The 143,208-nt window shown below is 47.7% G+C and overlaps 2 protein-coding genes across 2 annotated transcripts; both read left to right on the top strand.

The window, feature by feature from the left end:
* Nucleotides 1–32,246: 32,246 nt before the first annotated feature.
* Hspb3 (heat shock protein family B (small) member 3) lies at nucleotides 32,247–32,970 on the top strand. The gene has a single exon (XM_004664944.2). It carries the CDS (start codon nucleotides 32,402–32,404, stop codon nucleotides 32,855–32,857), a length of 456 nt encoding a protein of 151 aa, XP_004665001.1. The 5' UTR covers nucleotides 32,247–32,401; the 3' UTR covers nucleotides 32,858–32,970.
* Nucleotides 32,971–67,414: 34,444 nt separating this feature from the next.
* Snx18 (sorting nexin 18) lies at nucleotides 67,415–102,275 on the top strand. The gene is made up of 2 exons (XM_004664943.2): nucleotides 67,415–69,014; nucleotides 99,079–102,275. Exons 1-2 carry the CDS (start codon nucleotides 67,421–67,423, stop codon nucleotides 99,330–99,332), a joined length of 1,848 nt encoding a protein of 615 aa, XP_004665000.1. The 5' UTR covers nucleotides 67,415–67,420; the 3' UTR covers nucleotides 99,333–102,275.
* The last annotated feature ends 40,933 nt before the right edge of the window (nucleotides 102,276–143,208 follow it).

Here is a 143,208-nt window from a genome sequence, read left to right as displayed (position 1 = left end):
CAATGCACGCGCCACCTTGTGCGCGTGAATGACCTTGCACCTGGCATCAACTGTGCGTATGGCTTATGTGGGACCTGGAGAGTTGAGCAGGGGAGGAAGTCCGTAGGCTTCTCAGGCAAGCGCCTTAAACGCTAAGCCATCTCTCCATCCCCGGCTACTCTTTAAAAAAATTTTCTTTTCCACTTATTTATTTGCAAGAGAGACTGAGAGACTGAGCCAGCAAGCACCTGGGTGCGCCGGGGCCACTGCAAAAGATCGCCAGGCACGTGCGCCACTTTGTGCATCTGGCTTTAACCTGGCTACTAGGGAATTGAACTCAGGCTGGCAGACTTTGCAAGCAAGTGCCTCTTGACTGCTGAGCCAGCTCCCAAGCCCACTGGCTGCTCCTTTATGCATACTATCTGTAACCAATTCAAACTCAGACCCAGCTCACGTGGGAAGGGATTATTATTGTCTCTGTGTCACAACGGAGGAAAGTTCCGTGTTAACTGGTGTGACAGTGATTCCCTACATTCTGTCCTCCCAGAGGGGGAAAAAAAAACAAAAGCTAGCTTCCTGCTAAGTTTCATGGAAGCCAACCCAAAAGTCAGGCTTGCCTAGAAGCCTTGCTGGAAGGAGGCTGAACTAAGATTCACACCCAGGTAACGGGGGCCCTTTGTGATGTTGGGGGGGGTGCTTTCTGAGTTAACCCATCCTGTCGCTGACTTCTATTTCAGCTCCCTGATCTTGCAAGGCCAAACATCTGGTGCTAACCTCAACCACTGGTGCTGAGCTGGAAGGATAGTGCAAAATGCTACCCCATCATACTGCTGTTGGATTCCAGGCCCCGACCACGTCAAAGGGCCTGGACTTTCCTAATCAGGCAGCTTAGAAACATTACAACCGATGAGTGTGCGTGCGTGCGTGCGTGCGTGCATGCGTGCGCGCGCGCGCGCGTGTGGGTGTGTGTGTGTGTGTGTGTGTGTGTGTGTGTGTGTGTGTAGACCCACACATCTACTTGTTTTCCCATCTCCATTGGTATTTTCCAGTGAAGGCTGCTCCAGGGGCTTGGCCATCTGCCATTGTTTGCATAGCAAACTAAAGCAAGGAGACAAACTTGCCAAGGTCACATAGCCAGTAAGTTACTGAAGTGAAATTTAAACCCAGATGGCCCGAGTCGCTACCGTCTTTGGTGTGAGCCATACTAAGTGGTTTTTGTGCTCTGTGTCTCGGCATTTCTTACAACGTATGGCAAAGACTTGCACATACATTATCACTAGATATGTGAATGGTTATCAGAGTAACAGGAAATAGTAAAGGGGTAGACTTGGTTTAATTGGAAGTCAGTCATAAAAGTAGTCCAGCTGGGCGTGGTGGCGCACGCCTTTAATCCCAGCACTTGGGAGGCAGAGGTAGGAGGATCACTGTGAGTTCGAGGCCACCCTGAGACTGCATAGTGAATTCCAGGTCAGCCTGGGCTAGAGTGAGACCCTACTTTGAAAAAAAAAGTATTCCAGAAGATTCTCTAAAAATAGAATAAAAACGGTTTGTATTGAATCGCTGAAATGTTTTCAAATTGAACTGAAATTAATAAATGCTTACTTACTGCCTCTGTCAGCTAAACGGAAAAGGCGATAAAAAAAAATCTTGAGCCGGGTGTGGTGGCGCACGCCTTTAATCCCAGCATTCGGGAGGCAGAGGTAGGAGGATTGCCGTGAGTTCAAGGCCACCCTGAGACTACATAGTGAATTCCAGGTCAGCCTGAGCCACAGTGAGACCCTACCTCGAAAAACCAAAAAAAAAAAAAAAAAAAAAAAAAAAAAAAAAAAAAATCTTGATTTCCAATACAGAGGACGTGATTCTTCAATTCAGGCCTGAAACAAGTATATGATCAACGTTAAGTTGTATGGCAGGCTTCAAGAGTCTCTAGTTACAAGTAAGAGAAAGTTATGGATATGGGATAGTTGGTATAAAACACATGTAACTGATTCTTCAGAGAAGGACAAGCAGTGTTTGGATTGAGACAGAGGAGAGAAAGCTTTATTTACAGGTGTCACAAAACACACAATGTAGAAACAGACAGACAGGCTCTCATAGGCCATCAGGGAAAAAAATCTATTTGTATTAGAGGATTCAATGCTAGAAACAGTGAGCAAAGTGAGAAAAAGATCTGAGGGGATATATTATTTAGTCCCAACCATTTTAGGTAGCAGTTAACACAGAAAGTTATATGATGTCCACAGTGGTAGAGAAGTTACAAGAAACAAAACACCTGCCATGCTTTGCAAACATTGAACTGATAAAGGTGTCCAGATGGACTCGAAGGAAAGTCAATTAGGTTGTGGACTTTCATCAGTGTAGTGAAGGGAGCTCCTCCCAGTGACAACGCTCAGAAACATGGGGTGAAATATTCATTGTAAGTGCTGGGTGATAATGATGAAAAGGACAATGACATGAAGAATAGGAGTGGGGAAGATCTTATTAAAAGATTCTGTGGGGGCTGGAGAGATGGCTTAGTGGTTAAGGCGCTTGTCTGCGAAGACAAAGGACCTCGGTTCAATTCCCCAGGACCCATGTCAGCCAGATGCACAAGGTAACACATGTGTCTGGAGTTCATTTTCAGTGCCCAGAGGCCCTGGCATGCCCATTCTCTCTCTCTCTCTCTCTCTCTCTCTCTCTCTCTCTCTCAAATAAATAGATAAATAAATAAATAATTCTGTGGTACTTAAATATAACATGTAGGTGTTTATTTGCAAGCAGAGAGAGATAGAGAGAAGAGAGACAGACAGAGAGAGAATGGGCGCACCAGGGCCTCCAGCTACTGCAAACAAACTCCAGACTCATGTGCCCTCCCCACCTTGTGCATCTGGCTGACATGGGTCCTGGGGAATCGAACCTGGGTCCTTTGGCTTCACAGGCAAACGCCTTAACCACTAAGCCATCTCTCCAGCCCAGGAGGCACTTCTTAATGTATTTTGCTCCCCTGTGTTTCTACCCTGGCACAGATCCTCTAAGGGCTCTACAGTAGCCAAGGTTCTCCAGAGGAGCAGAGTCAGTAGAATGACTATGTATTATGAGCAGGATTTATGGATTCGCTCGTAGGACACAAGTTGGGACAGCCTAGCAGCAGCTGTCTGCAGGCCTGAGCAGCGTGGGAGCTGGTAGCTCAGTCCCCACGAGGCCGGGAGCCTCAGCAGTCCCAGTCCAGCACCAAAGGCCTGGAGGATGCCAGGAGGAGAGCGCTGGTCCTCAGGCCATGTTGTAAGGCTGATGAAAACTCAGTTTCAGTGTCCACAAAAGATAGCTGACACGCAAGAGGAGGACCAAGGACATCCAGGCAAAAAATAAAGGCAGTGGGGAGTGGGGGAGACTGTGATCTCTCGGGGCGTCCTTACACATAGGCCACCGCTGGGAGGGCCGCCACCCTTGCTTCTTCATCTGATCCAATTGACAACAGAGGGCTGGAGAGATGGCTTAGTGGTTAAGGCATATGCCTGCAAAGCCAAAGGATCCCGGTTCGATTCTCCAGGACCCACGTAAGCCAGATGCACAAGGGGGCGCGTCTGTCTGGAGTTCGTTGGCAGTGGCTGGAGGCCCTGGTGCGCCCTCTCTCTCTCTCTCTCAAATAAATAAACAAATAAAATATGTTTTAAAAAATTGACAATGGAGCTTAACCATCACAGGAGTCAGACCCAGGAAGCTTCTGTGGACACTAGATGTGAGGGAACAACGTTACAGGTTTTCAAAGATACGTGCCTTCTTACTTTAGTCACTGTCAAGTTCAAATTGACAAAGGCTGGTCCAGCTCTGGACCAGAGAAGACAAGGTCCTGTATTCTGCTTGTAGAACCCTCTAGTGGTAACCCAACAGAGCTCTAATGTACAGCTCCTGTGAGCCAAGTACATTTTTTAAGTCTTTCCAACACATTAACAAGACATGACTTGGAAGGGTAGGACTGTTTACGTTGCACTCTTCCAGACACAGAATGGCCTGGATACCCCTGACCTGGCAGTGCCTGACTCTACCTACACAAGACCATCTAACAGGAGAGAAAGATGATGACATCAAAATAAAAGAAGAGAGGCTGATTGAGAGGGGGAGGGGGTATGGTGGAGGGTGGTTTTGTGAAGGGGGAGGGGAGGGAATTATCATGGCTCATTGTCTGTAGTTATGGAAGTCATCAATAACAAAGTTAAAAATTAAAAAAAAATGAATTGGATTTTGTTTTTATTATTAAACAATATGAATAATGCTAGAATTTTAGATTTTTTTTTAACAGTATATTTTTAAGCTGGGAATGGCAGCACATGCCTTTAATCCCAGGACTTGGAAAGCACAGGTAGGTGGATTGCTGTGAGTTCAAGGCCACCCTGAGACTACAACATAGTGAATTCTAGGCCAGCCCGAGCTAGAGAGCAAGACCCTACCTTGGAGAGCAGAGAGAGATAGAGAGAGACAGACAGAGAGAATGGGACTGCCAGGACCTCCAGCCACTGCAAATGAACTCCAGATGCATGCGTCACTTTATGCACCTTGTTTTATGTGGGTCCCGGAGAATTGAACTTAGGTCCTTAGGCTTTGCAGGCAAGCGCCTTAACCGCTGAGCCATGTCTCCAGCCCCCTGAATATTAGTTCTACAGTCCCTCACCTCCTGTAAGAAAAGGCTCATGTTTTTTTCTTTGTGTGGGTAAATATTACTAATACAATAGATTCATTGGTTTAGCCTATATGGGTAAAATGTTATCAACATAATATTCTAGAAGTTTTGTACTTCATCTGAAATCCATGGAGAGTTTTCAATGCTCTCAGCTGCTCGGGTCCCTGAACACTGAGGTGGTGGCTCTTGTCTGATGATGGTTGTCAACCACCCTACAGCCTGATTACCACTTGGCATTTCCTCGAATTAAAACTTGAATTAACACTCGAGAGGCAGAGGTAGGAGGATCGCCGTGAGTTCGAGGCCACTCTGAGACTACATAGTGAATTCCAGGTCAGCCTGAGCTAGAGTGAAACCCTACCTCAAAAACAAAACAAAACAAAACAAAACTTGAATTAATGAATTAAAACTCAGTCTTCTTTTTTTTTAATATAATTAATTTATTTTTTTCTTAATAATTTCCCATGATAATGCCTTCCCCCCAACTTTCCCCTTTGAAACTCCACTCTCCATCATACCTCTTTCTCCTTTCAATCAGTCTCTCTTTTATTTTGATGTCGTGATCTTTTCCTCCTCTTATGATGGTCTTGTGTAGGTAGTGTCAGACACTGTGAGGTCATGGATATCCAGGTCATTTTGTGTCTGGGAGGGAGCACGTTGTAAGGAGTCCTAGCCTTCCTTTGGCTCTTACATTCTTTCTGCCACCTCTTCCGCAATGGACCCTGAGCCTTGGAAGGTGTGATCGAGATATTGCAGTGCTGAGCACTCCTCTGTCATTTCTTCCCAGCACCATGATGCCTTCTGAGTCACCCCAAGGTCACTGCCATTTGAAAAGAGAAGATTCTCTACCAAAAGAAACCTCACAGTCTTCTTTAATTTGAAACTAGAATTTTCTTGACCAATGGCTTTAAACTAAATGAAATTTTAGTAATGCATAGATAACCGGGGTGTACCTCAGACCCTCCAGTTAATGTTCACATACAGTTAGTGCAGTCTTTTTTTTCAAAGAATATTTGATATATTTATCTGTAAGAGAAGAGAGAGAAGAATGGGCACACCGTGGCCTCCAGCCTCTGCAAATGGGTCTCCACATGCATGTACCAGCCTGTGCATCTGGCTTTATGTGGGCACTGGGGAATCGAACTCGGGTTGACAGGCAAGGGCCTTAATCTCTGAGAACCATCTCTCCAGCCCTGTTGGTACAGTCTTAACACATGCTCAGCGGGTCCTCGGTGTTGCCTGTAAACCACACATCTCAAGGCTGTGCTATGTGCAAACCATCCTCATCCTCTCTCTCTCTCTCTCTCTCTCTCTTTTGCATCAGATGCAACACTTGCTGACACTGAAAACTGCCAGGTCATTTTTCCTTACTAACATTCTGTCTCAAAGTTTTTCCTTTTGGAAATGGCATCATTATCTTCGTTGCGTAGGCCACAGACCCTCCCGGTTGGGTCATTCCTGTTACGAATTCTCATCAGATCCTTCACTTCAAAAGTCATGCCTGATCAGTTCAGCGCATCCCTCCGGCCCGCTGATGGATTGCCTCTTCCCTCGTGCTGTGTGCGGGTTCTGCATTCAGCAAGGGCTAGTGCGTGTCTCTAATTTGCCTCAGAACTCCGTGGACATTTTAGGGACCTCAAGCATGTGCTTATTATAGGGTACTCTGATGAAGTCTGCTGGAAGCAAGCTCTCTGCTGGCCTAAGACACTAAGCCTTGGGGGAGAAATCACTCTTCCAAGTCCACCTGGGATCCCTTATCATAGCTTCCAGAAAAGCAAAATTCAGAAGGCACATCTAGTTAATTAATGACCCTCGTTGCTCCTGTATAAGTAATCAAGCTTTCTTACAAGGCTAGATGCTATCTACATTTGCTGGGTGTTATAAATCTCGCTGAGATTTATAGTTGAAATGCTATTAATATGGTCTCTTTGACTTCTTTTCTAAATGATTCATTGTACAGTTCCCTGGTTCACCATATGAATGAGACAGAAAGAAGAATGCAGGATTTAACTCGTCTGCAATTCATTTTGACTGCCTTGAGACAGGGAGGGCCCAAGTAAAACAGAAGTTAGGTTTTAAGGTGGGGGGCGGACACAGGCTGGAATATTCAAGAAGGAAGGCTGAGCCTCGGGGTAGACATCGCTCATGACAGTTCAGAAATACAGAACAGGACACTTGGGAGCAAGCGTCCTTTTTTCTTGGCCACAGTTAAAAGAATACTTCCAATTTTGCATGTCATTCTGAAAAAAATATTGTTGTCGTGAAGAAGTGCCTGTAATAATAATGTGAAGTTTACTGATTTTATCTACACAGTATAACTGATTGTTTTTTTTAATCCCTTTTATTACTTTTTTTATTTTTATTTTAAAAGAGAATAGGGAGCTGGGTGTGGTGTCACACGTCTTTAATCCCACCATTTGGGAGGCAGAGGTAGGAGGATCGCCAGGAATTTGAGGCCAGTTTTGGACTACAGAGTGAGTTCCAGGTTAACCTAGGCTAGAGTGAGACTCCATCTTGAAAAAATAAATAGATAAATAAAACGAGAGAGAAAGAAAGAAAATAAGAAAGAAAGAATAGGAGAACGAAAGGATAGTTTCTTTTGGTTTTGTTGAATATACCTCACAGCACAATTCTGACCATTTCAATTTTTTTTTTCAGCATTTTCATGTGCGATTTTGTGATTTCTCCTTACTTAAGTCATCATAACTGATGTAACTTAACTCATTTTGTAGTCCATATTGTATGCTGACTAAAAAGTGGTATTTTGTTCAGGACAAAAATCAACAGACATTAAACCATAGTTTTTAAAATTTTTAAAAATATTTTATTTTTATTGACTGTGTGTATGTATGTTTGTGTATGTGTGTGTGTGTGTGAGAGAGAGAGAGAGAGAGAGAGAGATTGCAAATGAACAGATGCATGCACCACCTTGTGCATCTAGATTACATGGGTACTGGGGAATCAAACCAAGGTCCTTTGACTTTGAAGGCAAGCACCTGGATAGCTAAGCCATCTCTCCAGCCCCTGGCTTAGTATTTAGTTTCCACACTCCCACCTGCCCTGTAGAAGATTAAGGGAGGAAAATGCCAGGCCCTTGTAGATGTGTGTGCCGCTGTGCGCATCTGGCTTTACGTGGGTCTTGGGGAATCGAACCTGGGTCCTTAGGCTTCGCAGGCAGGCACCTTAACAGCTGAGCCATCTCTCCAGCCCTCTTTGTGCATTCTCAATGCCTTTGCTATTCTCCAGCAATTGCCACAAGCCATAAGACTAGCCAGATTGATGTCTCCAGTAAAGATTAATATAAATCCCAGCTTCCTTGGTTTCTGCAGGCCTATCAAGGTAGATTTCAGAACTCTCGCCCTTTTGGGGATACTTTCTAAGTTTCTCCAGTGTTCTCAGCTGCAGGCTGTTCTCAGGCACTCGCCTCTTTTCCTCCCGGCCCACGAAGGGCTCGGAGCAGAGACACAGTCATTTCAGTAAATTTCCAGCTGTCATAAAGTCCAGTGCTGACACTGCTAAAACAACCCTAAGGTCATCTCTGCAGGAGGACTGCAAAACTGCTGTCTGACCTCTAAATACAGGCTTGGATTATCTTTGTGCACTTTTGACTGACAGCTTTCGTAAGTACCGACAATAGGCCATGATAATTCCCTCCCCAGCCGTTCTCCCCCTCTCAAATCCACCTTCCATTGAATCCTCTTCTTTCCAATCAGTCTCTCTTCCAGTTTGATGTCATCATTGTTTCCTCCTATTATGAAGGACAAGCTTGGACTTGTTTTTTTTTTTTAATTTTTTTTTGGTTTATTTTTGTTTATTTATTTGAGAGTGACAGACAAAGAGGCAGAGAGAGAGAGAGAATGGGCACATCAGGGCTTCCAGTCACTGCAGACAAACTCCAGACGCGTGCGCCCCCTTTTGTGCATCTGGCTAACGTGGTTCCTGGGGAATCGAGCCTCAAACCGGAGTCCTTAGGCTTCACAGGCAAGCGCTTAACCGCTAAGCCATCTCTCCAGCCCTTGGACTTGATTTTTTTTATTGATTTATGGATCATTTGATTTTTATTGATTATATGATTTCTGTGTTTGCCTGAGCTCCCCCAGACTAACCCCAAAGTAAGATCTTGGTTGCAAATCATTTAAGAGGGATGTGGAGATGGCTTAGTGGTTAAGGAGCTTGCCTGCAAAGCCAAAGGACTTAGGTTAGATTCCCTAGGACCTACCTTAGCCAGATGCACAAGGGGGCACATGTATCTTTTGCAGTGGCTGGAGACCCTGGCGTGCCTATTCTTTCCCTCTCTCTCTCAAATAAATAAATAAATATATGTTTTAAAAAAGAGGGCTGGGGGGCTGGAGAGATGGCTTTAGCGGTTAAGCGCTTGCCTGTGAAGCCTAAGGACCCCGGTTCAAGGCTCGATTCCCCAGGACCCACGTTAGCCAGATGCACAAGGGGGCGCATGCATCTGGAGTTCATTTGCAGTGGCTGGAGGCCCTGCTGTGCCCATTATATCTATTTCTCTCTCTCTCTCTTTCTCTCTCTCTCTACTTCTTTCTCTCAAATAAATAAATAAAAATAAAAGTATTAAGAAAGAGAGAGAAAGGGCAGAGGTGAAACCTCAGGTTGATGCCTAATCCCTCCACCATGCATCTTCACAGTTATTCTCAGGAGAAGCCAGAAAGCAGCCGGCTGGCTCAAGTCTCACTCACCATCAGAGCAGGTGGGACAGAGGCAAACTTGGCAGAATGACAATGAGGCTTGAGGGGCGCGGCCAAAAACGAAGGAGCCCTTAGTTTCTACACTACACCAGAAATCCCACACTCTGCTTGTCTTTCTTGACGTCTATTCTCTGCGGCTCTGGGGGTTTTCCGAATATAAATCAGCAGCACGAAAGATGCCAGGCTGAAGCTGGGTAACTGCTCCTAGTGACCAGCCCCCTCCGAGCTTTAGGCTAAAGGCAGCCTCCGATGTCCCATGGGAAGAGAATCCCCCGGGCTGGACCTGCTCACTGCGAGGGCTTGGGCGGCTCTCCTGAGCGACGGACGGGTTTTCACGGGGCCTTTGTCCCTAAGCTACTTTAGGCACGAGCTATGATAATAATCGGTTAAAGAAACTGGTTAATAACTGGTCACCAGCCAACTTGTTCTATTTGACCTCCGTTTTACATCAAAGTGGTTTTGGTGGGAGAACGTAAGAAGCTTGCTTCTTTTCAGAGGTTTAGAGGATGTGGTCCTCAAATTTTTTACCTTCTTTTTCTAAGCAAGGAATTGTTTCTATTGTCAGAAAGAAGTGAATTTGCTATTCTTAAAAAGCCTATATAAGCCGGGTGTGGTGGTTCATGCCTTTAATCCCAGCACTTGGGAGGCAGAGGTAGGAGGATCACAGTGAGTTCGAGGCCACCCTGAGACTCCATAGTGAATTCCAGGTCAGCCTGGGCTAGAGTGAGACCCTACCTTGAAAAACAAAACAAAAAGCTTATATAGTTTATTGTGCTAAATAGAATGTTTTTCTTTTAATTTTTTTTTTTTTTTAACCCAGGTATGGTAGCACACACTTTAATCCCAGCATTCAGGAGGCAGAGGTAGGAGGATCAACATGAATTCGAGGCCACCCTGAAACTACAGAGTGAATTCCAGGTCAGCCTGGGCTAGAGTGAAACCCTATCTTGAAAGCAAACAAACAAACAAACAAACAAACAACCCCCCCCAATTTTTTTACAGGGGCTGGAGACGGGGCTCAGAGGTTAAGGTGCTTGCCTGCAGAACATTATGTATGACCTGAGTTTAATTTCCTGGTACCCATATAAAGCTAGATTCACAAAGTGGTACATTCATCTGGAGTTTGTTTGCAGTGGCTGGAGTGGCCCTGGCATGTCCATTCTCTTTGTCTCTGTCTCTTCTCTCTGTCTCTTTGTGTGCAAATAAATAAATAATTTAAGAATTTTAGTTATTTAGTTGTGTTTGTATGTATGTGCATGCACACGTATGCACCAGAGCCTCTTGCCACTGTACACTGAACACCAGATGCTTGTGCCACTTTTTTTGAGGGAGGAGGAGTGGGGCTGGCTTTAGGTGGGTGATTGGGGAATTGAGCCTGGGCTGAAAAGGCTTTGCAAGCAAGTGACATTAACGACTGTACCAGCTCGCCAGGCCCCTAGAATTCTTTTTTCTCTCACTGTTCCAAGAAATGTCATTAGTTCCAATAATGGTTGTTAACAGGTTTGATTCCTGATTTCTCACACTGTAATATGCGCATGTAAGTGACCTCACGTCTATGATAGGGAGAAGGTAATAGGTATCTGTGATGGCTAAGCGTTGTGTTCACTTGATGTGTTTAGGAATCCACAGACATTACCCGTAAGTGGGTCTCTGAGGTTGCTTCCAGGAAGAATTAAGTACTTCCCCCAGGGTGAGCCCTTCCCCCAGAGTGGGGGGCCCCTCTCGGAGGGTGGGGGGCTTTATATAAAGAAGTTCTGGGGAGGAAAGGATCCCCCCACCTGGCCACTGGCGTTACTTGCTTTGTCGTTCTTGTTCGCTGCTTGCTGCTTCCCCGCGGTGACTGCAGAGCGGCGTCTCTCCAGGACGCCTCACCGCGGGGCCTCACTGCGGGGCGGGGAGCCTCATGCGCTGAGCAGCTACCGGCGTCCTTGACTCTCAGGCCTGCAGCCTGCTGCTGTTGGACTGCTGTAAACTAATCCAACAAATTCCCCTTTAATACAATTCATTGGATCGATTCTGTTCCTCTAGAGAACCCTGATTAATACAGATTGTGGTACGCATCTTAAGGACAAAATTCATGACACTGGCAATGTATTTTGCAGAAGGCTGGTGCACTAAAATCCAAAAATGTTGAAATTTTTTTTTAAATTAAAAATTTAAATTTTTAAAAAAAATTTAAAAATTTTTAATTTGTAAAATATTTTTGTTTATTTGCAAGCAGAGGGAAAGAGAGAAAGATGAGAGAGAAGGAAGAGAGAGAGAGAGAGAGAGAGTTAATAGGCACTCCAGAGCCTCCAGCCACAATAAAGCGACTCCAGGTGCGTGCACCTCTTTGTGCATGTGGCTGTACGTGAGTCCTAGGGGACCAAACATAAGCTGTCAGGCTATGCAAGCCCCTTGAACTGCTAAACCATTTCCCCAGCCCTAAAATCCAGCTTTAAAAACATTTATTTAGGGCTGGAGAGATGGCTTAGCGGTTAAGCGCTTGCCTGTGAAGCCTAAGGACCCCGGTTCGAGGCTCGGTTCCCCAGGACCCACGTTAGCCAGATGCACAAGGGGGTGCACGCGTCTGGAGTTCGTTTGCAGAGGCTGGAAGCCCTGGCGCGCCCATTCTCTCTCTCTCCCTCTGTCTGTCTTTCTCTCTGTGTCTGTCGCTCTCAAATAAATTAAAAAAAATTTTTTTTAAATTTATTTATTCATCTATTACAGACAGAGAGTGAGAAATAATGGGCACACCAGGGCCTCTAGCCACTGCAAATGAACCCCAGATTCATGTGCCATCTTGTGCATCTGGCTTACACGGTATCTGGAGAATCAAATCTGGGTCTTTAGGCTTCACAGGCAAGCACCCTAACTACTAAGTTATCTCTCCAGCCCAAAGCCAGCTTTTTTTTTTTTTTTTTAACGTGTTCTATGAATGTTTATTCTGCTGGTTATGAACAAAACTTAACAGTGACTGACAGGTCATTAAGCAAATCAAGAACAAGGGTTTGCTTTGCCAAAGACAGAGATATACTGTCATGGGAACATGACCTTCATTTCTCTTCAGTTCTCAAAAGCACTGCTGAACCCAGTTCAGGTGTTTGATAAAAACCAGATTACTAGTCATTTGATCAACTTCCTGTTACAGATCTCAAGAGCACACTGGAGGTTCAAATCAACCTTCTCTCCTGCCAGAAAACCAAGTTGAGAGTTCAGTTCATTGGCCTGCAGAACCAACAATGGCTTCTGGTCCTTCACAAAACTTTCTCCTTGCAGGCAGACATAGAAAAATGGCAGGCAACAGCCTAGATTCTTGGTTTCCTGTGTTCTGTAATTACAATAATGCAAAGCCAGCTTTTTAAAAAGTATGTTTAGGCTGGACATGGTAGCACACTCCTTTAAATCCCAGCACTTGGGAGGCAGAGGTAGGAGGATCACCTCAAGTTCAAGGCCATCCTGAGGCTACATAGTGAACTCCAGGTCAGTCTGAGCTAGAGTCAGACCTTATCTTAAACACCAAAGAAACAAAAAGAACAACAATAATAAAAGATGTGGGGAAATTAGTACCACAATATGACCATCTTAATTGTACCCTTACATAACTGCCAATACGCAGCCACAATAGTACATTGTCGACATCACCAACTCCGACAGGACTGGAAAATCTCCAAGAAAATCCCCTGAAGGTAGATGCAAGTACAGACCTGAGGGAGGAGGCCATGCATGCCAGTTGAAATAATCTTCTCATAGTGTAGGAAAGAAAGGCCACGTCAGCTAAGAGCATTAATCATGTGTGTGTGTGTGTGTGTATATGTATATGTATATGTATATGTATATGTATATGTATATGTATATGTATATGTATATGTATATGATATAGCTTTGACACTATTAAAAATAAGCTATTTCAAGAAATGTGCCTCAGCTGGGCATCTCCTTTAGTCCCAGCTCTCGGGAGGCAGAGGTAGGAGGATCACTGTGAGTTTGAGGCCACCCTGTGACTACATAGTGAATTCCAGGTCAGTCTGAGCTAGAATGAGACCCAACCTCGAAAAACCAAAAGAAAAAGAAAATGTGCTTCATTGGCTCTGACTGTGGGCAGCAAAGGAACAAAAATGGATTTCTGCTTGTGACCTCTAATACATACATAAAGCCAGATGCACAGTGGTGCATGGAGTTTATATGCAGTGGCTAGAAGTCCTGGCATACCCATTTTTTCTCTCTCTTTGCAAATAAATAAATATATATGTATATTTTAAAAGCATAGTATCTTAAGCCAGGTACTACGTCATAAGCCTGTAATCTCAGTTGCTGGAAGGCTGAGGTTGGAGAACTGTGAACTCTAGCAAGATCTTCACCTCAAAATAAGAAAAAAAAAGAAAAAAGTAAAAAGTACACTTTCATGAAAAGGGAAAAATAATGAAAAGATTAGAGATTAACACAGAAAATTCATTCATTCATTCATTTTTTTTTTTTAGTAAAGAAAGGTATTAGCTAGGTAAGTACAAGACAGATGTTTCCACTACTTACTGCAGCATTGGAGCAATGAGAAAACACGTCATTTTTAAAAAGAAAAACAAGGGCTGGAGAGATGATCTAATGATTAAGGCACTTGTCTTGAAAGCCAAAGGACCTCGGTTCGACTCCCCAGACCCCATGTAAGCCAGCTTCACAAGGGGGCTCATGCATCTGGAGGTCATTTGCAGTGGCTGGAGGCACTGGCGTGCTCTTTCTCTCTCTCCCTCTTTTTTCCTCTCTCTCTCAAATAAATAAAATATATTTTTAAAAAATTAAAAGAAGCCGGGCATGGTGGCGCACGCCTTTAGTCCCAGGACTTGGGAGGCAGAGGTAGGAGGATTGCCATGAGTTCGAGGCCACCCTGAGACTCCATAGTGAATTCCAGGTCAGCCTACCTCGAAAGACCAAAAAATAAAAATAAAAATAAAAATAATAAATAAATTAATTAATTAAAATAAATTTAAAAATTTAATGAGGAAGTATGGTGGGACTATTGTGTTACTGTTGCTGCTGCATGTATGTGTGTGTGGTGTGCAGGCACGTGTGTGTGTATGTTCGTACATGCATAAGGATGTGTGCACACAAGTGCATGTGTGTTTGTACATGTGTGTATAGGTCAGAGGTGACTCTGGGGTTCTTCCTAAGTCACTTTCCACCTTATGCTTTGAGACAGGGTGTCTCAGTCAGGTTTGCATTGCTGATAGAAGTCACCCAACCAGAGCAGCTTGTGGGAAAAAGAGGTTTATTTTGGCTGACAGGCTCGAGGGGAAGCTCCATGATGGCAGGGAAAACAATGGCATGAGCAGAGGGTGAACATCACCCCCTGGCTCACATAAGGTGGACCATAGCAACAGGGGAGTGTGCCAAACACTGGCAAAGGGGACACTGGCTGTAACACCCATAAGCCCGCCTCCAACAATACACCGCCTCCAGGAGGTTTAATTTCCAATTGCCATCAGCTGGGGAGACTAGCATCCAGAACGTTTAAGTTTATGGGGGACCCCTGAATCAAACCACCGCAGAGGGTCTCTTGCTGTACATATAACTCACCACCGCCTAGCCAGCAAGCTCTGGGGGGCCCCCTGTCTCCTCCCCAGGACTGGGATCACAGATGTGGACCACCACCTGAACTTCTGTACACTCGCTTGTCAGGCTGGCATTGCACCTGCGGAACCATTAAGCTGCCCAGCTCCTAGGCTGTTATTTGAATCCCGCCTCAGTTAGAGGTTTGGAGTGGTGTTGTAGCTGCTACGCAGTGCTGGTGTGTGATAAATAAATTGTCACACCCTTAATGGCTGGAACGAAGACAAATGTGTCATCTCTTGTGGCTGTCGCTCAGAACCCAGGCACGCGGGCGCCTGGGGCGTCCCGAAGGCTTTGGCCAGCACACCTGTCGAAGCGACGGTTGTCAGTTGGCATTTGTGGCTCGCAGAGGTCATGTCCTTAAGGTCCCACGACTGAGGCCTCGCGCAGAGCTCGCTGTGGCTTCTTGCTTTCTTCGTGGGCCGCTTTCAAGGCTTTTCGTCGGATTGTCAGGCTCCCGCAGTATAATCTCCCCACTGATTCGGAATCAGCTGACTCGGGGCCTAAATTACAGCTCGGCAGTCCGATTGCCGCTTACTAATGTGACAATTAAAGATCATAGTCTTTATTTTTAAATTTTTTTTTTTTTTGATTTCTCGAGGTAGGGTCTCACTCTAGCTCAGGCTGACCTGGAATTCACTCTGTAGTTTCAGGGTGGCCTCGAACTCACGGCGATCCTCCTACCTCTGCCTCCCGAGTGCTGGGATTAAAGGCGTGCGCCACCATGCCTGGTAATAGTTCATAGTCAGGCCCACCCCAGGCTTCAGCAGAGGGGATCTTGTAGGGACACAGCAAGGACTGAGGCTCGCCCACCCTTCCAGACTTCTTCTCCCCAGGGCCGAAGCGATGGCTTCACAAGTGGATGCAGTCTCCATGCACTGGAAAACTGACAAAAGAAACTCTCCTTTACTTCTTTCTGTCTTTGCAGCTCTCCCTGAAAACCTCCCTTGCTCAGATTCCCCAAATGACCAAGGACAGGCCATGGCCTGGCCTGGGATCTCCCATCTCGGGTCTGTCACTTGAGGACACAGGCATGGCTCCACGCTGTGTGACACGCGCTTGGGAAGGAAGGGTGGCATGCACCAGGACGGTCACGTGGGCCTGGAAGATGCCAGAGACGCTGGCCGCACGCTGTCTTCTAGGCGGTGAGGAGGGCCTTCTTCGGAGGCGGGATTGCGGAGGAGTAGTGTATGGAAGTGGCCTTGGGAAGCAGTGACTGGTGGCGGTGCCCTGTTTTATGTCACCCCAGAATGCTTCCCCAAAATAAACTCAGGCTACAAGCAAGCTGTGTTCCCGCACATTACACTCAGAAAATCCCAGCAGTACAGGGCACACAGGGAGATGGCCAGGGTGATGGCCGGGCGATGGAGAGTGACTGTTAATACATGTGAGATTTTCTTTGGGAATGATGACAGTGTTTTAAAGTTACTTTTTGTTTGTTTGTTTGTTTGTTTGTTTGTTTTGTTTTTCGAGGTAGGCTTTCACTCCAGCCCAGGCTGACCTGGAATTCACTATGGAGTTTCAGGGTGGCCTCGAACTCATGGTGATCCTCCTACCTCTGCCTCCCGAGTGCTGGGATTAAAGGCGTGTGTCACCACGCCCAGTTTAAAGTTACTTTAATTATACTCAGCGCTCTTTGTAGAAATGACCTAGAAGCCACGAGGTCCCTCCCTCCAGTGGGCACGTGGAGATTATTGACAACTTCTATACTTACAGACAACAAACCACGGTGCTTCCCTCCCCTCCCCCACTTTCCCCTTCATAACTCTGCTCTCCATCACATCCCCTCCTCCTCTCCATTAGTCTCTCTCTTATTTATTTTTTAAAATATCTTACATTTTTTTTTGTTTATTTGACAGTGAAAAAGGGAGACAGAGAGAGAGAGAATGGGCTCACCAGGACCTCCAGCCACTGCAAACAAACTCCAGACACATGCACCCCCTTGTGCATCTGGCTAACGTGGGTCCCAGGGAAATCAAACCTGGATCTTTGGGCTTTGTAGGCAAATGCCTTAACTGCTAAGCCACCCCTCCAGCTTTAGTCTCTCATTTAATTTGATGCCATCATCTCTTTCTCCTATTATGAGGGTCTTGTGTAGGTATTGCAAGGTACCACGAGGTCATGGATTTCGAGGCCTATTTCTGTCTGGACAGTTGTATGTAAGGAGTGATACCCTTCCTTTGGCTCTTACATTCTTTCCATCACCTCTTCTGCAATGGGCCTTGACCCTTGGAGGGTGTGATAGAGATGTTTCAGAGCTGGACACTCCTCCATCCCTTCTTCTCAGCACTGTGTTGCCTTTTGGGTCATCTCAGTGGTCATCACCATCTGAAAACAGAAGCTTCTCTAAGTGGAAGTGAGAGTAGCATTAATATATGAATATGAATATGAATATTAAGTGTAGTGCTTTCAGGGCAATTTGGTGAGAGTAATATATGCATTTATCCAGACAAGAGCAGGCTTTATACCCCTCAGGCTCACGATCTCCCCTGCCATAGGGTTTTGATTAGGTTTTCAGTACCAGGCATGTATTCCCTCCCGCAGAGCAGGCCTCCAGTCCAATTAGAGAGCAGTTGGTTTCCCCCAGAGCAGACATGCCACGATTGCACTCTGAACTACTATCTTGCGGTCAGTGAGCCTCGGTGAGTCTCTGGTCTCTGCTCCCTACAGCACTCAGTGACGGACACGCATGGTCATTGCCAGCTTTTTACATGAATGCTGGGAAATCAAACTCAGATGGTCTCAGGCCCTCTCAGGCTGAGCCATTTCCCCAGCCTAAGATCTCTTAATAATACCATTCTGCATTCAAAAGATCCTGGGTTGTTGTTGATTTTTTTTCTCCCCCTGAGGTGAGGTCTCACTCTCGCCCTAGAATTCACGATGTTGTCCCAGACTGGCCTGGAACTCACAGCAGTCCTCCTACCTCGGCTTCCTGGGTGCTGGAATTAAAGGTGTGTGCCACCACCTCTGGCTAAATTGTGTGTTCAAGGAAGATCTCAGGTCATCTGGTACATCTTGTTATGTCTAAAAGCAATAGTTCAGGGCTGAGAAGATTGCTCAGTGGTTAAAGATCCTTGCTTGCAAAGCCTGAGGGCTCAGATTCAATTCCCCAGTACCCACAAAAAGCCAGATGTGCAAAGTGGAGCTTGCGTGTGGAAACAGAGAGATTCTGGTGTGCCCATACTCACTCCCCACCCCCGCCCGTGCTTTTCTCCTCTCTCTCTCTCTCAAACAAATTAAAAAGATTTTTTAAAACTTTTTTGTTTCATTTTTACTTATTTATTTGAGTGTAGCAGAAAGAGAAAGAGACAGAGAGAGAGAGAGATTGAGAGAATGTGTGCGCCAGGGCTTCCAGCCACTGCAGATGAACTCCAGATGCGTGCACCCCCTTGTGCATCTGGCTAACATGGGTCCTGGGGAATCGAGCCTCGAACTGGGGTCCTTAGGCTTCACAGGCAAGCGCCTAACCGCTACGCCATCCCTCCAGCCCTTTCTGACACTTCTCTGTTCACCTTTACTGCTGGTAGGAAGACAATGCTAGCAGGTAGTGTGACATGCATCTCTTGAGCAGTGGAGACACAAAGAAGGAATTGATAGCAGTTTTAGAGAACACTTTGGCTGGTTGCGGGAAGCCACAGAACAAGGTGATTGTTTTCTCTTTGTCTTTTAGAAAGCAACAGCTTCCAAGGGGCCTTATGAATCAGTTCCTCCCATGTATGATTGGCCAGCTGAGAGCTGAGGTTATGAAACTCTCTCTCCCAGTTGCTAGTTACTGTCTGTACCCCACTATTAGCAATTCTACCTTTTCTTTAACCCGACATCGAGACGTGACCTCTGGCTGGCTTAGATTGTGTTGTGGAAGAAATGGCTCATAAAGCCTCAAGACCCACTTGTGAGCAAGCTGGAATGAGCATTTTCTTTGGAATTTCCCTCAGGGTTAAGAAAGCAGAGCCGACTTGAGGTTCTCAGGCTCAGCAGCAGCTCAAGAATCGGGTTACTACCACTGAAGGGCTCATAGGTAGATTGTGGAAAAAGAATTTCAAAACATCATTTGATCCTGGCCGATAAAGACAAGTCCAGTGTGACAAGGAAGCGTGGGCAGTTTGCTCTGTAGGCTCCAGCTTGGTCCGAGCCTTATCATGCTATGCAAAGTTATCCAGTAACATCTAATATTGGCCGAGGTCTTGATTAATGTTTAAAGAAACATGAGGACTGCGACATGCTATTCTTTTAAAAATAGCCACCACTGAACTGGGGGAAAAAAACTATTGAGAAAATTCACTCATGCTCAAAAAGATAAATGTCACCTGCCCTCTCTCTCTCTCTCTCTCTCATATGTGAATCCTTGCTTGGAATTTCCAGACCCTCAAGTACAACTTGGAGGGTCTGCAGAGACTAGGAAGTTAGGAAAAGCCTAAGAGGGAGAACCTCGTGCAACTCAAGTGATATGAAGCAGTTGTGGTGAGTGTGCGGCGGGGGGGGGGGGTGGATATTGGGGTTTGAAAGAGTTATTAAGCAAGAATGATGGAGGAATGGGCTGGAGAGATGGCTTAGCGGTTAAGCACTTGCCTGTGAAGCCTGAGGACCCCGGTTTGAGGCTTAATTCCCCAGGACCATGAAAGCCAGATGCACAAGGTGGTACATGCGTTTGGAGTTCGTTTGCAGTGGCTGGAGGCCCTAGTGTGCCCATTCTCTCCCTCTCTCTCTCTCTCTCTCTCTCTCTGTCACTCTCAAATAAATAAATAAACAAACAAACAAAAAGGAATGAAGGAGGGAGATGGGTAACAAGAAGTGGGGGAGGGAAGGTTAACCAAAACTTAGGAGATATGAAAAAGCCATATGAAAACATACTAGTTAGGAAGCTTAAATACACATATAGATGTATTAGGATGAAGGCACCCTACACAGATGGAGAGTGCCCTCTTAGGCACCACAAACAAGTATCCCATGTCAGTCAGGGATGTCTCGCAAGGCCCCCCAAATACAAGTTATTACTATAGACCTTGGCTGTCCACTAGACCTGAAAGGAAAGACCCTATTCTGAAGCCATCACGCACATCTAGTCCAGAACATAGAAGAATCAAACTGGACCTGATATGGAAGCTCCCTTCCTAATGCCTCATTTTTTCACAGCATTGGGAGGCGCCATGCAGGCTGCTTGCAGAGAAAAGTTGCCTACGATACCACCCAGTGGTGAATGGGGTGACCAAGAGCTCTATGATTGGATTTTGGAAGACATACTGGGTACTTGAAAATCGGATGTGGTAATTTGAGTATATGTCTTCCATAGCCTCAAGCGTGTGTGTGTGTGTGTGTGTGTGTGTGTGTGTGTGTGTTTATTTATTTATTTGAGAGCGATAGACAGAGAAAGAGGCAAAGAGAGAGAATGGGCGCACCGGGGCCTCCAGCCACCGCAAACGAACTCCAGAGCGTGCACCCCCTTGTGCATCTGGCTAATGTGAGTCCTGGGGAATTGAGCCTCGAACTGGGGTCCTTAGGCTTCACAGGCAAGTGCTTTACCACTAAGCCATCTCTCCAGGCCCACCTCAGGCATATTTTGTTTGTTTTTTCTTTTGGAGGTGGGCTCTCACTGTAGCCCAGGCTGACCTAGAGCTCACTCTACTCCCAGGCCAGCCTTGAACTCACCAGGTGACCCTCCTACCTCTGCCACCTGAGTGCTGGCATCAAAGGTGTATGCCACCACTCCCGGCTATAGATTTTTAAAAATATATATTTTATTTGATGCTAGGCATGGTGGTGCACACCTTTAATCCCAGCACTTGGGAAGCAGAAGTAGGAGGATCGCCATTAGTTCGAGGCCACCCTGAGACTACATAGTTAATTCAAGGTCAGCCTGAGCCAGAGTGAGACTACCTCGAAAAACCTACACACATATATATATTTGTTTATTTATTTATTTATTTGAGAGAGGGAAAGAGGGAGAGAGAGAGAGAATGGGCATGCCAGTGCCTCTAGCCACTGCAAACGAGCTCCAGATGTGTGCCCCCCCCCTTTGTGCATCTGGCTTACATGGGTCCTGGGGAATTGAACCGGGGTCCTCTGACTTTGCAGGCAAACGTCTTAGCCGCTAAGCCATCTCTCCAACCCTACAGATATATATATGTTTCTTTTTTTATTAAGGTTAAACTTCTTGCTTAAGTCTCCAGCAGCTGCTGGAGAGGGCGTGTCACTGGGGTGGATCTGAATTCCTGTCCAACGATACCGAGAGCAGTTTTGAGCTCTGGTGGGTCTGTGTTCAAGTCTGTGGTGCCGGCTGCTGGTGACATCTCTCTGCCTGGATCTGTGAAAGGGACCCAGCTACTTTAGCCACTGATGAAAATTCCCTTGGATATGTCAGCATTAGGGAAGAGTCTCCTATCGCTGTACTTCTGAACAGATGCATTGTTAAACTGCCTTCTAAACATTTATCTTTATGTCCATATGTCAGTTCCGTTATCAGCCCCAATCAGAAAATCTTCTTCCTCTTTTTCTTCCTCTTCTTCTTCCCCTTCTTCCACTACTACCACCACTACTACTACTACTTCTTCTTCTTCTTCTTCTTCTTCTTCTTCTTCTTCTTCTTCTTCTTCTTCTTCTTCTTCTTCTTCTTCTTCTTCTTCTCCTCCTCCTCCTCCTCCTCCTCCTCCTCCTCCTCCTCCTCCTCCTCCTCCTCCTCCTCCTCCTCCTCCTCCTCCTCCTCCTCCTCCTCCTCCTCCTCCTCCTCCTCCTCCTCCTCCTCCTCCTCCTCCTCCTCCTCCGTCTTCTTCTTCTTCTTCTTTTGGTGTTTTTCAAGGTAGGATCTTGCTGTAGCCCAGGCTGACCTGGAATTAGTCTCAGTTTGGGCTCAAACTCACAGCGATCCTCTTACCTCAGCCTCCCAAGTGCTGAGATTCAAGGCTTGCACCATCACACCCGGCAGAAAATCTTTTTAGAGTTAACTGAATGATTAAATATTTTTAAAATCTGCGATGGGAGGCAGTGAAGGCAGAGAATCATGACCGGTCAAGTGCTGAACATAAGTGACTGGTGAGTGCTCAGGCCTCAATGAGACACATACATCATTCCCTCCAGGGCTCAGAGAGCATCATGGGAGATGGGCCAGAGGATGGGGTGGAGTGCTGTGAAACGCTGGCCACCGGACATGACAGGGCCATCCCACTCCTGAACTCACAGCAGCGGTGGTTACCTGCACAAGGCCCGCATAGGAAGGGCAAGTCGACGTTCTAGTCTACATAGGGAAGGAGCTTGGGAGGGCATCCTCCCTAGTGCGCTAATGACAGCTAAAGGGCATCATGGAGTGTGTGGGGTCATTCGCTTCCATGGCATAGACGCTGGTACGTGATGAGAAGAAAGAGAGCAGTGAGGCTAAGGGGGAGAAGGGAGAGTAATGTGGGGTACATACGATCAAAATGGAATACCTGCATGAAAACGTCAAAACAACCAGGGCTGCGGAGATGGTTCAGTGGCTAAAGGCACTTGTCTGCAAAGCCAGCTGGCCTGGGTTCAGTTCCCCAGTATGCACATAAAGCCAGATGCACAGTACGGCGCATGTGTTTGAGGGTTTGTTTGCAGTGGCCACAGGCCCTGGTGCTCCAATACTCGCTCTCTCTTGCTGCCCTAAATAAATAAAATATTTATTTACTTATTTCAGAGAGAGAGAGGCAGACAGACAGGCAGAGAGAGAGAGGAGAGAATGGGCACACCATTCTCTCTGCAACCACTGCAGACAAACTCCAGACGTATGTGCCACCTCGTGCATCTGGCTTACTTGGGTTCCTGGGGAATTGAACCGAGGTCCTTAGGCTTTGCAGGCAAATGCATTAACTGCTAAGCCATCTCTCCAGCCCCTAAAATACTTAAAAAAAAATAAAAATAAAAACATTAAAAAAGAGAAAAACCACTATTGGATTGAAATAGAATTTTTCTCTAAGTAGACCTTAACCTTTTAATAATGGAATTATAAAAGATATCTAATTCTTAAAAAATATTTTTTATTTATTATTATTTATTTATTTGAAAGAGAGAGAAAGAGTGAGGGAGAGAGAAAGAGGCAGATAGAGAATGGGTGCACCAGGGCCTCTAGCCACTGCAAACAAACTCCAGATGCATGTGCTACCTTGTGCATCTGGCTTATGTGGGTCCTGGGGAGTTGAACCTGGGTCCTTTGGCTTTGGAAGCAAGCGCCATAACCTCTAAGCCATCTCTCCAGGCCAAGATGTGTAATTCTTATTAAACAGTTACAGTGCTCCAGGTTCTATTCTATGCCTTTTATTTCTCTTGTCTAACCTCAAAAAACCTAAAAGACATGTTTTTCCCATTTTACTGGAAAAGAAAAAGGAAAGTTTTAGAAAGACTGTGACTCACCCCTTGACTCCAGTGCGAAGTGGGGGAAAAGTAAGGGCTTTTATACTCCTTAAATCATTTTTTTAAACCACGCTGCTAGAATTGCTCTTTGGGTATATTTATTAAACTTATGCCTGGTAATTTTCATTCAGAAAGCAAGGGAACAAAATTTATCCTTTGAAAATACAACTCATGGGGTGGGGGGAATAGCTTAGCGGTTAAGGCGCTTGCCTGTGAAGTGTAAGGACCCAGGTTTAATTCCCCAGTAACCATGTAAAGTAGATGCACAAAGTGATGCATGCAATTGGAGTTTGTTTGCAATGGCAAGAGGCCTGGGTCCCATTCTCTCTCTCCCTCCCTCTGCCTCTTTCTCTCTCTCTCTCTCTCTCTCTCTCTCTCTCTCTCTCAAATAAACAAATAAAATACAATTCATAGCCCCCAATCCCACAATGAATGTCAGCAATCCCACTGAGGAGGACGCTCACCCAAGTGGCGGCAGGATGGAGGGAAATGATGGTGCCAACACGTGATGTGTCCATACAAAGTTTTCTACTTAATAAAAAAAATTAATAACAAAAATTTTTCAGGCTGGAGAAAATGGCTTAGTGGTTAAGGCGTTTTCCTGCAAAGTCAAAGGACCCCAAAGCCGAAGGATTCCCCGGGACCCATGTATGTTGGACGCAGAAGGAGGCGCATGTATCTGGATATAGTTTTCAGTGGCTGGAGGCCCTGGCGTGTCTACTCTCTCTCTCTCTCTCTCTCTCACACATACACACACTCTCTCTCTCTTTCTCAAATAAATAAATAACATATATTTAAAATTTTTCAATTCCTTACAGAGTGAGTTCTATGTCAGCTTTGGCTAGAGTGATACCCTACCTCAAAAAAGGGGGGGAGTCAAATATTTGGTTTGGAGAGATGGATTAGCGGTTAAGGCACTTGCTTGCAAAGCCTAAGTACCCAAGCCAGATGCACAAAATGGTGCATGCATCAGGAGTTCATTTGCAAGCGTGCACCCATTCACCCCTCTCCTTCTCTTCCTCTCTCTCTTTCTTCATGGTGTCCCCCATAAACTCAGGTGTTCTGACTGCTAGGTTCCCAGCTGATGGAGATTTGGGAATTAATGTCTCCTGGAGACAGTGTAATGTTGTGGGCGGGCTTATAGGTGTTATAGCCAGTTTCTCCTTACTAGTGTTTGGCACACTCTCCTGTTGTGGTGGTACATCTGTTGTTGGTCAGGGGGTGATGTCCACCTTCTGCTCATGCCATTGTTTTCCCTGCCATCATGGAGCTTCTCCTTGAGTCTGTAAACCAAAAGAAACCTTTTTTCCCCACAATTTTTTTTTTTCAATTCTTAGTTGGGAATGGTGGAACACGCCTTTAACCCCAGCACTCAAGAGGCAGAGGTAGTTGGGGCATGATATGCAGAGACATTTATCGTACCAATAACTTTGGGCTAACTCCCATTTACATCAACAAGGAGGGTCCATTGGGAGGGGGTAGATCATGGATGAGCCTAAACAATGGTACCAAACTGACTGTATTTGCTAAAAATAAAACTAATAAATTAAATTAAAAAAAAAAAAAAAGAGGCAGAGGTAGGAGGAACACAATGAGTTTGAGACCAGCCTATGACTACAGAGTGAGCTTCAGGTCATCTTGGGCTATAGTGATTCCCTGCCTTGAAAAATAACAAAAAGCAAACAAGTCCCATTTTTTCACTTCCCTCTTCTCCCCCCGCCCTCACTGTATAACACACATAATGTAAAAACTGCAAGGGAGGGCTGGAGGGATGGCTTAGCAATTAAGGCATTTGCCTGCAAAGCCAAAGGACCCAGGTTCAATTACCCAGGACCCATGTTAGCCAGATGCACAGGGGGGTGCATGTGCCTGGAGTTTGTTTGCAGTGGCTGGAGTTCGTGGCCTGCCCATTCTCTCTCTCCCTCTCTCTCTGTCAAATAAATACATAAATAAAAAAATAAAAGAAAATTTATAAAAGAAAAACTGCAAGGGAGAAGGAGACCTCTAGTGAAATTGGCTCAGTATACAGGACTCTTTATTTGGAGAAAATGAAGTCAGAAGGCAAGTGGAAGAATTGCTTGTTTAGAATTTCAGTTTTTTTCTGAAAACTCTGCCTTACGTTCATGAACTTCCAGTCTTTTCCACCAGAGGGCAGTCAGAACATTCAAAATGGAGCCCCTTCTGCCCTTCCTGACCAGACCTCCACATCTGGGTTGGGTTTTACATCCCTGTTCGCATCCAAAGAACTCTGCTTCTGTCAAGTATGTAGCTAACACATACTGCATTTACAAAGCATCCAGCCGAGCAGGGTGGCGCACGCCTTTAATCCCAGCACTTGGGAAGGCAGAGGTAGAAAGATGGCCATTAGTTCGAGGCCACCCTGAGACTACATAGTGAATTTCAGGTCAGCCTGAGACAGAGTGAGACCCTACCTTGAAAAACAAACAAAAAAACAAACAAAAAACAAAAAAGCACCCAGAGGGCTGGAGAGATGGCTTAGCAGTTAAGCGCTGGCCTATGAAGCCTAAGGACCCCAGTTTGAAGCTCAATTCCTCAGGATCCACGTTAGCCAGATGCACAAGGGAGCGCATGCATCTGGAGTTGGTTTGCAGTGGTTGAAGACCCTGGCGCATCCATTCTCTCTATCGGCCTCTTTCTCTGTCTGTTGCTGTCAAATAAATAAATAAAAGGAAAAAAAAAAAACAGCATCCAGAGGCTTCAAGGAGCTTATGGTGTCAGAAGCCAGTTCCACACATGGAAATGTTCAAATGAGGCACAGATGCTCATATTAGTCGCTTTGGGGAAGGGGATACTCAGTGACAGAGTGAAAAAAAAAAATCATTCTTTTGTGCCCAAGACTTTAGAGTTTACTCAGCTAAATACCATCTGGGTTTCAGTCAACTGTTCCCCTCAGAAAATTAGTCTGTTTTTTCCCCCTGAGGATTGTAAACATTAATTGAAAAACAGGACTGAAGTTTTTGATAAACGCTGAATAAATATATCAAGTTTCCAGTTGGCTTAAAATTTCAAAAGGCCTCAAGAAATGCTTCCATTTGGGGCTAGAGAGATGGCTTAGAGGTTAGGTGCTTGCCTGTAAAGCCTAAGGACCCTGATTCTAGGCTCGATTCCCCAGGACCCACGTTAGCCAGATGCACAAGGGGGCGCACGCGTCTGGAGTTCGTTTGCAATGGCTGGAAGCCCTGGCACGCCCATTCTCTCTCTGTCCCTCTTTCTCTCTCTGTCGCACTCAAATAAATAAATAAAAGTAAACAAAAAATTTTAAAGAAATGCTTTTATCTGGGCTGGAGGGATGGCTTAGTGGTTAAGGCATTTGCCTGCAAAACCAAAGGACCCAGGTTAGCCAGATGCACAAGGTGGTGCATGTGTCCAGAGTTTGTTTGCAGGGCTGGAGAGATGGCTTAGCGGTTAAGCGCTTGCCTGTGAAGCCTAAGGACCCCGGTTCGAGGCTCGGTTCCCCAGGTCCCACGTTAGCCAGATGCACAAGGGGGCGCACGCGTCTGGAGTTCGTTTGCAGAGGCTGGAAGCCCTGGCGCGCCCATTCTCTCTCTCTCCCTCTATCTGTCTTTCTCTCTGTGTCTGTCGCTCTCAAATAAATAAATAAATAAATAATTAAAAAAAAAAAAAACAGAGTTTGTTTGCAGTGGCTGGAGGCCCTAGCATGCCCATTCTCCCCCCCATTTCTCTCCCTCTTTCTCTCTGTCAAATCAATAAGTAAAAATTAAAAAAAAAATTTTAAAAGAAATGCTTCTATTTATTGGTTACGGTTGTAGTCAGCTTCACGTTGCTGGGAGGAACTTCCAAACCAGGCACCGTTTATGAGAGGAAAGATTTATTGAAGCTTACAGATCCAGGGGAATGTTCCATAATGGAGAGAAAGAAAACTCACCACCGGAAGTAAGAGCGAAAACCAGACAGCCAAGCAGCAGGGAACCCAGGCAGAGCTCAAGCTCTCTGCATTCCTTGGGCTGGAATCCGGATCCGCCCCCAAACACACGGTAGGGCTGGACCCCAGGATCTGCCCAGAGCGACACCTCTTCCCACCAGGCAGCTGGAAATCCAAGCACCTTGAATAAAATCAAATCTATTAGGAAACATCCACTCGAACTCCCCCAGTACCTCTAGTATAAAACCTTCGAGAGGAAAACGCTATATGGACAGAATGAAACACCATCTTCCAACCTCCTCGAGAGATAAGCGCTGTGGGTATCAAAGCGCTCCTTTGAGAGACAAAGAAATAGAACCCCCCAGGTCAAAGTACTGTGTCAAAGACTAAACCCCACTTAGGGATGGAGCGGGGCTGCCATGAGATCAAGCTTCAGCAGATGAACTTGGCAGGCTTAGGAGAATGTCACACTGGTGTTCGGAAAGTCAGCGTCAAGCACTGTTGGAGCTACCTGGTGGCTTTTGCTGGCTGTGTGTCATCTCCACTCCTCGGCCATGGGCCCCAGTTGCTCCAGTGATGGCTTTTATCCTATGAGGTGGGAATTAGCAGGTGTCCCGGGGGCCATTTCAACCCAGACACTCTGAGGATGACGTTTATATATGTCAGGTTGACTGAGGTAAGGGGAGCCTATATAATTGGACAAGCTTTCCCTTGGTGCATGTCTCTGGGAGTATGTGAAGAAGAGATTAGCGGGCTGGGGAAATGGCTGAGTGGTTAAGGTGTTTGCCTACGAAGCCTAAGGACCCAGGTTCGATTCACCAGGACCCACGTAAACCAGATGCACAAGGGGGCGCATGCATCTGGAGTTCGTTTGCAGTGACCAGAGGCCCTGGTATGTCCATTCTCTCTCTCTCTTTCTGCCTCTTCCACTGTCTGACTCTCAAATAAATAAACAACTAAATAAAATTTAAAAAGCAAAGGTATATTCCTAAGAAAAAAAGAAGAGATTACATTTGAATTAATAGACTCAGTGGGTGGGTGTTGAGGATCCAAATAGTTCAAAAAGGTGAGGCCAGAAGAGAAGTGAATTTCTTCTCTCTCTCCCCCCACTCACCCCACCTTGGACAATGACATTCTTGTCCTGACCTCAGACCCTGGGACTTCTGTTTCCTAGTTCTTCGTGATCCTCAGGGTCAGTTACGGAGTCAGCTCCCTAGTTCTGAAGCCTTTGCACTTAGACTGAGTTATGTCTAGTGTAAGTCATGCCCATGTCAATGTCATGTTTATGTCTATGACATATCTAGTCTATGTCATGTCTATGTCTATGTCTATGTCTACGTCTACGTCTACGTCTACGTCTACGTCTACGTCTACGTCTACGTCTACGTCTACGTCTACGTCTACGTCTATGTCATCCATTTTCCTGGTCCTTCAGCTTGCAGTCGGCAGGCAAGTGTAACTTCTTGGCTTCCACATCTGCTCAAGCCAATTCCTATGTTAGTGTCCTATTACATAGCGGTATCTTTAGGTCGATGTATCTTATTGGTTCTGTTTTTTAAAGTATTTTATTTTTATTTATTTATTTGACAGAGAAAGAGGGAGGGAGGGAGAGAGGGAGAGAGAGAGAATGGGCGCGCCAGGGCTTCCAGCCACTGCAAACAAACTCCAGACACATGCGTCCCTTGTGAATATGGCTAATGTGGGTCCTGGAGAATTGAACCTGGGTCGTCTGGTTTTGCAGGCAAGCACCTTAACTGCTAAGTCATCATTCCAGCCCAACATGCTGTTTTTTCGTTGTTTTGTTTGTTTGTTTGTTTTTGCTTTTGCGAGGTAGGGTCTCACTCTAGCTCAGGCTGGAAATCACTCTGTTGTCTCAGGGTGGCCTTGAACTCATGGCAATCCTCTTACCTCTGCCCCCCACCCCCCCGAGTACTGGGATTAAAGGCGTGCACCACCACACCTGGCTTCAACATGCTGTTTTATTTCCTTAACTTCTCTTCCATCTCCTCTTGGGGCTCTGCCTGAGTGAGTGTGTCTTATCAAAGAACAGAATAAGGGCTGGAAAGATGGCTCGGAGGTTATGGCACTTGCCCATAAAATCCTAACAAGCTGTGTTCTATTCCCCAGCACCCACGTAAAAACCAGACGCACAAAGTGATGCATGCATCTAGTCAGCACTGGCTGTAGGCCCTGGTGTGCATATTCTCAATCTCTCTCTCTCTCTCCCCTTCTCTCTCCCCTGGTACACACCTTTGACCCCAGCTCTCGGGAGGCTGAGGTAGGAGGATCACTGCGAATTCAAGGACAGCTTGAAACTACATAGGGAATTCCAGGCCAGCCTGAGCTAAACTGACACCCTACTTCAACACCACCCCCCCAAAGGAAAAAAAAAAAAACAGAACAAAGACAAGAAAAAGGCACCAGGATGGAGTGGCCAGGAGGACTTCTGTGGAAAGATATGTCTGAAGAGGTGACATTGGACTTAACAGCTGAATCATGAGGCAAATTCTGGACAATCTGGAAACAGAACTTTCAAAGCAGAAAAAGTCTCCCAATGTAAAGGGCTTGAGGAAATATGTCCAGGGCAGAGGGGAGGCCAATGTGGCTAAAGCAAAAGAGTCAGAGGAGAGATAAGATACACGGCCAGCAGGGAGAGATTGCAGGATCCTGAAGGCCATGGGAAAGATTTTGGATTCAGTTCCTGTTGAGATACGAAACTTTTTTTTTTTTTTTTTGGAGGTAGGGTCTCACTCTAGCCCAGGCTGACCTGGAATTCACTATACAGTCTCAGGGTGGCCTTGAACTCACAGCGATCCTCCTACCACTACCTCCCAAGTGCTGGAATTAAAGGTGTGTGCCACCACGCCTGGCTGAAATACGAAACTTTTGATTGGAATTCTAAAGCCACGAATGATCTCACTTGTAGGAGGCCCATGAACCTAGATTGAGAGAGAGAGAGAGAGAGAGGGAGGAAAAGAGAGAGAGAGAGAGAGAATGCGCATGCCAGGGCAACTTCTCACTGCAAAAGGACTCCAGATATCTGTGTCTCTTTGTGTGTCTGGATTTACATGGGGACTGGGGCACTGAATCCAGGCCATGTCCGAATTTGTAAGCAAAGTGTCTTTAACCACTGAGCCATTTCTCCAGCCTGCATGCATTTTAAAGAAAAGATAGTCCTGAGTCTGTCGATTCCCCAAACCACTAAGCTCCATGGAGAGGCAGTTTTCGGTATTTAAAACATACGGTGTGTGTATTCCACTCCCAGTTCACAAGGAAAAGCTCTGATGAGTTCAGAGTGAAAGCGGGTCTCTCCCCCCCCCTCCCCCCGCCCAGCTCCTGCCTTGTAACCACCCTTTTACCCCCTAAGGGGTCGCCTCGCCATTGTTCCCAGCCACAGGTCTTTCTATTATAAATTTTAAAATTTTATTATAAAATCTATTATAAATAGAGTGATTCTATTTATGTAGGCAAATGCCTACTTGTAAAACCAGTATAAATAGCAGCTTGCTATCTACCCACTGTCTTTGACTTTTCTTCTATACTTAGCCTGTCTTGGAAATTACTCTTTAGCTGCCTCATTCTTTTTCAGTGCAAGTTTAATATAAAGGGTGCTATGGTTGAGGGACGACATGTAATTGACTTTTCCGATTCAAAAGCAGAGTTTTGACTAGATTTGTCCACATCTTTCTGGGCATTACTATGAAGTGGTTGAAAGCTCTGACACTCTGTCTCCCAAGAGGCTCTGTTCTCATCACCAAGAGTCCCCATCCAGTTTCTGCACCCCAAATAAAGCTTCACACTTACGTAGCTTGGGCACCTGACCTCAGTTTTGATGAGTCAAGTGTACAAAAAAAGAAAAGAAAACACCCAGATGGCCTGATGAGTTGGCGCACGCCTTTAATCCCAGCACTCGGGAGGCAGAGGTAGGAGGATTGTTGGGAGTTTGAGGTCACCCTGAGACTCCAGAGTGAGTTCCAGATCAGCCTGGGCTAGAGTGAGACCCTACCTCAAAAAACAAAGCAAAAAAAAAAAAAAAAAAAAAACCACCCAGATGACCTGGTGAGCCGGCACACACCTGTAATCCCAGCAATTGGGAGGCAGAAGTAGGAGGATCGTCCTGTATTTGAGGCCAGCCTGAGACTACAGAGTGAGTTCAAGGTCAGCCTGATCTAGAGCGAGAACCTATGTCTAAAACAAGCAAACAAACAAAATCCCAGATGATGTGGCTCACAAAGAAATAAACAACAAAAGGAAATGCATAGCCTGAGGACTGAGAGCTTATTGGATGTTTGAGGTGTGTGTGTGTGTGTGTGTGTGTGTGTGTGTGTGTGTGTGTGAATTTCCCATATATTACAGCTAGAACCTTCTAGCTGTGGATTTGGTTGTGAGAGAAGATGCAGACCTGAGTGCCCATCTTTGGAATGTTCCAAAAAGTCCTACTCCCTTAGACTGGGGATAGGACTACTAGGCTGGATATTTGAAGGTTTTTTAATTTTAATTTTATTTGAGAGCAACAGACAGAGAACGAGGCAGAGAGAGAGAGAGTGTGGGCGCGCCAGGGCCTCCAGCCACTGCAAACGATCTCCAGATGAGTGAGCCCCCTTATGCATCTGGCTAATGCGGGTCCTGGGGAATCGAGCCTCGAACTGGGCGGGGTCCTTAGGCATCACCGGCAAGTGCTTAACCACTAAGCCATCTCTCCAGCCCCTTGTTCGTTTGCTTGTTTTTTCGTTTTTTGAGGTAGGGTCTCACTCTAGCTCAGGCTGACCTGGAATTCACTATGGAGTCTCAGGGTGGCCTCGAACTCACAGGGATCCTCCTACCTCTGCCTCCTGAGCGCTGGGATGAAGGCGTGCGCCACCAGGCTATTTGTAAGGCACCACTTCTGACGCCCACCTTCTGTTTGGGCGAGGGAGGCAGTCGGGACTGCCAAGGTTAACGGAGCAGTAAGAGCAGTCTTGCCCGGCCAACTTGTGCAGGCTGTGTGCTTAAAATGTGCTAGATGAGGTTCCTATAAATAGCCGTTCATTGTCAGCGAGTGCGAAAAGACAAGCGTGAGTGTGCAGCTCCTATTCAGGCTTTATTAAGCCACCGCTGTCTGGACGGGGCTGGAAAGCAAGAGCCGCGCGGAGTGGGCATCTGGTCCTTAGGCGGAGGGAAGCACTGGCCACTCAGCTCGGGGCTGGCTGGACCTCGGCTGCCATGGCCAAGGTCATCTTGAGACACCTCATCGAGACCCCGGTGCGGTACCAGGAGGAGTTTGAAGCTCGGGGTTTGGAGGACTGCAGACTGGCCCACGCTCTGTACGCCCTGCCTGGACCCACCGTGGTGGACCTGAGCAAAGCCAGGGCCGCCCTCCAGCCTCCTGCCCTGGACTCCGCCGGGGCTGCCGTGCCAGCCCCGGACAAGCCTCGCTTCCAGATCCTGCTGGACGTGGTCCAGTTCCTGCCTGAAGACATCATCATCCAGACCTTCGAGGGCTGGCTGCTGGTCAGGGCTCGACACGGAACCAGGATGGACGAGCACGGCTTCATCTCCCGGAGCGTCACCCGACAGTACAAGCTGCCAGACGGCGTGGAAACCAAAGATCTGTCTGCCATCCTCTGCCACGATGGAATTTTGGTGGTGGAAGTAAAGGAACAGCTGGGCACCAAGTGAAATCTTGTTTGTTAGACAGTGAGCCAGCGACAGCCCACCTGGAATGTTTGACTGCCCACCTTAGAGGTGATTTGCTGTGACTTTTTGAAGATTAAAAGCATATGTACACCGTTGCTGGTATGTTGAAGTTGTCTTTCTTTCTTTCTTCCTTCCTTCCTTCCTTCCTTCCTTCCTTCCTTCCTTCCTTCCTTCCTTCCTTCCTTCCTTCCTTTCTTTCTTTCAAGTATTTCCTTCATTTGAGAGAGAGAGAGAGAATGGGCATGTCAGGGCCTCTAGATACTGCAAACAAACTCCAGACATGTGCCACCTTACATGGCTACTGGGGAATCAAACTGGGTCCTTGGGTTTCGCAGGCAAACCCCGTAACTGCTAAGCCATCTCTCCAGTCTGAGGTTGTCTTTCTTTCTTTTTTTTTTTTTTAATTTTTATTTATTTATTTGAGAGCGACAGACACAGAGAGAAAGACAGATAGAGGGAGAGAGAGAGAATGGGCACGCCAGGGCTTCCAGCCTCTGCAAACAAACTCCAGACGTGTGCGCCCCCTTGTGCATCTGGCTAACGTGGGACCTGGGGAACCGAGCCTTGAACCGGGGTCCTTAGGCTTCACAGGCAAGCGCTTAACCGCTGAGCCATCTCTCCAGCCCAAGGTTGTCTTTCTTATTCTTATCCAGAAAAACAAAACAAAACAATTGTTTGTGCAGTTCAAACCCATGCTTGTTTTAAAAATGAAGACATTTAGCCGGGCATGGTGGCACACATCTTACATCCCAGCATTCTGGAGGCAGAGGTAGGAAGATCACCATGAGTTCGAGGCCACCCTGAGACTACAAAGTGAATTCTAGGTCGGCCTGGGCTAGAGTGAGACACCTACCTTGAAAAACAAACAAGCGAACAAAAAAGAATGAAGACACTGGTAAATGAACAGGCCGTAGTAGTTTGGTACTACAGAGTTCTCACAGTTGTTTCTCTGAGATGTCAAAACTCCAGCACAGCTGTTTGTAAACGCAAGCCACTCTCTAAGAAGGGGTTCAATGGAGGGTGGGTTTTGGAGGGGAAAATCGGGGTGGTGGGTGGAATATCATGGCTTTTTGTCAATAAAAAGTTTGAAAGAAAAAAACAGTTCTTGTCCATTTCACAGAAACCTTTTATGTTTCGAAAAGGACTTGGGCTTCCCTTCACTTGATAGGTTTTCATCTTGAGTCATTTAAAGTGGAGTCTGAAGGTTAAGGTCCAGTGCTTAGGAAGTGGGTGTGAGATTTACTTAGGATTCATAGTAATTGTTATTGCCCTAAATGTCAGTGGTCATTTTCAGACATCAATCCTACTTTTAAAGGTTTTTTTTGTTTGTTTGTTTTTATTTACTTGAGAATGACAGAGAGAAAGAATGGGTGCGCCAGGGCTTCCAGCCTCTGCAAACGAACTCCAGACGCGTGCGCCCCTTTGTGCATCTGGCTAACATGGGTCCTGGGGAACCGAGCCTCGAACCGGGGTCCTTAGGCTTCACAGGCAAGTGCTTAACCGCTAAGCCATCTCTCCAGCCCTCCAATCCTACTTTTAAAACATTGGGATATGTGTCTCACTTGATTTTTCAACGCTACACTGAATCCTACCTGCAGTTTTAGTTTTAGGTAGCGTAGACTATGGGAAGACTTATAAAATATTCACAAGATATTTGTTAACCCATGCTGCACCTACCTACTACCATAAACTAAGTTTAGGACACTAAATAGTACAATTACTGAATTTAGTACATTTCAATCCTTGCTAGCTTCCGATCCTAGCTAACTTGCAGGTTTCAGGGGATGGTGGAGCTGGGCTGTAGCTGTTTTCTACATGACCTTTAGCTTTAAATAGTCCGGTGGCCCGTGACGTGGGGACACCCGAGCTTCGGGGGCAGTCTGAGGGTACACAGTGGGTCTCGTGATTGGCATGTCTGTGCTTCCAAACTGCTGCTCTGGCTCAAGGTTCAGATGGCAGAGGTTAAGAATTTGCATTAGGAACATTGCCACTAGCAGCTGGCCAGAGACATCCCAAATATTTGCTGTCTTCATTCTGTACGTTCTAAACATTTCTTCGGAGGAAGCAGCTGCTTTGCTCTGACGAGGCACTGATGTGAGCTGACAAGGGGCCCCGGACAGCGCCAAGAATAGAACTGAGGGCGGAAGGTTCTAGGGTTACCACAGACGGCAGGCAGGCAGGCAGCGTCCTTGGGTGTCCGCCTCCTGCTTCCCTGTACTTCAACTTAACACAGGAAAGACACACACCCAAAAAAATATTGTATTTTTTAAAAATTATTTATTTCTTTATTTGAGAGTGACAGACACAGAGAGAAAGACAGATAGAGGGAGAGAGAGAGAATGGGCGCGCCAGGGCCTCCAGCCTCTGCAAACGAACTCCAGACGCGTGCGCCCCCTTGTGCATCTGGCTAACGTGGGACCTGGGGAACCGAGCCTCGAACCGGGGTCCTTAGGCTTCACAGGCAAGCGCTTAACCGCTAAGCCATCTCTCCAGCCCCCCCCCAAATATTGTATTTTTGCAAACATAATCTGTAAGCAGTGTTTATTTCTGTTTCTATTGAGAAGGTTTTGAAGTTGAATGTTTGTACCTGGTTAGTGCCTCGGAATAAGAGACTGTGTTTGACCATGTGAATCTCACCGATCAGCTAATAGCTAGCAGCGCTCAGTCAGCAGGATTCCAGACTCACCGATATGATTAGATTTGGGCTACAGTTTGACCGATGTCACATTATTATTTCCCATCACAGTAATCTGAAACAAACTGGTGCTTTATGAAACAAACAAGCATAAAAACCATCTTGCCAGGTGTGGTGGCGCACACCTTTAATCCCAGCACTCGGGAGGCAGAGGTTGGAGGATTGCCATGAGTTCGAGGCCAGCCTGAGACTACATACTGAATTCTAGGTCAGCCTGGGCCAGAGTGAGACCCTACCTCGAAAAACATAGAATAAAATAAACCCTGTCTCATTTGGCCTTGGCCTTCCTCCAGATGAAAACTTTTTCCTTCTGGGAGCATTCAAGAAGCAAAATTCCTACCATGAAGATTTTTTTTCTACAGAAATGAAAATTAAATGCATTTAATTTTCTTTTTTTTTTTCCAGTTTAAATTCCAAAGGCATACACGGCATTTTTGATTTAGGAGACATATCAAAACATTATTAACTTTTAGTAAAATCAGAATTACAGTTGCACGAAATTTGATATATTATACTGGTTCCTACCTCTGTCCCTGCTCCCACCAACTCAAGCCCTTCCTTGGCACTTCCTAGCCCCCCTCTGACGTGGGCCACATTATCCAGTTTCATTCAGGCAAGGAGAGGCACCCCGCTGCAGAGCAGAGACCAGACCGCGGGGAAGATCGTCCAATAGCAGGGGGAAAATCCGCGGGTTTCTTCTCCTGTTTCAGGTCTGCTAAGGCTCCTGCAGGGACAGTCACCTTTGGCTCCTGTCCTTCGTGGATTCCTGTTCTCCCTGCAGCAGAAGGGATGGCTTCTGATGCTTTGTGCCCTTGGGGCTTTACCGCCCCTTATCAATTCCCTTTCACTCTGACACTGTCCTGTCAATAGTTCCCCTCATTCAATGGAATTTTGTTTCCTGTCAGAACTCCAAGGGCTTGAGGTTCTATGTAATAAAAGGAAGGGGGGGGGGGTGGCGGCAAAGGACCCTTGGTTCGAACTTTCTTTTTCTTCCAGCCACTGACTGATTTGCAATGGCTGTTCACTGTTCCAAAATAGATAACCTTGGGTTATCACTTCCTAAAGTTTACTTATAACTATTTATTTGCAAGCACGGGGGGGGGGGGGTAGGGAGAGAGAATGGGTGCACCAGGGCCTCTTGTAGCTGCAAATGACCTCCAAATGCATGTGCCACTTTGTGAACCTGACTTTATGTGGGTCATAGGGAATCAAATCCAGGCTGCCAAACTTTGCAAGCAAGCACCTTAACCACTGAGCAATCTCTTAAGCCCAACAGGGTTTATTTATAAGGAGACTAATGATCCCTGTATAAGCAGAATTCAGAGAAGCTACAAAAGAAACTGGTAGCTTGGGGATGGCGGTGTACAGTTTGTATGTGTCCCAGGTCAAAGGAATGGAAAGAAGAAATAGTGCTAAGAAACCAGGAGAGAGAGAGAGAGGAAGAAAGAGAGAGAGAGAGAGGTCCGCTAGTTTTTGACTTTCACTGGAAGAATATAACCAGGCCATGGTGACACCAAGCAGGAGCCAGGAAAATATCTTTTCTCCTTCCAATCTTCTACCAGGATTCCCCCATTGGCTGTGGCTAGAACCAACTGGTGGCCATAGAGGGCTAGAAGGGTATGGGTACAGCTCAACCTTCCAGGGTAGAGGACATGGAGAGAGAAGTGGAGAGTGACTCCCATAGAGCAAAGGAAAATATCCAAAACTCCCAATAATTAGTAAATGGATGAATAAATAAAATATATCAGTCTCCTCGTCGTAGTTCTGTTTTAGAAAATCTTGCTGGCACACATTGATAGGAAATTGCTCAAGAGGTAGAGGCAGGAGGATCAGCAATTCAAGGACAGCCGGGCATGGTGGCACATGCCTTTAATCCCAGCACTCGGGAGGCAGAGGTAGGGGGGATCTCTGTGAGTTTGAAGCCAGCCTGAGACTACAGAATGAGTTCCAGGTCAGCCTGGGCTAGAGGGAGACCCTACCTCAGAAAAAAAAAAAGAAAGAAAGGAGAAAGAAAAGACTTGGCTCACCAGCAGAGAGACGTTGTTCAGGGACACCTGAGGAGGACTCTGACCAGGTAGGTCGAAAAGCCTCTTCCCTTACAGACTAGGGGACTCTTATGGGTGGTGGGGACAGGTCCACCATGCCTCAGGACTTGGGCCACTTCAGGGAGGTGATAATAGGGACAGGTGGTCCAGGTCATTGCAGGAATGTGATCACTCTTGGGAAATGTCAGAGTCCAAAGATGGAGCCATTCTGGGTCTAACAGTCACAATGAACAAAAAAGCTAAAGAAGACCCTTAGGCTGGAGAGATGGCTTAGCGGTTAAGGTGTTTGCCTGCAAAGCCAAAGGACCTTGGACCGATTCCCCAGGACCCATTTAAGTCAGATGCACAAGGTGGCACATGTGTCTGGAGTTCGGTTGCAGCGCCTGGAGGCCCTCGTGTGCCCATTCTGTCTCTCTCTTTCTCTGCCTCTGTCTCTCTCTCATAAATATATATAAAAAATTTTTTAAAAAGTCCCTTGGGGGCTGGAGAGATGGCTTAGTGGTTAAGTGCTTGCCTGTGAAGCCTGAGGACCCCGGTTTGAGGCTCAATTCCCTAGGACCCATGTTAGCCAGATGCACAAGGGGGCGCACACATCTGGAGTTCGTTTGCAGTGGCTGGAAGCCCTGGCGCGCCCATTCTCTCTCTCTCTCTCTCTCTCTCTCTCTCTCTCTCTGCCTCTTTCTCTCTCTGTCTGTCACTCTAAAATAAATAAATAATTTTTTTTTTTAAAGTCCCTTGGCAGAGACCCTGGGTAAACACATAGCACTTCTCTGTGGTGACGACAAATCCTGGGGCGACCCAGGGGAGGACGGAGAAGGACCCCGGGGTCCGTTCTATCCCCTTCTCCACGAGTCACATCTCTGCTTACAGCGAAGGGACTCTCCTGTGCCCTGCACTCAGGGGCCGCTCTGAAAGCCAGACTGTCCCCGTGTGACAGTAAGAAAAGGATGAGGGTGCACGATGAGAGCCCAGGAGGAGGAGTGCGGCAAGCCCGGGGCTGAACTTGGACTTCTGCCACCCAGGCAAGCTTGACAAAGGTGGCAGAGGGCAGGCGACACCTTCAGAAACAAGGTGGCGGGTGACAAGGTTCGGGGCAGCAGGAAGGGGGTGCCGGGCAAACGGCCTAATTCGGTCTGTTGCCTGCACTGCCTTCTGAGACTATGGCTCCCTCGACTCACTGAGCCAAAGTCAGTCCATCTGTGTTTAAGCTGTCTGCCTCTTACCTTGTGTTGCAGGCAGCTTCGCATTGCTGGTAGAAATCACCCAACCCAGAGCAGCTTGCGGGAAAAAGAGGTTTATTTTGGCTTACAGGCTCGAGGGGAAGCTCCATGATGGCAGGGGAAAACGACGTGAGCAGACGGTGGACATCACCCCCTGGCCAACATAAGGTGGACCACAGCAACAGGAGAGTGTGCCAAACACAGGCAAGGGGAGACTGGCTATCACACCCATAAGCCCGCCTCCAACAATGCACTGCCTCCAGGAGGCGTTAATTCCCAAATCTGCATCAGCTGGGAACCTACCATTCAGAACACCTGAGTTTATGGGGGACACCTGAGTCAAACCACCATACCTTGGAAGCCTAGAAGTGAATTCTCTGAATCTCCCATCCAACCCCAAATTAGCTTCCCCTAGGTGAAGTTTAGCCTTTACCCTAGTAACCTCACTTAAGGATTTTAGAAATCCCACCCCAGGATTGGGGAACACACCCTACCGGGTCTTTAGTCAAGAAGCTCAGGGTCTTTCTCCTTAGAGAACCCGCAAAAGGTTTCTAATCCCTTTGCTATGCAGAAAGGACTCCATGCAGAATTACTTCCTGGGTCCCTCAATAAGTGCATCTCTGGGTCCCCTAAATCTTTAGTTTCCTTTAATTGTGCAAAAGGAAATGAGAGGGAGGCAGGTAGCTTTGTTAGGGGTTAGGGTGCCTGGGCCCCCGTCTTTGGGCTTTGCTAGAGATCAGAGAGGAAGCTGGCTTCTCCTTTCTTGTCTAAAGGAGTTCCCTAGATCTGTTTTTCCACGCATAATCTGAGCCCCTCCTGGGAGGGGTGGGGTCCCCTTCTCCTAGAATCTAAATCTAATCCTGACATTGTGGTTGGTCAGGTTCGGTCCCCAGAACTTGGCCCCATGGCTGGCTTCTTCCTGAGTCAGCCTCTAGCCCAGACCAATCAGCTGTCTCTCTGGCTCACCTGAGCAGGAAGCAGGGCCATCCACTATAAGGTTATAATTACATTCGCGAGGGAAGGGCATGTTCTCTTGGCTGCCTTACCATCACTCCTGAAAGTCCAGGTCCTGGTGAGTGTCCTCTTGTCTGGCTTGGCTGGGCTGAGATCGGGGTGGGGGGGGCTGTGTGTGGCAGGTGCCCCTTGATCCCTCTCTATCCTCTCCTGCTCTCCACACGGCTGGAGCTCTCTGTACTTTCTTTTCCTTTCTCTCTCTAAGTCTGTTTTCACGCTTCTTCCAGGCCCACCACATGGGTGTATCAATTTTCTTTCCCTTGGTCTTGGACTTCCCCTAAATAAATATAATCATTTAATAATTATCCTTCTCAGTTTTATTTGCCCGGTTCTTTGGTTAAATGCAAGCACGAACTCAAGGTTTGGGGTTCAAGGACTTTCTTGGACTCCCCACAGACCCCGTTATGAGAAAGCTTCCCTCTGTTACTGAGCATTGCCTCTCAGAGGCCAGCCGCCACATCAGGGTGGTTAGCCTTATTGTATTGTAAAAGAGTGCTTGGAGCTAATCAACTTAAAAAGAAGGCTTTGTTTTAGCTCACAGTTTTGGAGGCTTCTGTCCATAATTGGCTGGTCCCATTGTTTTGAGCCTGCAGCACATCTCGGTGTGGCCATACAGTGAAACAAACTATTCACTGCGTAAGAAAGTGTGAGAGAGGAGGGGACAGACTTTCACTTCTCTCTTCAAAGGAATACGCCCAGCGACCTAAAACCACAAGTCCACGCCTCCTAAAATTTCTATTACCCGGCTGGAGGGATGGCTTAGTGGTTAAACTGTTTGCCTGCGAAGCCAAAGGACCCAGGTTCAATTCCCCAGGACCCACGTAAGCCAGATACACAAGGGGCAAATGCGTCTGGAGTTCATTTGCAGTGGCTACAGGCCCTGGTGTGCCCATTCTCTCTCTGTCTGTCTGTCTTCTGTCTCTCTCTCTCTCTCTGCTTGCAAATAAACAAATAAAAATTAAAAAGAGGGCTGGAGAGATGGCTTAGTGGTTAAGCATTTGCCTGTGAAGCCCAAGGACCCCGGTTTGAGGTTCGATTTCCCAGGTCCCACGTTAGCCAGATGCACAAGGGGGCACACGCATCTGGAGTTCGTTTGCAGTGGCTGGAGGCCCTGGCGCGTCCATTCTCTCTCTCTATCTGCCTCTGTCTCTCTCTGTCTGTCACTCTCCAATGCATCAGAGCCTGGGAGACAAGCTTTTATTACATAAACCTTTCTGGGAATATTCCAGATCTACATGATAGCACAAGGCCAGACCACAGCTGCCTGTTTCTGTGTAGTACAGGGCTACAAAACGGTGTATCCAGTCTCTGAAGCTGTCTAAGTCATATTTTTGCCTTCCTGGTGTTAGAGTCTAAATTCTCCTGTGGGATGCAATATAAATCTGATAGAATAGCAAGCCGAGTTGGATTTCAAGGGAGGAATAGAGTCAAGCTTCGATGGAGATCGCCTCCTCCATCACAAAGCTTCCCTGGCTGTAGCTATGACCCAACATAGCTCTTTTCCTTCCCCTCCCCCACTTCCACCTCTTAAAATAGAGGGCTGCAGCTGCATTTAAGATATTTAAAGACTTAATCTTATTTTTTTGTTCCCAAGTCATTAAACTTTTTTTCATGACTGGAGCAGATCTTGACAAAATGTGTAATTTTTGTTTTGAATTCTTTTGCGATGACTCTCACATTTTAACAGCGTAGGACAGATTCACTTTTTAAAAATATTTTTATTTTTTATTTATTTAGTTGAGACAGAGAGAAAGAGGCAGAGAGAGGGAGAGAGAGAAAGAGAGAGAGAGAATGGGCACAGCACAGCCTCCAGCCATTGCAAACAAACTCCAGACACATGGGCCACCTTGTGCATCTGGCTTATGTGGGTGCTGGGGAATCAAACCTAGGTCCTTTGGCTTTGCAGGCAAGCGCCATAACCACTAAGCCATCTCTCCAGCCCCAGATTTGTAGTACTGAAAGACTTAGCTACAGCAGTAAGACAGAAGACACAAATTAATGGGATATAGATAGGAAAGCAAGAGGTCAAATTATCATGATTTGTAGATGAGGATTCTATAAATAAGAGACCCTAAAGACTCTACCAGAAAACCGTGAGAGCTTTCAGAAAAATAGCGGGATACAAAGGGAATACACAGAAATCAGTAGCCTCCCTATATACCAATAACAAACATGCTGAAGAAGAAATCAGGGAACCAACTCTGTGCACAATTGCCTCAAAAACAACAAAAACCTCTGGAATAAACTTGACCAAGTAAAGGACCTCTGTAATGAAAACTTGAAAACACTGGAGGTCAATGCTGCATGCAGTTCAATGGGCGAGAGAGAAATCACCGGTGAAGATACTCAACAGTGGACACTGCAAGCCTTATATTTGGCCAGCCAGGCCAAATGAGCCAATGGGTGCAATAGTGGCATGTTTGTTATGGTGGAAACCAGCTGCTCTCTAATTGGACTGGAAGCCTGCTCCATGGGAGGGAATATATCTCTGATATTGAAAACCTAAAACAGGGGTAGTCATGAGCCCCAGGGTGGAAAGTCTGCTGCTGTCTGGCTAAATGTATATACTATGCTCATAAAACTGCCCAGTAAGCACTTCTCTTAATGTTCATACCCTTATATTAATGCTACTCTCACTTTTGGTTAGAGAACCTTCTCTTTTCAGATGGCAGTGACCTTGGGATGACTCAGAAGGCACCATGGTGTGGAAAAGAAGTGACAGAGGAGTGCTCAGCACTGCAATATCTCTATCACACCTTCCAAGGCTCAGGGTCTATTGCAGAAGAGGTGGCAGAAAGAATGTAAGAGCCAAAGGAAGGGTAGGACTCCTTACAATGTGCTCCTCCAGACACAAAATATTCTGGATATCCATGACCTCACAGTGCCTGACACTACCTACACAAGACCATCATAAGAGAGGAAAAAATGATGACATCGAAATAAAAGAGAGACTGATTGAGATGGGGAGGGGATATGATGGAGAGTGGAGTTTCAAAGGGGAAAGTGGAGGGAGGGAATTACCATAGGATATTGTTTACACTTATGGAAGTTGTCAATAAAAATAAATTAATTTTAAAAACCCTGCAGGTCATAAACCATAGTGGAGGAAGCTGCTAGTATCGTCTGGACAAATGGACATATTATGTCCACCAAACTGCCCTCTAAATACTTATGTTTATGCCCATACATTAACGCGACTCTCACTTTTGGGTAGAAAAGCTTCTTTGTTCAGATAGCACTCAAAACTCATGACAGTGCTGAGAAGAGGGGCTGGAGAGATGGCTTAGTGGTTAAGGCACTTGACCGAAAAACCTAAGGACCCAGGTTCGACTCCCCAGAACCCACATAAGCCAGATGCCCACGACGGCACATGCACACAAGGTGACACACACGTCTGGAGTTCCACTGCGGTGGCTAGAGGCCCTGGTGTGCCAATTCTTCCCCTGCCCCAAAACAAACAAAGCGAGGAGAAGAAATGGCAGCCCTGAGGCATCTCTTTCACCCCCTCCAAAGCTCAGGGACCACCGTGGAGAAGGTGATAGAAAGAATGTAGCGGCCAAAGGAGTGCTTTAGAATGTTGTCTCCCGGACACAAAGGGTCTGCTGCCTTCATGACCTCATAGTGGTCGTGGTTGACACTATTTACACAGGATCTGCACAGTATGGGGTGGGGGGGAGAAGACATCAAAACAGAAGAGGGACCAGTTGGAAAAATAAGTGGCTCAGTGGAGGTAGATATGAGAGGAAGGACATAGGGTGGTTGTGGGGAATTATGATTAGCATGCATTGTATCCAGGTATGAGCTTGTCAATACATGGTTTTTTTTTATATTTTATTTCTTTATTTATTTGAAAGAGAGAAAGAGAGAGGAAGAGGCAGAGAGAAAGGGTGCTCCAGGGCCTTCAGCCACTGCGAACGAGCTCCAGACACATGCACCCCCTGTGCATCTGGCTTATGTGGGTCCTGGGGAATTGAACTGGGATCCTTAGGCTTCACAGGCAAATGCCTTCACCGCTAAGCCATTTCCCCAGCCCAATACATGTTTTAAAAAGACAAAGAAGTTGCTGTCACTGGGACACTACTAATGTCCCTTTCTTAGGCCTACTTGGTTATTTCTGAAATGCTCAGATTCTATTTTTTTGGTCTATTGAAGCAAGGTCTTAAAAAACTAGCCACTACCCTATGACATATGCAATGTAGATTTCTTCAAAAGTGTCCCTTTGGGGCTGGAGAGATGGCTTAGTGGTTAAGGCACTTGCATGCCAAGCCAAAGGATCCAGGTTCGATTTCCCAGGACCCATATGAGGTGGCACATGCATCTTGGGTTCATTTGCAGCTGCTAGATGCCCTGGCGTTCCCATTCTCTCTCTCTCTCTCCTTCTCTACCTGCCTCTTTCTCTCTCAAATAAATAAATAAACATTAATTTAAGAAAACCGTTCCTTTGGTAAGATAAAATGCTTTCCCAAGGTGCTGGGGAAATGGCTCAGTGGTTAAGTGCTTGCTTGTAAAGCCTGGTGGCTTATGTTTGATTCCCCAGTACTAACATAAAAGCAGATGCCCAAAGTGGCATGTGCATCTGGAGTTCATTTGCAGTGGCTAGAGTCCCTGGTGTGCCAGTTCTCTCTTTGCAAATATATATATTAAAGAGCTTAAAATAAAAAGCTTTCTCATGAGAAGAAATGAATTGTAGATTATTCATTTGGAACAGAGGCTCGGATCATTTAAGAGCCATTCCCACTCTGGAGATGGTATTCCCAGAACATAACCAGTTAAATTCAGATTGAGTGAAGTGGTCTGCCTCTGTCCCTGGTCAGTTCCATTTAGTGACAGAAACTCTTCTTCCCTGCTTCTGGCCCGGGATGGCCCACGAGGAAGGGTGTTGTCAGGTGACCTGAGGCTGTAGCAGAGTTCTGGCTGACAATAAGTAGTTAACAAATTAGTGAAGCGGAACAGAGGTATTATATTCTAGTTGTTTCATCTTTTTTGTTTTGTTTTGTTTTTGTTTTTCAAGGTAGGGAGGGTCTCACTCTCACTCAAACTGACCTGGAATTCACTATGTAGTCTCAGGGTAGTACTGAACTCATGCGATCCTCCTACCTCTGCCTCCCAAGTGCTGGGATTAAAGGCGTGCGCCACCATACCTGGCTAAAATATTTTATTTATTTATTTGAGAGAGAGAAAGAGGGAGACAGAGAGAGAGTGCGTCAGGACCTCCAGCCACTGCAAATGAACTCCAGACACATGTGCCCCCTCATGCATTTGACATACATGGGTCCTAGAGAATCAAACCAGGATCTTTTGGTGTTGCAGGCAGACACCTTAACCACTAAGCCATCTCTCCAGCCCAATATTTTTATTTTTTTAAATTTATTTGAGAGAGAGAAAAAAATAGGAAGAGAGAGAGACAGAGAGAGAGGGGGAGGGAGAGAATGGGCATGTCAAGACCTTCAGCCTCTGCAAATAAACTTCAGATACATGTGCCCCCTTGTTCATCTGGCTTACATGGGTCCTGAGGAATCAAACCTGGGTCCTTTGGCTTTGCAGGAGAGTGCCTTAACCACTAAGCAATCTCTCCAGCCCTAATTTTATTTATTTATTTATTTATCTATTGCTAAAAACAATCACTTGATACACTTGTACCATTGTGAATGAGCATCCTTAATCAGAAAATGCAAAACCCAGTTGGGTGTGGTGGCGCACGCCTTTAATCCCAGCGCTTGGGAGGCAGAGGTAGGAGGATCACCGTGAGTTCGAGGCCACCCTGAGACTACATAGTGAGTTCCAGGTCAGCCTGGACTAGAGTGAGACCCTACCTCAAAACAACAAAACACAAAACCAAACAACAACAACGACAAATAAATAAATAAATAAATAAAAGGAAAAAAATGAAATGCAAAACCTGAAGTGCTCTAAGATCTGAAATATTTGCGTGTCGACACGGCACCACAGGTAGAAAATCCCACATATCCCCTGACAAGACAAGTGGCTGTCGGGATGCAGGCCCCCTGGAAACACCGCATGTAATTCTCTGCAGGCGAGGTGTCTGGTTCTGAACTGAAGCTCCCAGAAAGTGTTGCATCTACCTCAGATAAGGCCGAATGGACTGATAGATTGCCTGCAGGGAGGAAACATTGCAGGATCAGAGCCATATTACCTTGGGCTACCTATAGCCCCTTAATAGCCATTTATTGCCCAGCTCTGTGTCTGACTTAACATCCTGGTGACTATCAGTTGATCAGGTGTGACCCTTTTCGGAATGTAAGAACAGACCCCAGCTTCCACCAACCCAAGGGTAAGAAATGTCATCTATGGTGGAGATGTCCCACTTTTCTATAACCCACCTACTTGAAGGTCAGCCAATGTGTTTGAAAAGTACCTTGATTTGGCTTAGCGGTTAAGCACTTGCCTGTGAAGCCCAAGGACCCTGATTCCAGGCTCAATTCCCCAGGACCCATGTTAGCCAGATGCACAAGGGGGCACATGCGTCTGGAGTTCCTTTGCAGTGGCTGGAGGACCTAGTGCGCCCATTCTCTCTATCTATCTGCCTCTTTCTGTCTGTTGCTCTCAAATAAAATAAAAATAAACAAAAGTGCCTTGATTCATGTTCTGTAACTATAAAATTTTCATGAGCCGGGCGTGGTGGCACACACCTTTAATCCCAGCACTTGGGAGGCAGAAGTAGGAGTATCGCCGTGAGTTTGAGGCCACCCTGAGACTACATAATGAATTCCAGGTCAGCCTGGACAGAGTGAGACCCAACCTCGAAAAACCAAAAAAAAAAAAAAACCAAAAAAAAAAACCTTTCATGATATTGTTAATGTGCATTGAAACATGCAATTTGGTATAACCTAAATCTGTGTTCCTGGACCATGGTCACTCATATTTGGTTCCAGAATAAAACTTTCTTTATCCCCTTTGAGGTGAGAGTTTTGTCTTTTGTGTCGACAGTAAGTTGTATATGAAATATAAATTAATTTCAGGTAGACTTAGGTCCCATTCCCAATATGTCTCATTATGTATACATTATATATAAATATATACATACATACACATATAATGTATGCAAGTGTTTCTGACAGGGAATACTAACTGCATTTTCAAGCCCGTTCTGTAGATTCTGTTTCAGGCCGTGGTGGGGGGCCCTTCAGTCTGCATTTGATTGATGTCCCCATCTTGCTCACAAAGGGTAAGTTTGGGAATAGCTCTCTGTCGTTGCCAAGCCCGGTGCCTCCCGGCATTTAGTACCTGGGAACCAGGAATGTTAAACACCTCCCTGCCCTGCTTTTGCCCTGCAGTCTGTGCATGTGTGTGCCAGCCTGGCTCACCCTCCTCCTACAAATCCCGCTGGGGCTGGCTCCGGCCAGGCACCCATCCTGAGGTCCTGATCTTCAGACGCAGGGAGGTCATACCCGCTTGCTGTGTTGTGTAGCTAGTTTTTTGTCGTTGTTCTTTTTTTTTTTTTAATTTTTTGTTCATTTTTATTTATTTATTTGAGAGTGACAGGAGGAGGAGGAGGAGGAGAGATAGAGAGAGAGAATGGGCGCGCCAGGGCCTCCAGCCACTGCAAACGAACTCCAGACGCGTGCGCCCCCTTGTGCATCTGGCTAATGTGGGTCCTGGAGAATCGAGCCTTGAACCGTGATCCTTAGGCTTCATAGGCAAGCGCTTAACCACTAAGCCATCTCTCCAGCCCCTCGTCGTTGTTCTTTACAAGGCCCTGCTGATGAATGAATGAATGGCTCTGCGGGGCCCGGGCCCTCTTCTACGGGCCTCACTGGCTCATCCTTGATGAAGGCCAAAGGAAGTCCGACTTTGGAGTAATCTCTTCTGCCAGGGCAATCCCAGAGGATGATCCACTGGAGGTGGGTTTCGTCCTTGAATTCCAGAGCAGTGTGTACGAAGCCAGGGGATTAGAGAAGTCAGAGGGTGTTCCCTGGTGGTACTGGAGTCTAGGGAGAAGACATGACGTAACCAGGACAGAAGACAGCTTAACAAGACACTACAGGATTGTGGTCAGGAGAGCCGGGCGTGGTGGCTCACACCTTTAATTCCAGTACTTGGGAGGCAGAGGTAGGAGAATCACCATGAGTTCGAGGGCACCATGAGACTAAAGAGTGAATTCCAGGTCAGCCTGAGCTAGAGTGAGGCACTACCTAAAATAAAAAATAAAAAATAAAAAACAAGAAAAATTGTGGTCAGGAACGAGTGGCACCAACACTCCATATCCTAAGTCTGAGGGGTGAGGGTGGAACGCTGAGCCCACACATGGAGACAGAAACATTCATGGAGAAAGCTGGACATGAGCAGCCATGGCCTTCAGGGAGGAACGCAGCCAGGCTGAGGTTGGTACCACCCAGGCAAGCCTCCCTCCTGGGGCATAAAGTGAGGAGAGAAGAAGGAAAGAGTACTCCGCAGGTAGGAATCACACATGTCCATGGATGAAGGACCTCCTCCTGGAAATTTAAAACATATTGCAGGGCTGGAGAGATGGCTCAGTGGTTAAGGTGCCTGCTGACCTGGGTTTCCATTCCCCGGTAGCCACATAAAGCCAGACACACAAAGTGGCGCATGCATCTGGAGTGTGATTGCAGCAGCTCAAGGCCCTAACAAGCCCATTCTATCTCTCTCTTTGCTTGCAAATAAATAAATATGATATTGTATTTTTTTCTTTTCAAATTTTTATTAACAACTTCCTTGATTATAAAATATATTCCATGGTAATGCCCTCCCTCTCCCCCTACTTTCCCCTTTGAAACTCCATTCTCCATCATATTCCCTCCCCCTTTCAATCAGTCTTCCTATTATGATGGTCTTGTGTAGGTAGTATCAGGCACTGTGAGGTCATGGATATCCAGGATATTTTGTGTCTGTAGGAAGCATGTTGTAAGGAGCCCTACCCTTCCTTTGTCTCTTACATTCTTTCCACCACCTCTTCCGCAATGGACCCTGAGCCTTGGAAGGTGTGAAAGAGATGTTCCAGTACTGAGCACTCCTCTGTCACTTCTTCTCAGCACTATGATGCCTTCTGAGTCATCCCAAGGTCACTGCCATCTGAAAAGAGAAGATTCTCTGCCAAAGGTGAGAGTTGCATTAATATATGGGTATGAATATTAAGAGAAGTGCTTTCTGGGCAGTTTGGTGAGCTTAGTATATACATTTAGCCAGACAGCAACAGACGTTACACCCCCAGGACTCATGACTACCCCTGTTTTAAGTTTTCAGTATCAGGGATGCATTCCCTCCCATGGAGCAGGCCTCCAGTCCAATTAGAGGGCAGTTGGTTTCCCCCATGACAGATGTGCCACTATTGCACCCATTGGCTCATTTGACCTGGCTGGCCAAATATAAGGCTTGCAGTGGATATTTTATTTTTTAATATTTTATTTTATTTATTTACTTGAGAGCAAATGAGAAAGAGAGGAAAAAGAGAGAGAGGGCTGGTGGGATGGCTTAACAGTTATGGCACTTGCCTGTATAGCCAAAGGACCCAGGTTCAATTCCCCAGGACCCACGTAAGCCAGATGCACATAGTAGTGCACGCATCTGGAGTTCGTTTGTAGTAGCTGGATGCCCAGGCACACCCATTCTCTCTCGCTCGCTTAATTAGTCAATCCAAAGACTTGGCATGAATTTTGTCTACCTGGACACTTACAGTTATCAAACTTGAAGCTTTACACATAGATGTAGAGTTCCCCAGACTAACGGAGCCACCTTGTATTCTAATCTTATCAGAATGAAAGCTCTGACCTGCCAGGCCTTATTGCCTTGAAAAGGAAGAATACATGGAAGGTTCGGGAAAAGGCCGGAGACCTTAGAAAGCCAAGACAGAAACCGAACACAGCGGTAACTCCTTGCACTGAAGGGAGGACTTGCAACGTGCTGGTAGACTCCGCACATCGGGCTATTTTCCTACTGACAGAGGTTTTTCAAAAGTCAATAGAATTGGCTAACTTGACTATTACCAGACTACAGTAATAATGCAAGAGCCAAATCTAGATTAATAAGCTCTCGTGGGGAGCAACAGCTGTCCTAAGATCCCAGAGGAGATGGAGGATTAAAATACTTTCTGCCAAAGATCTTTCTAGGTTGAAATGCCAGTCTAATTCAATTGAAATGAGTGTATGGGGTCTATAAGATTCTCACGTCCTATTCCCTCAGATTTTAGAAAAATCAGTTTTATGTTTTTATACTATAAATATTAACTTTCATAAATATTTATATTTTGTAATAAAGAAATAGATTGGTAGGTTAGAGTGAGAGAGCAACAATAATGCTTGCTGCTATACTGGAAAATATTTTCTGATAGAAGATGTTTTCTTTTCTTTTCTTTTTTGAGGTAGTGTCTTGCTCTAGCCCAGGCTGACCTGGAATTCACTCTGTAGTCTCAGGGTGGCCTTGAACTCACGGCGATCCTCCTACCTCCACCTCCCGAGTGCTGGGATTAAAGGCGTGCACCACCACGCCTGGTTTGAGATTTTATTTTTCGACTCCTCTTGAAAATATGACCGCAGCTTCTTAAGTAGCAGTACCCAGGAAGCAGGGATTGTGATGAAGAACGCTAAGCTCATGATCCCCTCAGCGAAAGGTTCCAATGCGCTGCACCAGCGGACCTGCTCCTTGCTAAACTTGATAGCGTGCGCGGACACGGGCCTGAAGAGCTCCGGCGGAGTGGTTACCTAGCTTGTGGGATAAACGACATGTACCTACCTCACTGTCAGGGAAGCCACCACTGTGGGAAAATGTGAGGTCCTCCCAGCACAACCTCATACCAGGACCCATCCTGTCAAGACCCCCTAGGGACAGTGCATCCAAGAGTTGCACTCTCCTTGGCTTATCCACTTAGAACCTGATGGCACAAAAGAAGCTTGACAAGGTGTAAGTCAGCAACAACTCGATGACTAAACAAGATGTTTTATTATTCCAGACGCCTTAAATGATCCCACTAATTATATTTAAGTTAAAATGGGGCCAGGCGTGGTTGCGCACGCCTGTAATCCCAGCACTTGGGAGGCAGAGGTAGGAGGGTCACTGTGAGTTCGAGGCCACCCTGAGACTACATAGTGAATTCCAGATCAGTCTGAGCTAGAGTGAGACCCTACCTTGAAACACACACACAAAAACAAACAAACAAACAAACAAACAAATAAAAAAGCTAGGGACAAATTAGCTTGCCTATGCAATGTTAAATGTTCTAACTCTTCTGGACAACTGTTTTGCTAAAATCCATTTAGCTACAAATGACATATAAGCTTGTTGCTATTATTTATCTTTTTTTTAATTTATTTATGAGAGAGAGGATGGGCATGACATGTCCTTCCTCTGGCCACTACAAATGAACTCTAGACACATGTGCCACCTTGTGCATCTGGTTTTACATGGGTACTAGGGAATTGAAACCAGGTCCTTAGGCTTTGCAAGCAAGCACCTTAACTGTTGAGCCATCTCTCCAGCCTGATATTATTTGTTTTCATGTTTTTCAAGGTAGGGACTTGCTCAAGCCCAGGCTGACCTGGAATTCACTATGTATTCTCAGGGTGGCTTCGAACTCGTGGCGATCCTCCTACCTCTGCCTCCCAAGCGCTGGGATTAAAGGCATGCGCCACCACACCACACCACACACTCTTTTTAACCTCCCATCATCATAGAGAACTTCTAAACGGCCATGAAGGAAAAACCTCCCCTGTGGCCTTTCTTGAGTTAGACAGCTGCTAGAATCATTGAAAATGCTCCCTAGGACTGGAGAGATGGCTCAGAAGTTAAGGCACTTGCCTGCAAAGCCTGAAGACCCCAGTTCGATTCTCCAGGACCCATGTAAAGCCAGATGCATAAAGTGGTGCATGTATCTGGAGTTTGTAGAGGCTAGACACCCTGTATGCCTATTCTCTCTCTGTTTTTATCTCTTAGTCTCTCTTCTCTCTGTCTCTCTCTCTCTGTTGGCAAATAAATTTAAAAAGTTATTTTTTTTTTTTAAAGAAAATTCTCTCTTTGTAGTCGCTCATTCCAATCTAAGTTAACTAATCCTGGTGTGGTTAAAGAAGTTATGATTTTTCTGAGCTTCAACTCTACTACCTGTAAACAGAATAAAATCACAAAATTCAAAGTCTATACACAGATATAGCTCTGTACAGAACCTCACACTGTTACCTCAAGTAGAGCAGATCCATGGAATTGATTAGAAATTTCCTTTTACTTTAGAAGATTTGATGACGAGGGGCTCAGAAACCTCATAGCTCTGTCTCTCCTTCTTAGACTTAGAAATAAATAATTGTCTTGGCTTCACAGATAAAAGATGACATAGTGTCCTCTAGTGGAAGACAGAAAAAACAACTTAAGGACATGGATTTTCTTTCTTTTTAATTTGGTTTCTCAAGGTAGGGTTTCACTCTAGTCCAGGCTGACCTGGAATTCACTATGTAGTCTCAGGGTGGCCTCGAACTCACTGTGATCCTCCTACCTCTGCCTCTCGAGTACTGGAATTAAAAGGCGTGCGCCACCACACCTGGCTCATTTTTTTTTTTTTTTGTTTCTTTTTTTTAAATTAGGAATCAGACTGAAATTGATCACAGGAATGCAAGAATAAAATTGTCCTTACTTTAATCCCAGCACTCGGGAGGCAGGGGTAGGAGGATCACTGTGAGTTCAAGGCCACCTTGAGACTACGTAGTGAATTCCCGATCAACCTGGGCTAGAATGAGACCCTACCTTGAAAAAGAAAAAGAAAGAAAGAAAAGAAAACTGTCCTTAAATAGTCCTCTAGCTTCTCATCTCCCTATTCTGATTCTTCATGGAGAAGTGGGGTGACATACAGTGAATGGACTTCAGGATTATCCTACAAGGATAAAGAAAAGCATTTACTGGGGGCTGGAGAAATGGCTTAGTGGTTAAGGCATTTGCCTGCAAAGCCTAAGGACCCCGGTTCAATTCCCCAGGACCCGCATAAGCCAAATGCACAAGGGGGTGCATGCATCTGGAGTTCGTATGCAGTGGCTGGAAGCCCTGATGCGTCTGTTCTCTCTTTCTATCTGCCTCTCTCTCTCTCTCTCACAAAGAAAGAAAGGAAGAAAAGCATTTGCCAATACATTTAGGTGGATTCTGCTTTCACTTTATATTAAGCCGACAGTTAAGCTGTCAATAGCAAAGGTGGCAATTTGCCTTCCAGCTGACAAGCGTGTTATATGGTTCTCTGTCCAGAATTGAGTCTGAGAAGCGGAGAGCTATTTATAGCGAAGTGCGCTGAAGACTCTCACAAAACACACGGGCCTGCAAAGTCAATTCAATGTGAATTTCTATGGTGTGAACCTACCGTACTAATATCTTTCAGAACTGAGAGAGTTTGGTGTCAGCTGAAATAACCGACAAGAACTTCATAGAAGTAAGGCTTCATTAAGCTGGTTCTTAAAGAAATGTGAGCTGGCACATGCCTTTAATCCCAGAGGTAGGAGGATCGCAGTGAGTTCAAAGCTACCTTGAGAATGCACAGTGAATCCCAAGTTTGCCTGGGCTAGAGCGAGACCTGAACTCAAGGCCCCTCCAGACAAAGAAAGAATGTGATGGAATTTGCTTAGGAGAGGCAGTGGGGTGGGGGGAGCTCTTTGCAAAGGGGTTCATAATAGTTAGTACTTCCATACAATTGGAATAAAATATAAGATGCTGGTGAAATGAGTGTCATACTTGTGTTTGATGAGGTGCCATTGAATAATCAAGCCGTGGCAGAGAAATAGGTGGCACGGTTCCTCCATGCTTTGTTTTCTTTTTGGAAAAAATATTTTTATTTATTTATTTTCAAGCAGAGAGAGAGAGAGAAGAGAGAAGGGGCACACAAGGGCCTCCTGCCACTGCAAACAAACTCCAGACACATGTGCCACTCTGCATCTAGCTTTAAGTGGGTACTAGGGAATTGAACCAGGGTCTTTAGGCTTTGTAAGCAAGCGCCTAAACTGCTGACCTATCTCTTTAGCCTCATGCCAGGTTTTCTAATTGTGTGTAGACTGTCAGGAATGTTGTGAGTACTTTATATATATTAACTCTCTAAAAAAAAAAATCCTATGATAGACATGTCATTTCATCCATTTTATATTGAATCACAGAGAGTGGAAATTTGTCCAGTGTCACATAGCCAGTAAGAAACAGAGCTGGGACTTGAACTCAGGCTGTCTGATCCCTGAGCCTGTTCTCACACAACATTCTGTTTTGAATTTTTTTTTCTTCCTTCCTTCCTTCCTTCCTTTCTTTTTTCTTTCTTTCCTTTTTTTCTTTTTCCGAGGTAGGGTCTCACTCTAGCTCAGGACCTGGAATTCACTACCTCCTACCTCAGCCTCCCTGGAATGCTGGGATTAAATGCCCAACCCAACAATTTCTAAATCCAAGAGTGAAGAGAAGGATTTGGTAGGATCTCTTATGAAAGGGGTCAGTGAGGAGACAAGCCTGCCTTGAGTGAAGCTTAGATGGTAGAGGCTTCTACCATCTAAGGTGGGGTGGTTGCTGGAGCATTTAAAAAGGCAGGCATGGGGGAGGGGGGCGGCTGGAGGGATGGCTTAGCAGTTAAGGCATTTGCCTGAAAAGCCAATGGACCCAGGTTTGATTCCCCAGGATTCATGTTAGCTAGATGCACAAGGGGGTGCACACATTTGGAGTTCATCTGCAATAGCTGGAGGCCCTGGAACACCCACTCTCTCTCTGTACCTCTTTCTCTATCAAATAAATAAATAAATATTTAAAAAGCCAGGGCTGGAGAGATGGCTTAGCACTTAAGGCACCTGCCTGCAACGCCTAAGAACCCAGGTTCAATTCCCCAGAAATCATGCATGCCAGCTTCACATGGTGGCGTGTGTATCTGGAGTTCACTTGCAGTGGCTGGAGGCCCTGGTGTGCCCATTCTTTGTCTTTCTCAAGTAAATAAATAAAAATAAAAATATATATTTTGAAGGCCAGGAACACTAAGTAGACATGTGGCACACACCTGTAACTCTAGTATGTGTGAGGCAAAGACAGGAGGGTCATGAGTGTGAGGCCAGCCTGGGCTACACTGTGAGACCCTATCTCTAACAAATAAACCCTCAGGAGTTTAGATGTAAATAAAAGGATGACTCTACCTGTCGTAGCTCTAGATTTTTCAGTGTATTAATTCTAAGGCAGAGTTCAACAGTTTAAGTTTCATAGACAAGACATAGTAACATGAAGAGAAAATAAAACAGAACCAGTATTTGACTGGCTACATGGCTGATGGGAAGAGACATTACTGAAAGTAGAAATGTTCTTTCATTCCCCTCCCCCCCAACCGAGGTTGGAGACATGGATTTGCGATTTCATTTATTTTGGAAGGGTGAAGCTACAAAATTTAAACTCCCTGAAAAAATTTTAAAAAGATGGTAAAGAGGCAGCAGAGAAACCCTCAGGCAGGGTGGGAATAAGGACCACCCAGTGCTATGGGATGAAACTCGTCTGAAGATTTCAGAGGTTCCTAGCCAGCGACTTCAAAGAAGTTGCTAGAAGATGAGAACTTGGATGAAGCAAGGGAATTTTAACAGGAGCTTAGGAGTCCTGGAGAAAGGAAATTAAACTTGGTTTCTGCCCTTACCACACTATTATACAGGCTTAAGCAAGGAGCGCCTGCTTAATGTCTTTCTCCTCACTGTCCCCACGTTTCCAGGGCACAGCTCCCCCTTTGAAGCTGGCTAGGATAGTAAAAGGGAGGGGAGGAGGGTGAGGAATGGAGTCTTCCAGTTACAAAATTGGAATACCTTTTTATACGTTTGGCTTGTGCGCTTGGCACCATGTCTGGTTTCCACTCCCCTCCTCTCCTAATCCTTTAATAATCCCTCTACTGCCAAATGGACTGATGTTGGAGACACTTCAAGTCCCAGAACCTACTCCTGTCCAGCTGTAGATTAAGAGGCTCCCTGGGCTGGAGAGATGGCTTAGTGGTTAAGGCACTTGCCTGCGAAGCCTAAGGACCCAGGTTCAATTCCCCAGTACCCATGTAAGCCAGATACACATGGTGGCACATCCATCTGGAGTTCATTTGCAATGACTAGAGGTCTTGGCCTGTCCATTCTCTACCTGCCTCTGATATGTCTAGTAGAGGGTTCCTGAGAGTCCCCTGGGGAACAGGGAAGCTCAATTGTTTCAACAGGGCAAAAATCCCTTCTGGCTCTGATGAGCTCAGCTTTGGCGTCCAGTGCCAGGCAGGAAACACTCCCTTCCTTCCTCCTGCCTCTTGGCATCAAGGCATGGCACTTAGGCCTCCTGTGTGCTGCCTGGGATAAATTGTGATTTAACAATATCATAGGTCTAGGGCTGGAGAGATTGCCCAGTGGTTAAGGTGCTTGCCTGAAAAGCCTAATGCCTCAGGTTTGATTCCCCCAGAACTCACATACATACAGCCAGATGCACAAAGTGACATATACATCTGGACTTTGTTTGCAACAGCTAGAGGCCCTGGCTTGTCCATTCTCTCTCTCTCTGCTTGCAAATAAATAAATAAACAATTTTAAATTTAAAAAAACCATAGGTTTATAGTATGTTTAGGTGCTTAATGACTTAGCTGCTAAATTGATCTTCGGATACCTGACTGCTAGAATTAGAATCGCTGTTTCTACAAAATACCAATTTAGAAAGGCCCTTTACACATCTATTAGTTATGTCAGAAGAATTCCTTACTGGAGGATGCATTTCCAGGAAGAGTTCCAAAAGAGAAAACTGACTATATTTGTTTAAGTGTTTTATTTACCTGAAGTTTAATCTTTTTGGCTTATTTGATGATAGCATCACATTCATATCTCTTTCTCTCTCTCTCTCTCTGTGTGTGTATATACAATACTCTAGATTATTCTTTTCTAGCCACTTTTAGAGTTCACTTGCAAAGCAATAACAATGTGTATGTAGATCTTCGTGTGACATTTGTTGGCCTCAGTGCCCATGCCATTGAAAAGGCACTTGCTCCATTCTGCCCTGGCTCCTCTGATTTCTATAGACATGTTCACTTACATCAGCAAAATGTGGAAAACAAGATGAGGCAGGTGTTCAGTCTCAAGCATCCTACCTTTTCCGGCAGTGGCAGGTGGCATTGGTTCTTGTTATAAAGAGTAGAGCTGGGCGTGGTGGCGCACGTCTTTAATCCCAGCACTCGGGAGGCAGAGGCAGGAGGATTGCCATGAGTTCGAGGCCACCCTGAGACTCCATAGTGAACTCCAGGTCAGCCTGAGCTAGAGTGAAATCCTACCTCGAAAAACCAAAAGTAAATAAATAAAAATAAATAATTTATTCTATGGGTCATCATGTCAGTTAGGATTTGCATGCAATCTTATCCTTACGGAATTTGTTTTGTAAGTAGCGGTTTTCTCCGTAGTTCTTGGTGTGATATTTTATTGTAAGCAAGTGCCTTTAGCTCATGAGTCACCTCCCTGTTCTAATTTATTGTGGATACACTTATTGCTCAGCTGGACCATTTTCTGGTCTTGGAGATTTTTTTCCTCAAAACTTGATCAGTGGGCCGGAGAGATGGCTTAGCGGTTAAGCGCTTGCCTGTGAAGCCTGAGGACCCCGGTTCGAGGCTCGGTTCCCCAGGTCCCACGTTAGCCAGATGCACAAGGGGGTGCACGCGTCTGGAGTTCGTTTGCAGAGGCTGGAGGCCCTGGCGCGCCCATTCTCTCTCTCTCTCTCTATCTGCCTCTTTCTCTCTCTCTCTCTGTCGCTCTCAAATAAGTAAAAACAAACAAACAAACAAAAACTTGATTAGCATTTTAGGGAGTTATCAATTCCTCTTTCAAAAGCCAGTCTTCTGTGAACTGTCATAGTGTTTTGTTTACTTTGTTATTTTTTTTTAATTTTTATTAACATTTTCCATGATTATAAAATATATCCCATGGTAATTCCCTCCCTCCCCACCCCCACACTTTCCCATTTGAAATTCCATTCTCCATCATATTACCTCCCCGTTACTACTTTGTTATTTTTTTAGGTTTGCTTGTTGATTGGCATCTTTGAATTTAGACTCTCCTATAGTTTTCGACCTCTAGACAAAGAAGATGAACAGGGTTCTGTTAAGCTACGAGATATGAGACTCCAGGGAGAGCCAGTGCAATTAGCCGTAAGGGGGAGTCAGCGAGCGAGGCTCCTTTCTGAGGGCAAGATGGTCCCTCCCTTCCTCTCTCTTCCTTCCTCTCTCTCTTTCTTTCCTTTCCTTCATTTCTTTCCCTCCTTTCCTTTCCTTTGTTATTGTTATGGCTTTCTGTACAGGACTGCCCACATTCTAACCTGACAAGTAACATTTTTTTTTTCTTTTCTGAATTGAAGGATGAAAAACAGAAGGTTCTTCCAGATTTCATATATACAATCTGAATCTTACCATATTTATTCCCAAACATCTTCTTCTCTACTCCCAAATTTGGCCAGTAGAGAGCGTGATGTAAAGTTCCTGAAAAGTGCGACATCTACTTGGAACCAGGCTGAATGGAGTGACCTTGAACCCGTTAACAGCCTAACATCTGTGTGACTATGGAGAGCCCAGGTGAGACCTTTTTTGGGAATGTAATTACAGAACACTGGCTTCCGCCAAGCCAAAGGCTAAGAATATCATCGTAACATCTGAAGCCTCAGGTAGAGGTCTCCCAGCTTGGCTGTAACCTGCCTTCCTGATGTTTCCACCAAAGCCTTTGAAATGGGCCTTGGTTTATGACTCTTGTTCTGTAACTATAAAAACTTCATGAAAATTTTACCACATTGGAACATGGAACTTGGGGTAACCTAAATCTGTGTTCCTCAACCATGGTCACTCATATTTGGCTCCAGAATAAACTACCTTTTATCTCCTTTCAGGTGAGCGCTGTGTGTTTTGCAACAACAACACATGCATTTATAGCATGCAATATAATATATAACATAATTTATAATATAATCCATGCTATCCAGGCATCGATGGTAAGACACACCTGAGATCCCAGCACAGAGATGGAAATAGGAGGATCATGAATTCAAAGCCAAAGACAACAACAAAAACTGTATTGATCTAATAACAAAAAAATCACAGGCTGGATGGATTGCTTAGTGGTTAAGGCACTTGCCTGCACAGCCTAATGACTCAGGTTTGATTCCCCAGGACCCACGTAAACCAGATGCACAAAGTGGTGCATGCTTCTGGAGTTTGTTTGTTGTGGCTGGAGGCCCTGGCATGCCCAGACCCATTCCTTTGTCTCTCTTCTCACTCTCTCTCTCTCTGTGATTGCAAATAAATAAATAAATATTAAAAAGTATTAAAAAAAGAAAAATAAATATACTAAATTAAAAAAATCACTTCAAATGGCCAAATCTTTCACACCTGAACGCCATGTAAATGGGCAGACTAGAGACTGGCAATAACTCTCTATAATACAATAGAGCACGTGCCGCAAAACAAGTGTGTATGAAATGCAATAAGAACTGGTAAAATTTCTTCAGGGGTTGGAGAGATGGCCCAGCAGTTAAAGAGCTTGCCTGCAAAGCCTAAGGACCTGGGTTTGATTCTCCAGTACCCACATAAATTCAGATACACAAAGTGGCGCATGCAACTGGAGTTCATTTGCAGAGGCTGGAGGCTCTGGCATGCCCATTCTCTCTGTCTGTCCCTGTTCTCTCTATCTCTCCTTGTTTGCAAATATATAGAGAAAGATAATAATAAAATTGTTCTCCAGGTGGTCAAGAGAGGCTTCTGGAATGAAGAGAAACAAGGTCTTGAGAAATTACCTACTGTTTTGCTCAGCAGACAGAGGAAGGAACACATGTAAAAGCCTAAGACATGGGCTGGAGAGATGGCGCAGCAGTTAAGGAGCTTGCCTGCAATGCCTAACAGTCTGGGTTCGATTCCCCAGTACCCATGTAAAGCCAGATGCACAAAGTGGTGCATGTGTCTGGAGTTCGTTTGTGGTAGCTAGAGGCCCTGGTGCACCCATTCATTCTCTCTCTTCCTCCTCTCTCCTATGTATATGTATATAAAGCCCAAGTCCTGACAGGCATGTAGGCTACTGAGGCAATGGGATAGGAGGCAGCATAGCTGAAGTGAAGGTCTGCAATCCCAGGACACTAGTGGTGACCTGTTCTAGTCAGCAAGGAACCCTGATCCCAGGGGGTGGCAGAAGGGATTGAGAAAAATGTCAAACTCAGGACACAGGTGGGAGATGATGGGAGAGACTGAAGTTTTCACCTTGGAGGAGTTACAGAGGAACTGAACCCGAGCCACCAGGCGATATAAGCGCCTTTAACCTCTGAGCCATCTCTCCAGCCCCTTTATTCTTTATTTTTATTTTCATTTTTGGTTTTTCAAGGTAGGGTCTCACTCTAGCCCAGGCTGACCTGGAATTCACTATGAAGTCTCAGGCTGGCCTCAAACTCATGGTAATCCTCCTACCTCTGCCTCCCGAGTACTGGGATTAAAGGCATGCGCCACCATGTCTGGCTTTTAAAAAAAATTATTTATTTTTTAAAATATTTATTTTTGTTTATTTATTTGAGAGAGAAATAGGCAGAGAGAGAGAGGAGAAGGAGAGAGAAAAAGAGAGAGAGAGAGAGAATGGGTGCACCAGGGCCTCTAGCCACTGCAAACAAACTACAGATGCATGCACCTTTGTGCATCTGGCTTACATGGGTCCTGGTGAACGGAACCAGGGTCCTTTGGCTTTGCAGGCAAGTGCCTGAACCTCTAAGCCATCTCTCCAGCCCTGAGGAAGCAGGAGGATGCAGACCTACGACTCAGGACATGGAAGTTCTCAGGACAGCGAGTAGTTTCTCACCAGCCACGTGCCTCAGTCTGTCTGGGGTTGTGCATCCTGATGTGGCCCTGGAGATGACGACGCCCGCTCTGCGAGGAAGGACAGTTGTGAAGACACAGCAAGGAGTGACATAACCAAGGCTGAAGTGCTCAGAAATCTATGTGTACACTGGTGTCAGGTTTGACATTATATGAATGGTTTCAAATAACACATAAATATAGTGTCATTAAAAAAATGACTCATGCAGTCATGGTGAACTTTCCTGCAATGTCAGAACCTTTGCAGTGGTGTCTGGGAGGCTGAGTTATCGTTAAGGTGGTTGATTTGAAGAGAAGTGTTTAGTTGCCCTTGGAAACGTTTGGTTCCAGCCGGCAGTAAAGGGGCTCAGGCCACTAGACCCCCAGACACAGTAAGAGCCACTTTGAAGAGCTGAGGTCATCTGGGAAGGAAATAAAGTGGGCATTTTCTCATTTATTCCTCAAGCAGATACTCACCGGCTGCCTGCCCTGTATGCTTTGCTTATTGCTGAAACCCCGGTGCCCGGAACAAATTCGTTGCCCTGCAGAAGTGTGCGTTCTCATAGGGGGAGACAAGCAATATGTGGATGCGTTTGTGTAAGGTGCTGAGTGGTACCAAAAAAACAGGGAGGCTGGGTGATGGACGCTGGGATGGAAGGAGGGAAACAAGGTCAGTCAGGAAAATCAATGCCATTTGTCCCAACGCGCACACACACACACACACACACACACACACACACACACACACAGAGCAAAGGTTTTCTCTCACAATCTATGTGAGTCGGACCAGGGACCCTGGCCCTTCCCATCTTAATTCAAATGTCCCCCAGAAGCAAGCAGGCTTGGAGGAGCCAGGCAGGTTCCTCATGAAAAGGTGTGGCATGGTAGACCTCCAAAGGGAGGAAGATTCCAGATTGAAAAAAAAAAAAAAAAAGTAAAGACCTGGGGCAGAAATGTGCTTGGCATAGTCTGGGAAAAATGGGGGAAAAAAATCACTGTGGCATCTCAGCGGAAGAGACAGACAGTCAAGGGCCAGGCCAACTTGGGCCTCTCCAGATGTTGTTTGGGACATTTAGTGTCCCTCTCCAGTGTGTTCTTTATAAAACTATAATGAAATAGACATTTGTGATAGTTGTAATGACTGTGTAAATTAAATTAGAAAATATGCTCTATTTTCCTCATCAGGGCTTAAACTTTTCCACTTGTGAACTCTTCCAAGAAAAATTTTTACTCAACTCTAGTAATAGAACTATGGGAAATAGATATGGTAATCCAAAATCTGACAATGAATCACACACTTATCTTAAAGTTACTCTTTGATATATACATAATTTTACCATTTGTTAAAAACAAAAGCAGGGCTGGAGAGATGGCTCAGTGGTTGAGGGACTTGCCTGTGAGGCCAAAGGACCCAGGTTTCTTCCCCAGGACCCACATAAACCAGATGTACAAGGTGGCACATGTGTCTGGAGTTAGTTTGCAGTAGCTAGAGGACCTGGTGTGCCTATTCTCTCTCAAGTAATAAATAAACCAAGTATTAAAAAAGACAAAAAGCAAATTTAAATGAGGCTTATAGCTTAGTTTTGCATAAAGAATTAAATCTTGGCAGAATACTTAATACTGCAGGAAGCATATTATCTTCAGTGTTTTGTAGTATTGAGAGATAATTTTAATTTAATAATTGTCAATGCTGAGAACATTGCCTTGCATAAATACATGGTAGAAAATGATAGCATAGTTGGGCCTGTTTCAGAAATTGTTGGAAATTCTGTCTTCATCCAAGCCAAAATTCATTCAGTGTTTTTTTTTTTTTTTTTAAGGCAGTGTCTTACTCTAGCCTAGGCGAACCTGAAATTTACTCTGGAGCCCAGACTGACCTTGAACTCACAGTGATCCTCCTACATCAGCCTACTAAGTGCTGGGATTAAAGTTGTGAGCCACCACGCCTGGCTGCCACGAAAAACAAATAACAACAAAAAAGAAACTCAGGCAACAACAATTTTTAAAAAAATTTTTATTATTATTTATTTGAGAGCAACAGAGAGAGAATGAGGCAGAGAGAGAGAGAGAGAGAGAGAATGAGAATGGGCACGCCAGGGCCTCCAGCCACTGCAAACGATCTCCAGATGCATGTGCTCCCTTGTGCATCTGGCTAACATGGGTCCTGGGGAGTCGAGCCTCGAACCAGGAACCTTTGGCTTCACAGGCAAGCGCTTAACTGTTAAGCCATCTCTCCAGCCCGCAACAACAATTTTTACAACCAAACATTCTAACAAAGACAATTCAAAGGGATCTAATTTGCCACGTGCTAAGATACATGAGAAAATGATTCAAGTCCCTGTCTTCTATAATTAAGGCATGATGTTTCTACAAGAGCAGAAATCTTTGTCCAGTAAAAACACGGCAGCTCATAGCTCGATAGTCTTGACTCTGAGCTTGGCCGTTTCACGTGGCTTTCGCTGACTGTGTACTGGGATGACCCTGGCACTACCAAAGGGCTGTGTGGTTAGCGTCTTGTTGCTGGCACAAAGCACCCGACCCAAAGCAGCTTGTGGAAGGAAAGGGTTTGTTTTGGTTTACAGACTGGAGGGGAAGCTCCATGATGGCAGTGGAAAACCGTGGCATGAGCAGAGAGTGGACCTCACCAGCTGGCCAACATTAGGTGGACAACAGAAGTGGTTCAGTGTGCCAAATACCAGCAAGGGGAAGCTGGCTGTGGCACCTAAAAACCTGCCCCAACTATACACCTTCTCCAAAAGACTCCAATTCCCAGAAGGCCATCAGCAGAGGAGGAAGCATTCAGAACATGCGCATTGGCAGGGGCTCCCCCAAACTCGAACGGCCACAGGCGTACAGGCCGTGTGCCCAGAGCCAAGGTTGCAGCAAACGCACCCCCGTGCGCAATGCAACAGGGCAGAACCCGGCCAGACAACTTGGCTTCTTTCCACATTTCATTTTGAGTTAAATTTTGGTAATTGCCAGTTCAGAAAACCTTTAAAAAAAATTTTTTTTTACTATTTTATTTTTACTGATTTGACAGAGAAAGAGAGAGAGAGAGAATATGGATGTGTCAGGGCCTCCAGCCACTGCAAAAGAACTGCAGATGCGTGCGCCCTCTTATGTATCTGGCTAACGGAGGCCTGGGGAATTGAACCTGGGTCCTTTGGCTTTGCAGGCAAATGCCTTAACCGCTAAGCCATTCCTCCAGCCCCAGAAAATCTTTTCTGTTGCTAAATTTTTGTGAACCATACATTCAGTTATTCCATTCCTCTATGAGGTCATGATTCACAGTTGAAGAATCTATGCCATATATATATGTATGTATCTGGCTCAAGCAATCTTATTAAAAAAAAATTTTTTTTAGCCGGGCATGTTGGCACATGCCTTTAATCCCAGTAGTCAGGAGGCAGAGGTAGGAGGACCACCATGAGTTTGAGGTCACCCTGCGACTCCATTGTCAATTCCAGGTCAGCCAGGGCTAGAGTGAGACCCTACCTCGAGAAACAAAAACACAAAAACAAAAAATATTTTTATTTATTAGAGAGAGAGGGAAAGAGCACATACTAGGGTCTCTTGCCACTGCAAGCGAATTCCAGCTGTATGTCAAGTTGTGCATTTGGACTTACGTGGGTGCTGGGGAACTGGACCTGCGTGTAACAGGCTTTGCAAGCAAGCACCTTTAGCCACTGAGCAATCTCCCCCACCCCTCCACAGAAATTTTTTGTATCCTTTATACTGCTTATAAAGTTACTTCTATATCTGCTTCCCCGAGTAAACAACTGCAAGCTGTCAATGCTTGTGTCCATTTTCTACACAGCCAAGACCTCTAAGGAGGGCTCGTTTTTCTTTTGCTCAGGCGACAGGGCCAGACACCACGCATGGTTTCTTCCCCTCCCAGCAGCGGGTGCCTGGAAAGCACATATTCCTTACACCTGGCTCTCACTAGCTGAGCTCTGCAGGTGCACCCGCACGTGAGGGCCACTCCAGGGGCCCCTCAGCCACTGCTCTATGGTTCCTCCACCCTTCTGTAAAGACCAGTGCCCAAATGCCTGGGGTGGGCACCACTAAATGAGCCCGAAGTTACCGACAGTTCAAATCTAAAGCTACCAAGTGAATGGCACCCTGCCACTAAAATGCACCTATCTTAACTGTCTCGGTTAACACCTCATGAGCCGCTGTGTGAAATCCGTTGTATCTGAAATGTGCAGCCGGAGTGGTCTTTGTGTTTCGGAGGGAAGTGGAATCCCAGTGATCCCGGTTGCCCACAACGATGCTCACACCGGGAGTTTTCAGCTGCAAATATTCAGAATGTGCTTGAGGGGTTGATTTAAGGCTTTTGTGTTAGGGTGCACACTGGGAGTGGCTCCAGTATGCCACGTTGGTGGCTTTGTAGGGGTATGCCAGCCTCTAGGATCTTCTGGCCTGCTTCCCATTCTTTCATAAAATATGAATGCTGAGCCCCAATTAGAGGTGCCTTCAAAGGAATAATTACGTTTAATGAGACGGGATTATGAGGGAAAAAAAAAGATTTGGGCAGGTTATATACTGAAGGAAAAGAAGATAGGAAATAAGATCTTGGAGCTCAGGGTTGATTAATATGTCAGGAAGTGATTTTTGACCTCTTTATGTTAAAACAATATAAATTTAGTGAGATGTAGAGATGACCTGAAGAAAGAGGGTCACTGACCTGGGGGGAAAATATGGTCATGAACATGAACACCTACAATTCCAGGCCCCTCGTTCTCTTCATGAGAGGTGCCAGGGTGTCCCTTTTCCTGAACAGTAACAGCAAGAGCCAGCAATGAAAATGCATAGCATGGGCTGCATCTGCGTAGATCAATGCTTCATTCTGGCCATCTGTAAAGCAGAGACTACGTTGTCTCTGAACCCCCACACCCACCTAGGAAGCAAGAACAATGCAAGTGACTTGTTCAAGCTCATCCCGCCGGCCGGATGGGAACCAACAGCCAGGCTAAGCCTGCGTGCACTGCACCCAGGGGCACAGGTAACACGCTAGCGCTCTGCGTACCTCCCCCCCCCTTTTTTTTTTTTACTGGATTCTCTTTGTCTCCCTCTCCCCGCTGCCCCTTTGTCAAATATAATCATATTCCCGAGCAGGAGTTTTCCTTCTCTCCATTACCAATTAAACTGGAAGGTACAGGAGGGAAGGGAGCTGAACAATCTGGTCAGCTGGCCTCTGGTAAGGGAATCCAAATGCTAATTAATTGCTCTTGCAAAATCCTTTATTCCATAGATGGGTTAAGTCATTTTTGGAAAATTCTCTCCAGGATAAGACTTAGGAATTTTTAGGAATATTAACTTACTTTCTAGAATTTCTTTTCTTTTCTTTTTTTTTTTTTTTAATGTGCAAGGGATGGGACGGAGAGAGAGAAGGAGGGGGAGAGAATGGGCATGCTAGGGCCCCCTACCACTACAAAAAAACTCCAAGTACCTGCACCACGTCGTACATCTGGCTTTATGCGGGTACTGGCGAATCGAACTCGAGTCATCAGGCTTTGCAAGCAAAAGCCCTTAACTGCTGATCCACTTCTCCCCCCCCCCACAACTTAATAAAAGCCTGAGGTGGTGGTGGTGGAAAGATGGTTTAGTGGTTAAGGTGTTTGCCTGAAAAGCCAAAGCACCTCGGCTGGATTCCCCAGGACCCAGGTTAAGGACAAGGTGGCGCATGCATCTGGAGTTCGTTTGCAGTGGCTGGAAGCCCTGTCGCGCCCATTCTCTTCCCCTCTCTCTTTGCTTCTTTCTCTCTCACTCTCTCAAATTAAAAGAAAAAATATTTTTAAAGCGTTGGGGCTGGAGAAATGTCTTAGCGGCTAAGGCGCTTGCCTGAAAAGCTAATGCACTCATGTTCGATTCCCCAGGACCCACTTACGCCACATGCACAAGGTGGCGCATGCATCTGGAGTTCATCTGCAGAAGCCAAAGGCCCTGGTGCGCCCATTCTCTCTCTCTCTCTCTCTCAAATAAATAAGATAAAAAGTTTCTTTTAAAAAGCCCAAAATGGGGCCAGGACTTTCATACCAGCACTCGGGAGGCAGAGGCAGGAGGATCGCCATGAAGTTCGAAGCCACCCTGAGACTACAGAGTGAATTCCAGGTCAGACTGGGCTAGAACGAGACTCTACTTCGAAAAACCAAACAACAACAACAAAAGTGTGTGTGTGTGTGTGTGTGTTTGCGGGACAGGGGATGTAGAAAATAGCGGTAAGGCCCAGGACCCACGTTAGCCAGATGCACAAGGTGGCGCACGCATCTGGAGTTCGTTTGCAGCGGCTGGAAGACCTGGCGCGCCCATTCTCTTCTCTCTCTCTCTCTCTACCTTTCTCTCTTTAAATAAATAAATAAGTAAATGAATAATCAATTAATTAAAAAACTAAAATGTCTTCACTTGTGGATAGAAACCACGTCCCCCTCCTCCCGCACGAGCGCTCTTCCCCCCCCCCAGCGCGCGCCTTCTCCTCCTCCGCCACGAGGGGGCAGCAGCGGCCCGGGCATCGGGGCGGAGGCGGCGCTCGGCGGTCGCTTGCTCTGGCCTGGCCGGCGTCTCGGCCGTGGATTAAGCGCAGCTGGGGACGTGGGCGGCCGGGGCCCCGCCCCCCGTCCGGCGGCGGCGGCGGCGGCGGCGGCGGCCCAGCGCCACAGTCCGTGCTGCGCCAGCGGCGGCGGCGCGGAGGGCGCGACGGGGTGAGCACGGCGGCGGCCGCAGCGGCAGCGGCAGCGACAGCGGCGGGGACGGCGGGTCTGGCCGGGGACCCCCTACCCCCAACCTCCCCCCCCCCACCACCCCGCCGGCATCATGGCGCTGCGCGCCCGCGCGCTGTACGACTTCAAGTCGGAGAACCCCGGCGAGATCTCGCTCCGCGAACACGAGCTGCTGAGTCTGTGCAGCGAGCAAGATATCGAGGGCTGGCTCGAAGGAGTCAACAGCCGAGGCGACCGAGGCCTCTTCCCGGCTTCCTACGTCCAGGTGATCCGGGTACCTGAGGCCGGCGACGGTGGCCCGGGAGTGCCATGCCGCTACGCGAACGTCCCTCCCGGCGGCTTCGAGCCTGTGCCCGCCGCTGCGCCGACGCCGAGCACCTTCCAGCCGCACGCCTCGGGCTTTCCGTACGTGCAGCCGTCGCCGCAGCAGCTCTACGGTGCCGGTGGAGGCGGCGATTACCAGGGCAGCGACGATGATTGGGACGACGAGTGGGACGACAGCTCCACGGTGGCCGACGAACCGGGTTCGAATCCCGACCTGGACGGCTCGGCGTCGGCGGGCGGAGGAGGAGGAGGAGGAGGAGGGGCGGCGGCGGGTCGGTATCGCCTGTGCACGCGCTCCGATCTGTCCCTGGGCCCCCGCTCCGGTGCTGGTGGCGGTGGCCAGGTCCTCGCGCCGCAGCATCATGCATCCATGTCGTCATCGTCGTCCTCCTCCGGGGCCAAGAGCTCGGCCACGGTGAGCCGCAACCTCAACCGCTTCTCCACCTTCGTGAAGTCGGGCGGCGAGGCCTTCGTGCTGGGCGAGGCGTCGGGCTTCGTGAAGGACGGCGACAAGCTGTGCGTGGTGCTGGGACCGTACGGGCCCGAGTGGCAGGAGAACCCGTACCCGTTCCAGTGCACCATCGACGAGCCCACCAAGCAGACCAAGTTCAAGGGCATGAAGAGCTACATCTCGTACAAGCTGGTGCCCACGCACACGCACGTGCCCGTGCACCGGCGCTACAAGCACTTCGACTGGCTGTACGCGCGCCTGGCCGAGAAGTTCCCGGTCATCTCGGTGCCCCACCTGCCCGAGAAGCAGGCCACGGGACGCTTCGAGGAGGACTTCATCTCCAAGCGCAGGAAGGGCCTGGTCTGGTGGATGAACCACATGGCCAGCCACCCGGTGCTGGCCCAGTGCGATGTCTTCCAGCACTTCCTCACGTGCCCCAGCAGCACGGACGAGAAGGCCTGGAAGCAGGGCAAGCGGAAGGCCGAGAAGGACGACATGGTGGGCGCCAACTTCTTCCTGACCCTCAGCACGCCGCCCGCCGCAGCGCTGGACCTGCAGGAGGTGGAGAGCAAGATCGACGGCTTCAAGAGCTTCACCAAGAAGATGGACGACAGCGCCCTGCAGCTCAACCACACGGCCAACGAGTTCGCGCGCAAGCAGGTGACGGGCTTCAAGAAGGAGTATCAGAAGGTGGGCCAGTCCTTCCGAGGCCTCAGCCAGGCCTTCGAGCTGGACCAGCAGGCCTTCTCGGTGGGCCTGAACCAGGCGATCGCCTTCACGGGCGACGCCTACGACGCCATCGGGGAGCTTTTCGCCGAGCAGCCCAGCCAGGACCTGGACCCGGTCATGGACCTGTTAGCGCTCTACCAGGGCCACCTGGCCAACTTCCCGGACATCATTCACGTCCAGAAAGGTAAAGGGCTGGCCCCTGCGCAGCAGGTGGCCTGGGATGCGGTCTTTGACTTGGACAGGGATGCGGCTTAGTGTCATTTCGGGTTTGAATCATAACGTCGTGATTAGGGGAGAGTGAGTGTGTGTGTGGGGGGGGCGCAAACCATCAGTTAAGCATCCCCCTTTGACCACTCAGTGTGGGTGGAGAGGAGAGGAGAGGAGAGGAGAGGAGAAATGGGAAGAATGGATGTGTGCAAATCCAGGTAAGTTGGGCTTTTCACACGTGCATCGGTGGCATGAGGATCGGTTCTCCAAGCTGCAGTAAGGTGTGAAGTGAGGCTGAAGACTCGCTGGAGGGCCAGGGGCTCAGCTTTTCGTGACAGTTTGGAGTCTCTTAGCCACCTGAAACTTGGGCAGTTATTTGGGAAAGTGACGTAGGGAAGCTGGCTGGACCGAAGTAGAGATGTTGTATCTGAGCAGTGACCGAGCTGGCCGCTGTCAGGGTGCTGCACTAGTCAGTGGTGGTGGTCCTGGCTTCTGTTCAAGCACTGGCCTGTTCAAGCACTGGCCTGTTCGGCTTGCGTTTCCGTGAGTTGCAGCCGCGGTGCGTGCTGTGGGATATAAAGCCTCCATTGACAGCCGGGCCAGGAGGGGGGTGTTGCCGCCGCTCAGGGACCCGGCCTTGCCTCCGAAAGCCCCGTGGGGGAGGGAGGCACAGCCGTCCTCCTGGGCTGGGGCGGGGCGCCTCGGAGAACCAGGCCTGGCCTTTCGGGCCGCCGTGCCCACTGCCCCTCCAGGTAGGATAGTGCCACTGAGCAGCCCTGATTGTGGCATGTTCTTGTATTGAGCTCTGGGTTTTCTCTTTCAATCACAGTAAAATAGAAAAACAACAAAAACGAGTTCCTCGAAGACTCCCGGACACGGGTCTCCTCGCCACCCCCTCTGCTTCTCGACTTCCCTCCCTGGTGTCAGGCTCCGACTCTCCTTTCACCAGGAAGGGCGAGGGGAGACTTCAGAGGCCCCATGTCCGTGCAGCTCCCTGGGCGTCTGCAGGGTGATGGTAGTGGGGGAGAGTTTCTTGCGATAATGCACAGTTCACAGATACAGTCCAGAGCGCATTGGCTTTTTCGAGAAGTAATACTGCTTCTGGTCGATATTGAGCCAGCATCTGCATTCTTTATTTTGCCTAAACTGGTACGAATCCTTGACTTTTAGGCTGGCGTCAGTGAGACTGACTATTTGAACTTTTAATGGAGAACTTCTCATTTAAATTCTGTTGTATTACACCACGCAGGACTCAAGCCTACATAGTACGCATTTTTGTGAGTTTCTGTAAACAGTTGGCAATCGTTTAAAGAGGGTAGAAGCAAGGACAGGCATCTGGGAGGCGTGTGGGTGTCTACTCCACCTGGGTGTGGGCCTCCTGTCAGGCAGGCTTGCTGCTGAGCTTGCCCGGGGCCCAGCTCAGGGACTGTGTCGCCGAGCAGGCGAGCCTGACCTAAGGCCTGTGTGGATGTGCAGTTGTAGACCCAGTCACCTCCAGCCAACCACAGGGCTTCTGTAAGTCCTCAGACTGGATTTGAAAGCAGTGTCACTTTGTGTGGTTTGTTTCTGCGGCACTGCACGGGAGCCTGTGTCCCCAGGTGACGTGACCTGAGAACGGATAAGCTAAAGCGTCTGCGTACTGCTTCCGCGAGTATTGGCAACTTGGGGAGGACAGGTGGGTGGGTGACTACCTGAGCCACCTTGCTGAGCTGGTGAGCGAGCTCAAGGCCCCTCCCCCAACGCCTCTGTGGGAATTTGCCTTTTTTCAGCCTGAGTGATGGGGAGTTTGTTTTCTGTTTGACTTTTCCCTAAGGTCTCAAAGTATCATCCCATCTAAGGTTGCAACTGTGACTTGACAAAAAGAATAAAAAATTCCAACCACTTTCCATTCTCTTAGTGCATTTGGTTCAGAGTTTGTATTTCATTCATTTTAGGAAAAAAGCTTTAAACTTCAGAAAGTTCTAAGTAATCATTTCACCTCGTGTTCCCATTGTTTAAGCTGAGAACAAAGCAGTTTTTCACGGCTTTATTTTGCACGTTCCAGTCATGATTGGCAGGTCTGCCCGGAGAGCATCATTCTGAAGTGCCCTCTAATTGCTGAAGCAGTTAAGGAAAAGCTAATTAGCCCCTTCCCCCTTAATTCTTGGGGTATTGGAAAGGGCTCCCCAGCCGTTCGTTCTCTTAGCCGGAGACCGTGGCTTTCGGAGTGTAGGCTTGGCTTCTTGATGCTGTAGTCGTGAGCCTCATGTGCTGCGTTGAAACTGAATGTGGTGACCAGTCCAGTTCCTGGGCCACACTGGGCACTAGGTCGAGGGCCTGGGGGCGGTGGCCAGCAGCTTCAGAACCTGCGTGCTCGCTCACAGTTCTGTTGGAAGCACTGCTCCCGTGGCTACGTCGCCTGGCCCCAAGTTTCTTAGGCAGATCGATTATCTTTCAGTAACTTTCCTGACAGTTTGCTTTTTATGTAGTCATCTTCCCTTGTTGCTTCACTGTGCAGGCTGGGAGGGGAAACAGGTTGTGCGGGAGCTCCCGGCCAGGCCCAGCTGCTGGACGGGGGTGGAACTGACGCGCCCTTCGCTGTAGTAGGCTGGCCTCCGCTTCCGTTGGTGGAGGGGTCTTAGCGGAGCGCCGTCGGTGAGAGAGAAGAAAGCCACGTGGTTCCATCGGCTAAGAGAACTCTAGCATTCTTGGGTAAACAGAGCCACCTGGGTTGATGGCGTGGAGGAAGGCCTTTGGGCAGCCTCTCACTCCTTCGCCTGAGCACTGGGATGTGCCTGTACTTGGCTTTCGCTTGCCGAGTCCCTGTGCTGTGGTCGCAGTAGCTCTCTGATCCCTCCGTGGGCATAAGAAGTACGCGCAGCTGGCTCTGGTCCTGACCTGGCAGCCCGTGGTTTTCATCTTCTGCTCTTGACTTTGCCCCTCACCATTCCTGCCCGCGACGTGCGTTCTGATGTGCAGCCATTTCATTACCAGTTTCACAGCATGTCCAATTTTGTTTTCAAAGACAATCTTATCAAATATTAATCTTAATCTCTACAAATTTAATCAATCACATCTGGATGGCAGGACCTTACGTATTAAAGTGTCACACTTACCTTTTTTTTTCAAAGAGAAGGTATAAAACGGGAAGCTCATTCAGTGGTCAAACCTAGTTTGTGCCCTGGAGGCAGGACCTGGTAATTCCACAGGCCGCCGCATCCAGCTGTGAATGGGCAAGGCCTATTGCTTGGCTTGCTGCAGACGCTGCCCCTAAACTGCCCGCAGCGCAACCCTTCAGGACGGGCACACCGCCAGGGCCTGTCAGTCCTGCTGGGCAGAATCTCTCCCATGCTTCTGTCACCACCCAGAGGGCTGCTGGTAGGTCCCTCAAGTGTACCTAGGCTGAGGCCCACTCTGCCCCCCATTCTCCTGTGCCAAAAATAGCCCTAGAGGGCTCAGGAGGCAGGCTGTTGGCAAACTCATCATTATTTTGAAATCTCTGGGCCAGAAATTTGAGTCATTCTTTTTGTTTCAGCTCCACTTTAATTGAACCCATCTCTCCCCTTGTGTACCTCCACTCAGCTGTTTTCCAGAGACTTCGTTTTTTACGTGCTTTTGAATTGTGTGTTTGTCATGATTGCTATCATGTGCTTGTTATTATTATAATACAAAGAACTGGATTTCATTCCGGTATTTTCAAACAACTTGTTTCCCTTCCCCCACTTTTGCCCACTGCCCTCCCCCCAAGACAGCCTCTTTTCTGCTTTCCTACTACATTTCCTTCTGAGTCTGCCCCTCCCCCATCTCAGCACCCCGTCTCCTCGCAAGGCCGCCTATCCTGAATCATGGTCCATACTTAAGTCTCACCTCTTATTGATGTATTTATAAACATTAAAAGTTAGGAACGGCATATGAGAGAAAACATGTGAGTTTTGTCTTTCTGGGCTTGCGTTACCTCAATTAGTACAATTTTCCCCCAGTTTTATCCATTTTCCCACCAATTTCATAAATTCATCGGCCTTTGTAGCTGAATAAAATCCCGTTGTGTGCTTTACAGCATTGTCATATCCGGTCATCGATGGCGGGCGTCCAGCTCCCGTGAAGAGAGCAGCAGTGACCGTGGCTGTGCCAGGGTCTCCGTGGCAGGGTCGAGAGGCCTTTGGGACTATGTTCCTTTGGGTAACACGGTAGCTCAGATACTCTGCAGTTGCAGAACTTCCACACTGATGCGCAGCTGCGTGCGGGTTTACTGCCCCGCGAACGGCGAGCAGACGTTTCCTTTCACTACAGCCTGCCCGTCGCCAGCATTTGCTGTCCTGCATTTTCTAATGGGTGGCGTGAGCCTCATTGTCAGGATGTTGGACATTTTTAAAAATCTCTCTCAGACATTTGTGTTTCTTCATTTGAGAACGGTCTGTTTATTTCATTAGCTCATTTATTGACTGGCAGGGTTTTTTTTTTTGGTGTTCAGTTTTTGCACTTCTTTATGTATTTTTGACTCCCCCCTACACCCCCGCCGGCTAGCTGGCAGAGGTCTCTTATATTGCATTTCTGGTTTTCTGTAGATGTCTTAGATCCCGTTAGTTTTTTGCAGGAGTATGAGTGTGCCAGGACCTCTTGCTTCTGCAAATGAATTCCAGACATCTGGCTTTACACGGGTCCTGGGGAACTGAACCTGTGTCATGAGGCTTTGCAAGCAAGCATCTTTAACCACCAAAACATCTCCCCTGCCATTGGATTCATTCTGAGTTGATTTGGGCAGGGTGAGAGATGTGGGCCCAATTCCATTCTTCAGCAGGTTTTGCCAGCACTATCTGTTGAATAGACTGTTTTTTCTGACATAATGTATATATATTTATGGCTTTTTAAAACTTTATTTTGGTTTTCTGAGGTAGGGTCTCACTGTAGCCCAGGCTGGCCTGGAACTCACTCTGTGCTCCCAGGCTGGCCTTGAACTCACCGCGATCCTCCTACCTCTGCCTCCGCAGTGCTGGGATTAAAGGCGTGTGTCACCACTGCCCAGCTTCTGATGGAATTGTTGGTGCTGTTGTTGAAACCTAGGTGTGCGCGGCCGTGGGGACTGGCCTCCGGGTCCTCGGCTCCATTCGTCTGTGTGTGCTCAGTGCCAGGGCTGAGCTGTCGCCGTCCCTGTGACTCTCTGCTGGAACTCCAGGCAGGAGTCACGCGGCCTGGTACTACTGTTCCTTCCTCCTACGGAGGTTTGCTTTGGCCATAGGTGGGCTTTCGTGTCCATGGGAATTGTCAGGTGGGTTTTTTCTAGTCCCAAGAAGAATGTCGTTGGAGCTTTGATGATGGGAATTGCATTGAATCTGCAGATGGCTTTTGTTCACATAGTCATCGTCACGCTGTTGATTCTGCCAAGCATTGCAGATTTCTCCAATGCCTGCTATCTCCTTTTACTTCCTTTCTCACTTAGAGACTTCATGTCTAGTCTGAACCTTTGGCCTAGTTTGTATTTTCCCAATGGAACTAAGGTGTAAGGTAACCTTTGGGGCCTTTGAAGTGAATGACTCAGGTTTTGGTTAAAGTCTAAACATGACTGGCCAAGGCCCTTCCTGTGCAAAAGCGAGGTGAGTGATGCTCATCTCCCCTGCCAGTGGGTTCTAGACTTCTGATTTGAGCCCTACAAGGACCCGTACTCCTTCCCCGTACCAGAAACCCTTGTGCCTTCCTCCTTGTTGAGACATCTCTGACTGTTGCTCATCCTCATTGCAGTCATGGTGGTGGAACCCAGATAACTGAGAAATTCCCTTATACTGTGTCTCTATTGGTGTGAGGGTTGGGGCTGAATAAAAATTTATTGTGTTATCTCTTAAGTGTTATCAAACTTTAACATCAGATTGGAATTAATGGGTAATCTTTGAAGCTTCATGATGTCATTAACTGGTTATCATCCAGTCAAATGGCATGATAGCTTAGCTGTGTTCGGTGGGATTGCATCTGTCAGCCCACATTTTAACGGCACAGGTTAGACTCACTCTGGAGGGATAGACAGTGTCCAGATCCTCACCGAGCTCTGGGTGAAGACCAGAACTCATCCCGCCGTGACAGTGTGGCTTTTGGCCAGGTTGCTGAGAGCCTGGAGTCCGGCGGGCAGGAAGGGGCAGTTTGCTGTTAGAGGGTGTCTGTGCCCTAGGCTGCCAGCGAAGGGGGGAAGCTCAGGAAGTCTGGTGTACAGGCCCATGGCTCTGGTAAAAGGCCATGTATGCACAAGCTTGGCAGCTGGGGACCTGGCGTGAGAAGTCGGAGCTTCGGACAAATAATTTGAACCCCCTTAAGCTCAGTGGTCTAGCGGGTCACTTCCTCCACGTCATCAAGAAGGTTAAGTGTTACGAGGCTAGTAGCTACTTACTGAATGCTTAGTGTTGGAAAGAGGAAGGAGCCTTTAAAGTGGAAGCACTGTCCACTACAGGTCAGTTCTGGTCATGTTTTGTCCCTCCCAGCAGCCTGTTACCAAGAACTGCAGGCAAGGGTCATTGGTGTGGTTCTGGGCTGTTACTTTTGAAATGGCCTCCCTGTATTGCCCACCAGAGGGATAAATTCACATAGGATTTGTTCCCATTAGACAGTTAATGTAAATTGTCCCTGGTCAGCATTTCCTCCCTCACACCAAATTAATTTTGTGCCGGGGCAAACGATTCCCACATTTCCGAGCTTTATTTCCCACAGGAGTAAAGACAAGGTCCATAGTTTCCTGATGCCACTTTGTTTGACATTCTTTTTTAAAGTAGCATCATTTCCACACTGAGAACAGAGCTATGTATGTAGTAGACGCCTGGACACTGTCGGGCTGGTTTCAACAGTGTTTTATCCATATACGAGACTGGAAGCTAGAAGCATGAAAATCCTCCATCAGTGGGCAACATTCAGTCCCGATCAGCAAATGCGTACCCCCAGCTTACCCCGCCAGGGCCCTGAGAGGGGCAGCGCGCAGTGCCGCGCCACGTGGGGCACGGCTGGGCTCGGAGGGGCATCACGGACGGGGCAGCCAGCCAAACAGACGGAAGCGGGAATTGATTTCCTTTCCTCTTGTGAAGTGAGCTTCACTTTGAGTTCTAAGTAATCACCGGGTTAATATGTACATTAGTTACTTTCCTTGCCACTGTGACCCATGCCTGATGAGAGTGGCTCACGGAGGAGAGGTGGCGCTTGGGAGTGGGAGGCGCCGACCGGCCGAGACGCGCCCCCCACGCCCCTCACACTCTGGAGCCGAGGCTGCGGAAAGAGGAGGCCAGATTTTGGCCTCTTCTCTTTTTGTAAAAACTATTTTTGGGTTTGTTTTCAAGGTAGGGTCTCACTCTAGCCCAAGCTGACCTGGAACTCACTCTGAAGTCTCAGGCTGGCCTCAAACTCACAGCCATCCTCTTACCTCTGCTTCTGAGCGCTGGGGTTAAAGGCAGGTGGTGTTCCCTGGGTGGTGCACCCTGCCTGCTAGGTGAGTTCTCAGTGGATTTCTCTGGCAGCCCTCACTGGTGTGCCTATTGTGGGCATGGCATGGTGCGCCTGTAATCCCAGGGCTGCAGAGGCAGAGACAGGAGGATCCAGCCCAGCCAGTGGGCTCAGGGTTCAGGGCGAGGCCCTGTCTCAAAGCCTGAGGTGGAGAGCTGTCAGCTGGGGCTTGTGTGTGCTCCGACCCACGTGAAAAGAAAGAGAGAGAGGACAGTCTTCAGGTTGACCCATCGGGATCCTCAGAAAACCCATCTGATGTTTACTGAGCACACCCTGAAGTTGAATGTTCATCACAGCCCAGCACTGTCAATGACTCTTTGCCAGGGCTGCGTCTGTGACCCAGGGAAGATCGCCACCCTGTGGGGCTGACAGTGGCGGGCTGGAGGCCCCGCGAAAGGCACACGGCGTACCAGTCAGCATCTGCTTCGGAGTCTGTTCTGTGTTCAGAAGTGGACCAGGGGGAGGAAGGTGTGGGAGGCAGCGGGGCACACGGGTGAGCCTTAAGGAGAGCATGGAGGGGATGAAGGAGTTACTCAGACAGCCATCTGGGAAGGGCTGTTCAGACATGGCATAGTCCCAGCCAGTGCCCTGGGGTAGGCGTGGGCTGGGCAAGCCGAGGAACAGCAAGGGCCGACAGTTGGGTCTGAGGCCATACCAGTAAGAGAAGAGGCCATGGAAGGTCAGATTGTAAGGCTTCGTAAGACTTGGATTAAAAGTTCAGGTGAGGGCTGGAGAGATGGCTTAGTGGTTAAGCGCTTGCCTGTGAAGCCTAAGGACCCCGGTTCGAGGCTCGGTTCCCCAGGTCCCACGTTAGCTAGATGCACAAGGGGGCGCACGCGTCTGGAGTTCGTTTGCAGAGGCTGGAAGCCCTGGCGCGCCCATTCTCTCTCTCTCCCTCTACCTGTCTTTCTCTCTGTGTCTGTCGCTCTCAAATAAATAAATTAAAAAAAAAATTAAAAACAAACAAAAAAAAAAGTTCAGGTGAGGGGCTGGAGAGATGGCTTAGTGGTTAAGTGCTTGCCTGTGAAGCCGAAGGACCCCGTTCAAGGCTCAATTCTCCAGAACCCACATAAACCAGATGCACAAAGGGGCACATGCATCTGGAGTTCGTTTGCAGTGGCTAGAGGCCCTGGCACACCCATTCTCTCTCTCTATCTGCCTCTTTCTCTCCCTGTGTTGTCTGTCACACTCAAAAAAAAAAAATAAATAAAAAGTTCAGATGAGGGCTGGAGAGATGGCTCAGTGGCTGAGGCAAAGCCTAACAACCCTGGTTCCATTCCCCAGTGCCCACATAAAGCCAGATGCACACTGGCACATGCATATAGACTTTGTTTGCCATGGCTTGAGGTCCTGGTGTGCCAGGTTTTTTTTTTTCCTCTCTCTCCTTGCAAACAAACAATAATAATAAAAAAAAGTTCAACTGAGATAGAAGGATTCTGTCGCAGGATTTTGAGCCAAGAGGTGACACCCTGCCAGACATGTTGACAGGTCGCCTGAACTGTGTTCAGACAACGAATGGCCGGGGCATTGGAGCGGAGACTAACGGGGCCAGCAGGAGGAGACTGCTTCAGTGGTCCAGGTGAGAGCGGGCGGAGGTAACGGAAGGAGGCTGGGAGGGGTCCCACCCTGGGTGCGTGTTAGAGAGGAGTCGGCAGGTGTGGGGGCCTGAGCAACAGTAAGAGGTGGTGGGACCCAGGACCTGTGATTGGGCTCCTGTGTCCTTGTCTCTCACTGCTCAGCGCAGCCGGGGCCAGATCCCGGTGTGCGCTCGACCTTGGCGTCTGTGGCTGGGAGCCCTGCCCTCTTCTGAGGGACGGCCCGTGAGGCGTGGCTGGGGCCTGTATCACACAGCGCACAGGTTCCTTACTCCCAGGGAGCGCTCAGGGAGCCGTGAGCTGATGACGTGAGTAGTGAACTGTGACGTCACTGATTTAGCGAGACGTCTCCTGTGACTCTCGATGCTTTGTTTTTGTATTTAAAAGTGTACAGGAAATAGGGGGTGGACACATGGTTTAGCAATCAGTGGCTTGCCTGCAAAACCAAAGGACCCAGGTTCGATTCCCCAGGACCCATGTAAGCCAGATGCACAAAGTGGCATATGTGTTCATTTGCAGCAGCCGAAGTCCCTGGCACACCCATTTTTCTCTCATCTCCTTCTTTCTCTCTCTAATAAATACACAAATAAAACTAAAAAGATTTAAAAGTATATAGGAAATAAGGTTAGAAATTGGGCGTGACTTCCTAAAGCTCATTAGAGCAGAGAAATTTGAAACATTTCTATTTTATATGCCAGAAAATTAATAAAACCTCCCATTTCTTTTTTTGAATGTGTGTGTGTATGATATTTGTATTGGTGTGGGCAGTGTGGGTGTGTATGTGGGTGTGCACTACAAACTCATGTCAGATGTCTTCCTCTGCCATTTTCCACTGCTCTTTGGGACAGGGTCTCACTGAACCTAGAGTTTACTCGTTCGGCCGGAAGTAGTCAGTGGGCCCTAAGATTCTGGTTCTGCCCCCAGTGCTGGCTCACAGGCGCACACCACCATGCCCAGCTTGTCTCACTGGGTGCAAACGTAGGTGCCTGTGATTGTGCGGCAAGCGTTTTATCCACCTCACCGTCGCCCTGGTTCTGGGGCTTCTGGATTTTGACTTTTTGGTGTTTGTATCTGTGTATACAGTACACAAATGTACACACTTCTTTCTCTGATAAATTTTAATTGTAGTAGTCTTTTCTGGGGAACCTTTTGTGTAACTCAGAGCACAAGACCCAAGGTTTGTGCATTCAGTGGAGCCCCGAGCTCAGGTGTTCATCAGAGAGTCCTCGTGGCAGCGGAGGTGCGGGTGGGTGTGTACAGAGGGATTCGGAACAGGCGGTGTGACTCCGCATAGGGGGACCACGTGCAAGGCCGCAGCATGGAGGGGGATGGGCAGCTCGTGTCACAGGTCCGGTGGAAGGACGGTGAGACCTGGGTTTTGGGAGAACTTGGCTGGGAAGTGTTGGTCTAGGACACCCTTGAGGTTTTAAATAATAGTTGTGTTCAGCGTCGAGTCTTGAAGTCCACGCGGGAGACCGAGTGGCCGTCTGCATCCGGTGTGACGTCTTCATGGGCATACCAGATGTGAAGCTGGTCATAGGGGAGGGCCTGTTGTTAAGTATTTAACTGAGGAAGATTGAGGTAGTTTCTGCAAGTCTCAGATTTGAAAGCAGTTATTAAGTTTGCCAAGCAGACATAACAGGGGAAGGGAGTCCTGTGCATGTAGGCTGGGAGCTCTCAGGCCTGGCCGTTTGGGCATCAGCTGTTGCCCACACATCTGTGGGACCTGAACATCATTCGCACTGTCCAGACAGTCGAGGTTATCCAGAAGTGCTTTTGATAAGCTTCTGGGTCTGTAGCTCCTTTGGGCGGTGATGGGAGACATATTGTGGAGGTGGGCGGTGGTGACGCAGCCAGCGTCACACTTCAGATGGAAAGGTCCTGGTGGCATGGGAAGAGGTGACTTGGGACACAGTATGATGGTGAGCTTTTGACATCAGTGAGGGAAGCTAAGGCAGAAACCTAAGCAGGGATAGTCGTGGGGTGGGCAGAGGACACAGGAGCTGCTTGCCGTCAGGACTCGGGAGAGGTGGCAGAGGGAAGTATAGAACAAGGTCAGAGCACGGGCTGTAGGGCCGCCAACATCGATTTTTGGAGAAGGTTTGAAGTAGGCTCTGCAAAGTGTCAGCTCCACCAAAGCACCTGCTTATGGCACTCGAGATAGGGATGGTTTCTTTATTATTCAGAAGTCTGCTTTTTTATGATTATGTGAGTCTCGCCGGCTGATCTGCAAAGCCTAAAATCTGTACTGTCTTGTCCTTGAGGAGATGTCCGCTGACCCCTGTGTTGGAGGGCTGGTTGGAAGGAGGCGTGTGCGGTGCCACTGGCGGCCTCTCGTTTGCCGACGACCCGCCCCACCGCAGGCGCCACGTACACCCTGCCTCCACCCCGTGCGCGAGGGGTGCTTCAGCAGACAGGAACCAGATGGGCTGGGTTCCTGCCAGCTTCACGTCTGTTACGGAATTACTGTCTGATATTTTCAGCATTAGTTATTAGCTACCGTATTAGCTCTAACAAATCACCACAGGCCGGTGGTTTCCGACGACAGACAGCTGTGGGTTTGATGCGCACACAGACGAGCTGCTCCTTTCGGACGGACGGACGAGCTCAGTGAAGGAGCGGGCAGCGTGCGGGCCCCAGGGGCTCCCTGGAGACCCCTCCGGCCCCTGGCTGCTGCCCTTTGGTGGGCTTCCGTGGCTGTAGAAACCCCCGTCCTCACTCCCGTCTCTGCCTCCATCATGACGTGGCTGACTGTGTCTGTCTGTCTGTCTTGCTAGTTTCTTTTTCTTTTTGATTCTGGGATCAGTCCCAGGGCCTTGCTTTCTGTCTTTCACGGACATCGGTCATCCTGGAGTTAGGGCACGCTCTAAATCCCGCGTGGCCTGAGATCTATTGCCTCTCAGCTAGTGAGAGAGGTGGGACCTGTCTCCAGGTACAGCTGTGGCCACAGCTTCTGGGTGGGTGTGAGTTCAGACCAGTTAGTGACTTCCCAGAGGGAGTGTTTTCCCCAGCTTGGCCGATGTGATGTCTAAGGCTGAAGGAAGCTGGGTGATTTCTGGGACCATCCAGCTGATCAGTAGAGCCAGGACTTGACTTTATGTTGTGACTTGAGCCAGTGCGTCTTACACCGCAGCTAGCATGCTTGCTGAAAGTGGAGTCTGTTCCTCAGGCAGTCAGCAGCCAGTGGAGGTGTGAAGCTAAGGCACAGTCACGACTGCCCAGTGCTGAGGGCTCGGGGCTTCGGGTTTTATAGTCAGTGTCTCCAGAGATCACGGGAGCCTTGGAAGTAGACCCTTCTGTCCCCGTTTTGCAGATGGGGGCTGAGCTGTGGAAGTCGTAGCCTGTGGTTTTGGGAGGTGTGCTCCTGGAGCAGACCTCAGGAGCCCGTGGTCACTGGGCAGGGGTGAGGACGCCCGCGGGAGGAGGCCGCTTCGGTGGGGCAGGTGAATCGGAGCGGCTGTGGTTGGCGAGGTGCTGGCCGTCTAGAGGAGTCTAGTGTTACCTCTGCGGTGTTAAGTTTACGCGACAGGAAATGGTGAGGCCAGAATAGAAATAGGCAGGTTAGAGGGATGGCTTAGCGGTTAAGCGCTTGCCTGTGAAGCCTCAGGACCCCGGTTCGAGGCTCAATTCCCTAGGACCCACATTAGCCAGATGCACAAGGGGGCGCACGCATCTGGAGTTCATTTGCAGTGGCTGGAGGCCCTGGTGTGCCCATATTCTCTCACTCTCTCTCTACCTATCTGTCTGTTTCTCTCAAATAAAAATTAAAAGAAAAGAAAAGAAAAAGGCAAGGGAAGGAGAGAAGCATGATTGGAAGGCGGGAAGGAGGGGATGAAGGTGGGGGAGGCTGGAAGGAACTTTAGGATATCCTCTGGTCCAGACCTTTAATTTTTTTTTTTGTCCTGAGTCAAGGTTTCTATATGGAGCCCTGAATTTAATGGGGATCTCCTGCCTTAGCCTCCCAAGTGCTAGGATTATAGGCTTGGGCCATCAAACCAAGCTTTGTGTTTTTATTAAAGATTAGAAAAAAAAAAAAAAACACCAGGCAGCCCACATAAAGCGAAGTGTCCACAGAAGCTGTGTAACAGCCCCACACGGGGCCAGTCAGAGAGAAGCGGCGCTGCCTCTGGGCAGGAGCTGCCCGGGCTCGAAGTTCCTGCCACACCAGCCCAAGCGAGGACCTGAGCCAGCCTTTGCGCCCGCATCATGCCAGGCTGGCGAAATGCCAGCCCGTGGGGGCAGAGACAGTGACTCCGTGGGTTCACTGCCAGCTAGTCAAGCTGAATCCCTGAGCTCTGGTCAGCCCATGGTCCTGCCTTGGTGACTGAGGCAGAGCACTAGAGGAAGTCGCTTGATCCTGACCTCTGGCCTCTGTACACAGATGCAGACATGTACACACGCGCCTGCCACATGTGAACATGCACACTCGCGTGCGCTTGACACACCCAACAATAAAAAGACAAGAGTCAACAATAGGTCATCTGGGTTTTCATATTTTGAGACTTACATTTGAGTAAAGTACATGTTTTTTGTTTTTCTGAGGTAGGGTCTCACTGTAGCCCAGGCTGACCTGGAATTCACTATGTACTCTCAGGGTAGCCTTGAACTCACAGCGATCCTCCTGCCGCTGCCTCCCAAGAGCTGGGTCTCAAGGCATGTGCCACCATGCCCAGCAAGTATATTTTTAAACTTGATGCATCTCGGTGTTTTGCTTTCTGCCCAGCTGGTTGTTCTCATGATCTTCTTCAAGACAGTTTAGAGGGGCTGGGGTAAAGATGGGCCATGCGACACCTGGCTCTCGCCAGCACCGGGAATCAGGAAACCACAGTGAGGGGCCTGAGTGGGCTCCAGTCTCAAACGGCTGACACAGGAAGGACACGGGAAGCCCAGTGGTCAGCAGACGGCCTGGGGTGTGAGTTATGAGCTCACGTGCTCTGAATGCCTGGCCCCCAGCTGCTCCGGGCCATTGAGAGGCTGGCCGTGCCGGTCCTGCCAGGAGAACTGGAGCGGGGTGACCTGAGAAGAAGGGGACGGGCGGGAGCAGAAGGGCTGTGGTGCAGCAGCGACGGAAGTTCAGGCTGCTTCCACCGCAGCTGTGTGCCAGAGCCACCGTCATTGACACTGGGCCCCCCGTCTGCATTGGGACAGCAGGAAGAATGCTGCTGTTACACAGCTTCTGTGGACACTTCCTGCTCTCCAAAGGTGGCTTTATTGCCTCAGGATTAACAAGTTGGTACCCCACCTAATATTATGGGAGTATAAGAAATACAGGTGGAAAAGGGTCATTGAATTTGCAACATGGTTTGATTTTTGGAAACGGCCACTGGGCAGTGTGAGGCAGGGTTGGTGGAAGGAAGTCCCTGTGTGGAGACTCTGTGGAGCCATGAGGATGAACTATGAGCTGCAGTGAGATGTGCTGGGAGTGGGGGCCGCTGCCAGGAGAGCTGCCGTGTGGTTGGGGTGGATGGTTTCCCCGGCGATGAGCAGCCCGCTGCAAGATTTGGTGCTTTCCAGTGTCGTTTTAGATTGTGCACGGGCTCAGTCCTTCCTTGCTGTGCCGTCTTCTGCAGTGTGCGGGGCTGCTCTGTGCCGCACCTGCTGACAGGCCCACAGTTAAGAGACCTTGGGTCATGGCATGTTGGAATGGTGTTGGGATTGACTTAAAAGTATGGGGACTTTTGAAGTTGGACTGAATGCGTTGCATTTGACATCATGGATGCTCATCACTTTATGGGGCCAAGATTGGCATGGGTGGTTTGAATCAGATGCCCTCTCATAAACGTGAGTGTTCTGAATGCTTTGTGCCTAGCTGGTAGCGATTTGGGTGGAGGCTTACTAGGGGACGTGTGTTGCTGGGTGGGTTTGGGGGGCTTGTAGCCCGTTCCCCCTTGCCAGAGTTTGCTGTGTTGTTCTACTGCTGTGTTGCCCACCTGCTGTGGCAGAGGTGACGTCCAGCCTTTGTGCATGCCAGGCTCTCCCTGCCATTTGGAAATGTTCCCTAGAGACTGTAAGCGTATATAAGTACTTTCCACCAGCTACTTTTGGTGGGGTGTTTTGTTCCAGCAACAAGAAGACAGCAGCTGTAACACAGCCCCACAGCCCCAGTGGCCAACTGAACATCACGGGGGGGGGGGGGGGGGGGGACTCTAGAGAGTAAGAGAGAGCGTGTGTAATATACACGCATATTTGATGTATGCGTAGCATGTGTTTGGTGAGGGGGTCATGTGGCTTTTCACATAGGTCTGTAAATGTATGTGCCGCTTTTGCACACTTGCAGAGGTCAGAGAATGATGGTAAGTGTTCGCCCCTCTCTCTCTCTTCTGTCTCAGTGCCATGAACCGGAATCTCTGAATCTCTCATTGAACCTGACGCTCCTTGTGTTTTGGTTAAACTGACTGAGCAGGGAGCCCCAGCGAGCTTCTTGTGTCAGCCCACTCCGGCTGTGCCTGGCTTCTTAGGTGGGGTCTTCTCCGCGGTCAAACTCAGGTCCTCACGATTGCATATCAGGCACTCCTACCCACTGAGCCATCTCCCTGGTACCAAGAGCTACATTCTCTGGAGCTAACTACTGTAAGTCCACTGTGAACCACACTCTCAGGAGCCTTCACACAGCCCAGTACAGTGTGAACCACGCTCTCTGGAGCCTTCACAGGCCCCTGGAAGGCCTGACTTGCTGTGTGCAGCCTACAGATCTCAGGTATTCTTGTCTCTGCTTGGCACTGGAGGAAGGGGCTGCTCAGCCTTGCAGCTTCAGGATGGAATTATCGAAGCCCTGGACACTGTTTGTCTTCCTGTAATAAAAGAAAGCAAGATGGGGCTGGAGAGATGGCTGTTAAGGCGCTTGCCTGCTGGTAAAGCATAAGGACCCACGTTTGACTCCCCAGTACCCACCTAGCACCAGATGTACCAGATTTTCATTTGCAGTGGCGGGAGGCCCTGGTGACCCGATATTCTCTCTCCCTCCCCCCACCCCTGCCCTGCAAATAAAGTGAAAAAACTTGAAAAACGAATAGAAGAAAACTAGCTGCACTTCTCTCTGGTGGGGCCGTTGTTACGTGTGAAGGGTCTTCTGAGTCCACAGTGCTGACAGCTTGCTGACGTATAAGTGTAAAATATGACAAAGAGAAGTACTGGACTCTCTTTTCCTCATCTTGGTTCTGTTTAGTTTTGCTTGAGACGGAATCTCACTCTAGCTAAGATTGTCCTAGAATTCCCCGGTGGCCCACCCTGGCCTTAGACTCAGGATGACAACTCCCACCCTCACCTCCCTTGTGCTACGGTTATAGGCATGAACCTCCACAGCCAGCATCTATTCTTGATTTTTAAGTTTTCATTCGTGTTTGCTTAGAGCAGGCAAAATCAACATTTTCACCTTTGTACCAAAACAGCGTTCTTAAGGAAATACTGTGTTTACGGAATTCTCCTGAAATACTCTCCCTTGAACTAATTCACTTTTTGGTTCTAGAGATTAAACCCAGGGCTTTGAACGTAGGAGGCACAGGTCCTGCTGAGCTACATCTCCACGCACATGTTTGGGACTTACTGTGAGCTGAAACATAAGAGCCTTTCTTTGTATATAAAAACTTCCAGCAATGAGCACTTTATTTTTACCCAAATAAACCACAGGGATATAATGTTAGGATTTCACTCTGCATTTTTGGAGCAAGTAAGCTATGTGAGTGTCCATGCAGAGTGGGTAAAAATGAGTCATACGGGTCTAAGGTATTGTCACCTGAATGTCTTCATTCATGCTCTCTGTCATTCTGCCCTTAGACCTTAAGTGACTGTTGAGTGGAACGTCTAAGCTAATTATTCAGGAGATAGCAAGACTTTAACCTAGAACAAACCACTTATTTTAGCTTCAGGAACAAACCAAGCTTGAGAACAGTTCTTGAGATCATTATTTTTTCCATCAACAAGCAACATGTTTCCCGCAGTTCATTCACCTTGTACCTCTCCTGTTCCCCTTAGAATGGCTCTAAAATTCATCTAGTGAGTTTGTAAGTTGAAAGTGATTTTAAATTAATTTACTGTTGAGTATCAGTAGCTTTTAGGCCCTTCAAAGAATTTCATTTCTCTTTGTTTGTTTATTTTTATTTACTTGATAGTGACAAAGAAAGAGGCAGAGATAGAGAGAAAACGGGCACTTCAGGGCCTCCAACCACTGCAAACAAACTCCAGATGCATGCACCACCTTGTTCATCTGGCCTTCTTGGATCCTGGGGAACCGAGCCTTGAACCAGGTCCTTAGTCTTCACAGGCAAGTGCTTAACCGCTAAGCCGTCTCTCCAGACCCCCCTTCAAAGAACTTCTTTCCAGCCATGTATTGTGCTGGACACTTTAAGACCCTTGCTGTGGAGGTCTACTCAGGAGGGCCAGCCGCCGAGAACTGCTTGCATCCTTCAGAGTTAAAGCCTGCTCCAAATCTGGGGCCTCCTGGTGGGACTTGAAGCCTCAGTGGAATTCCGGAGGCGCTTTGCAGGTCCTCATCCCTGAGGTAGATGCCCAGTTTTGACTATCACCTGGGTAAAAGCTGATTCCCACCACCCTTTGTTTTGTTTTCATTTTAATTAATTAATTAATTTATTTATTTGTGAGAGACGAGAGGGAATGGGCACGTCAGGCAGGGCTTCTAGCCACTGCAAATGAACTCCATATGTATGTGCCACCTTATGCATCTGGCTTTATGGGTACGGGGGAATCAAACCTGGGTCCTTAGGCTTTGCAGGCAAGCACCTTAATGGTTGAGTCATCTCTCCAGCCCTGTTTTTGTTTTTAAGGTTTTCTTTCTAAGTATTTATTTGCAATGGGAGAGAGAGAAAGAGGGAAAGAGGAAAAGAGTAGGTGTGCCAAGTCTCTAGCCACTTCAAAAGAACTCCAGATGCGTGCAACACTTTGAGCATATGGCTTTACCTGGGCAGTGGGACTAAAACTCAAGTGGCTAAGCTTTGCCTTTAATTGCTGAGCCATCTGTCTAACCCAGATACTGGTTTTTGTTCGGGAGAGTATTTTACTCCAAGGACAGTCATAAGTAAACTTAAGTATTGGGACAGGGGCTTAGTGATTAAGACACTTGCCTGCAAAGCCTAATAACCCAGGTTCTAATCCCCCTTGACCCTGTAAAGCCAGGTGCACAAGGGGGCGCACGCATCTGGAGTTCGTTTGCAGCTGCTGGAGGCCCTGGTGTGCCCATTCTCATTCTCTCACTCTCTCTGTCTGTGTTTGCACATAACAAGACAAACATTGGAGCAGAGAGAGAAAGGAGTCAAGATAGGTGAAGACCCAAAAGAAGGAAGGAAGGCGTGAGGAAGAAGGAATGAGAAGTGAGCCCCAGTGGGGACCAGAGAGGAGAGTCAGAAGGAAGTAGGCCCCTGTGGCCAAAATAGCATTCTCTCTGAGCACTGGAGAGTAAAGAGCGGAGCCCAGGCTCCACTGCACTGCCCTGTGCCTCCCGCCCGTCCTCTGCTCCCCTCACACCTCCAGGCCTTGGCTTTCTGGAGAAAGGCCATGGGGGACCAAAAGTCTACTGCTGCTTTTGGCACATTCAGGGCTTCAAAATCCTTCTTGTCTCCTCTCTCATTTTCTCTTCTCTTCCTAGTGAGAAAATGTCGCCTTTGGATCCCTGTTGCTTAGTGACAGCGTTGTGTGTGAGGGGTGCAGACTGGGGACAGGGACGCGGCCCTGGGGCGCTGTGGGGCTCCTCTCCTTAAAGTGCCGAGGCGGCACCGCCTGGGGCATTGCTTTCCTCTCGTCTGGCTGGTCAGCTGCTGCCCGGAGAGTCGTCTGTCCGCGCGGAAGTGCGGCTCAGCGAATGCACGTGTGCCGCCTGAGCTCGGCTTACCGTGGGCTTGACGCAGGCGGAAGGGCCAGCCCGTGCCCACCAGCGCGTGCCGGCCAGAGGGCCTTGCCCCCTCTAGACAGAAGGAGGGACCGCGCAGGGCTGCTGGCGCTGGAGCGCCCGCGGGCAGTAGCTCAGAGGCTCGCTTTACAGCCCCGGCGGCCCTCTCCTCCCGGAGCAGGCTTCCCGCTCGACTCCTCAGTGACCTGCAGCCCACGCATGGGTCTCGTCAGCACAAGTCTCACCACCTCGTTCTGGCGGGCACCGCGAGCCGCGGCCGTGCCCCGTCATGTTTCTGGGGCCTGGGGCCTCCCTGGCCGAGAACTCCCTAGACGGAATCCCACTCCTGGCACTGAGATTTTTCTAATGACAACCTGTGACTCCTGGGTTATGCTGACTTCTTTGATCGTTCATTTGGAAAGTGAAGATTTTTTTTGTTAATTTGAGCCCTTTAGAAGAAGGATATTAGTGCATTTTATGAAGCAGATCATTTTGTTTGTATTCATTACACACGTGAGTAACACACTCCCTCTGGAATTGAGTGTGAATGCGTTAGCAGCAAAGATGCAGTTACTCCCTGCTTTGCTCGTTCCGGCGTGAACGTCTTTGAAATCTGTGCCAGACGCCTTACGCTGGGAAGACACAAAGAAGAACGGCAGGGGAGGTGCAGGTCAATTCAGGACTTCAGATGTCTGTAGGACCGGGTTTCATGGTGGAGAAATGGAGTGAGGTGACTTTCTGAGTTGTGACAAGTGTGACAATGAACCCTGTTAAGGAGTCTGCGTTGGTGTCTCGGAGATTTGGTTATTTAACAGGCTCCAAACAAAGCAGATGTGTTAGTTTCCCTTTAACTTTGACCACATTGGAAAGACCCTTTTGAGTTTCCTTAGGCATGTGTGGAACTCACTCCAGTGTCCAGGTTGGCCTTGAACTTGTGGAGGTCCTCCTGCCCCCCCCACCCCGCCCGCCCAGCCCGAGCGTCCATTCCTGGCTTGGGAAGGTCCCTTTTCAAGAGCGTGTAGCTGGACAGTCTCCATCTCAAATCTCATCTGTGGACCCCTCAGGCTGTCCATAGAGAGGGTGACAGTGTCCTGAACACGGGCATGGACACCCACTCACGCAGGACAGGGAGCGGAAAGGGCCAGGACAGGCGGGGATAGTGAGGCGTTGTCATGAATACTGGGATATTTTGGTCAAGGCACTCAGCCTCTTTTCTTGTAAGATTGAGAAGATTATATCCAAAAATTCTTCCAGGTCCCTTTCATCTTAAATAACCCTGTCTGTCACCCACTCCGTGTTGCTCCCCTGGGCCTCAGCTCAGCTGCCCGCCCCAGGGCCTCCGTCACTCTTGAGTGGCAGGAAACCTCTTTCCTCAGGGCTCCTGTGGCCTTTAAGGAAGAAGGTCTCAGAGTTACTAGCTCTTGGGTGAACTCTGTTCCATGAGATTCCTCTTAATTTATCAAACTGAACTTGAATGCTTACCTGAACCCTTAAGGGGGCTTTTCTTGTGCCCCTCTTGCGCCCTGCACAGAGCGCCCTGGCACGCCCGGACGGTGCTGGCGGCCGGGCTGCTGGGACGCTGTGCCCCGCCCGCCGGCCTGCTTGGGCGGCGGCCGCCTCCCTCCCTTGCGCTGGCACCTTCCCGTCTGTCTGCCCAGTGTGCTCCGGCTCTTATGTGCATCTGTCCCCGTCCTGTAAGCAGGGCTCTCTTCTGAGCGAGAACATTCCGGATTGCTCTGGAGGAACACGCTCACCCTGCTCCACGGTAGCAGCTCCTTTATAGTGAGTGTTTATTTGCTCGTGTTATTCAGGATGCGACTAACTAACGTCTTTTAGTCCGAGAAACATGTAATAACTATGTACGTATGCCCTCTTTGTAAAATGTCACCCCCGGGGACACGTGTCAATATTACTTGTCCTGTGTGTAGGTAGCTGTGAGTGAGCGTGCGTGTGCGCGGTACTGTCAGAGGACAGTGCGGTGTCGTTCTTCCCCCCCCCCTCGTTCCTTAGGCGGCGTCCCTTGCTCACACGGTCACCGCTGCGCCCCGAGCTGCTGCTGCAGCTTCCGGGCTGGTCTCGATGTCTGTTGCCGTCAGCTGCGCGTTGCTGGCAGAAAAGCAGCTTGTGAGAGGAAAGGGATTATTTTGGCTTACAGACTAGAGGGGAAGCTCCGTGGTGACCAGGGAAAGCAATCGCCTGAGCAGAGGGTGGACATCACCTCCTGGCCAGCGCCGGGTGGACGCCTGCAGCAGAAGATTGAGCCGAGCACTGGCCCCCAACAGCACACCCTCTCCAGGCGGCCCCAATTCCCAGATTGCCACCAGCTGGGGCCCTAGCATACAGAGCACACAGTCTGTGGGGGACACCTGACTCCAACCACCACGTCCTTGACCTCCTCACCCCAGGTGCAGCAGGACCACACATCAGCTTTCCCTGGGTACTGGGGTCTGAAGTCGGCTCCGCACGCCGCTGTGGCACGCACGTTACCCACTGAGCTGTGTCCCCCACTCTTTAATTGGCCGTCTTCACTGTGCATGGCGCTGGGTTTCACGTGGCATTTGCATCTTTGTTGCAGTGCACTTTGCTCGTGGTCGCCCTCTCACTCTTCTCCCTTGTGCCCCTCCCCTTTCCTGCTGGCCTCCTCTCTGCTTCCTTGTCTTTTTAAAAAATCTAGATTTCACCTGGAAGAAAAATGTAATTATCTTCCTGTGTTTTGCTTATTTCACTTAACATGCTGCAGGTCCATCCATTTACCTGCGCCTGGCATGGCTTTATACTTGTTTGTGGTTGAACACTCCACTACACATGCCACATTTTCTGTTTTTTTCTTTAATTTTATTTTAGAGAGAGGAGAGAGGATTGGTGTGGTAGAGCCTCAGCCACTGAAATCGAACTCCAGACACTTGCGCCACCTAGTGGGCATGTGCGACCTTGCGCTTGCCTCACCTTGGTGCGTCTGGCTCACGTGGGATCTGGAGAGTCGCACATGGGCCCTTAGGTTTCACAGGCAAGCGCCTTAACTGCTGAGCCATCTTGCCAGCCCACATGCCTCGTTTTCTCATTCGGTCATCCCTTATGGACACTCGGCCTGTTCCACAGCATGACTCTTGGCATTGTGGATAAGCAGCGTCTGTTCTGTGCTGACTTGAGATTGCTTCATACCAGGAGTGGCACCGGTGCAGCGGGCGGCAGCTCTGCGGTTGGTTTCCTGAGGCCCCTGCATGCTGCTTGTCCACAGTGACTGCACGAACGCGCCCTCCCACACCGGGCTGGCTTCCCTCAGGCCTCACCAGCTCTTACTCTGTCATTGACCACACCCATTCTGTCTGGGGTGACATGGAGTGTCACTGTGGTTTTGTTTCGTTTCTTAATTATTTGAGAGGGAGGCAGATAGAAAGGAGGCGTGCCAGGACCTCCAGCCGCTGCAAACAAACTCCAGATGCATGCCCTGCCTTGTGCAGCTGACTTGCATGGATCCTGGGGAATCGAACCAGGGTCCTTTGTCTTTGCAGTCAAGTGCCTTAACCGCTGAGTGATCTCTCCAGCTCGCTTGTAGTGTTGATCTGCACTTCCCGAATAGCTAAGCATTTTTTCCATGTGTTTCGCGTATTGGCTGTTGGTACTTCTTTTGAGAGAGCTGCTCGTTGCCATTTTGTTGATCAGATCTCTCTATTCTTTTCTTTTAAAACTCCGCCGTAACTGTGAGCATTACGGAATTTTCTGTCTAGCAGTGCTGCTTTTGACCTTAGACTTGACTGTATGATTTCATCTCCAATCCTTCCATTTCCCTTTTCAGCTTTGAAAGCAATGTGGCACTAATGAGCACGTGGGCAACTCCTCATTAGGCCCTTAAGAAGTGGAGCTTCCGACACCTTGGGTTATGGATTATGTGATGATGACCGTGTGGTGTCCTTGTTGTTTAGATGCTGGGCAACGGCCCCTCCTCCCCAGACCAGGTCTCAGGGTAGCCCAGGCTGACCTGGAATCCACTCTAGTCTCAGGCTGGCCTCGAACTCACAGCCATCCTCCTACCTCTGCCTCCCAAGTGCTGGGATTAAAGGTGTGTGGGGGCAACAGCTTTTAAAGCTTTTATTTTTCCCTCCTCTGGGGCCTGACAAGAATTAGTCCAGCCAAGGGGGTGCTTCTGGGATGTGAAAATGCTGTTACCGCCCTGCAGCTGGCCGGGCGGTCCCTGTGCACTTCTGTGTAACCCCCGCAGACCCGTCCTAGAAAGCGAGTCTGTACTGACCTGCCTGTCCCAGAAGAGGTTTGCTGCAGCCACGGCTCCTTACCTTCCAGACTTGAGTGAAAAATGTACAAGCTCTGCTTGTCTTTGGGTATTTAAATTTTTAAAGGGGAGTGGCGTGAAGCTTAGAGACTGTGTGCTGGTGAATAGCTCCCAGCACAGGAGCCCGTAGAATGAGCATGGACGCACAGTGGTTTTTAACAAAACCCGAACTCTAGTTCTTTCATAGTGCACTGCGGACTCGCGGATGCTTGCACCGCCGTCTCCACTGGAAACGGGTGACCCGGGAGTGCAGGGGCTCCGTGCAAGGGGCGGCGGAAGCTCCTGGGACCCTAGAAAGCAGCTGCCACCCCCACGTGCTGACACACTTTCGATTACATACCTGTGTTTAACTTGCTTAGGTGTTACTTTTCTCTGTTTATTCCAGGTCAGTAACATAATTGGTTTTTGTAATAATCTTTTTTCATAGGAAGGACGGTATGTTCCTTGTCTGTTAGAGGGTGGTATGGAATGAATGTTTTAAATGGCTTTTTTTTTTTGTGTGTGTGAAAATAAACTTTTTCTTTTTTAGCCTTTGCAAAATATTTTATAAGAGAAGCCTTGTGTTTTCTGGAAGGCCTTGGGTTCTGATGCCCAGCCTTCCAAGCCAGTGGCTGGTCGTTCATAAATGAGGCCAGGCAGCTTGTCTCTTGTACTCAGCTGGGAGGTTTTTAGTTGATGTGGTGGTTTGAATCACGTGTCCCTATGGGTACTTAGGGAGTTCCTGTGTCCTGAATGCTTTGTCCCCAGCCGGCAGCAGTTTGCTGGGGAGCTGTTTCACTTCGCCGCGTTCTGCTGCCTGTCCTGAGCAAGGCCAGACCATGGAGCCCAGCCTCTGCCTGCGCCCCGGGTTCCTTTGCCCTCAGGAAGCCTCCTTTCAAGACTGTAAGCCAAAATCGTTCTTTCCTCCATGAGCTACTTGTAGAATGCTTAATCCCAGTAAAGAGAAGGCTGATTACAACAACTAAGGTTAGGTTGTTAGTATATTGCTGTCAGTTTCTTAGTTGTTAATTATCTTGCTTTCTTTTGAAGGCATGTGTAAAGAAAATCAGTTTAGTTACAATTAAAGTAGGTTGTTACACTTTGAAACATTTAGTTGCATTTGGGAGCACAGTTGGAGGCAGGATCTTGCTATGTAGCTCATGCTGGCCTTGAACTTGAAATCCTCCCGCCTTCTCTCAGCTGGGATCACAGGTGGGTCCCACCACACCTGGCTCATGGATACAGTTTTGTGGAGAGGTAAATTTCCTTGATGATAGATACATGGCTTTCACTATTCTTTGTGCTTTCCTAGTGCCTTATTGAAAAAGGCCCTTGGATACTGTTTTGCATAGGTCTTCAATTGTTTCAGGCCTTTATGCCTTATCATCTCAAAATAATTTTAACCCTTGACACAGGAGTAATGTCACTTTTGTTTTTAAGCATGCATGTCTCCTTTTCTCCCTGCTGTTGCAATCCTGACACATTGTGCTGGTGAATTTGAATGGCATTAAGTGGGTCAAACTCTTGTAGAAGTGGCCTGTGGGTGGTGCTTACTCTTTCAAATGTTCTGTCCTGTCCTTCTGCATTTGCAAAACAAAGCATGTCATTATAAGAATGCCCCAGTAGAGACCCATACATTCCCAAAAGAGCTGTGTGTTAATATTTGTAGTGATAGCTCACAATTATGTCATCTTCCACTGGGGTATATGTAAGTAGCTGGAAAGAAGGGAGGAAAAGAAAAAGAAAGCGTTCCCTCCCTCGCCTTAAGTTTGGCTTAGACGTTCAGAATACTGAAGTTTGAGCTGCTTTTTTGATATTTTTGTAGTCCCCTACTTGTGCTCAGCAAAGAAAGTTAGACAGTTTTAAATATTAAGGAACTTTACTGGTTCAGTTAGCAAATTGAGGTAAGTAAGATTTCACAGAGCAGTTTCGAATTGGTAGTTTGTCTTACACACTCCAGCCTGCCCCAGGGACCCTCCTGTCTCGGGCTGGCTCTTCAGCACAGGGACCCCAGGCGCGGCGCCCTCTGACGTGGTGCTGAGGTCACCGTGCAGCCGCCCGGCCCCTTCACGCTCGTTCCAGCGCGTGTTGCTGTGTCCACCAGTTCTCAAGTGCATGTGGTTGTGGTAAGTTCTGAAAGTCACGGACTTGTTCATTTCTCCATCGGGTGTCACGGATGCACATCTGTGGTCCCGTGTACCTCAGTGTGGTTTTGGAAAATGGGATCCAGTTTGGGGTTTGACAAACTGCAATTTAAGACACACTCAGCCAGCTCCAGCCAGGTTTCCTTCTCCCCCAGTGGAAAGCAGGCTCTGGTGACAAGCTGTCACGCTTGCATGTTGTCGCTGTGCCAATAGCTGCTGCCCAGACCGGTCAGGTCCCTGTGGGCAGGGCTTGTCCCCCTGCCTCCAGCGCTGTGCTTTGAAGCACACAGCAAAAGGCAAATCACCCAGACACACAGATAGACGTGCTCTACATTTTTCTCTTTTGTCTCCCTTCCGCTTCCCTGCTTCCCATGTTAAACCTGCATTTCACATTTTCACTTGCTCTGTGAAACGGTGGTTCCTGGAGTTTTACGTCTTATCGTGTTCCTGGTCTCTTCCACCTGTACACATGTAACAGAGTACTATGCTGCAAGCAGTAATAATTCTTTTTCTCTGGGGTGGGAAGAAGTCTTTAATACAGAGTAGGCAACCACAGGGCTTTGCTGCACTGCCGGCCGGGGCAGTGTTGGAGGTGGGCTTGCAGAGCGGGCTCTTAGCTCTGGAAGGGAGGGGCGCTCCTGAAGGAGCCTGCGCCGCGCTGCTCTGTGGCCGGAAGCAGTGCGCGCGTGGACACCTGCCCTTGCTGAGCTGTGTCCTGCTCTGCCCCTTTCAGAGAAAGATCTCTCAGAATGCATCATGAAAACCCATGCTTGCATATATAACCTACACGTACGTACCTTTCTCTGGGTGAAATTTGTTGATCCTTCTTCACTTCCTAGGTTTTTGAACTGTGCAAAACAAAATCGACTACCGCTCGGCGGGAGAGAACTTGCCTGGCTCGTGCAAGGTTCTGGATCCCATCCCACAAATGACAAACAATCACAGCTTTTAAGTATGCTCTTCAACCTTTACTGGATTTATTCTTTATATATAAATTTCTTATTTGAGAGAGAAAAAGAAGGAATAGGTGCACGAGGGCCTCCAGCCACTGCAAGAAAACTCCAGACGTGTGTGCCACCTTGTGCATCTGACTTACGTGGATCCTGGAGAATTGAACCTGGGTCCTTAGGCTTTGCAGGCAAGCGCTTAACCACTAAGCCATCCTTCCAGCCCCCTTTAAAATATTTATTTATTTGAGAGAAAAAGGTAAATAGAACGGGGTGCTCCAGGACCTCTGGACACTGCAGACAAATTCTAGATGCATGTGCCACCTTGTGAATCTGGCTTATGTGGGTATGAGAGAATCAAACCTGGGTTCTTAGGCTTTGCTAAACCGTCTCTCCAGCCCTGGATTTATTTAATACCAGTGCTCCTGTCTGTCGGCGTGCTGTAGTGACGTGAGGGCTCGCTGTGTGAGTGATTTACACTTTATCCCTACTTGTTTCTGGGAACCGGTGGAAAGCTTAACTAACACTGAACATGCTCAGGTGACTGCGCTTCTGAGCAGAGTTGCTGCCTGCATCACAGATTCCCTCCCACATCCTGTGGCCCCTCTTGTGTGCTTTCTAGACCCTCTTGTATGATTTCTAGACATCTGCTAATGACAGACACCCCCATTCTACAATTCCTGTTGTGTGATTTCTAGACATCTGCTAATGACAGACACCCCCACTCTACAATCCCTCTTGTGTGATTTCTAGATATCTGCTAATGACAGACACCCCCACTCTACAATCCCTCTGGTGTGATTTCTAGACATCTGCTAATGACAGACACCCCCACTCTACAATCCCTCTTGTGTGATTTCTAGATATCTGCTAATGACAGACACCCCCACTCTACAATCCCTGTTGTGTGATTTCTAGATATCTGCTAATGACAGAAAACCCCCACTCTACAATCCCTGTTGTGTGATTTCTAGATATCTGCTAATGACAGACACCCCCACTCTACAATCCCTCTTGTATGATTTCTAGATATCTGCTAATGACAGACACCCCCACTCTACAATCCCTCTGGTGTGATTTCTAGACATCTGCTAATGACAGACACCCCCACTCTACAATCCCTCTGGTGTGATTTCTAGACATCTGCTAATGACAGACACCCCCACTCTACAGTCCCTCTTGTGTGATTTCTAGACATCTGTTAATGACAGACACCCCCACTCTACAGTCCCTCTTGTGTGATTTCTAGATATCTGCTAATGACAGACACACCCACTCTACAATCCCTCTTGTGTGATTTCTAGGCATCTGCTAATGACAGACACCCCCACTCTACAATCCCTCTTGTGTGATTTCTAGGCATCTGCTAATTTCAGACACCCCCACTCTACAATCCCTCTGGTGTGAATTCTAGACATCTGCTAATGACAGACACCCCCACTCTACAATCCCTCTTGTGTGATTTCTAGATATCTGCTAATGACAGACACCCCCACTCTACAGTCCCTCTTGTGTGATTTCTAGACATCTGCTAATGACAGACACCCCCACTCTACAGTCCCTCTTGTGTGATTTCTAGATATCTGCTAATGACAGACACCCCTACTCTACAATTCCTCTTGTGTGATTTCTAGACATCTGCTAATGACAGACAACCCCAATCTACAGTCCCTCTTGTGTGATTTCTAGACATCTGCTAATGACAGACACCCCCACTCTACAGTCCCTCTTGTGTGATTTCTAGGCATCTGCTAATGACAGACACCCCCACTCTACAATCCCTCTTGTATGATTTCTAGATATCTGCTAATGACAGACACCCCCACTCTACAATCCCTCTTGTGTGATTTCTAGACATCTGCTAATGACAGACACCCCCACTCTACAATCCCTCTTGTGTGATTTCTAGGCATCTGCTAATGACAGACACCCCCACTCTACAGTCCCTCTTGTGTGATTTCTAGACATCTGCTAATGACAGACACCCCCACTCTACAATCCCTCTTGTATGATTTCTAGATATCTGCTAATGACAGACACCCCCACTCTACAATCCCTCTTGTGTGATTTCTAGGCATCTGCTAATGACAGACACCCCTACTCTACAGTCCCTCTTGTGTGATTTCTAGATATCTGCTAATGACAGACACCCCCACTCTACAATCCCTCTTGTGTGATTTCTAGGCATCTGCTAATTTCAGACACCCCCACTCTACAATCCCTCTGGTGTGAATTCTAGACATCTGCTAATGACAGACACCCCCACTCTACAATCCCTCTTGTGTGATTTCTAGATATCTGCTAATGACAGACACCCCCACTCTACAGTCCCTGTTGTGTGATTTCTAGACATCTGCTAATGACAGACACCCCCACTCTACAGTCCCTGTTGTGTGATTTCTAGATATCTGCTAATGACAGACACCCCCACTCTACAGTCCCTGTTGTGTGATTTCTAGATATCTGCTAATGACAGACACCCCCACTCTACAGTCCCTCTTGTGTGATTTCTAGATATCTGCTAATGACAGACACCCCCACTCTACAGTCCCTCTTGTGTGATTTCTAGACATCTGCTAATGACAGACAACCCCAATCTACAATCCCTCTGGTGTGATTTCTAGACATCTGCTAATGACAGACACCCCCACTCTACAATCCCTCTGGTGTGATTTCTAGACATCTGCTAATGACAGACACCCCCACTCTACAATCCCTCTTGTGTGATTTCTAGACATCTGCTAATGACAGACACCCCCACTCTACAGTCCCTCTGGTGTGAATCTAGACATCTGCTAATGACAGACACCCCCACTCTACAGTCCCTCTGGGGTGAATCTAGACAGAAGCTGCCCTGCCTCTGGTGTTGTTCTGAAGTGATCCTTAGGGTAGACCTGAGGTCTGACCGTCCCTCCAGTCCTAAGCAAGTGATGGCTTCTAGTTCCTCCAGGCCTGGTTGCTACGTGTGGGTCTCATGCCGGACGATGAGGTCAGAGCAGGCCTGCGTGGACTGTTGCCCTGCCTCGCCGGGCGTCCATCCGGCCTGCGCTCGTGCTTGGGGAGACTGGCACCGCACGGGCACCCTGATGGGGACAGCCGTACTCGCACGTTGGCAGTACTGCTAAGCTCCTGCCCCCTCTGTGGCACGTTTCTTAAGCCAGTTTGAGTTGCTGCTGACATGTTCCAGGGCCGAAGCACGACGTGGTAATTCCTCTGTAAGACTTTTAGGAAGTGTGGTTTCCTTTATGGGGCCTTGTTTCATATGTAATTCCTTTACTGTGCATGGGTATAGTAGTCTCGTTTTAAGCACGGGGAAATTCTTTTCATTTAACCTTTAAAGATAATTTCTTGTACTTTATTATCTATTAACTATAACAACTCAGGAAATGTTGCAGATAAAATTTAGTCAGGTAGAAAATTGTTTGGTCAAGAGAAGTGACAGCATTGTGAAAGCTTCCAGAATCATTACCAGATTTAAAAAAATAAGGGAGGGGGGCATTTACGGCCAGGCGTGGTGGCACACATCTTTAATCCCAGCACTTGGGAGGCAGAGGTAGGGTTGCTGAGACTTTGAGGCCTGCCTGGAGCTACAGCGTCAGTTTCAGGTGAGCCTGGGCTAGAGTGAGACCCTACCTGGAAATGACAAAAGAAAACAAAATGACATTTCCCACTGTCACTATTTTAAAGGGCTTTGAAATAGCTTAGGCAAGTCTTACCTGTGTCTGGATCGTGGCGGTACTTAGCTGCGACGCTCGGCTGTGCCCGCGCGTGCTCTGACTGACGTGTCACTTCTCACCGCAGGAGCCCTCACCAAGGTGAAGGAGAGCAGGCGGCACGTGGAGGAAGGGAAGATGGAGGCCCAAAAGGCGGACGGCATTCAAGACCGCTGTAACACTATTTCTTTTGCTACTTTGGCTGAAATTCACCACTTCCATCAAATTAGAGTGAGAGACTTTAAATCACAGATGCAGCATTTCTTACAACAACAAATAATATTTTTCCAAAAAGTGACCCAGAAGTTGGAAGAAGCTCTTCACAAGTACGATAGTGTTTAATGACTGGACATGGGATTGTGCACATTTTTCATTTCAAGGAGAATTTCCACAGCAGAATAAAGACTGCTGTCAAAGAGCTATTGCCAGCTATCAGTGGTGGTACAAGGATGGTGTTGTGTTCAACTGAAACCCAGCTGAATATATAATTCTGTAGGAGAGAAGCAGTTAATAATGGTTATATAACAGAACAGTACCACACTCTGTAACTAAATACCCTATGTATGCCTACACTACCATTGTAACTTCTGGAATAATGATTATACTATTTGCCTTATTGCATTTTGAAGTATGGGTATCTTAGTGGATACTTTGTAGACCTCAGAACCCATGGAGGGTCTCAAAGAAGCCGGCTGGGTAAAGCCTGCTGTGGATGCCTTCTTATTCTCATAGATCGGGGTACCTAAATTCAACCTGTTCTCTGTTTACAAACTCCAACTAGAGCAGCTATGCGACTTTGTGCCTTTAGACTCTTGGTTCATTTCTGCCCCCTTCCCCCTCTCCCGCGCCACACCCCAACTTTCCTGATTGAAAGAGTGAAAGGCTGACGACACTGAAGAAAACCTCCTGTTGTCGGGGGTGGGGGGAGGTCAGCTGCCCTCTGCACAGCGAGCGTCATCTGATGAGATGCCTGTGCACGTAGAGGAGAGGCGCAGGCCGTGCCTGGACGTGAGGTCTCTAGGGAGGAGACAGGGTCCCCTGCTCCCGCAGATGCTGCCGTGGGACAGCCTTCCCGCGCGGGGCTTCCTGCCTGTGCGCCAGCGCTGGGCGCAGGAGGACGGGGCTGCTCGGTCAGGGTACAAGCAGAGTCAGTAACAGCGCCACTGGGTCTCAGTTCTGGGGAAGGCTTTTTAACTTGAAGATTTCCTTTTGATAACTCATCTGTTTGATTTTTGTTTTGTTTTAAATGGATCTACACTGTTAACTGATTGAGACTCCACTGTGATTCACTCGTTTACTTAATCAAAAACTTTTCAGGGATGTCTGTAAATTTCAGTGTTATACGTGATGAAAAAGTGGTGTTGGTTGATCTAAAGAGGGACCAGAAATTTCTACTATTCCAATACCGAAGGAAAAAAATTGATTTATACTGTGTTTTTAAGAACTAAGTATTGATAAAGCCCCCCATGTAGAACATTTAACCCTAAAAATTAAATATATTCTTTTGTTGTTATAAGGGAAATACAAATGGCTGATAAATACCAAAAAGATTCAAAAGCAGCTTAATTTATAAAGCACAAAGAGAGTGTGGCTTGAATGCCTCATTCTCAAAATGGTTTTGTAGTTGCTGAGCTAATAATGTGATTCTCGAGTTTGCCGATTTCAAAACTCACTGAAGGGTCAAGTGTCAGTAAGCTACTGTTGTTTTGAAATGAGACTCGTGCCTCAGAAGTCCCTGGTACTGACACGGTAACAAGCAAAGAGGTCCATTTGAAGTCATGGTGAGTCACGGTATCAGAGGCCCGTTTGCAGAAAACCGTCAGAAGAAGAGGTCACTGGGACGGTGACCACTCGACAGCACACTTACTCTCTTTGAAGGTGACCTCATGTGGGTTGAATTTTTAAGATCAGATTATAACGATACTGATACTGGGTCAGAATGTTGTACCTTAGAATCCTTGGCGCCAGATTTAACGTCCATGGCCTGGTCTTGACACAGACATGTGGATCTGTCACCAAATACATGGTTGAATAAATGTACCTTTCTCATATTGATTGCAAAACAGTTATATGCACAAAACCCATGTATATTTAAAATTTTTATTTCAGGAGCTTGGAGGTCATAATTACAGCATAATTTCAGTTTGAGTCTGTTTTGAACAGACAAGCACTCTGCTTTTCAAATGATTTGAAAGTCACTTTTTTTTTTTTTTGCCTCTTTTGATGGTAGTTTTATTTTTTGGTAGTAAGGTCACTAAATTTGTGCAATGGTAGCATGGAAATGCTGTGGGGTGTCTTACATGACTGCTTTAGCCATGGTGGACATAGCTGAAATGACAGAGATTAAAGTACAAATAGATTCATGCTGCCGACTCCTAAGAATTTTGTCCTTCCTAAGTGCGTAGCGTCATGCCATCGACTCGTAGGGGCTTACATTGATTCTGCGGGTTCAAGCACCAGAGTTCTCAGTGTGCATCTTCACCCTCATCCTTACTCTCTGGCGTTCCCGGTTCTATATACATTTCAGTATATGGAAATACTGCGATGTCACTACCAAGAGAAAAGCCATTATCGTGTGTCTACTGGTCACCATGATCAGTGTGGTACCATTTAAAAAAATAAACTAGCATGCCCTTCAAGGTATTACCTGTCTTCATTTCTAGAACTTGTAATCCTGACCTGGGATGTTTCCAACACAAGGGCGTGCGCACTCACGCCGGGCTCTGCTGTTTCCCTCAGGCCCGGTTGACCGCAGGCCGGGTCTGAAGGTTCAGTTCACACCCAGAATGGGGGAGGGAGCAGTGAAAACCGGGTCGCCCTGGCGGGAAGGGCGTCAGGGTTGGGGTCGGGGCCGCTAGTCCCCAGGCTCCACGGTGCACTTGCCCGTTTGTAACAGTGCAGCTGCGTCTCAAATGCCAACTTTAATCATCTTACATCCTGCCGCTGCCCTCATAACTAAGGACCTGAAACATGTTCTAGATTGTCAAGCGTGTAAAGTGTATATATAAGCCTTTAAATGTCAATCTTTACTGAGTTCATTGCTGTACACAGTTTTTCTATTTGCCTTTATTTTCTCAGAATCAAATATGTCTGAGTCATCAAGCCTTTAATAAGCATTACCCAATTTTCTCATTTCCAGCTTTATCTTTGTTTAACAGAATAAGTAAAACAGGGTATAATTTATTTTTAGATGGACATGTTGGATGTTGTTTTATTTCTTTTCAGTGTTATGATCACTACAGATCAGCGGTGTTTATCTTTCAGAAAATAAACAAAGGTTGCTTATTTCTTGGCTTCAGTGGCATGTTATGATTATTTCTCCCCATCAAGGAGGCGCTTCTGTAATGTGAGGCTGACAGAGAAATGGAAGAGCTGGTCCTCCGTCTTAGGCCTTCAGCTGCAGTTGCCCCGCAGACTAGCTGTGAAGCTGTGGCTAGTTGGATGAACTTGGAACCCGAAGCCATTCAGGTGGTCTCCCGGAGGATTTGCCCATGTGGGTAACCTCAGTAATGAAGCAGTAACTTGTGACAGCTCTGAAATAAGAGCCACTGTGTCCCAACGTCGGACACACAGTAGGTGCCGCAGCACAGCCGTTCACAAGCCAGAAACAGGCTAACTCCAACCTTCCTAGGCATCAAAGTAATGGGCACCTGTGGGTCCCACGCGGTCCAAAGTCCTATGGGAATTAAATTCACCTTCTTTGTGGGGGTTTGGGATGTGGCATCTTACTGCTTTTGCAAGTGTTTCTCTCTCTGTCTCCTTCCTGACTTCTCCCTGCCCCAGCCTGCCTTTCTTAGAGGGCCTGTGAGGGAAGAAAGGGAATGACTGGAACCTCAGTAGGAGCTGCATCTGCTGGTCTTTGCATCAGCCCATTCTGTCTCCTGTTCTTAGGTGAGTTAAAGGGATTGGTGAGGTTTCCTTTCTTTTGTCCAAGATCACAACCTAAGTGACGAGGCTGACATTAAAATTAGGGTCTGGCTCAAGCCCATTGTTTTTATTTATTTTTAAGAATATATTTTATTTATTTGACAGAGAGAAAGAGGGTGGGGGGGGAGAGAGAGAGAACATGCCGGCCAAGGCCTTCAGCCACCGCAAATGAACTCCAGACACATGTACCACCTTGTGCATCTGGCTAACTTGAGTCCTGGGGAATCGAACATGGGTCCTTTGGCTTTGCAGGCAAACACCTTACCCGCTATTCCATCCCTCCAGCCCTAGCCCATTGTTCTTAAACCGCATTTCACTGGGTGTCATTCCTCTGCCCCCCCCCCCAACCCCAGGTAGGGTCTCGCTGTAGGCCAGGCTGACCTGGAATTCACCCTGTAGTTTCAGGTTGGCTTTGAACTCACAGCAATCCTCCTACCACTGCCTCCCTCGTGTTGTTATCAAAAGCATGCACCACAATGCCCAGTTTATTCCTTTTCTCTTTAAAGTTCTCTCAGCTTTCCCTTTCTCCCTCATCCCCACCCCTAACTCAATGCTGGCTCGATAGGATGTCTGGCATTCTTTGGGCACTGGGCATAGAAGTGCAAAGGAAGCCTCTCAGCCTGCTTTGTCCCCGTTTCTACTGGGGAAGCAGAGAGAGAACCGGGCTGTCCTCCTGGGCAGGGCCGATAGCTTGGGAGGTGCCTCAGGTGGGCACCTGACATCGCTCACTGCCCACCACGTGCCAGCGGCAGCGCGTCTCAGTTGCCATGCAAAAGGCCTTGGTCATGAAAGGGTCAGACGTTTTGCTCATCCTGGTCGGTCGTCCTGTGGGTTAGCTGTCCCTGGATAAGCGGCAAGTGGGAACAGCACAGAGTTCCCAAGTGGCCAGTCCTGTGAGCCTTGATGAACAAACCACGCAAGGACGCTGTGCTGGGCTCGAGGGCAGGAGCCAGGCCTGTGGGCCTTGTCTAGGCCTCCCGAGGTAGCAGTGGAGGAAGGGGGTTAGTCAGGACTGGTTCATGGCCACCGCCTTCCTGGGCATCTCAAGTTGTAACCAGGGTCCTATCCCTGACTGTCCCAATGCGGTCATTTCTGCGGCAGACATGCGTTCCCAATCCTACCACATCAGTTGTCTCAAAAAAAGTCCAAGGGCTGGAGATACGACTTAGCGGTTAAGGCACTTACCTGCAAAGCCAAAGGACCCAGGCTTGATTCTCCAGGATGCACGTAAGCCAGATGCTGAAGGTGGCACCTGCGTCTGGAGTTCATTTGCAGTGGCTGGAGGCCCTGATATGCCTATTCTCTCTCTCTCTGTCTCTCTCTCTCTCTCTTTCTCAAATTAATAAATAATGGCTCAGTGGCTAAAGTGCTTACTGCCGCACAAGCATGTACGCTTTCAGATTATTTCTGGACACAAACACCCCCAAATTGGTAACAGAGTGACAGTTTGCTTCTGAGGTTGAGAACTAACAGCAGAGGGAGAAACACCTGTCATTGTATACTGTATTTTTAAAAATAGTTTTACTTACTTGATAGAGAAAGAGGGATAGAGAGAGAGAATGGATGCGCCAAGGCCTCCAGCCACTGCAAATGAACTCCAGACGCATGTGCCCCCTTGTGCACCTAGCTAATGTGTGCTCTGGGGAATCCAACCTGGGTCCTTTGGCTTTGCAGGCAGACACCTTAACCACTAAGCCATCTCCCAGCCCCTCTTTACTTTTATCTATTTACTTAACAGAGAGAGAGAATGGGCATACCAAGGCCTCTAGCCACTACAGTCGAACTCCAGACACATGCATCACGTTGTGGGTTCTGGGGAATTGAACCTGGATCTTTAGGCTTCACAGGAGTATCCCTTAACCTCTAGGCCGTCTCTCCAGCCCATGAAGCCTTTCATAATGCTCCCTTCCCAAGGTTGTGTCCCTTCTCTTTCCTCCTGTCACTTTTTTGTAAATTATTTATTTATTTATTTGAGAGCGACAGACACAGAGAGAAAGACAGATAGAGGGAGAGAGAGAGAATGGGCGCGCCAGGGCCTCCAGCCACTGCAAACGAACTCCAGACGCGTGCGCCACCTTGTGCATCTGGCTAACGTGGGTCCTGGGGAACCGAGCCTCGAACCGGGGTCCTTAGGCTTCATAGACAAGCGCTTAACCGCTAAGCCATCTCTCCAGCCCCTCCCATCACTTTTGTGAGGGCACGTAACAATGAATGGCAGACCCAGTGCTCAACACCGATTTCTTACCGTTCATGCATGAAGTATTTATTACAGGTATGATCCTGCCTCCCGCCCTACAGTTTCTTTCTCCACAGGACTTCCCTACTAAACCATTCTATAAGCAAGGAGGCCAAGGGATTTTATCAACATTTCTCTGAAGATCCCCGAGCCACAAAGAGGCAGAGCTGTTGGGAACACAGGGCGCCTGACTCCACAGATCCATCTTGGCCTCCTGCCCCTCTATCCGAGAGCACCAGGTGAGCGTAGACAACATGAGGAGACGTGGCTGTCTTCCTGGGACCGTGGCCCTCCTCTAGTCCTGGCCTTGGCTTTCCCGGGTCCCCAGCACATGACAGTAACTGCTGAACAAATGCAGCCTTAAGTACAGAAGACCTTTGTGACCCATTGGGTTGATGAATAGTCCTAAATTGCACTTCACTTTTTTTTTAAAGTGTTTTTTTTTCCTGTAATATTTTTCAGTGGATGTCATCTTGCCTTCTATATTTTAATATTTATTTTTTATTTATTTGACAGAGAAAGAGGGAGAGAAAGAGAGTGAGCACGTCAGGGCCTCCAGCCACTGCAAACCAACTCCAGACGCGTGCGCCCCCCTTGTGCATCTGGCTAACGTGGGTTCTTTGGCTTTGCAGGCCGACGCCTTAATCTCTAAGCCATCCCCTGCAGCCCCTAAGCTGCCCTTTATGAAAGAGAATGAAATGGAGACACGCAAGGCCTGTGCATTGGCACCACCAGCACACACAGCAGCCTTTCCTGTGAGAGCCATCTTTTTCCATTAAAAACAGACCTCTTTTCTGCCTCCAAGAGAATGGTGGGCCGGGCGGCCACAGGAGCCGACAGCCACAGAGCCTCTTTGTTCAGCTGGGCGCTTCCTCTGCACACACACGCACACACACTTATGCACACACGCAGCCAGAGGAGGTATGTTTGTGCCTCAGCAAAGTGACAGGTTCCCGTATCTCTGCATGCCCTTCTGAGCCATGGCGAATGGCTCTGGATTTTGACATTGAAACCCACGGGGGCACCAGGGTTGCTTTCTGTCTGTTTTTCCTAAGGCCATAGACAGAGTCGGGAAAAGGCACCAGGGATGGGTGAGAAGTAGGGACTCACAAGAGTGACCTCAGCACCATCAAAGCTTTTGGAGTGGACCAACTCTAAAAATGTCATGAAAAGCCATGCTGGTTCTTTTTCTTTTTCTTTTTTTTTTTTTGTTATTTATTTTATTTGAGAGCGACAGAGAGACAAAGAGGCAGATAGAGAGAGAGAATGGGTGCGCCAGAGCCTCCAGCCACTGCAAATGAACTCCAGACACGTGCGCCCCCTAGTGCATCTGGCTAACATGGGTCCTGGAGGAATCGAACCTCCAACCAGGGTCCTTAGGCTTCACAGGTAAGCACTTAACCGCTAAGCCATTTCTCCAGCCCAGCTTTTCTTTTTTTTCTTTCTTTTCTTTTCTTTTTTGGCACACAGTCTCAAGGGAAAGCTCCATGACAGCAGGGGAAAGGATGGCATGGGCAGAGGCTGGGCATCACTGCTGCCCCAGCAGGTGGGCAACAGCAGCAGGAGAATGAGCTCGCTCTGCTGGCCCTTTAACGCCCTCACAATACAGAACCGTCCAACCAGATGCTGTGGGCCGGCATGCTCTGTGCTGGGACAGAATACGTGACCCGAAGCATCTAGAGAAGAGGATCATCTCACCTTAGTCTCAAGGGGGAGTTTTGTCGTGACGCTGAACACACGGGGGGAGCAGGAAGCAGCCTCACGTAGTCACATTAGCAGGGGGTAAGTGCAAGAGCAGCTAGCCAGGCTGGCCTGGACCACCTCGAGACCTGCCCCTGGTGACATGCTTTCTTCAGCAAGGATCAGCCTCCCAAAGGTTTTCCTGACTAGCGCTGCCAACTGGGGATAAAATGAAGCTACGACAGAGTCACCTTACATTCACACCACCACGTTATGTCTCTGGCTCCAATAGACTGGGCCATCTCAGGAATTCAGTCCAATTGAGCGCATTCAGTTCAACTTTAAAAGTTCCAGGAGAGCTGGAGGGATGGCTCAGAGGTTAAGTTGTTTGCCTGCAAACCCAAAGGACCCAGGTTTGATTCCCCAGGACCCACGTTAGCCAAATGCACAAGGGGATGCACGTGTCGAGTTCGTTTGCAGTGGCTGGAGGCCCTGGTGCACCCATTCTCTCCCTCTCTCCTTCTTTCTCTCAAATAAAAAAGTTCCAGTAGCTTTTTACCTTTTTTAAAAAAATGTTGTTTAAAAAAGAAACAAGGTAGTCTGCGAGCCCTGTAAAAATCAAAGCAACTAGTTACGTACTTCCAACATGTAACAATTGCACAGAGCAAACATTCTTGTTCCAAAAGGGAAGAATGGGGGCATAGCAAGGAAAGACTGACGTAAAGCAGGATGAAGAATCAGTAGGGGAGGGCTCGAAGCCTAAGGACTCCAGTCTGTGTCTCCATTCTCCAGGACCCACATAAGCCAGATGCACAAGGGGGCACATGCATCCGGAGTTCGTTTGCAGTGGCTGGAGGCCCTGATAACACCCATTCTCTTTCTCTCTCTGCCTCTTTCTCTGTCTGTCGCTCTCAAATAAAGAAAAACAAGAACAAAACCAGTAGGGCAAACGTCATTGCTGGGTGCTGCAGTTCCTTTCTAAGAACAGCTGACAGAAGGACAGAGCTTATTCGGTTTATAGTTCAGGGGGAAGCCTCGTGATGGTGGGGAAAGGACAGGCTGGACACCCTATCTGGCCAGAGCAGCTAGAGAGAGAGAGAGAGAGAGAGAGCCAGCTAGCACTTGCAAGCTGGGCTGATAGGCTGCAGGGTCCACACCCAGGATCACACCTCTTCTGGCAAGGCTCCACCTCCTTGATTGTGACCATCTAGGGATTGAGCTTGAGCTTAATCCTAGCCACACGAGCCACACGAGAGTGTGGGGGACGTTACACAATCAAACTTTGACACTGGGACTCCTGACGTAATCTGGTCTCTAAAAGACGAGTTGCTCCATTCCTCCAGCTGCGTTGCCTGTAACCTCTCTCCTGTGCAGGGTCTGCCCCAAGCCTGCAGCTGATCCCATGGTCTTGGCCTCTCTGAAACCCTGGGGTCTCCATTATCATTTAGGTTCACTTTCTCAACTCCCTATTACAGCCTGTTATGATCACAGCGAAAGAGGCTGCTGTCTCTAGGCCTGGGGTTTGACGTTTTAATTTCCTTCTGTGCCCACGTTTATCACCCTTCTGCTCTGTATTCTCCTCCTCCGCTGTAGATCTCAATTAGAGCCACAAAGAGCTGCCATGCCACAGAGGCAGTATTTTCCTGCTTTGAAATTCCCTCTAAACCCATTACTTTTAAAATTCAACTTTTAAGTTCACAGGACATGGATAGAATGCAGTCAGATTCTTTTGACAGAATAGCACACGAACTGCCTCTAGCCCAGTTCCCCCTCCCCCGACACACCCCGAAACCTCAGAAGCTGAGTTCTCACAGTCCACGTCTTTCTCAGCCCTCTGGTCTTTCAGACTCCCACCAAAACGATCCCTGGAGCTCTACGGACAGCATTATAAGCCTTCTCTCGTCCAAAGGTTCAAATCCTTCCTTATTCCTTCCACAAGCCAGTTGAAAAAGTTTCATGAGAGCACCAACCTCACTCCTGGTACCAATTTTCCATGCCGGCTACTTTCTCTTTGCTGGGACAAAACACCCAGTCCGAAGCAGCTTGGGGAAAGGAAATGTTTATGCTGGCCTAGAGTGTGAAGGCGTCTGCCATGCTGGGGGAAGTGTGACAGGAAGTGAGCAAGAATCTGGCATGTTGCCTCATCTGCAGGGAGGAGCAGCGAGAATAGCAAGCAGGGTGGTCAGGCTGTTAACGTCTGAGCGTCCGCCCCCAGTGACACCCACACCCTAGCACGGTGCTACCTTCTAATGGTTTCACGACCCCAGACAGAGACACTGTGGTAGTCGGAATGGATGTCCCCCCATAGATTCGGTTTTATTAAAGGTGCTTGGATTTCCAGCTGCTTGGCAGGAAGAGGTGTCACTGTGGGCAGATCCTGGGGGGGGTCCAACCCTAAGGTGTGTTTGGGGGGGGGGGGCTCTGAATTCCAGCCTAAGGAGTGCCAGGTGCTTGAGCTCTGCCTGGGTTCCCTGCTGTCTGGGTCTTGCTTCCGGTGGTGGGTTTTCTCTTTCTCTCCATTATGGACCGTCCCCTGGATCTGTAAGCTTCAGTAAATCCCTTCCTCCTATAAACTGTTCATCCCAGCAACATGAAGCTGTTTAGTGCAGCCACCAACTAGGGATTAAGTATTCAAACACATGAGTCTATGGGGGTACATTTTTACATTCAAGCCACCATGAATAACAGAAGTTCTTGGGGCCATGTCATTGTCTTTAGGTATAATATCTGCATCCAACCCTGAAAAGTGTCCTCCACATCTCTGGGTACACACATCTGTACATCAGCAATTGACTGGGCCACCTGGACGTGTCCTGAGAACCTTGATTCTGAGTACAGTTGAGTCTGCCTGGTCACCGTAGGCCACTCAGTTCAGCCCTGAAAGCTCCAGCACGGAGGTGTAAGACTTGGCTTTCCCGTCCAACCTCTAAGGGGACCTTATGGTTGCTTGGTCCGGATGCTGCCACTTGGCCTTTGAAAACTGAGTCAGAAAACTTACATGGGCTGGAAGCAGTCTTTTGGATTCCTTCTCCCTCACCAAAGTACAGGCATTAGACTCCTCGCTCTTTATAACGGCTGGGCTGCTATTAATCTCATTTGCTGTGCCTGCCTACAAGGCGCATGGTACCTCACCCTTAAAGTTGTCCTTGGTGAGGCTCACCTTGTATCTTCCTATGTGCTTTTGTGTTATCTAATTTAATTTTTTAAAATTTTATTATTTACTTATTTGAGAGAGAGAAAGAAGAGGGACAGAGAGACAGAGGGAGAAGAGAGAGAATGGGCACATCGGGGCCTCTAAACACTGCAAACGAACTCCAGATGCATGTGCCACCTTGTGCATCCAGCTTTATGTGGGTACTGGGGAATTGTGCCTTCACCCCAAAGCCCTCTCTTCAGCCCAGTCTTTTTCTACTTTTAACCACTGTCTTCTATCAAATATCTCTAAATAAATGAATGAAACTCAAAGATTTTTTTCTTATTCCCTCATTGTTTGGATATGGTAAGTTGGACCCTCATTTCATATCAGAATCACTTAGGGAGCTGTTAAAATACTTGGGTGCCTGGATCCTAGTTTAGGCCAGTAAAGGCAGCATCTTGAGGGGGTGCCCCATGCATTAATGTAATTTAAAAGTTCCCAGAGGACTGGAAGGATGGCTTGGCTTAGCAATTACTCCATTTGCCTGCAAAGCCAAATGACCCAGATTCAATTCTCTAGGACCCACGTTAGCCAGATGCACAAGGTGGCGCATGTGTGTGGAGTTTGTTTACAGTGGCTAGAGGCCCTAGTGTGCCCATTGTCACTCTCATTTCCTTCCTCTTTCTGTCAAATAAATGAAAATTTAAAAAAAAAAACATCAAAGTTCTCAGAGAATTCGAAAGTCCAGTTTCTCATTCCTGAAGTACACAGGAGCAGGGCTGACCCTCACGAACTGTTCTCTTCTCACTGACCGCAGCTCAAAGGTTCTAAGCGAGACCTCATAGAAAGTCATTTGGGGAAAGGGTTGGCAGAAGAAAGCATTAATTATATAAACGTAACTCCGTGTTCCATTACCAGGACTCATGGCCCAGAGTGAACTATGAACTAATATGTCCTGGTCTGTCATCCATTCTGAGCGGCAAAAGTCTATGCCACGGTTTTTTTTTTTGTGCATGTGTCAAAAGCGGTGACATGTTAAACACAAATGATTTCAATGCATCAACATCATGTTTTTCATTCCTTAATACATTCAGGGTTTTCCAGTCCCAGAAGTGGCGCCACATGCTTGGGAAAAGGGGATTTTTCTAGAGAGCAGACACGGCCAGGAGGCAGAACAGAGTAGAGATTTCCACAAGTCGGGTCATCCTTTTCAGGTTCTGGGATGCTAGAAAGATCTCTTAATCCTCCCCCTTCCCCAAAGGGAGGCTCCACCATTCTCGTGTTACAGTGGAGGGGAGGCTGAGGATCAGAGACTGTTTTGGACTTAATTCTGTACAAATCCCTCGTGGGGCTCTGTACGGTTTACTCGGCTTCTCACATGCCACCGCACCCTCATGACCACAGCGGACCTCAGCCGAGCTTTTGTAAGCCGCTTCCTCTGTGGGTTTCGCTTTCCAAGGCCTCTTTGGCTGGCTGGGGCCAGGCTCAGACACTCAGATGTCCCCGCCCTGTCTTCCCAGCCTGCCTGGGCTAGTGGCCCCGTCTGGGTTCCTGATACCACTGTCTGCTTTTGGGTCTGTTTCACCTTGTATGTATAGTTCTCTTCCTTCCCTGTTTGTTTTATTTTGGTTTGGTTTTTCGAGGTGGGGCCTCACTAGCCCAGGCTGACATGGAATTCACTCTGTACTCTCAGGCTGGCCTTGAACTCACGGCGATCCTCCTACCTCTGCCTCCCGAGTGCTGGGATTAAAGGTGTGCGCCACCATGCCCAGCTCTGATTTTTTCTTTTCTTCTTCTTCTTTTTTTTTTTTTTTAAACTGCTCTACCAGTTAACTTATCTCCTAGATTTTCTAGCATTGAGATCAGTGCCTAGCGTATTTATTTTTACCATAAGATTGGATGACTCAAAAGTACTACAGTTCTGCTTTTTTTTTTTTTTTTTTTTTGAGGTATGGTCTCACTCTAGCCCAGGCTGACCTGGAATTCACTCTGTATTCTCGGGGTGACCTCAGACTCATGGTGATCCTCCTGCCTCTGCCTCCCTCACAAGTGCTGGGATTAAAGGCAAGTGCTATCATGCCCAGCTATGCCATATATATGTATATGTATATGTATATGTATATGTATATGTATATGTATATATACATACATATATATGTGTGTGTGTGTGTGTGTGTATACAACTTGTTGCAAGCAGAGTGCTTAACTTAGCAGCTCACTTGTCCACATTTAGTGATTCTCTGGGATTACAATGGGCCCAATAGGTATAATCTAGGGACTATGAATATATAGTTAATTACCAACCTTAATTCCATCTGTAACCTTTACTGCCCCCAGCCGTGGATTGTGGACTATTCATAAATCTGAAGGTTCTTATTAGGTTGTGGCCACTGTGAAGTCACTGTGCAGTTTGCCATGATCATGGGTATGTGAAAGCTTGGATGATTATCCCTGTAGAATAAATTAACTAGAAATGAACTTCCAGGATTATGGATGATGCATGGGGAAAAAAACATTCCAAGCACCCTCATCCATTTCTGTCAACACTATCTGCGAGCCCCTATTTCTCTCACCCCTAAAAGCTTGAATTTTAAAAAATATTTATTTATTTCTTGGAGAAGAGAGAGAGGATGAGTGTATCAGGGTCTCCAGCTACTGCAAATGAACTCTAGATGCATGTGCCACCTTGTACATCTGGGTTACATGGGTCCTGGGGAATTGAGCCTGGGTACTTAGACTTCACAGGCAAATGCCTTAACCACTAAGCCATCTCTCCAGCCCAAGCCTGAATATTCCAACATGTTAAATCACTGCCAATCTTATTGTTAAAAGTAAGTTGATTCTCCAGAGTAGGAAAACCAAACAATCCTGACATGTCCATTTTCATAGGTGCTGATGCAATGCAGAAGCATGCATCAGCCAAAGCCAACTGCATTTGCCTTTCACAGGACTAGGCAGTATTCCACGTCTGTCTGTCCTGTCTTTCAAAAGGATTGTGCTTACGTCAGTGTTGTGGGTTGATTCAGGTGTCCCCTATAAACTCAGGTGTTCTGAATGCTGGGTTCCCAGCTGATGGAGATTTGGGAATTAACGCCTCCTGGAGGCAGTGTATTGTTGGGGGCGGGCTTATGGGTGTTTTAGCCAGTTTCCCCTTGCCAGTGTTTGGCACACCCTTCTGTTGCTGTGGTCCACCTTATGTTGGCCAGGGGGTGATGTCCACCCTCTGCTCTTGCCATCGTTTTCCCCTGACATCGTGGAGCTTCCCCTCGAGCCTGTAAGCCAAAATAAACCTCCTTTTTCCCAGAAGCTGCTCTTGCTTGGGTGATTTCTACCAGCAATGCAAACTGGACTGCAACAGTAAAGTGGTACCAGGAGTGGGGTTGCTGCTAGACACCTAACTGTGTGGCTTTGGCCTTTTGAAGCTGATTTACAAGAGGAATGTGGAAAGATCTGAAACCTTGGCCTAAGAGATGCCTTGCAGTGCTGTAAGTACAGCTTGATGGACTATTCTGGTCTGAGCTGCAAGACCTGAATGCAGTAAGAACTATGGACTATGAGGTTTGGCTTATGAGAGTGAAAAAGAGCTTTGCCTGGACTGGGCTAGCAGTTTGTGTGAGAAGCTTGCTCTTATGCCCGTGTCCTGAGAAGTTGTGCAGGGTTGCTTTGCATAGAAATGAACTGGTGTGAGCACAGGGATATGGCACAGAAAGAAAAATCTTTGGGTGAACCTATTTAGCTGCAACTGAGAGATTACAACCTTTGAGACTGGGCTACCTGAGCTGCGCTGGAGTAACAGGAAGAATGCCAATTCTTTTGAAGGGGCCTGAGTGCTCAAGGAGTGTCCTATTCTTCAAGTCTGCTTTATTACCCCTGGATTAACAAATTGGCACCCTACTTGGTATTGTGGAGTATAAGAAATGCAGGAAAGAGAGGGTCATTGAGTTTGCAACACGGTCTTGTGTTTTGGAAATGGCCCTGGGTATTGTGACGCAGGTTTGCTGGTTGCCTGCATGGAGACCCCATGGGGCCATGAGGATGAATCTTGGCTTGCAGTGGAGACCCAGTGGAGATGCTGGGACCATGAGATGGCTGCCGAGGAGAGCTGCTAGCCCCAGATGAAGTTTTCCAGGACTGTGAGTAGCCTAGCTGGAGGGGCAGAATTGGAATGCCAGAGACTTGTTGCTGGTTAGAATTATTGGACTTGGAGATTTGTCACTGGCTAGAGTTGTTGGACTTGAAGTTACAGAGTTTGATGTTTTCCTGTCTCCCTTCCTCTTTCCAACCCTTCTGCCTTCCTCATTTCTTCTTCTTTTTAATATTGGAGCACAGCAGGGCAACCTGTGTGGAGATTACTTATAATTAAATATTGATTTAATTATTTGAGAGAGAAAGAAGCAGATAGAGCAAATGGGCACGCCAGGGCCTCTAGACTGCAAACGAACTTTAGACACCTGCACCACCTTGTGCATCTGGCTTATGTTGGTACTGGGTAATTGAAACTGAGTCCTTTGGCTTCACAGGCAAGTACCTTAACCACTAAGCCATCTCTCTAGTCCAGAGATAACTTATTTTTTAAAATATTTTATTTTTATTTATTTATTTATTTGACAGAGAAAGAGACAGAGAAAGAGAGAGAGAATGGGCACACCAGGATCTCCAGCCACTAAGGTGGGTCCTGAGGAATCGACCCTGAGTCCTTTGGCTTTGCAAGCAAGTATCTTAACTGCTAAGCCATCCCTCCAGCCCCAGAGAGAACTTATAATTAAATTATCCCCTGACTGGGCCTTTCTGTCGTTCACCCAGTAGGCTGGGAAAGATATTAGAGTCCAGACAAAGGGCGTGCCCCACCTGTCTCTCCTCTGACAAGGCCCTCGGTGACATCATGGAAAGTCATTTCCTGCTTAGTTCTTATCTCTACTGCTCACTAAATTAATGGTCTCACTTCCTTTGCTTGTGTGTGGAGTATGGGAATAAAAGTTAAATCACTTCCTATTGAGGTTTATGCTTAGGTTCCTGAATGGTCATATGCTTGACTGATTCCAACCCCCCCCCCACTCCGCCCCCGAGGACTCAAAATTCACTGGGTATAGAAAATGAACAATCCTAAAACATGCCACACTGGAATACAAGTGAATGTCTGATTTATCCGGTATCATTTCCCAGTGAACCTTTTTCTGACCCTCAAACGTGCTGAGGATTTGCTGTAAGGAAACCTGGCTCACCATCTAGAAGTCTTGCAGTCAATGAATAAGGGTGATGCTTGTCATAAATGCACCAATCAGTGTGACACGGTGAAGCTGGTGCCCTGTGCAGTGGGGACAGTGACAACCCTGGCCCTCAGGCCATGTCCTCTCTATGGCTGTAGAAGCCAGAGCTGCCCATCCCAAAGGGAAATTGGCATCGCGTGACAGTCACACATCTGAAAGTGCAGGCAGAGTTCATCAGGGTACCAGCATCAGGGTGAGAGGTTTACACTTAACCAATTATAAATGTACATATTTAGAGGAAGTTGCTCAAAAGTCAAACTACTAACACAAAATCTATTGCTATTCTCATTATGTTATCATAAATGCTTCCTTTTGTATCCGTCGTGCTCAAGAAAAACACTTGGGGTACTGTTTTACTATCCAATCCTGACAGGGTGCTTTTTATGCGACAGAGCAAGGGTAATAGCTGCTGTGTACACGTCACAGATTACTATGGAAATATCAGGGCCTCCGCACTTTTGCATGGAGTGCATAATGTCTTCATTATTCCTCTTATCAACGGGAAACAGATGCATAGCTGACAAAAACTGACCCAAGGCCATGAGTCCTGAAATTGGAATTTTTTTTTTCATTAGCTCACGATTATTTTACTTAGGGTGAAAGCTAACAAGCCTATTTGGATTGCTGTAGAGTGAGGCTTTTGTTTATGTGATGAGAAAATGTTGGGTGCTTTGTGATGAGAAAATGGACATGAGCTACGTAATACTTGGTGCATAGAGGACGGCAAAGGTGAGTGCTTTGTGACATTCCTTGCCAAGTCTTGGCTCTCTTGATCCTCTGACACCCCTGGGGGGGGGCAGTATTGTCGTTCCCCGTTTCTAGCCGAGGTGCTTGTCCGCTGCAGTACTGAGGGGACGCGGTCAACAGTTCCTAGTTGCTGTGCCAACGTCCAAGCCAGGCGCAGGCTAGGGGCGAAGGGCTTTGTTTCAGGCTCACAGATCGGGGAGGGTTCGTAGTTCCATCCGTGGTGCAAGAAGCTGGTTCCGTGCATCCAAGCAGAGAGAACCCATCACTAACCAGCAACCCCCAGAAGCAGCAAGCCCAATCCCAACAGCAAACAGCAGGGACCCCGCCAGAGTGCAGACCAATCGCTCTGCAAACCTTAGGGCTGGAAATCAGATCCGCCCCCAACATGCCTTAGGGCTGAAGCCCAGATCCGCCCACAGTGACGCCTTCTCCAGCCAGGCTGCTGGAGTTGCGTGCTTTAATCAAACCTCTGAGTCTAGGGGGTGGGGGACATACATTCCAACTACCACAGGTGACTTGCAAAGAGTCATCGAAGGCAGAAATGGAAATAATAGGCGCATGCCCGCGAAGCATAAGGACCCCAGTTCGATTCTCCAAGTCCCACATAAACCCGATGCACATGGTGGCGCATGCGTCTGGAGTTCGTTTGCAGTGGCTGGAGGCCCTGGCGCACCCATTCTCTCTCTCTCTCTCTCTCTCTCTCTCCTTCTCTGTCTCTAATAAATACATTAAAATTAAAATTAAAAAAAAATAAAACCCCAATGTAAAGTGTACCACATTTTCGTTATCCATTTATCAGTTGATGGGCATTACGGCTGGTTCCATTTTCTAGGTATTGTGAATAGAGCAGCATTAAGTATGGATGAGCCAGGATCTCTATAGTAAACTGTAGAGTCTGTAGGGTATGATGTATAGCTGGTTCACATGTAGATCTATTTTGAGCTTTTTTTAAAAAAATTTTTATTTATTTATTTGAGAGCGACAGACACAGAGAGAAAGACAGACAGAGGGAGAGAGAGAGAATGGGCGCGCCAGGGCTTCCAGCCTCTGCAAACGAACTCCAGACGCGTGCGCCCCCTTGTGCATCTGGCTAACGTGGGTCCTGGGGAACCGAGCCTCGAACCGGGGTCCTTAGACTTCACAGGCAAGCGCTTAACCGCTAAGCCATCTCTCCAGCCCTATTTTGAGCTTTTTGCAGGAAGCCTCCACACTGGTTTCCATGACGGCTGCACCAGTTCCCATCCCCATCAACAATGAAGAGAGGTCCCTCTTTCCCCATGCCTCCTGCAGCATTAATTGTCCTTCGACGCCTCGATGACAGAATATTGCGTAAATCGCAAGATTTGGAGGTTTGGGGCCTGGGAACTGAATATGGATCGTTGCGTGGTATGAAGAAGAAAGAAAGGAAGGAGCTGGATGGAACGATGGCATCTTCTCCCGCGTGCTCGTCATAGAAAGCAGTGAGCTTCCAGCAAGCAGAGGGGGTGCTGGTCACTCAGCAGACGGGGCTGGGAGAGGGAAGCGCAGAGACGGTGTCCTGGGCCACCTGCCCCGGGGGGAGCTCCAAGCACTGGCCTAGACTTCATAAGACTCAGCCCTGAAGAGATCAGGCTCCATCTTTGCAGCCCTCAGGCCTCATGGAGGGGATAAAACAAGAAACAAAAATGAGCATTGGCCGCAAAATCGTTTGTATTGATGATGGTGACAGACAGAGAGGCCTTAGCCATTAGGAGTGTTCAATGCTTGTGGCTCAAAACACAGCCATCAGGGGCTGGAGAGATGGCTTAGAGGTTAAGGCGTTTGCCTGCAAAGCCAAAGGACCTTGGTTCAGTTCCCCAGAACCCATGTAACCAAATGCATAAGGGGGCGCAAGCATGGTGCCTCTGGGCCTCGCTGCACCTTGCTGGTGTCCAGGGCGGGAGCCTAAGCTCTTGCTTCGGAAGGTGTATCCCCCAAACCCCATAGAAGCTGCTGTCGCGGGTCCAGTGCCGGCCCCACGGTTTGGCAGTTTCTGCTCTGGTTCACTAATGACTGTTTGCTTTGCGAGTTCCCTAGAAACCGGGCTTATAGCACTTAACTCACCCCTGGCTCTGCTCAGACACATTTTTCTGTGCAAGTCACAAGGTCTATTCTTTTTCTTCTTCTTCTTTCTTCTTCTTCTTCTTTCTGTTTTCTCTCAGTTTCCAAAGCGTGGCCATGCAAGACGTCCTTTGTCATGCCAAAATTTGTGCTTGTGCTGTTGGCAGGACGTGTCCTTAACCTTCCAAGGCTGTGTCTGGAGGAAAAAGGATGTGACATTCTTCATGCCGGGACCCTCATGAGCCGCTGGAAATGCCATCACATGCATGCCCAGTTCTGGGCTGCAGAGGGCACCTGTTTATCAAGCGGTATTGCAAAAGCTGTCCCTTCCCTTGCCAGGGGAGATGCTCTTCAGGAACTCTCCTTCATTGCCTTTTCAGCCCTCTCTCCTCCCCATGCTGTTGCCATCCTCTGTGCTCCCAGTTCTGAAGGGTGCTTCTAGGCACTCTGGGCCCAGAGAAAGGACGAGAGCCTTCTCGACACTCACTACTGCTTCATAAGACTCAGCCCTGAAGAGATCATGCTCCATCTTTGCAGCCCTCAGGCCTCATGGAGAGGGCTCATGCATCTGGAGTTGGTTTGCAGTGGCTGGGGCCCTGGCATGCCCATTCTCTCTCTCTCAAATAAATAAATAAATAATAAAGTATATTTTTTAAAAGTCTTAATTTTTATTTTATTTTATTTGACTTTTGTTTTTTCAAAAAAAAACACAGCCATCATACTTCAGTGTCCCCTTCTCCAAATAAAAGTGACAGTTTTTTCTACTTACTTAAGTAATATGCACTCATTTTAAGGCATTCAGAAAACAAAAACAATACAAAGAAGAGGATTAACCCCTCTTACCTCCCAAATAATTACTGCTCACTATTAACAGTTTGGGCTAAAATCTTCTAGCCCTTTCCTATGCATGTACCTACCATTTATATTTTTTAATTTTGTTTTGTTTTTTGAGGTAGGGTCTCACTTTGGCCCAAGCTGACCTGGAATTAACTATGTAGTCTCAAAGTGGCCTCGAACTCACAGCGATCCTCCTACCTTTGTCTCCTGAGTTCTGGGATTAAAGGCATGTGCACCAAGCCTGGAAATTTTTTTAAAATTTTTATTTATTAGAGAGAGACTGAGAGAACAAAGAAGAGAGAGAGATTGGGCATCCAGGGCCTCTAGTCACTGGAAACAAACTCTAGACACATGCGTCACTTTGTGCATCTGGCTTATGAGGGACCTGGAAAATTGAACCTAGGTTCTTAGGCTTCACAGGCAAGTGCCTTAACCACTAAGCAATCTCTCCAGCCCAACAGTTATATTTTTTAAATATAGTATTCAGCTGGTCACAGTGGCAAATGCCTTTAATCCCAGCACTTGGGAGGCAGAAGTAGGAGGATTGCTGTAATTTTTTTTTTTTTTTTTTTTTTTTTGAGGTAGGGTCTCACTCTAGTCCAGGCTGACCTGGAATTGACTATGGAGTCTCAGGATGGCCTTGAACTCACGGCGCTCCTCCTAGTGCTGGGATCAAAGGTGTGCGCCACCAATTTCAGGCCAGTCTGAGACTATGTAGTGAATTCCAGGTCAGCCTGGGCTAGAGTGAGACCCTACCTTGAAAAACCAACAGAATAAAAAATAAAAATAGAAGCTGGGTATGGTGGTGCACGCCTTTAATCCCAGCACTCGAGAGGTAGAGGTAGGATCGCTGTGAGTTTGAGGCCACCCTGAGACTACATAGTGAATTCCAGGTCAGCCTGGGCTAGAGCATGATGTTACCTTGAAACACACCCACGCATGCATGTACACACACACACACACACACACACAGAGTCAATGGGTGATAGAGATGGCTTGGTGATTAAGAACACTTACTGCACAAGCATGAGAGCCCAAGGTGACCTGAGACCACCCAAGGTTGATTCTCCAGCACCCATGTAAACAGCTGGGCATGGGCACGGCATTCATGTCTGTATTCCAAGTTCTGTGCGGAGACTTTCTGGGGTTTGCAAAACTAGCAGGCCCCAGAATCAGAAAGAGACTCTGTCTCAAGTAAACATGCGGATGAGAAATGAAGCTGGACCTCCAGGGTTCTCCTCTGGTCTCAACAGAGCACTGGATCTGCATCTACATTTGCATAGACCACGCCCACCACACCACACGTACTGTACGCATGCAAATGTGAACACACCCGTGCAAAAAAGAAAATTATGACTCCGGTGGGTGTGGTAGCGCACGCCTTTAATCCCAGCACTCTGGAGGCAGAGATAGGAGGATCTCCAAGAGTTCAAGGCCACCCTGAGACTACATAGTAAATTGCAGGTCAGCCTGGGGCTACAGTGAGACCCTACCTCCAAAAAAAATGTAGCCACCATTTCATTACGTTACATGCATCTTGAGGGTGAGATGGTTCAAGTAGGGAAAGAGGGCATGGTTTGCTATAGCTCCATGAACTCTGGGACCTCATTTGGGAGAAGCCAAATGTCCAGGGACAATGAGAATGTCTCAGATCCGGAAACATTTGCAGATTTGCAGGCTAGCACCTAGGCCGAGTTTCACTGGGTTTCTGAGTTCAGTTGGGATGTTAATTATAGTACCTATATGTGGCTTCTGGAGAGAGGGCTTAGCAGTTAAGACATTTGCCTGCAAAGCTAAAGGACCCAGGTTCAATTCTCTAGGACCCACGTAAGCCAGATGCACATGTTGGCACATGCATTTGGAGTTCATTTGCCGCAGCTGGAGGCCCTGGTGTGCCCATTCTTTCTCTCTTTCTCTCTCAGTCACTTTCTCTCTAAAATAAATAAATAAAAAGCAATAGAGTTATTTATTTATTTGAGAGAAAGAGGTAGAGAAGGAGAGAGAAAGAATGGGCATGCCAGGGCCTCTAGACACTGCAAATAAACTCCAGACACCTGGGCCACCTTGTGCATCTGGCTGACGTGGGTATTGGCGAATCGAACCTGGGTTCTAAGGCTTCACAGGCAAATGTCTTATCTGCTAAGCCATCTCTCCCGTCCCTATACATGGCTCTTTCATGTGTGTTCTCGTCTATATGCCAAGATATTCCAAGGATTGCTTCACCCCAGAAGCCAGGAAGAGCTATTGCTAAGCTGCCACAGCTTGAGGCAGTTTTCACTTTGCTATGGAAGTGCTGTGATACAAACATGGTTACTCACATCTGAACTGATCTCATTCATGCCTTCACGGGTGTGTGGAACCCAAGCATGCCCAGTCCATCTGTTGTCATCAATCTTAGGTAACTCCAAGGGGCGTAGCCCGATGCTTAGCATGAGATTTTTTGATCTCTTCAATGGCGTAGATGGTTCTCTATCTCCCAGATGCCCAGTGTGTCCTCTACCTGGGCCAGGCTTGATTAGACAATTCACATTCAGCAATTATTGACTAGCTTGTCACCACCCACAGGGAGTCTCAGAAAACACAAGCATTATCTGAAAGGATTCCAAGTCTTCAGGGTAATATGGATGTAAAAGGACTTGTCCCTTTTGGATCCCGGAGTGGTTAGGGGATTTACAACACAAAATACCTTCTCTGAAAACTTCAGCCATTTTAAAATGTATTTTATTTTTATTTATTCATTTGAGAGAGAGAGAAAGAGAGAGAATGGGCATGCCAGGGCCTCCAGCCACTGCAAATGAACTCCAGATGTATGCACCCCTTGTGTATCTGGCTTACATGGGTCCTGGAGAGTCAAACTGGGATCCTTTGGCTTGGCAGGCAAACGCCTTAACCTCTAAGCCATCTCTCCAGCCCAACTTCAGCCATTTTAAATGAAAGGTTATAATTCAAAAAGGCTCAAATGCATTGTTGTTTCCAGATGTCCTCCCGTAAATGCCTCACCTTTGGAGTGCTCCACAGCCAAGCCTCTTTGCCAGGTGTTAGGAAGTGATTCAGAAACGTAACCATGTCGGATGACGGTGGAAACATTCCTGCGTTATACAGGCCTTTATGATTTCTGGATGAGACCTCTGGGTTTTCCTTCTCCAGCACAAGTCTAACTTTCCTTGGCTCCATTTGGGGCTTTTCTACACTGAAGGGTGGAACTGGGCAGCCCTGGTGAGGGGCCATGGAGCCCACCCCTGTCCCTCAGGTGGGAAGCCGGAGCAGCTGCCAGCCCCCAACCGACAGGCTTACCCTGGCTTTTCTCCCGCGGATCACAAGTTCTCTAAAAAAAGTGTCTGCAGGACAAACAAGCATGCTTTGATGGAAGACTCTTGGTCCCGTTTTCACCATTTTTATGAGCTTGCCACCTGCTCTGGAACCATGTCTAGATGCCTGATGAGAGCTTGGTTCAAGGCGCTCTGCGTCCTGAGTAAGTGCTCAGTGAAGGCCAGCTTCGGGATTGGGTGGAGATTTTCATATTTTCTGAATTGTTGGGACCTGATAAATCTGACCAGTGCTGTTAGAGGGAGACAGTTTTCTCTCGGGGTGAGTGGAGATGGTTTGACTGGATGGGGAGCCGTCTTTACATCCTGAGAGAGACTCCCCCTTTCTCTCGGGGTGAGTGGAGATGGTTGGACTGGATGGGGAGCCGTCTTCACAGACTGAAAGAGACTCCCCCTTTTTCTCGGGGTGAGTGGAGATGGTTTGACTGGATGGAGAGCCGTCTTCACATCCTGAGAGAGACTCCCCCTTTCTCTCGGGGTGAGTGGAGATGGTTTGACTGTATGGGGAGCCGTCTTCACATCCTGAGAGAGACTCCCCCTTTCTCTCGGGGTGAGTAGAGATGGGTTTGATTGGATGGAGAGCCGTCTTCACATCCTGAGAGAGACTCCCCCTTTCTCTCGGGGTGAGTGGAGATGGTTTTGACTGGATGGAGAGCCGTCTTCATATCCTGAGCTTCTTCTGTCCCTGCTGCTCCGGCTTGTGCTGTGTCCTAGAGGGTAGGAGGTCCCTCCCTGGACACTGTGGTATGCTGTACAATGGCCACAAGTGACAAGGACTTGTTTGACAGGCCTCTACCATCTACCATAAGTCCTCTGTACAAGCAGCCAGAGAACCTTCCGCTTAAGGGAAGGGTAGGGTGACAGTCTCTGTTCGAGGCCTCCCTGTCTCCTCTCTTCCCTTTAGTTAACAGAACTCTGGGATCTTTCTAGGCAGGTAGACAGAGTTGTCTTCTCAGCCTAATTTGCTCACGATGCCAACCTCCTTGTCATATACTGGGATGATGTATCTGCTCCACTTCGAATTCACTAGCGTTCTCCCGGGGGCTTGGAGGAGGCTTTTGTACTTTTTTTTTTTTTTGAACTGCTTTGAACACAGGCTTAAGGCCTGGAGCTGGAGTCACTATTTTGTGATGGAAGGAAGGAGAGAGACAAGAGAATGACCTGTGAACAAGACCCGAGGGCCTGAAAGCCTCTCACTGTTGCTGGCTCTCACATCAGGAGCCCCAGAATAAACGGCAGGTAAATTCCTAACACTCCACTTACTGCTGTCTAATTACTCTTGACTCTTGATCACCGTAAACTGGTTACATCCCTAAGCAGCAAACATGTACACACACACACACACACACACACACACACACACACACACACACGTGCTGTCTTCCTGTCTCTATTTTATAACTTATATATTTGACATATTGGTATTATATTAATTTATTAGAATGTTTATAATAACATTAAGAAATAAAGTTTAGGGGCTGGAGAGATGGCTTAGTGGTTAAGCGCTTGCCTGTGAAGCCTAAGGATCCCGGTTCGAGGCTCAATTCCCCAGGACCCACATTAGCCAGATGCACGAGGGGGGCGCACGTGTCTGGAGTTCGTTTGCAGAGGCTGGAGGCCCTGGTGCGCCCATTCTCTCTCTCCCTCTTTCTCTCTCTGTCTGTCACCCTCAAATTAAATAAAAATAAACAAAAAAATTTAATTAAAAAGAGAGGAATAAAGTTTAAAATAGCCCCACACTCTGCCCATGCCCCCACTAGTACAAACGCCATGGAGTGAGAAATACCAATGAAAGAAACAACAGAGATAAAGATCACGAAGTCAGCAGATGTGGAGCACTGACGACTGTGCGTGTCAGGGGAAGAAACGGGGACCAACCTCCTTCAGAAGGGAGACCCCTCAGGGGACACAGCGTTGGGGAGATTATGCAAAACCAAACTTTCTGAAGAACTAATATGACAGGATTATAACTCAGCAAGTTCTTGTCACGTGAAGTTTCTGCATCTCCTCACCGTGCCCGAGACAGCTTCAGACATCTTTTTTGCCAGTAATCATGTTACAATTGTTTTTGTTGGGAAATCGCAAAGAGGGTTATCCAGTTATTTCCATTTAACAAATGTAAATTTATTTTTCACGTAGCCTGGTTCACTTGGTTAGAAGCTGGAAGTGACCCGGTGCCTTGGTTCATGCACGCTTAAGGTCATGTAAGGGTCTAGGAGGGAACGCAGAATAAGAGGCCCCTGCGAGGCTTTTGGGGGGTGAGATCACCAGCATGTAGCTTCTGGAAGTACTGCCAGTTGGAAAAGGAAGTTAATCAAAGATGGGAAGGAATCTTGGTGGGCTCCCATGAGGACGCCCTGGCAATACGCTGAGGGTGTGGCTGGCCTCGGCAATGCTAAAAAGTGCATTTTCCTATCTTTCCAGGAAAAACAAATGGTTTTTCAATATAAGTGTTGAGTAGAAGAAACACATTTTCTTTTTTAGTGTTTTAGTCTTTCAGGGTAGGGTCTCGCTCTAGCCCAGGCTGACCTGGAATTCACTATATAGTGTCAGGGTGGTCTTAAACTCACAGTGATCCTCCTACTTCTGTCTCACGAGTATGCCCAGCAGAAATATATTCTCCTGAGGAATAATATAGGTGTTTGCATTCCATAGGTACACCCATAACTGAATAATTGCTTATGGGTAATGCTCTTTTTTTTTTTTTTTTTCCCTTGGTCCACATATAGAGCATTGAAGAACTCCATACTGGCTGGCTCCAGTTACATTGGCTGAAACTTACCAAGACTTTTTGGGAGAGAGAAAGAGGGAGAAAGTTCTGAGTTACCTACTTGCCTAATGAGGATTCTAAAACTGGTCAGTAAAGAATGTTTACAGAGCAGCTTCGAGAAGGCCAGACTTAATAAAAACACTAGCTCGGTCACTTCCCTTGATGTGTGGGTTTGCATTAGAATCCTAGGAATCTCCTCTCATAGCATTGCACGTTACATTTAGCACAATGTCCGCAAAGGTATGTCTTGATGGCGCCTTAACTAAAAAGTATGGAATTTATTGACTAAGGAAGGAACCACATGTTAGCTTTTTAAAGGACTATTCTCTCTCTCTCTCTCTCTCTCCCCTTCGCTCTCTCTTCCCTCATTTGTGGTTAGGTGCATTCTTTATTCTTTTTTCATTTTTTTTTTCTTACTAAGAATTGATTTTATTTTTGCATGGAATTACCCAAAAGGAGAAAGCTATTTTTTTTTAATTTTTATTAACATTTTCCATGATTATAAAAATATCCCATGGTAATTCACTCCCTCCCCCCCCACTCTTTCCCCTTTGAAATTCCATTCTCCATCATATTACCTCTCCATCTCAATCATTGTCAATTTTTTTATTAACAACTTCCATGATTATGAAAAAAAGAATCCCATGGTAATACCCTCCCTCCCCCACTTTCCCTTTTGAAACTCCATTCTCCCCCCTCTCAATCAGTCTTCCTTTTCTCTTGATGTCATGATCTTCTCCTCCTATGATGATGGTCTTGTGTAGGTAGTGGCAGGCACTGTGAGGTCATGGGCATCCAGGCCATTCTGTGTCTGGAGGGAGCACGTTGTGAGGAGTCCTACCCTTCCTCTGGCTCTTATGTTCTTTCCACCACCTCTTCCGCAATGGACCCTCAGACTTGGAAGGGGTGATCGAGATGTTGCAGTGCTGAGCACTCCGGTCGCTTCTTTCCATAGGTGCATTCTTTTCACAATTTTATGCTTTGCTTTCGTTGCCCTCAGGATATGTAGAGCCAGACAGTCCTGGATGGACCGAGATTACTCTATTTATTCTACGACTGGTTATGACCCTAGTTAAACATCGGGTTACAGTTTTCAAGTGCTCGAAGAACACTCGGGTTTCTCCTCAAACCTTTGCCGTTTTCAGGTGTGCTAAGATTCACACTGACTGTGGTATAATTTCTTTTTTTAATACAATTTTGTTTTTTATTAATTTTTTTGCTTATTTTTATTTATTTATTTGAGAGCGACAGAGAAAGAGGCAGAGAGAAAAAGACAGAGAGAGAGAGAGAGAGAGAGAGAGAGAGAGAGAGTGAGAGAGGGAGAAAGGGTGCTCCAGGGCCTCCAGCCACTGCAAACGAACTCCAGACGCGTGCGCCCCCTTGTGCACCTGGCTAACATGGGTCCTGGGGAACTGAGCCTCGAACCGGGGTCCTTAGGCTTCACAGGCAAGCGCTTAACTGCTTCTTTGCAAGTATGCACAGTCAGATTGGTGCACAAATTACAAGTGCAGAATGAGAAAAAGTAGCTACTTTTTCATCTTTCCGCTCCCCTAAAAATATGCATTCAGAGCATCCTAAGTAGCAAGCTGCTCATGACAAGTGTGACACTGGTGAGGAGCAGTGTCTGCCAGCAAGGGGCTCACAGGGCGGAGATGGGGTCTATTTCATGGGGAAATAAAAAAAAAATGGGATGACACAGCAGGAGATAGATTAGAAATATTGACCTCCTGCTGGAGAGACGACTCAGCAGTTAAGGCGCTTGCCTGCAATGCCTAACGGCCCGGTTCACTTCCCTGGTGCCCAGGTAAAGCCAGATACACAGTGTGGCACATGCACCTGGAATTTATTTGCAGTGGGTAGAGGCTCTGGTATGCCTATTCACCTCTCTCTCCTTGCAAAGAAATAAATAAAATGTTTCTGAAAAAAATCAAGAAACGTTGCCCTCTTTGGGGGAGGGACTTTGTGTGTGGCTGTGCGTGAACGTGCACACACGTGTGGATGCGGAGGCAGGAGGACAGCCCTTAGACGTCATCGCCTTCTTTTGAGACAAGGTTTCTCCTTGCCCTGGAAGTTTAGGATAGACTGGCCCCAGGGATCCATCTGTTTTTGCCTTCTCAGTCCTGGGATTATATGTAAGCGCCATGACACCTAACATGCATATATGCCTTCCTTCCTCCTTTTCTTCCTTCCTTCCTTCCTTCCTTCCTTCCTTCCTTCCTTCCTTCCTTCCTTCCTTCCTCCTTCTTTCCTTCCTTCCTCCTTCCCTCTCTCCTTCCTTCCTTCCCTCCCTCCTTTTCTTCCTTCCTCCCTCTTTCTTTCCCTCCCTTCTTTCCTTTCCTCCCTCTATTTCTCTCTTTTTATTTTAAAAATATTTTTATTTATTTTTGGAGAGACAGGGAGACAGAGGGAGGGAGAGAGAAAGAGAATGAATGGGTACACCAGGTCCTCCTGCCACTGCAGACAAACTCCAGACTCATGTGCCACTTTGTGCACCTGGCTTGATACAGGTACTGGGGAATTAAACCTGGGCCAGCAGGCTTTGCAAGAAAGTGTCGTTAACCGCTGAGCATTTTCCCAGCTGCTCTCTTTCTTTTCAAACATAGGTCTTAGGGATTGACCTCAAGTCCTCACGCTTGCAAGGCAAGCACTTTACCAACTGAGCCATCTCGCCAGCCCCTGGGGGAGCTCTTGAGTCAGCACTGATCATGGCAAGTGGTGGGAAGCGGGGGGGGGGGGGGGCCAGGGATTCCTCAAGAATACAATACAGGGCTGGAAAGATGGCTTAGCTGTTAAGGCGCTTATCTGCAAAACCAAGGGACCCAGGATCGATTCCTCAGAACCCATGCGTTGTAGACAGGTTCGCATTGCTGGCAGAAATCACCTTACCAAGAGCAGCTTGTGGGGAAAAAAAGGTTTATTTTGGCTTATAGGCTCAAAGGGCAGCTCCATGATGGCGGGGGAAATGATGGCACGAGCAGACGGTGGACATCAGCTCCTGGCCCATATAAGGTAGACAACAGGAATAGGAGAGTGTGCCAAATACTGGCAAGGGGGAGCTGGCTATAACACCCATAAGCCTGCCCCCAACAATACACTCCTTCCAGGAGGCATTAATTCCCAAATCTCCATCAGCTGGGAACCTAGCATTCAGAACACCTAAGTTGATGGGGGACACCTGAATCAAACCACCATACCACGTAAGCCAGATGTACAAGATGGCATGTGAGTCTGGAGTTCATTTGTAGGGCTAAAGGCCCTGATTTGCCCATTCTCTTTCTCTCTCTATCAAATAAAAGAAAGTAAAAGAAAGAATTCAGTACAGGTAGAGGCAGGAGGCTGGACAGCGAGGCTGAGGAAGCGTTGACGTGGGAATGGCAGAGAGAAGGCGGATTTGTGGCGGATCAAGGGAGTCTGTCTGGGCAAGCTGCAGTCAGCTTCCTTGACCCACCACGTACCTTGGGTCTCTTCTGTGTCAAGGGTAACGTGGACAGATCCCGAACAAATATAGTTGCAAACAAGGTTTTATCTGGGAAGCTTAATCGGGCTTTACTGTGTGGGAAAGATTAGAAAAAGGAAGAAACCAGAGGGGGGTGGGGCAGGGCCAAGTCAGGAAGCAATTGTCCAGGAAAGGAATGAGTATTTTAAATATCTTATTTTTATTTATTTATTTATTTGAGAGAGAAAGAGGGAGGGAGAGAGAGAATGGGCGCCCCAGGGCCTCCAGCCACTGCAAACGAACTCCAGATGCATGTGACCCCTTGTGCATCTGGCTAACGTGGGTCCTGGGGAATCGAACCTGGGTCCTTTGGCTCCAGCCCGGAATGCATATTTTAGGAACTGAGGCTGGGCTGCCATCTCTCTGAGTCTAAATATTCCAAAACAAGTAATGTTGAAAGGAAGGTTTTGAAAAATGTGACCAAAAGGAAGACAAGGCGTGTGACCACGTCTGGGGTTTCACTTGGGAGGGGTGAGGGTGTGCTCTAGAGGTCTCCCCTGACTTCTCCCTGGGTTCCATAATCACGGAGAATCTACGTCCATGGACTCAAAGGGCTCCCTTCTGCATCCCTTGTTCTGGTCCCCGGAGCTTGGTGTTAACCATCAATCGATAGCCTGTGGCAGCAGACCTCACCATTCAAGAAGGCAGCAAGGGCCCGCAGGACAAGCAGGCAGCTGGTCACGTCCTGGATCCTTGGTTCGCATGGAGCCTTCTGGAAATCGTTGTCCTTATCAAAGCCCTGCCGCTGGGTGATGGTTGTTTTTATTGAAACCAGTCTCTGTTCAGCTCATCATTGCAATGTTGCAAAACGTCTGATTGCCAAAGTACGCCCCAGTCTAAAGATGTTAAGCCCACTGTCCTGGGGGACGCAGGGACGTCTGTGCCCTGTTGCAGCTGGCATGCACACACCAGACTGAGCTTTAGGGTGGTCATTCCAGCCCCGGGTAGAACACTGTTTGGGGACCTGAGCGCCACAAAAGCCAACATGTTCTGAGCCAACATTGAGAACTGATCTCTATGCCCTGGCCCAAGACATCCCCAGGAGAATGTTGTGGTTCCCAGAAAAAGCTCAGCTTTCCTAACCCCTAACCCCTCACTTCTAACCTTAAAACCAGGCATCTTGATTTTTTTCCCCTTCATCATATTTCTGTTTTTTTTCAATTAAAAATTTTTTATTTTATTTATTTATTTATTTGAAATGACAGAGAAAGAGGCAGATAGAGAGAGAGAATGAGCACACCAGGGCCTCCAGCCTCTGCAAACAAACTCCAGATGTGTGCGCTCCCTTGTGCATCTGGCTAACATGGGCCATGGGGAATCGAGCCTCGAACTGAGGTCCTTAGACTTCACAGGCAAGCGTTTAACCGCTAAGCCATCTCTCCAGCCCATATTTCTTTATTTTTTAATATTTTATTTATTTATTTGACAGGAGAAAGAGGCAGATAAGAGAAAGAAAGAATCGGCACACCAGGGCCTCCAGCCACTGCAAACAAACTCCAGACATGTGCCTCAGCTTGTGCATTTGGCTTCCATGGGTCCTGGGAACTGAACCCTGGTCCTTTAGCTTTGCCCGCAAGTGCCTTAACCACTAAGCCCTATAGTTATTTGTTTGTTGTTGTTGATTTTTCTTTGAGGGAGGGTCTCACTCTAGCCAGGCTGATCTGGAATTCCCTCTGTAGTCCCAGGCTGGCTTTAAACTCACAGCGCTCCCTCTATCTCTGCTTCCCAAGTGCTGGGATTAAAAGAATGCTCCACCACACCTGGCCCCTCATTATAGTTGTGAAAAGCTCTCAGATGATTGCATCCTGAACAAAGTGCTCATGGCCTGGCCAGCCCATTGTGGAAAACATGACACATCCCTGAGCATTGACTAAGGAAGGTCATGATGCAATGTTGGATACTTTCAGTGACAGCATGTTTTTAAATGTTTGTGTTTACACCATGTTTTTTCTAAATGTAGAATTGGTGTGGAATTTGGGGGGGGGGGGAGAAAAAGTAAATATATTGCTGACTTCAGAAGTAACCAAACTATCATGGCAATTACTTTTTTAAAATATTTTATTTTTATTTATTACAGTCAGAGAGAGGGAGAGTGAGCACACAAGAGCCTCTAGCCACTGCAAACAAACTCCAGATGCATGTGCCACCAGGCACTATAGGACCTGGAGAATCGAACCTGGGTCCTTAGGCTTCACAGGCATGCATCTTAACCGCTAAGCCATCTCTCCGGCCCCATGATAATGTTTTGATGTGGTGGGGAGAAGGGGAGGTTATAAGTATGCTTAAGTCTTTTCCTATCCCATCCATTCTTTTTTTAAATGTATTTTTCTTTATTTTCAAGGAGGGAGAGGGAAAACTGGAAAAACTGCTGGGGAGAGACAGAAAATGAGAGAGGAAGAGAGAGAGAGGAAGAGAGAGAGAGAGAGAGAGAGAGAGAGAGAGAGAGAGAGAGAATTGGCACACCAGGGCCTCCTGTCCCGTCAGATGAACTCCAGGCGCACGTGCCACTTTGCGCATCTGGCTTTTCATGCGCACTGGGGAACCAAATCCAGGCCATCAGGCTTTGCAAGCAAGTGCCTTTAACTCTGAGCCATCTCTGAGCCATCTCTCCAGCCCTCCTACCTATTCTTAATAGTTTGGCTTAAATTTATTCTTTATACAACTCTCCCTGGGTGAGCATAGCCCACATTCTTCTTTCTTTCTGTTTTTCTTCCTTCCTTCCTTCCTTCCTTCCTTCCTTCCTTCCTTCCTTCCTTCCTTCCTTCCTTCCTTCCTTCCTCTCTCTCTCTCTCTTTCTCTCTCTCTCTCTCTTTCTTTCTAGTCCAGGCTGACCTGGAATTCACTATGTAGTCTCAGGGTGGCCTCGAACTCACGGCGATCCTCCTACCTCTGCCTCCCGGGTGCTGGGATTAAAGGCGTGCGCCGCCACGCCCGCCTCCCACATTCTCCTTTCTGATTGCTGTCAAAGTTGTACCAACACCATACAGCTCACACCTTCATCGCGCATTACTTTGTATCCGTCACCACTATGTGTCTTGCCTTAGATGGTGAGGTATGTTAGGGAGCAAGGGGGGTCCTGTTACCTCCTAAAAGCTAGGCGTACGTCTCCAAATACAGGAACTTGATAAACACTGGCAGAATGAAGTCACTGTGCATCTAACTAAGGGTTCATTTCAGGAGCCAGATGTGCCTCTGGCATTTACTTTATTGAAGGTGGCTTGGCATGGCACAGGGCCTGGCACAGGGCGTGCCACGTGAGGAAGATGTGCCAAGACAGAGTTCACCATCTGTTGACAGCCATGGACGGCAGTAGAACAAGAAACAGGCCCTCTGGGGTCAGCCAACCAGGACTCAGGTCTGGTTGTCACCACGTACTAGCTGTGTGGCATGTACCACCAGACACATTATCTTACCACAGTTTACTTTTCTCATATATAAAATGGTAACCAACCTTCTAATATTGTTTAAAATATATATTATTTATTTGATGGAAAGAGGCAGAGAGAGAGAGAGAGAGAGAGGGAATGAACTCCAGATGCATGCGTCTCCTTGTGCATCTGGCTGATGTGGGTCCTGGGGAATTGAACCAGGGTCCATTGGCTTTGCAAGCAAACGCCTTAACTGCTAAGCCATCTCTCCAGCCCTCTGATAGTTTTTTTTTTTTTTTTTTTTTTTTTTTTTTTGAGGCAGAGTCTCATTCTAGCCCAGGCTGACCTGTAATTTACTCTATAGTCTCAGAGTGGCCTCAAACTCACGGCAATCCTCCTACCTCTGCCTCCTGAGTGCTGGGATTAAAGGTGTGTGCCATCACGCCCAGCCCAAGGAATGTATTAAACTTTTTTGTTGTTGTTTATTTTTATTTATTTATTTGAGAGCAACAGACAGACAGAGAGGGAAAGAGGCAGATAGATAGAGAGAGAATGGGCATGCTAGGGCTTCCAGCCACTACAAACGAAGTCCAGATGCGTGCGCCCCCTTGTGCATCTGGCTTACGTGGGTGCTGGGGAATTGAGCCTCGAACCGAGGTCCTTAGGCTTCACAGGCAAGCACTTAACTGCTAAGCCATCTCTCCAGTCCCCTGATATTTTTTTTTCTGACATGTGTATGAATGAGTATGTGTGTATAGAGGTCAAAGGTCAACATCAGGTAATCTTCCTCAGTCATTCTTCCACCTTATTTTAAGGCTTTTTCATGGATAATGTAATATATGAACATACTGCAAACTGGCCATGTTCCCACCAGGTTCTTCTCCACGTTCCCTCTCCGCTGCCTCCGGTCGGTTCCTGTGGGGAAGGCAGTGCCTCACAGAATGTCTTCCAACCCTGTGACTCTTCCTGCAATGCTCCCTGAGGCTTGGAGGGTATGTTTAGAAATCTCCTTTAGTTCTGACAGCTCTCTGGACAGCCTCAGATTTTCTTTTCTTTTCTTTTCTTTTTTTTTATATCTCATTGATTTTTTTATTATTTGAGAGAGGCAGATAGGGAGAGAAAGAATGGGTCCACCAGGGTCTCTGACCCCTGCAGAAAAACCCCAGACACATGCGCCACCTTGTTCAGCTGCCTTATGTGGGTACCGGGGAATTGAACTCGCATCCTTTGGCTTTACAGGCCAACACCTTAACCACGAAGCCATCTCTCCAGCCCATCAAGCCATAGGCTTTTGACTCAGTTCTCAGTATCAGGCATGAATTCTCTAGCACCGAGTGGGCCTCATACCCAATCAGAGATGAGCTGAATACCCCTATAACTTATGTGTCTTCCTCAATTATGCTCTTTTTGGTTGTTTTTAACCCTAACCCTGCAGACAAACTCCAGATGCATCTGTGCATCTGGTTTACGTGGGTCCTGGGGAATCGAAACCTGGGTCTTTTGGCTTTGCAGGCAAGTGACTTGCCCACCAAGCCCATCTCTCCAGCCCACACCCAGAATTTTACATAGATATTGGGGTCCTCAGGTTTGCACAGCAAGCATTTTACCAAAGGAACCAGCTCCTCAGCCCCAACACCCTTTCAAGAAATGAAATAAGTCGTGCAGAGCCTTGTGGCCCAGTAGTCTATCTGGGTAGTAAATAATGAAATTCCACCAGCTGCCTGTGAGCTCCTATAGACCCAGAGTAAAAGTACCCATAATCTTCCTTCCACGGGGCTCCCTTCCCACTGTCCGCTAGGAGTGTCCAGGGTCACAGTCAGGCCCTCCCTCCCTCCCCCCCCCCCCCCCCCCCCCCCCCCCCCCCCCCGACTCTGGGCTCACGATGACTTTCTGCCGCGGTTAAGCCACTGCCTTTGTTGCTCAGCCACTGCGGGCTGGGTGACCTTGGAGGACAGCGCCCTGGCCATTGTCAAGAACGCAGGGCTGCCCCGGGGCAGGAGGGACAAGTTTTCAGTTTGCTAGAGTCACCGTTTCTTTAAAAGAGAACTTCCCCTCACTGCTTAGTTAGGTTTACCCTGGGTCAAGAGGAATCCTAAAAATGTATGGATCACTCCGAATTGCTTGTAGAGACTGTTAGGGGAGGAGACCTCAGCTAAAAAATGTAATCTGGTGCAAGGGGAAAAAGTTTTTATTGTTGCTGTTGTTGTTTGTTTGTTTGTTTTCAAGGTAGGGTCTCACTCTAGCTCAGGCTGACCTGGAATTCACTCTGTAGTCTCTGGGTGGCTTCGAGCTCACAGCGATCCTCCTACCTCTGCCTCCCAAGTGCTGGGATTAAAGGTGTGCATCACCATGCCCGGCTAACATATTTTATTTATTTATTTGAGAGAGAGAGAGAGAATGGACATGCCAGGGCATCCGGCTACTGCAAACGAACTCCAGATGCATGCGCCACCTTGCACATCTGGCTTTACCTGGGTACTGGGTAATCAAACCTGGGTCCTTTTGCTTTGCAGACAAGTGCCCTAACCACTAAGCAATCTCTCCAGCCCCCTCTGCTACATATGAAGGTCCTTTAGACATCTCCAAAATTCTTCACTACCAACCATGTGTATCTTCAACCTAGTGTGCACCCTGCTGGCGAGACGTAAGGTCCTGGGGGAAAAGCTTGTCTTTATTACCCCTTTGTGAAGCCAGTGGCAAAAAATCAAGGCAGAAGTGTGGCCAGCCTCACGGTGAATAGCACGCACGTGTGTCACAAAGGCAACCGTGGAGGGACCCTTGCACATAGGGGATGGGAGGGAGGGAAAGCTGAGATTTCTGTCAAAGTAGTGGCAAATGATTTGAAATGTCTCCCACATGGACCATCTTCTGAGAGGAATTCCTTCACTCCCCACTGAGCCATCTCTCCAGCCCGAGGTACAGTTTTGAATCTCCAGTCCTTCCTGCTGCTTAGATGAGGCCATCTGATGGCGCTCTGATTAATGCATTGTGAGCAGGAATGAGGAGTCCATCTCCAGGTTATATCTATAAAAGGAGGAGGATGGCCTCTTTGCCCCGTCTCTCTTCACTGACAAGGGAGAAGTTTGCAAAAAAGACAGTTTCCTTCGTGAGGCCAGGCAGCAAAATCAAGAAAACCAGTTTCTGACACCAGTACCCAGAACCAGACTCTACCAGCTAGCCATGTTTCCCAGCACAGTAAGCGTCTGTATGTAATTTTCCTCATTGCCTCTAGGCCAAAAGCAATGCATAAAAATTCTGTTTTTTAAGCAGCTGTATGCAAACATGTTTTTAATACCCTAATGACTTCAAAACATTTGAAAACTATTACAAATACATTGAAAGAAAGAGAATGCTCATTTCCATTCTGAAATAAACACATTATTAACGAGTGGGGTATGGGCTTCTGTTGGGCCCTTCCCAATTTTGAAAACCACAGGTCACAAGGACAATACTGGTGTTGACTTGCATTTTACCAGAAGTAGCAGCAAAGTAGCTTACTCCCTTTTTAAAATTTTTATTATTATTATTTGAGGTAGGGTCTTGCTCTAGGCCAGACCTGGAATTCACTATGTAGTCTCAGGGTGGCCTCGAACTCACAGCGATCCACCTCTGCTTCCCGAGTGCTGGGATTAAAGACATGTGCCACCACGCCCGGCTCAGCTTTCCTTTTTTTTTTTTAAAAAAAATATTTTTAGTGCTGGGAAGATTGTTCATTGGTTAAGGCATTTGCCTGCAAAGCCTAAGGACCCAGGTTTGATTCCCCAGTACCTACATAAGCCAGATGCACAAGGTGACACATGTATCTGGAATTCATTTTCAGTGGCTAGAGACCCTGGCACATCCATTCTATCTCTATCTTTCTATCTTCCTCACTCTCAAATACACACACACACACACACACACATATATTTTATACATATATATATATAAATGTATATCATCCAAGAGAGTAAAACAAGGTCTAAAGTTTGAACACCAAACTGCCTCTCTCTCTCTCTCTCTCTGTATGCATATATATATATATATATATATATATATATATATATATATATATATATATATATATATATATATATATAAAATTTGGGTTTTCGAGGTAGGGCTGCTCTCTAGCTCAGGCTGACCTGGAATTCACTTGTAGTCTCAGGGTAGCCTCCAACTCACAGTGATTCTCCTACCCCTGCCTCCTGAGTTCTGGGATTAAAGGCATGCACCACCACACCTGGCTGAAACAAAATATTTTTTTTAATTTTTTTGGTTTATTTTTACTTATTTATTTGAGAGCGACAGACAGAGAAAGAGGCAGAGAGAGAGAGAGAGAGAGAGAGAGAGAGAGAGAGAGAGGGAGAGAGAATGGGCGCGCCAGGGCCTCTAGCCACTGAAGACGAATTCCAGATGCATGCGCCCCCTTTTATGCATCTGGCTAATGTGGGTCCTGGGGAATCGAGCCTCGAACCGGGGTCCTTAGGCTTCACAGGCATGTGCTTAACCGCTAAACCATCTCTCCAGCCTGAAACAAAATATTTTTAAATAATATTTTTATTTATATTCAAGTGGAGAGAGAAAGAGAGAGAGAGAGATGTTTTATTTATTATTTGCAAGCAGACGGAGAGACAATGGGCGCACCAGGGCCTCCAGCCACTGCTAACAAACTCCAGACGCATGAGCCACTTTGTGCATCTGGCTTTATGTGGGTTCTGGGGAATCAAACCCAGACCGTTTTGCTTTATAGATAAGAGCCTTACCCTCTGAGCCATCTCTCTAGCCCTAAACCAGCTTTATTGAACGTGTATCATTCGAGAGAGTAAAACAAGGTCTAAAGTTTGAACACCAAACTGCCTCAAGCTAGTAGCTTCTCCAGTAACCGTCAGACATCAAGTGTCACCATGCTTTCTTGAACTATTTAGAAGTCAACGTGGTGCCCTGGAGCATCATAGAGGAGCCAGGGACGCAGGGCCACCATGTCAGCCCTGGACTGCTTATGCCTCATACGTAGGACAAATGAACATCTTTTGTATTTATTCCACTACAATTTTAAAATTTCTAAGAGCAGACAAGTGTTGGTACTGCCTGATAGATGGTTTGAACTGTTAAAGAGTAAAACATGACACGGCCATTTCACTTGAGAGCCACACAGCCCTGGAGACGTCCCTCACGTTCCGCTGTTCGGGACCTCCTATCCTCTGCCCCTGGCCACCGGTCCCAGTCGTTGCTCTGCTCTCTCTGTCTTTCCTTTGGTTGGCAATTTGTTCCATGTCACTAGTTGCTGGCTGTGGGACTGTTGCCCTCACGACCCCCGCCACCATCCCTTCCAGAAACCTCTAGTTCTTCCGACCTTAGCGGCACCTTATTGTAGGCGCTTGTAAGGGAAACAGGAGAGACGGTGTGGAAACCTCTACAGCCAGCCTCTCTCTGGCCTCTCGCTCTCCTCATGGCTAATGTGCCTTGCCATTTAAGCAAAAAAAAAAAAAAAAAAAAGAGAGAGAGAGAGAGAGAAAGAAAAAGAAAAGGGGAGGACTAGAGAGATGGCTTAGTGGTTAAGGCACTTGTCTGCGAAGCCTAGGGACCCAGGTTCAATTCCTCAGGACCCACGTAAGCCAGATGCGCAAGGTGGCGCACGCATCTCAAGTTCATTCACAGTGGCTGGAGGCCCTGATGTGTCCATTTTCTCTCTCTGTCTGCTTGAAAATAAATAAATAAAATATTTTTTAAAAAAAGACCATTCTCGTGCTGAGCCTGGTGGCGCACGCCTTTAATCCCAGCACTCGGGAGGCAGAGGTAGGAGGATTGTCGTGAGTTCGAGGCCACCCTGAGACTACATAGTGAATTCCAGGCATCCTGAGCTAGAGCAAGACCCTACCTCAAAAAACCATAAAACAAGCACGCAAACAAACAAAAAGTCACCATTCTCTGACAAAAGAAGTGTTTAACTGACAGTCCCGGAGCATAACTTCTGGTTCCAGAGCAGGCTATGTCCTTTGAGTAGCACGAGGAAGGGCATTTCAGAACTAAGGAAGAGGGGCTTGGAAGACGGCTCAGTCAGAAGAGTGCCTGCAAGCATCAGTGTCTGAGAGAGCCCGCGTTTTATCCCCAGCACCCATGTCAAGGGCTAGATGTGGCCATGCATGGCTGGAACCCGGGCCCTGTGGAGGAGGAGACAGGAAATTTCTGGGGCTTTCCAGTCTGCCAGTCTCACTGAAAAACCTGGCTCAATGAGAGACACCGTCACAACACTGAAGTGTAACCTCAGAGGAGGGTACGTGACATTCCCCTCTGGTCTGCGCGCGTGCACACACACACACACACACACACGTGTGTACACTATGTGCACACACACACCACACCGCACAGACTCCACAAAGGGAAAATTTGAAGTTTGAAGAATTCACCTGGCATGAATGAGACCCTTCACAAACACCTAAGCCCAGCTCCCAGATGGGCCTAGCAGCCGCAGGCTTGGAAACAAAGCCCCTTCCTTCCCAGTTTGTGCTCCCAAGGGAAGGTGCGCCCCCACTCCTTCTGCTCCGCCCCAGGGGGTGACACGTGCCTGGAGCCGACTAGAGTAAGCCAGAGCCCGCGTCAAGGCCTGCTCTCGAAGGGTCTCTATAGCTATTAAGGCAAATAGCAGTGACCATCATGTCCTTTGATGGTTAGTGGACCACCAGGGACTCTAGCTGCTGCAAACGCACTCCAGACACATGTACCACTTGGTGCAACTGGCTTTACATGGATACTGGGCAATCGAACCCAGGTCATTAGGCTTTGAAGGCAAGCACCTTAACTGCTGAACCACCTCTCCAGTCTTACGGAAAGTCTTAAAAGTGATCTGCTCGCGGGCTGGAGAGATAGCTTAGCGGTTAAGCACTTGCCTGTGAAGCCTAAGGACCCCAGTTTGAGGCTCGGCTCCCCAGGTCCCACGTTAGCCAGATGCACAAGGGGGCGCACGCGTCTGGAGTTCGTTTGCAGAGGCTGGAAGCCCTGGCGCGCCCATTCTCTCTCTCTCCCTCTATCTGTCTTTCTCTCTGTGTCTGTCGCTCTCAAATAAATAAATAAATAAATAAATTTAAAAAAAAAAGTGATCTGCTCGCAACTTTTCTGGAACTTGGATTTTGGGAGTGCCTTTTACTACATCACCGCAGTCGATTTTAACCCCCAAGTGTTTGGATTCGAACACAATTCTAAGCCAAGCTGGAGGAGTCCTTCCAGCTAGTCTCGGAATGTGGAGGTAGGTGGACTCTCCTTCCCTTTCAACTCCCTTTGCAATGGGGAGTTTCTCCTGACTTTCAGACACAAAGTGGCCTGCATAGTCATGGCTTCACTGTGGCTGATGTTATGCAAGACCTGAATAACAGGAGGGGGAAAAGGGATGACGTCACAATAGGAGAGAGAGTAGTTGGAAAGAAGAGATTCAGTCGAGGTGGGATTTGGAAGGAAGGGGAAAGGGAGAGTACTGGGAAGGGATTATGATCATGGTATATTGTCTGTGTGTGTGTGTGTGTGTGTGCGTGCGTGCGCGCGCGCACGCGTGTGTGTGCGTGTGTTGTCAATAAAAAATATTTCTTGGGCTGGAGAGATGGCTTAGCGGTTAAGTGCTTGCCTGTGAAGCCTAAGGGCCCCGGTTCGAGGCTCGCTTCCCCAGGTCCCACGTTAGCCAGATGCACAAGGGGGCGCACGCATCTGGAGTTCGTTTGCAGAGGCTGGAAGCCCTGGCGCGCCCATTCTCTCTCTCTCCCTCTATCTGTCTTTCTCTCTGTGTCTGTCTCTCTCAAATAAATAATTAATTAAAAAAAATATTTCTGAAAGCCAGGTGTGGTGGCGCACGCCTTTAATCCCAGCAACTCAGGAGGCAGAGATAGGAGGATTGCCATGAGTTCAAGGCCACCCTGAGACTATGTAATGAATTCCAGGTCAGCCTGGGCTAGAGTGAGACCCTGCCTCGCAAAACAAACAAACAAAAACAAACAAAAGAAAAAGGTTTTGAAAAGAGATTTTATTCATTCCCAAGTTCTGCTTCGGTAGTGTTATAAAGGAAGACAACGAATCCACGCACTGGCCTCCCGTGGAAGTTCCCTTTAACACGGCTGTCACTAAGCCTTCCTTAGAGCAGCTCGGGTCTTCTCTGCATCGAGTTCCTAAGCCCCTGCCCCTCCCTGCTGCCCGGTCACCACAGAGACCATTTTTCAACCTTTGGATCTGTTGCTTTGTGTCACATGTACTTAGGCATTGATGTTTTCAGATCCCTTTCCTAAGGACTTAACATACAAGAGATGAAGTCACTCCCTGCCTTGCCGTTTTGGCTACTGGGAGAGAAATCTCCAAGTCCAGGACAGGTCCACAGGCACACTGGCCAGTTTTCCTGGGGCTCTTTGAAGTAAGTCTTGGGGTACAGCCCAGTTGGGAGGTCTCCAAGAATTACAGCTTAACTCGTGAAGATAAGTGGGTCAGTTCTTGAACTTGGCAAATTAGCTGGCTTTGAGGCCCGGAGGATCCTAATAAAACCTCTGGTTGAAATTCAGTGACGTGGACTGAGCTGCCCGCCAACTTCGTGCCAGTGAAATCTGGATGGCGATCTGATGTTTGTTGGCAGCGGCAAGTACTAAAATCACAGCAAGTGGAGTAACAAATCTCATGCGGCAGCCTGAAGGAAGCAAATTGGCTCCTGTCATAGCCTGCAAGGGCTGTGAGGGCAGCCACTGGCACGGCGGGCTGGCACGAGGTGGGCAAGTGAATGGAGACAGGAAGCAACCCGCTATGACGTGTGTCTGCTGGGATGGCTCTGGGCTTGGAGAGAGGCCTTTATTTCGCACCGTGTGCTCCTCCCAGCTCTGGTTAGGGTCAGGGAATCATAAAAGAGGACCAGAGTCACTGGACGTGGGAGAAGAGACAAGACACCGTCAAGCAGGCTTAGAAGAGGAACGGAAGGAGAAAGAATTGCGATCTAACATTAGTCCAGAAGCAATCTGTTGCTCATGGCCACGCTCACTTTAAAAAATATTTTATGTAGTTGACAGCAGATAGAAAGAAAGAAAGAAAGAAAGAAAGAAAGAAAGAAAGAAAGAAAGAAAGAAAGAAAGAGAGAGATAGGTAGATAGATCGAGTCAGAACAGAACGTGGTGGGCATACACATTTGATCCCAGCACTTGGGAGGTAGAGGTAGAAGAATCACTATGAGTTCAAGGCCACCCTGAGACTACATAGTGACTTCCAGGTCAGTCTGGGCTATAGTGAGACCATACCTTGAAACCCCTCCTCCTCCAAACCAAAAAAAAAAAAGAGAGAGAGAGAGAGAGAAAGAGTCAGAGATAGAAAATGGGTGTCGGGTGCTCCAGGGTCTCTAGCCACTGCAAACAAACTCCAGATGTGTGTGCCACCTTGTACATCTGGCTTTCACGTGGGTACTAGGGTGTCAAACCGGGGTCATTTGCCTTTGCAGGCAAGCTCCTTAACCGTTGATCCATCTCTCTAGCGCTATGTTCATCGTTTTAAAACAAAGATTTATGGACAGTTTTTGTACATGAACACAGTGTAATTTGATCACAGCCCCCTCCCATTGTGCCCACCTCTTTCCACTAAAGCCTCCTCTCTCCGATTATTTGATAGCTTTGTGTATGTGTGGTTTTTCAAGGCAGGGTCTCACTCTAGCCCGGGCTGACCTGGAATTCATTATGGAGTCTCAGGGTGGCCTTGAACTCATAGCGATCCTCCTACCTCTGCCTCCCGAGTGCTGGGATTAAAGGTGTATGCCACTATGCCTGGCTTGATATCTTTTATTGATATCTATTATTTTGAGATCGTTTTTCTTTCCCTCCTGCATCGTCCATATCGCAATATTGGCGGACTCCATGTCACGATCACGAATGTCATGGTCCCTTCGTGTCTGGAGGACGGTGCTCCACAGCTCTCCTCCCTGTCCTCTGGCTGTTACCTTCTTTCTGCCTCCTCTTCTGCAGTGTTCCCTGAACCTTGGAGGGCGTGATAGAGATGCCTCAGTTAGTGCTGAGCTCCCTCCAGTCACTTTTTCTCAGCACTTGGATTAAGTTTTGAGCCTCCCGGTAGTTTCCACCACCTGCAAACAGAAAAGCTTTTCTTCATGCTGGAGAGATGGCTAAGTGGTTAAAGCGCTTGTCTCCAAAGCCGAAGGACTCAGGTTCGATTCCCCAGGACCCATGTAAACCAGCTGCACAAGGTGATGTATGTGACTGGAGTTTGTTTACAGTGGCTGGAGGCCATGGTGCACCCATTCTCTCTGTCTCTCTCTTCACACACACCCATCTATTGCCTGTCTATCTATCTATCTATCTATCTATCTATCTATCTATCTATCTATCTATCATCTATCTATCTATCTATCTATCTATCTATCTATCATCTATCTATCTATCTATCTACATATCTGCCTCTCTCTATCTATCCCTCGAACAAATAGATAACAAAAAAAACTTTTCTGACCAAAAGCGAGGACAACATAAAATGCATATTTACAGGACAATTTGACTAGCACAATATATTTATTTATTCAGAAACCAGTAGTAGCCTCCCCGCCAGGGCCTGCGACCTTCAGTCACGCTTTCCACATGGGTTTTGATTTCACACCGTGCAATGAACCCCCGGCCTCCTGTGAACCACTCCCCTGCCGCCTCCCTCTCCCCCTCTCCAGCCAGGAGCCATGTCAGAAAGGTCAAGTGGACAAGGTGACAGTCTACAAGCGAAGCACAAGGGCCAGCCTCCTTGTCCTTCTTGGTACAAGGCTGGCCCCACAGTCAGAGTAGGTAGAAACCCACCCTCTGGGAAGAAACCCCTTCCCATTAATGAGGGATGCCAGTCCCACTCCTGTGGAAGACAGCACTTCCAGACCTTGATCTGTCCCCATTAAATGCCTGAGGAAAGGGTGATAAAGTCATGCATAAGGTGTATCTTATGATGCAGTCTACCTTAAAAAGGGGTGATGGAACTAGCGTGGTGTGGGGTGTCCCCTTGCTTTACCTCTTTCCTCCTTTCTTTCTTTTTTCTTTTCTTTTCTTTTTTTTTTTGGTTTTTCAAGGTAGGGTCTCACTCTAGCTCAGGCTGACTTGGAATTCACTCTGTAGTCTCAGGGCAGCCTTGAGCTCACGGTGATCCTCCTACCTCTGCCTCCTGAGTGCTGGGATTAAAGGCGTGCGCCACAGCACCTAGCTCTCTCCTCTCTTCTTTTTTATTTATTTGAGAGAATCAGAGAGAAAGAGAGAGAGAATGGGCATGCCAGGGCCTCTTGCCACTGTCAACGAACTCCAGATGCATGCGCCCCATGTGGGACCTGGGGAATCGAACTGAGGTCCTTTGGCTTTGCAAGCAAACAAACACCTTAACAGC

Source organism: Jaculus jaculus, chromosome 20 (assembly GCF_020740685.1).
Source record: "Jaculus jaculus isolate mJacJac1 chromosome 20, mJacJac1.mat.Y.cur, whole genome shotgun sequence".
In the NCBI taxonomy this organism is placed as follows: domain Eukaryota; kingdom Metazoa; phylum Chordata; class Mammalia; order Rodentia; family Dipodidae; genus Jaculus; species Jaculus jaculus.
This window is presented reverse-complemented; position numbering and strand designations above follow the sequence as displayed.

Excerpts from the sequence above, each read along its gene's own strand:
- Snx18 (XM_004664943.2), top strand. The coding sequence starts at position 67,421 with ATGGCGCTGCGCGCCCGCGCGCTGTACGACTTCAAGTCGGAGAACCCC. Across the intron at positions 69,015-99,078 it reads CATCATTCACGTCCAGAAAG|GAGCCCTCACCAAGGTGAAG; the intron begins GTAAAGGGCTGG and ends TTCTCACCGCAG.
- Hspb3 (XM_004664944.2), top strand. The coding sequence starts at position 32,402 with ATGGCCAAGGTCATCTTGAGACACCTCATCGAGACCCCGGTGCGGTAC.